This window comes from Saccopteryx bilineata, chromosome 3 (genome assembly GCF_036850765.1).
Source record: "Saccopteryx bilineata isolate mSacBil1 chromosome 3, mSacBil1_pri_phased_curated, whole genome shotgun sequence".
Taxonomy (NCBI): domain Eukaryota; kingdom Metazoa; phylum Chordata; class Mammalia; order Chiroptera; family Emballonuridae; genus Saccopteryx; species Saccopteryx bilineata.
The window spans coordinates 307,299,054-307,412,359 of record NC_089492.1 but is presented as its reverse complement, the minus strand read 5'-3'; the positions used below and the strand labels follow the sequence as shown (position 1 = coordinate 307,412,359).

Below are 113,306 nucleotides of genomic sequence, written 5' to 3'. Positions count from 1 at the left end.
TGCAATTACCATCAAAATCCCAATGTCATTATTTAAAGAAAGAGGACAAAAAATCATCAGGTTTGTATGGAACCATAAAAAAATCCCAGATAGCCAAAGCAATCCTGAGAAAAAAGAACAAAGCTGAAAGTATCACACTACCTAGCTTCAACTTATATTGCAGTCACAATAATCAAAACATCATGGTATTGGCTGAAATACAGACATACAGACCAATGAAACAGAATCGAGAGACCAGAAGTAAAACCACATATATATGGACAAATCATCTTTGACAAAGGAGCCAAAAACACACAATGGAGAAAGAAAGCCTCTTCAATAAGTGGTGCTGGGAAAATTGGAAAGCCACATGCAAAAGAATGAAACTTGACTACCGTTTGTTTTCTGGCACAATAATTAATTCGTAATGGATCAAAGACATAAATGTAATATCTGAACTATCAATTACATAGAAGAAAACATAAGTACTAAGCTCATGGACCTTGGTCGTAGAGAACTATTTATGAATTTGACCCCAACGGCAAGGGAAGTAAAGGCAAAAATAAGTGAATGAGACTATATCAAACTCAAAACCTTCTGCACAGTAAAATAAACTGACAACAAAGTAAATAGCCAGCCAAATTAATGGAAGATGATAGTTGCAAACAAGAATTCCAATAAGGGGTTAATATCCAAAATATATAAAGAACTCACAAGGCTCAGCAACAAACAAGCAAACAATCCAATTAAAAAATAGGTAGAGGACCCGAACAGACACTTCTCCCAAGATGACATACAAATGGTCAACAGATATATGAAAAAAAATGCTCATCTTCACTAGCTATTCAAGAAATGAAAATCAAAACGACAATGAAATATCACCTTATACCTGTTAGATTTGCTATTATCAATAAGACAGATAATAAAAAGTGTTGGAGAGGCTGTGGAGAAAAAGGGACTCTCATTCACTGCCGGTGGGAATGTAAACTGGTACAGCCATTATGGAAGAAAGCATGGTGGTTCCTCAAAAAATTAAGGATAGAACTACCATGTGACCCAGCAATCCCTCTACTGGGTATCTACCCCCATAACATGAAAATGTTGGTTGGAACATAACGACACATGCACCCCCATGTTCTTCACAGCATTATTCACAGTGGCCATGACATAGAAACAACCAAAGTGTCCCTCGATAGAGGGTTGGATAACAAAGATGTGGTACATACATACAGGGGAATACTTCTCAGCCATAAGAAACAATGACATATTGCCAATTACAACATCATGGATGGACCTTGAGAACATTATACTGAGTGAAATAAGTAAATCAGAAAAAGCTAAGAACTATATGGTTTCACACATAGGTGGATGTAAAACTGAGATTCGTGGACAGAGATAAAAGTGAGGTGGTTTTCAGGGAGAGGTGGATGTGGGTAAGGGGATTAGGGATAGGGAGAAAAGAAGGCCAAACATACGGTGATGAAAAATGATTTGACTTTGAGTGATGGGTATACAGCACAGTCAACAGTTCAAATGCTATGGAAATGTTGACCTGAAACCAGTGAACTCTTATTGATCAATGTCAACCCTGTTAAATTTTATTTTCTAAATAAAATTTAAAAAAATAACAAATAAAAATAAATAAAATTGGTGCCCCTATAGAAGGGACCTCGGATAGCACCGTCACCCCTTCTCAATGTATGGACACTTGAGAGCATGCTGCCTATGATCCAGGCAGTGGGCCCTTCTCAGATGCCTAATGCGTCTGATCTGTGATCCTACACTTCACAGTTTGAGAACTGTATACATTTCCACAGTCTGTTAGCCACTCAGTCTATAACACTTTGTTGTAGCAACGGCACAGACTAGACATAGACAGACACCCGTGGCAGCTCAGAGAAATCGCTGGGTGAGACTAGCATATATTTATCTAACTGAAACCTTCATGAAGATATGGAGCATTTCCGTCATTCTAGAAAGTACCACCCACAATGCCCTTCCACCTCAGTCCCAGGGCTCTCAGCCTACCATGCTTGTGTACGGGTGGGAGGAGTTGGGTGGTGCCCCAATGCACTGACTCTTACTGTGCCTACCAAGCTTCCATTCATACTCATAAATACGTGTCACATCATTTAGTGTTTGCTCTTAGAACAAATTCCAGAGAACGTAAATGGTTGTTTAAAGAACTACTGGTCACAAGTTATGCTTGTTTGACTGGGCAGCAAGCCCACGGAGCACCTCGTACTACCATTTCAGAAGTGGAACCAGCAGCATTTTTCTGAAAGCCACAACTGGAAATGATGTCAGCGTCCATCAGCTGGCGAATGGATGAATAAAATGTGGTGTGTACGCCTACAATGCAATAATATGTAATAATTGAGAACAACAGACAATCATATTTAATTAAGACAATAAAGTTTATTAATTCAAAAATTACTCCTCCATAAAAATGTCTTATCAACACCAATGTAAACCAAAGTTTTGCAGCCAAAGATCAGCTGGGAGAACTTGCCACCAGCATACCAGCATTACAAAAAAATATACGAGAAGATCTTCAGGTTAAAGGAAAAGGACAGTAAAGGAGAAATGGAGGGAGATGGTGGAAGGGGATCTTGCAGTTATAACATAAATAAGAACTAGGGATGCAATGTGCACCTTCATGACCGTAGCTAACAGTGCTGCACAGGATGTAGCAAATTGTCAAGAGAGTAAATCCAGATTTGTCATCACAGAGAGAAATATTTTTTCTTTTTTACTTTCTTTATGTTTTTGCATCTGTCTGATAATATAAATGCTGCCTGAACTTATTGTAGTAATGACTTCATAACACATGAAAATAAAATCATCATGCTGAGCGTCTTAAACTTACACCCTGGTGTATGAGCATACATTTTCAATAAACCTGGAGGAAAGAAAACTGAAAGTATAAGTAACTTGAATGCATACACAAAAGTAAAGAGCAGTTGAGCACGTTAGTATGTGGATAAATAATAAAGAGTGCTGACTGCAATTTAGAAAATCACTGTAAAATGGACTGTTTATAAAAATAATCTATTATGGGATGTATAGCAATATATTATGGGGTTGAACTGTAAGCTTTTCAGAAGCACATTTAAGAAAAGCACACAGAAAGGAAATAATACATAGAGTTTATTCAAATTAATACTAACACTGTTATCTCTCTCCTCGCGTGCCCTCCATCACTGAGCGAGAACCATCAGGAGAGTCCTGTAACCAGAGGTGAAGGGCGTCTCTGAGAGGACAAGGACAGAGTCATCCAGCGCCTCCTTGCTCCCCTGAGCTGTGCCGAGTGGGCATCGGGACACAGTGGTTACATGGATCCTCATCCACCTGCCAGGGCCCTGGAGCCCAGACCTCAGCACCACCTTGAGGACGGGGCTCAGTCACTCCTCACGGACTTCTCCCCTGGGAGCCCCTAACCTGTGGGGAAAACAAGATCTGAAATGAGGAACTAGCTCTGTGAAGGGTTTGCTCTGGAGAGAACGAGATGTGTGAAGCCACCGATGTGTCTCCAAATCTAATACACCTTGAGAAACCGTCTCACCTGGAGTAGTAGATCCAGGTGAGGCCATAGGTGAGGAGGAAGCCAGTCCCCATGAGGGTTCCCCTGAGCACGGTGAGGGTCAGGGGCCAGAAGTCCTGCTGCTCCTCACAGACCTGGGGGCAGGTAGGGGAAACACCTGGGGGAGAGAGAGAGAGGTAGAGGTATGAGTTTCCTTAGGTCCTGATAAATGCTCCCTCAGCACAGAGGTGTCCTGCTAGCACTCACCCTGCACAGCGAGGCTCAGGGAGACGTGGTAGGAGATCCGTGGGTGCTGAGCTCGGCAGGTGAACTCCCCTCCATCTGCCAAGACCACCTGGGGCAGCTCCAGGACCCCGGGATCCCAGGCCTTGGAGGGGCTCAGTGTCACACTCCCCCGAGACCAGCTCAGCCTGGCAGGAGGGTTGCCATCCGTTTCACAGACCAAGCGCAGGGACTGTCCCTCCTGGACTCGCAGGGAGGTGGCATTGCCCAGGACCTCGGGGACTAAGGGGACAGAGAGAGCAGGAAGGGCAGGGCTGGGAGGCCCTTACCTTATCTGCCCACCCACAGACTAAGGAATAAAACAGTGTGAATGATCAAGCCCCAAGCAAGGGATAGTAAGGGTCATGACCCATGTCATGAGGTGAGGTAAGGACAGGCAGCCTGCTGTCCCCAGGGCAGGGACAAGGGCATCTGAGAAAGTGTGATCTCCAGACATGGGGAATACCTCCTACATGGGAACCCTGACGTGTGACATTGCACAGAGGTGCTGATACATGTAGGTCTGACCGTTGGAGGCTCACACACAGATGATGTTCTCAGCCTCTCCCCAGAGGGGTGAGGGAGCCATGGTGCGTATTCAGCAGGGTAGAATAGGGTCACAACTGGCTTACGTAGAGTTCTTTGTGGGGCTCAAATTGTAACAGGCTGGATGGGGACACACAGGAAGCTGTGGTCATAGAGGAGGCTCTTCCAGGTTCAGGTTGCCTTCCTGTCCAGGTGAGAGAGTTCTGAGGCCCAAGCAAAGGGGCGAGGGGTGTGCCCGTGAAGTGCTGGGGGTTTGACTTTTGAAACGGTTCAGGAAGTCACATTTGTCAACAAAGTGAGTCATGGGGAGAGTTGGGTGAACGCAGAATGGCTAAGGTGACTCTCAGGACATTGAGTCAGGCTCCTGAGGCAGGATGCCCCCCACCACGAGGGGGAGCAGAGGGCACTCGGGTGGTTGGGACAGCACAGAGTTAGTGGGTCTTCAGGGCAGAGGCAGGATGGAAACACCAGGGTGGACGGGCTCACCCGAGGGACTGGGCAGGAAGTGGCTGGTAACCGGGCACCGGCTGTGGGCTCATCTCCTCGTAGGAGACGGAGCTGGCACAGTCAGGGAGAGGGGAGGAGTGAGGAACAAATGTCACAGGAATGTGAGGGAGATAGGAGGTCAGGGTCAGGGAGAAACCAGAGGTGACAGAGAAGGGTCAACTAGGAATTCATGAGACCTAGAGAGTCCCAGCAGGGGACAGGTCGGGGGCAGGACAGACTCAAATGTCACGCGTGTTCATTCTGCTCTACTATACAACATGGGCCACATCAGACCCCAGACCTCAATTCACCCAGGGCCTCTCCCACCTGTGCTGTTTCCCCAGAACACACAGACGGTCACATTCCGTGGAGCATCTAGAAGAGAAGTGAGTAATCAGCCACCTGCGGTGTGATGGGCTGGTCGTGAGCATGAGGTGGGTGCGGGTGTTCTCTCCACCTTCACCCCAGCCACACCTCCAGGGACACTCCCCATGTATTCTCCACCCAGGGTCGGCCCCCTCCCCAACAGCTGATGCTTTCAGGGTCCAAGTGTCCTGGCCAGGCACTCACAGGACACGTTGAGTTGGATGGTCTTCTCCCAGATCTCCCCGCCTTGCAAGGTCACTCGACAGGTGAGGTTGGCTCCATGGTCCTGAAGTGTTGGTGTGAGAGTGACCACTGAGGAGTCGGGAGTCTGTGGATCCAGGGAGGTGAAGTTGACCCCGACCCAGGAGAAGACCGGTGGTGTCTCCCACTCACAGGCCCACGGCACCGTGCAGGTAACGTTGTTGGGGTGGCCAGCTTCTAGGGTGCCATGGAAATCTATGTCAGGTGTCCTTGTCAGAGCTGGAGAAGAGAGAGACAGAGACCCGGGCACTAGAGGTGGGGGCTCCTAGTGTGCCCCTAACAGCAGCCTCTGCCTCTGACTTTCCCCAGCATCCTTTTGCCCTTGGACACCTGAATCCATCCCAGAAAGAGAAGAAGGGGTTCCCCCTCAGTCATGGAGCCCACGGGACCCATCCACGTGTCCTCTCCTTGACCCCGTTCCTTACTTGTCACATGCACAGAGACATGGGTCTTTCTAAAATCATATCTTGCATAGGACCCTCTCTCCACCCTAAAGAAGTATGTCCCTGTGTCCCTTCTCTGTGCATCTCTGATGTACAGGGAGCAGCTGTAGGTCTGGGGGTTCCCGAGGAGCTGGAATCGGCCCTTGGTCTCCTTCTGCACCCTACGACCTGGGTTATTTGTGGCCACTGGGTCATCCTGGTTTGTAATGGCATGTTTCCGGAACCAGTAGCCAAAAGCTGGGGTGGAGTCAGTCCAGTTTTTTTTGGGGTAGGAGACGTTGCAGGGCACGTAGACACACAGGCCCTCCTGCACTGTCAGGGACTCCTGCACCTGCAGCTGGAATCCTGGGTCCTGAGCCAGACACCCTGCGGGGAAAGAAATGTTAGCCACAGCCCGTTCCCAGCCCACACGCTCTCCCCTCGGGCACTCACCTGCCCACAGCAGGGGCAGCAGCAGCGGTAGCATCTCTGGAGAGTTTCTGGGCTCCTGTGGGTGAAAAATTAAAACAAGGCAACGGGAGGGGTGCTGAGGGGAGCAGGACTCACGGAATCTAGGGGTCCACGTGGGACCTCTCCGTCCACGAAGGGGAAACTCAGAGATGAAGCTTATTCCCACTGTGCACAGAGCAGACAGGCACTTCAAAACACAGCGACCCTGGAGATTTGTCCACAGATTAGCTCAGGGTCTTCCCTACAGAACCAGAGCAGGATCAAAATTCTGAGGACATCTGATGATGTGACATAGGCGTCTCTTAAGATCCTCATGTCCAAGGGTTTGTTTTTTTTTGGTTTTTTTTTGTTTTTTTTGAGCACTAATTTTTACAGCCAGGAGCTTTAAACACTCAGAGGTCAAAGCCACATCCAGACTCCCAAGTTTTTGTCCCTGCAAGGTATAGGATTCGTTCTGGTCTGTGTGAGAATTGCAAGAAGAAGATACAAAGGGTCTTAGCTGGAATGAAGGAAGCCTCTATCCACCATCGATCCATCCAACCATTCATCCATCCATATATACATCCATCTGTCCATCCAACCATTCACCCATCCATGCATACATCATCCATCCATCCATCCATCCATCCATCCATCCATCCTTTTATCCATCCATCCATCCATCCATCCATCCAACACTCAGTGAGCATCTCAGTGCTGGATGGCGGGAGACAAACATGGACGTACCTGGTCATGCTGTGAGATGCTCCCCACGTCGTGGTGTCAAATTTTCCTCTCAAATACAGCACCATCAAGCTATAGAGCTGCAGTCCCGGGTGAATTAAGCATATATCCTATTAAAATGCTGGGTATGTTCTGTAAATATGAATGTGTATTTTTTTTCTTTTTTGTAATCTAGCTTAAAAAGAAAAAAAAATCTTTTCAAGTTGCAAAACTGAAAACTCTAGACCCACTAATCAACAACGTCCCATTTTCCTGGTCAAAATGAAGGCGACTTCAACACAGGCATCTTAGGACCTAATGACAGAGCTCTCACACTCTGTGTGATCCTGAGACCCCAGAAAGGTGTCTGTCTTTACAACGGAGCTCTGTGGCTGTCACAGCCCCACCTCTTGTCATTCTCTTCTGCTCTGTAAAAAGGCTTCCTGCTTTTTCTTCTGTGTCTCTGTATCCGTTGGTCACTCTCCAGTAGATATCAAAGTATAATCCTTTCTATTTTCCAAATAAATCTTTCTGGGCGACAGAACACCTGGTCAACACCCTCCACATTCCAACCACTGGCAACCACCATTCTTCTTTCTGTCTCTGGGAGTCTGACTATTTTCCATACCTCATGTAAATGGAATCATATAATACTTGTCTTTGCTTTGACTTGTTTCTTTTACAGACCACGCGTTTTCAAGGTTAATCCACGTGTTAGCAAGTGACAGAATTCCCTTCCTTTGTAACTCTGAATGATATTCTATGGCTGTATGTACCGCTCTGTTTCTCCATTCCAACATGAGCACCTGTGTTGCCTGCCCCCTTGTGGCTGCAGTGAATAATGCTGCTCTGAATATCAGTGTATCTTTGAGAGTCCCTGCTCTCAATTTGTAGAAGATATACCCAGAAGAGGGATGGCTGGATTGTATATTTTTTCGACTCTTACTGTTTTGAGGAAGTGCCATATTTTTATCATCCCTCCATTTTCCCCCCTGACTTCTGTCCTCACCATTCAGTAGCTGCACACAGTAACATCTGCAGTCTGGGCCCCTCTCCTGATTTTCAGACACTCACTCCCACCTCTCAGGTATCAAGTGACAACTCAGAATACATGTCACCCTCAAAACCCTCCTCCCTGAACCCCGCACACTGCACAGCCCCCCCATCCAGGTGTCAGGAAAATACTCCAGCACCATCTCTACCTCTCTCTGTTCCTCACTCCCCACTTCCACTAGAATATCGGTGGCCTCAACCTGCAGAACACACCCTCCTGCCTGCACCGTGTCCCTGGTCCCGGGCGCCATCACGTCCTGCCTGGACCAGCCCGTCCTGCCTCACAGCTACTCCTTTCTGCTGCCCTGGGCTCGCTCTAGATGATTGTGGACGTAGAAGCCATTACGATCCTGATCAAACGAAGCTCTAATCCTGTGTCTGCTCTAGAACCTTCCATGGTTCACAATGGTCTTCCACGGACCCGCAGCGCCCACCCAGCTGCTCCCCCTCCCGTGTCTTTCTGAGCTGTCTGTCACGTGGGCCCCCAGTCTCCCAGGCACCACGCCTGCTTCTGCCTCAGGGCGGCTGCACTCAGGGTTCCCCTTCTCTTCTTTCCTCAGGAACTTGCTCTTAACACCACAGCCTGCTTCCTCCTTGTCTTCAAACGTTGTTTTATTCTCACTTCCTCACACACTCAGATGCAGAAATCCCACCTAATGTGTCACACGCCCCTTTTCTTGTGTGATTGTCCACCCAACACGGATTAATATGTCGCACGCTCTAATTTTATTCATGATTTCTTATTTTCACCCTTGTCTCCATAGTGACAGCACTTTCCAGAATTCAGTACGTCTCAATCCATATGTTTTATTGTGACAAAATATCTATAAAATAAAACTTTCCCTTCTTAATATTTTATAGGGCACAATTCAGTGGCACCAGTTACTTTCATAATGTTGTACAATCCTCACCACTGTCTGTTTCCAGAATATGTCATCATTCCAAGCAGCAAGTCTGCAGAGTTTCACAATAACGCCCCACTCCCTTTCCCCTAGTCCCGGGCAACCACCATTCTACTATCGGTCTCGATGAATTTGCTTATTCTTAGCTCACATAAGCAGAATCATACAACATTCATCCTTCTGTGTCTGGCTTCTTTCAATCTAGCGTCTTGTCTTGAGTTCCTCCATGTGAAAGCAGGTGTCAGAACGTCATTCCTCCCTGTTTAAGGCTAAAGGATGTTCCATTGTACATATGTGTCTCCTTTGGTTCATCCGTTCATGTGGGTGGACACTGGGCTTGGTTCCACTGCTGCTTCGAATAACGTTGCTGTGAACTGTGGAGTGCAAGTCAGGTGAATTTGGGAATCCACTTTCTTTAGTATGCACCTGGGATCAGCTTGGTCACATGGTAATTCTCAGCTCAACCATTGGAGGAAATTCCAAAATATTTTTCTAAAGGTCCCACCATTTTTTATTTCCACAAGCAATGTACAAAGCAACCAATTTGTGGACATCTTTGTTGGCACTTATTATTTTCAGTTTTTTCAAATATATAGGATATGTCCTAATCATGTAAAATATTATTTAATTTAATTTTGAATGGTATTTCTCTAAAAAATGTTTAAAATTTTTTTTAAATGTATTTCTTTTAGGAGGAGAGAGGGAAAGAGAGAGAAGGGGGGAGGAACACTAAGCATGAGCTCCTATGTGTGCCTTGACCAGGCAAGCCCAGGGTTTTGAACCTGCGACTTTAGCATTCCAGATCGACACTTAATCCACTGTGCCATCAGCGGTCATGCTTTAATATTATCGACCATTATTTATGTGCTTTTTGATCACTTGTATACTTCCTTTGCAGAAGCGTCTTTTCAAGTCTTTAGATAGTACATACTTTTAAAATTGAATTCACTGATGCATCTCTGGAGTCTACAACAATGCTGACACTTAGCAGGTGTTCAGTAACTCTAGCTAAGTGAGTCTATGAATAAACAACTGAATATCACTATGCTGAGAACTATACAATGACACACACATGCACAATGGCTTGACTGAGAGTGAGGGAAGATGAACACATGATATTTAGGAATGGGAGGAAAGGATATATCAGCTTAAGACACTGCACATGCAATGTCTGAGAGTCACACAGGCCCTGGTCCTGCTCACTGTGGAGATGGTGTGCTATTCAGAGGCATGGTGGAGAGTCCGGCTGGGTTCAGACCATGTTAAACCCTCAACCCCAGCCTGTGGTCTTTCCACCTGGGTTTCTGGTTGTGGAGAGCAATGGACAGTATTTATATTTGGCTAGAGGTGGACAATATATTTTAGGAACCACAATGCGAGGACTGTATTGAGGACAGAGATGGAGGCAGGAGCTTGATGTGTACGAGACACAGGGAGACAGGAGAGCAGAGCAATGATCAGTGTTCGATGGGGAGGAGACAGAAAACAAGATGAGCTCTCATTAGGCAGAAGGTGGACTAGTCCTTGTGGTTTATTGGCTTGGGGAGTAGAGGAGAGGACAAAATGTAGAGCCACACTACCTTTTGGCCTTAGAGAAAGGGGTCCTGTGTCACCACTGTGTTGGAGACCCCAGCAGAGACGTCGGTTTGTGAGGAAGATGGCAGCTCAATTGCAGCAACGCTGACTGGACAATCTGGGGGGAAGCTAACAGGGGAAGGCGTCTGTAGGATGTTGGCTGGTGCAAGCTTGTATCACTCACCTGAGGGGCCAACCGGGGACAATGTTTGCATCCTCCACATCTCTTGCAGTCCTGGCCAACTTCTTCCTACAGGACCTCACTCTGAAAAAATACACCAAGGTTTTAAAAGCTCATAAGATTGGGATGCAGCAGGCAGCAGACCCTTTTTTCTGTTCAGGGATTAGAAGAGAGACTTAGGTGGGAGATGGCTGGTCTGGCTCCACAGACATCCCTGCACATTTGCTGGGCAGTGCACTTAAGACAGCTGCCCATGTGCAATCCTCAATTATCAACCCGTCAGCCCCGTTCATACACCATACTGGTTCTGGCACTCCACCACATGCCCCCTGTTATTTCCAAGCTTCCCCATGCCCCGTGGTAATGCTCACATGAGGACGATGAGGCAGACGAGGAGGAGCAGGGTCTTGACAGCTGCTTCCCCCATGGCCACCAGCACCACCCCTGCCATTGGTCCTAAGAGATGGATAGATGTGACTACAGATGTAAAGAGAGCCCTAAGGACTATGAAAATCTCCTGACCACCGAACAAAAGGGTGGTGCCATATGAATAAATTTATTGTAGCTTTTATTTCAGAAAAACATTTAATTCTTCTCACTCAAAAAATGTTTGCAAGAATGGTAATTTTAACAAAAAAAGGGTAAAAGACCTGTACTCAGAAAGTTATAGAATCCTCTAAGAAGCTGAGAAAGATACAAATAAGTGGAACTAAATAATATGTTCATGAAGGAAAAATCAACAGTATTAAGATATTTATACTACTCAAACCAATCCATAGATTCAACATTATTATCAAAATGTCAATGGCATATTTCACAGAAATAGAACTAACATTTCAAAAATATATATGGAACCAAAAAACTGACACCAAGTAACAACAGCAATTGTGAGAACAATAAAAAAGTTTGGAAGACTCATGCTACCTGAGAATGAATTACACTACAAGGCCATAGTTATCCATATAACATGGTACTGTCATAAAAATGACATATAGATTAATGGAACAAAATATAGCACCCAGAAACAAACCCATGTCTTTATGGTTAATTAATATCTGACTAAGAAGGCTAAAATATACAATAGGGTAAAGACCATTTATTCAATAAATGACATTGGGAAAATTGGACAGGTATGTGGAAAAAAATTAAAACTAGACCACCTTTTACACCATTCAAAAATAAATTTAAAATGAATTAAAGACTTAAATATTAGACTTGAAATGATAAACATCCTGGATGAAACCATACACAGTAAAATCTGAAACATTTCTAACACCAATATTTTTTGTCATATATCTCCTTAGGAAATGGAAAAAAATAAAATATGAGTCCATATCAAATGAAAATTTTTTGCAAAGCAGATGAAAATGATATGGAAAGATATCAATAAAATGAGAATACAACCACCTGAACAGGAGAACATATTTGCTAAAGAGACATCTGTTAAAGGGTTAATATCTAAAATTTATAAAGAAAGTATACAACTCAACACCAAAAGAAATCCAATTAATAAATAGGCATAATACCTGAATAGACACATATTCAAAGAGGACACACAGCCAATAAACATATGAAAGGTTGTTCAAAATCAATAAATTTTTTATATTTTAATTGTATTATTCATTTTTATTTTTAGTTCTTTTTTGTTAGAGCTCTTAAATACCACTCTCAAAAAACAGCAAGGAAGAAGAAATTGAATGCAATTGTTACACAAAAAAGAGACATAGTTCAGAAAAAAAAAATACCTCCAGAAAAGAATCTCAATCACTTGGAGTTAAATGGTAGACAATTCAGAATTGAACTTCTGAAAATAGGTAATGAGATGCAAGGAAACACTGTTAGGTAATTTAATGAACTCAGAAAACAAATTAATGAACATAATGGGTACTTCATACTTCATGAAGGAGATGGAAACTTTAAAAAAGAACAAAATGGAACTGAAGAACTCAATATATGAATTGGAAAATGAGATAGCAAGTTTAACTACTAGAACATGACAGATAGAAAAAAGAATCTGTGACATTGAAGACAGGCAACTACAGGTGCTACAGAGAAAAGAAGAGAGAGACTCACTAATTTAAAAATATGATAGAGCTCTTCAAGAATTGTCTGTCTCCATGAGAAACAGCAATATAAGAATAATGGGCATATCAGAAGAAGAAGAGAGGGAGATGGAAATGGAGAGCCTATTCTATTGAATAATTGATGAGAACTTCCCTAAAGTTAGATCCCTAAATACTTGAACCAAATAGAACACCAAGTTACATCAACCCAAACAGACCTACTACAAGGTACATTGTAATAAAAATGACAATAATTCAAAACAAAGAAAGAATCCTCACGGCTGCTAGGAAAAAGAAGAACATAACATACAAAGAAAGGTCCATTAGGTTATCATCAGACTTCTCAGCAGAAACTCTACAAACCAGACAGTGGACCCAAACATTAAAAGTACTGAAAGAAAGGAATAAACAGCCAAGAACACTATGTCTATCAAAGTTATCCCTCAAATATGAAAGAGAAATAAAAACCTTTTCAGACATGCAGAAGCTGAAGAATTTTATCACCAGAAAACCACTGCAATAAATACTTAAGAGAGTTATTCAACCAGATACAAAGAACAAAGTAAATCAAAACTGCAAGTAAAAGCTCCAACAAGGTCACAAGGAAAACAAGGATAATCTCTGGAACAATAACATAAAAGGGGACAGAATAAAGATCTTCAGTAGCAAGGGAGGATGGAGTGAGGAAGCACTCAGAACACAAACGATTCTTGTACATACAAAATTTTTTCTCTTAATAACCTAATGGTAACCACACACAAGAAAGCCACTAGTAGAACACATAGCTCAAAAAAGGAAGAAACAGAGGGAAGAAATTAGGAATACCACCAAACAAAAAGAACTTGCAGAAACACAAAAGAGAAGAACCAAAGGAGACAGAGAACTATCAGAAAACAAAACATAAAATGGCTGTAGGAAATCCTCAAGTGTCAATAATTACCCTAAATATAAATGGACTCAACTCATCAATAGAGGCAAAGAGTAGCAGATTGGATCAAAAAGCAATACCCGACCATACGCTGCTTTCAAGAGACACATCTAGGCCTGACCTGTGGTGGCGCAGTGGATAAAGCATCGACCTGGAAATGCTGAGGTCGCTGGTTCGAAACCCTGGGCTTGCCTGGTCAAGGCGCATATGGGAGTTGATGCTTCCAGCTCCTCCCCCCTTCTCTCTCTCTGTCTCTCTCTCTCTCCTCTCTAAAAATGAATAAATAAAATAAAATAAGAGACACATCTAAGCTGCAAGGACAAAGGTAGACTCAAAGTGAAAGGTTAGAAAGCAATTCTCCAAGCAAATAGTACCCAAAGAAAGTCCGGTGTAGCCATATTCATATCTCACAATGCTGACTTTGAGAGAACAAAGGTAACAAGAAACAAAGATGAACATTTCATAATGATAAAGGGGACACTGTATCAAGAAGACATAACACTTCTTAATATATATAAATCAGTTCAGGGAACACAAAAATACATAAGATATCTATTAAATTATCTAAAACTAGAAACAGACAAAAACACAATCATATTTGAAGAACTCAGCACACCATTCACAGTTCAGATAGATCATTCAAATAAAAAATAAAAAAAGAGAAACATCAGCCTTAACGATACACTAGACCAAATAAACATAATAGACATTTACAGAACGTTTAACCCCATACCATCAGGTAATACCTTCTTTTCCAGTCAGTGTATAGGGAACATTCCCAAGAATAGACCATACATTGGGCCACAAAACTAACATCAACAAATGCAGAAAGATTGAAATTATACCAAGCATATTTTATGACCATAAGACTTTGAAATAAGAATTCAACTAGAGAAAGGAAATAAAGAAACCCACAAAAACATGTAAATTAAATAATATATGGAGATGACGTCAGAGTAATGGCGGAGTAGGAAGCGATACCGATAAATCTCCCCCAAAACTCAACAAGATCTTCAACCAGAAACAGAAAAACCTATACTTGGAGCCTCCAGATGCTTCACAATACACCCGAAGGTATGGTCGAGTGAAAAATTGGCTAAATATATAACCAAATCCTGAAGGAAATAGGGAGTAAGAAATGCTCCGCCTTCCTCACTAACCTAAACAGGGCGGCTTTCTCTGGTAACTGTGAATATAGAAACTGAGGCGGGCAAAGGGGGTGAATACATCCAGGCCGCGCACAAAAGGCTGAACCAGGCTGTGGCACGGAGATCCTAGTGGAGGAAAAACTGTTCCTGTGGCAAGCCGGGCAATACAAGCTAACACTCGCGCCAATCCCAAACAAAGAAAGACAAGCGGGGCAGCCATTTTACCCGTTCTCCTGGTTGGTGCGCAGTTAGTGGGCGAGAGATCTCTTCCTAAGCCCCAGAAGTGGGTGTCCGTGTTGCCCCACAGAGAGGCAGGGTCAGAGGCCTTTCTGTGGGCCGAAAGCAGAATCTCTGGGCAGCCCCAGCGCCCTGGGAAAGCCGCGCATGGGAGGGAGCGAGAACTAATTCCAACGGTGGAAATTTTCCGTGCTGGTGAGGGTTTCACTCAGGGAAACGCGGCCGGCCTCATATCCTGGTGTGCGCGCGCAGATAGGTAGTGAGCGATTCCTCCGAGTGCCTCGGCAGGGCGCGCCCGTGTTATCGCACAGAGGGGCAGAGTCAGGGGCCTTTGTGTGGGCAAAAGCGGAATCTCGGGCTGCCCCAGCGCCTTGCAAAAGCCGCGCACGGGGATGGAGCGAGAGCGAATTCCAGCGCTGCAAATTTCCATGCGGTTGGGGGTTTCACTCAGAGCGTGAGACTACTGGCCGGATATCCTGGTCTGCGCGCGCAGATAGTGAATGAGAGTTTCCTCCAAGCACCCCGGAAGTGGGTGCCCGCCTGTGTTACCGGACAGAGTGGCAGAGCCAGAGGTCTTTGAGTGGGCGGAAAGCCCGCCTGATTATGCTAGCAGCTCTGACTGACTGAGCCTTACCCAGAGCCCTGTGCTGAGTGGAAATAGAGTGGGGAGTTGCCAGCTCTTTGAACCTCTTACTATCCAGGCAGAGGCAGCAACAACCCCATAGCTGGATTATCAGGCTACTAATTGAGGAAGGAAAGACTAGGAGAAAGGCTCCAGGAACACGGACTCTCTCACTGTCGGAGCCTATGAAAGCTAATAAGCCTTGACTCCCAACGAGACTAAAGCACAATACATGACATTGCCATAGAGACTTATCAACTGCAAACCTCTACCTGAGCGTGCCAAAGGGGCAGAACCTGGGGTACAGAGTCACCGACCAGGAAGAGGGAGAGAAAAGAAAAAACAAGAAGATAACCTCTCAAAATCAAGAATAATCTGCAGACTTTATAACCTATCCCATTTTATTATATTTGTTCGTTTGTTTCTCTTATCTTCATTCTTGATACTTTTTTTCCTCCTCCAATTTGGCCGATTAACTCTCTGCCGGTCTTACTCTCTCCTCTCTTTGAACTACACTACCCATAAGTGTTACATCTCCCATTATCTTTTTTTCTCCTCTTCCTTTCTCTCTATGAGGGTTGCACTCCAAAACCCTTAACTCTCTCTCTCTCCTTTCTTTTTTCTTCTTTTACTGGTTCCCTCTTTTTTTCTCTCTCTCTCTTTCTTTTCTCCCTCTATATTAGTTTCTTCCTTTCTCCTTTACATCTCCTCTCATTCAAACCTCAATAACAAACAAATTATCTTATCTGGGACTCAAACTTATGTTTGTGGCATTTTGGGGGATTTTTACTTCACCTTTTTAACTCACTAGCAGTGCTCCCATCCCTGGCTCTCCATTTTATCTAGTTCTTGTTCCACTAAATACAATAGTATTTTTTTAATTTGTCCCCCCATTTTTCTGTTCTCTTATTCCTCTCATCATAACTCTTAGACAACACCAACACCTAAAAGCAAATCATTTTATTCTTGACCCAAATTTTTTCCTTATTTGCTTTTTGTGGGTCCATACTGCCCCCCCCTTTTTTTTTTTCCTTTTTTTTTCTTTTTTTTTTTTTTGCCCCTTTATCACTTTTCCCCAATTCAGGACCTCCATCACAGGCATTGTTTGTTATAATTCACAGTTCACCACAAGATTTTCTCAAGAAAAAGGGGAGAGGAGAGGAAAAAAGGAGGGGGGGAATAATTTCCTTTTTTTAAAAATTATTATTTTATTTTTCTTTATTTCATTATTAATTTTTTTTTAAAAAAACAACTCTTTTTGATTTTTTATTTTTTTTAACTTTTTATTCTTTATTAAATCTCATTAATACTATCAACAAAACCACCCTCAGATGCCATTAAGGAAGAGAAAATCGAATATCATGGATACAAAAGAAAGAGAGGTAACACAGCTAGATGAGGAAAAATCTATGGAGAAAAAATTTAATATATTGGAAACCTTGGAGCTAAATGACAGAGAATTCAAGATAGAAATCCTAAAAATCCTCCGAGATATACAAGAAAACACAGAAAGGCAATTTAGGGAGCTCAGAAAACAACTCAATGAACACAAAGAATATATGTCCAAAGAAATTGAAACTATAAAAACAAATCAAACAGAGATGAAAAACTCAATTAACGAGCTGAAAAACGAAGTAACAAGCTTAGCTAATAGAACAGGTCAGATAGAAGAGAGGATTAGTGAAATAGAAGACAAGCAACTTGAGGCACAACAGAGAGAAGAAGAAAGAGACTCAAAAATTAAAAAAAATGAGATAGCCCTACAAGAATTATCTGACTCCATCAAAAAGAATAACATAAGAATAATAGGTATATCAGAGGGAGAAGAGAGAGAAAATGGAATGGAGAACATACTCAAACAAATAATAGATGAGAACTTCCCAAGCCTGTGGAAAGAACTAAAGCCTCAAATTCAAGAAGCAAACAGAACACCGAGTTTTCTTAACCCCAACAAACCTACTCCAAGGCATATCATAATGAAATTGACACAAACCAACAGCAAAGAAAAAATTCTCAAGGCAGCCAGGGAAAAGAAGAATACAACATATAAAGGAAGGCCCATTAGATTATCATCAGATTTCTCAGCAGAAACTCTACAAGCTAGAAGAGAGTGGACCCCAATATTTAAAGTCCTGAAAGAGAGAAACTTTCAGCCACGAATACTATACCCATCAAAGCTATCCTTCAAATATGAAGGAGAAATAAAAATATTCACAGATACAGAAAAGATGAGGGAATTTATCATCAGAAAACCCCCACTCCAGGAATTACTAAAGGGGGTTCTCCAATCAGATACAAAGAACAAAAAAAAAAACAGAGCCACAAGTAAAAGCTCCAAGAAGAACACAATAAACCCAAATTTAAACTGTGACAACAACAAAAAGAAAGAGGGGGAGAAGATGGAGATTAACAGTAGCAAAGGACGATGGAGTGCAAAAGTACTCACAAAATAGTTTGCTACAATGAACAGGGTAGGGACCCTTTTCATTACTGAAAGGTAACCACCATTGAAAAAACCACCACAGAAGCACATGAGATAAAAAAGATAGCAACAGAGGAAAGATGTATGGAATACAACCAAATAAAAACAAAAGATAGAAAAACGAAAGAGAAGGATCAAACAAGACACAAAACTAACAGAAAGCAAGATATAAAATGGCAATAGGGAACTCACAAGTATCAATAATTACACTAAATGTAAACGGATTAAACTCACCAATAAAAAGGCACAGAGTAGCAGAATGGATTAAAAAAGAAAATCCAACTATATGCTGCCTACAGGAAACTCATCTAAGTAACAAGGATAAAAACAAATTCAAAGTGAAAGGCTGGAAAACAATACTCCAAGCAAATAACATCCAAAAAAAAGCAGGAGTAGCAATACTCATATCGGATAATGCTGACTACAAGACAGGAAAAGTACTCAGAGATAAAAATGGCCATTTCATAATGGCTAAGGGGACACTGAATCAAGAAGACATAACAATTCTTAATATATATGCACCAAACCAAGGAGCACCAAAATATATAAGACAGCTACTTATTGACCTTAAAACAAAAACTGACAAAAATACAATCATACTTGGAGACCTCAATACACCGCTGACGGCTCTAGATCGGTCATCCAAACAGAGAATCAACAAAGACATAGTGGCCTTAAATAAAACACTAGAGCACCTGGATATGATAGACATCTACAGGACATTTCATCCCAAAGTGACTGAGTATACATTTTTCTCCAGTGTACATGGATCATTCTCAAGAATTGACCATATGTTGGGCCACAAAAACAACATCAGCAAATTCAGAAAAATTGAAGTACCAAGCATATTTTCTGATCATAAAGCCTTAAAACTAGAATTCAACTGCAAAAAAGAGAAAAAAAATCCCACAAAAATGTGGAAACTAAACAACATACTTTTAAAAAATGAATGGGTCAAAGAAGAAATAAGTGCAGAGATCAAAAGATTTATACAGACTAATGAAAATGACAATACAACATATCAGAATCTATGGGATGCAGCAAAAGCAGTGATAAGAGGGAAGTTCATATCACTTCAGGCATATATGAACAAACAAGAGAGAGCCCAAGTGAACCACTTAAATTCACACCTTAAGGAACTAGAAAAAGAAGAACAAAGACAACCCAAAAGCAACCGAAGAAAGGAGATAATAAAAATCAGAGCAGAAATAAATGAATTAGAGAACAGAAAAACTATAGAAAAAATTAATAGAACAAGGAGCTGGTTCTTTGAAAAGATCAATAAAATTGACAAACCCTTGGCAAGACTTACCAAGGAAAAAAGAGAAAGAACTCATATAAACAAAATCCAAAATGAAAGAGGAGAAATCACCACGGACACCGTAGATATACAAAGAATTATTGTAGAATACTATGAAAAACTTTATGCCACTAAATTCAACAACCTAGAAGAAATGGATAAATTCCTAGAACAATACAACCTTCCTAGACTGAGTCAAGAAGAAGCAGAAAGCCTAAACAGACCTATCAGTAGAGAAGAAATAGAAAAAACCATTAAAAACCTCCCCAAAAATAAAAGTCCAGGCCCTGACGGCTACACCAGCGAATTTTATCAAACATTCAAAGAAGACTTGGTTCCTATTCTACTCAAAGTCTTCCAAAAAATTGAAGAAGAAGCAATACTTCCGAACACATTTTATGAGGCCAACATAACCCTCATACCAAAACCAGGCAAGGATGGCACAAAAAAAGAAAACTACAGACCAATATCTCTAATGAATACAGATGCTAAAATATTAAACAAAATACTAGCAAATCGAATACAACAACATATTAAAAAAATAATACATCATGATCAAGTGGGATTCATCCCAGAATCTCAAGGATGGTTCAACATACGTAAAACGGTTAACGTAATACACCATATCAACAAAACAAAGAACAAAAACCACATGATCTTATCAATAGATGCAGAAAAGGCTTTCGATAAAATACAACACAATTTTATGTTTAAGACTCTCAACAAAATGGGTATAGAAGGAAAATATCTCAACATGATAAAGGCCATATATGATAAACCATCAGCTAACATCATATTAAATGGCACTAAACTGAAGGTTTTCCCCCTTAAATCAGGAACAAGACAGGGTTGTCCACTCTCTCCACTCTTATTTAATGTGGTACTAGAGGTTCTCGCCACAGCAATCAGACAAGACAAAGAAATAAAAGGCATCCATATCGGAAAAGAAGAAGTAAAGGTATCACTTTTTGCAGATGATATGATCCTATACATCGAAAACCCCAAAGAATCCACAAAAAGACTACTAGAAACAATAATCCAATACAGTAAGGTCGCAGAATACAAAATTAACATTCAGAAGTCAATAGCCTTTCTATATGCCAACAATGAAACAACTGAGAAGGAACTCAAAAGATTAATCCCCTTCACGATTGCAACAAAAAAAATAAAATACTTAGGAATAAACATAACAAAGAATGTAAAGGACTTAAATAATGAAAACTATAAACCATTGTTAAGGGAAATTGAAAAAGATATAATGAGATGGAAGAATATACCTTGTTCTTGGCTAGGAAGAATAAATATAATCAAGATGGCTATATTACCCAAAGCAATATACAAATTCAATGCAATTCCCATCAAACTTCCAATGACGTTTTTTAAAGAAATAGAGCAAAAAATCATCAGATTTATATGGAACTATAAAAAACCCCGAATAGCCAAAGCAATCCTAAAGAAAAAGAATGAAGCTGGGGGCATTACAATACCTGACTTCAAACTCTATTATAGGGCCACGACAATCAAAACAGCATGGTATTGGCAGAAAAATAGACACTCAGACCAATGGAACAGAATAGAAAGTCCAGAAATAAAACCACATATGTATAGTCAAATAATTTTTGATAAAGGGGCCAACAACACACAATGGAGAAAAGAAAGCCTCTTCAATAAATGGTGCTGGGAAAACTGGAAAGCCACATGCAAAAGAATGAAACTCGACTACAGTTTGTCCCCCTGTACTAAAATTAACTCAAAATGGATCAAAGATCTAAACATAAGACCTGAAACAATTAAGTACATAGAAGAAGACATAGGTACTCAACTCATGGACCTGGGTTTTAAAGAGCATTTTATGAATTTGACTCCAATGGCAAGAGAAGTGAAGGCAAAAATTAATGAATGGGACTACATCAGACTAAGAAGTTTTTGCTCAGCAAGAGAAACTGATAACAAAATAAACAGAAAGCCAACTAAATGGGAAATGATATTTTCAAACAACAGCTCTGATAAGGGCCTAATATCCAAAATATACAAAGAACTCATAAAACTCAACAACAGACAAACAAACAATCCCATAAAAAAATGGGAAGAAGATATGAACAGACACTTCTCCCAGGAAGAAATACAAATGGCCAACAGATATATGAAAAGATGCTCATCTTCTTTAGCTATTAGAGAAATGCAAATCAAAACAGCAATGAGATACCACCTCACACCTGTTCGATTAGCTATTATTAGCAAGACAGGTAATAGCAAATGTTGGAGAGGCTGTGGAGAAAAAGGAACCCTCATCCACTGTTGGTGGGAATGTAAAGTAGTACAACCATTATGGAAGAAAGTATGGTGGTTCCTCAAAAAACTGCAAATAGAACTACCTTATGACCCAGCAATCCCTCTACTGGGTATATACCCCAAAAACTCAGAAACATTGATACGTAAAGACACATGCAGCCCCATGTTTATTGCAGCATTGTTCACAGTGGCCAGGACATGGAAACAACCAAAAAGCCGTCAATAGATGACTGGATAAAGAAGATGTGGCACATATACACTATGGAATACTACTCAGCCATAAGAAATGATGACATCGGAACATTTACAGCAAAATGGTGGGATCTAGATAACATGATATGAAGCGAAATAAGTAAATCAGAAAAAACCAGGAACTGCATTATTCCATACGTAGGTGGGACATAAAAGTGAAACTAAGAGACATTGATAAGAGTGTGGTGGTTACGGGGGGGGAGGGGGGAATGGGAGAGGGAAAGGGGGAGGGGGAGGGGCACAAAGAAAACAAGATAGAAGGTGACAGAGGACAATCTGACTTTGGGTGACGGGTATGCATCATAATTGAACGACAAGATACCCCGGTCTTGTTATCTTTGAATATATGTATCCTGATTTATTGATGTCACCCCATTAAAAAAATTAAATTATTTAATAAAAAAAATGGAAAAAAAAATAATATACTCCTAAAAATTGACTGGGTCAAACAAGAAATAAAAGCAGAGATCAAAAGATATATACAGACAAATGAGAATAATGATATGACCTTTCAAAATTTGGGAATTCAGCAATAGCAGTAATAAGAGTGAAGTTTATATCATTACAGGCTTATATCAAGAAACAAGAAAGATCTCAGGTAAACAACCTAACATCACATCGTAAAGAAATAGAAAAAGAAGAACAAAGATAACTGAGAGTCAGTAGAAGAAAAATAATAAAAATAAAAACAAAACTAAATGAAAGGGAGAACAAAAAACTATAGAAAAATTAATAGAACAAACAGCTGGTTTTTTAAAAGGACCTACAAATTTGACAAACCCCTGGCTAGACTTAAGGAAAAATCAGAAATTACTCATATAAACAAAATCTAAAATAAAAGAGAAAAATACCCTCCACCAAAGTTAACAATTTAGAAGAAATGGATAAGTTCCTAGAATTATACAATCTTCCCAGACTGAGTCACGAAGAAGTGGAAAAGCTAAATATATACATAAGCAGGAAGTAATCGAAACAACTATCAAAAACCTCCCAAAATAAAACTTTAGGACAAGATGGCTATTCTAATGAATTATACCAAAAATTCAAAGAAAATTTGCTACCTATCTTTCTCAAAGTCTTCCAAAAATAAAAATAAAAGAGGAAGCAACAATCTCTAACACATTATATGAGCCAACATAACCCTGATACAAAAACCTGCCAAGGACAACACACACACACACACACACACACACACACCTTCAGATCAATATAGCTAACAAATATAGATGCAAAATATCTAATAAATACAGATGCAAAAATCTTAAACAAAATACTAACAAATTGAATACAACAATACGTTAAAAAAATAATCAAGATCAAGTGGGATTCATTCCAGAAGCACAAGGATGGTTCAACATACAAAAATTGATCAACAGAATACAACACATCAACAAAACAAAGGACAAAAATCATATGATCTCATCAAATCATGCAGAAAAGGCATGTGATAAGATAGAACATCAATTTATGTGTAAAACACTCAATAAAATTGAAATAGAAGTAAAGTACCTCAACATAATAAGGGGCATATATGACAAACCATCAGCTAATATCATACTAAATTGTGAAAAAATGAAGGCTTTTCTTCTAAAATCAAAGAACAAGACAAGGTTGCTCACTCCACTCTCATTCAACATAGTTCTAAAAGTTTTAGCCAGAGCAATAAGGTAAGAGAATCAAATAAAAGTACTCTATATCGGGAAAGAAGAAGTAAAGGTATCACTATCTGCAGATGACACGATCCTGTATATAGAAAACCCCAAAGACTTCACTAAAAAACTGTTAGGAACAATAAACCTATAGAGTAAGGTCACAGGATACAAAATCAATATACCAAAGTCTATTGTTTTCCTATATGCCAATGGGGAAACATTAGGAAATGTAATCAAAAAGTAATTATTTTAAGAGTACAACAATGAATGGTATTGGGACAATTGGAAAGCCACATTTGAAAGAATGAAACTTGACTACAGTTTGTTTCCCTACACAGAAAGTAATTCAAAATGGAACAAAGATCTAAATATAAGATCTGAAATAATAAAACACATAGAAGAAAACTTAGGTACTAAACTTATGGACCTTGGCTGTAGAGAACAATTTATGAATTCGATCCAGAAAGAAAGAAAAGTAAAAGTAACAAATAATGAATAGGTCTATATCAAACTAAAATGCTTCTGCACAGCAAAAGAAACAGGCAACAAAACAAAAAGGCAGCCAACCAAGTGGGAGATGATATTTGCAAACAATAGCTCTGATAAAGGGTTGATATCCAAAATATATAAAGAACTAACAATACTCAGCACAAACAAGTGAACAGTCCAATAGAAACACGGGGAGAGGACCTGGACAGACACTTCTCCCAAGAGTACATGTAAATGGCCAGCAGATATATGAAAAGATGCTCATCTTCACTAACTATTTGAGAAACGCAAATCAAAACTACAATGAGATACCACCTCACACCTGTTAGATTGGCTATTATCAACAAGACACATAATAACATGTTGTAAGGACTGTGGAGAAAGAGGAACCTTCATTCTCTTCTGGTAGGAATGTAAACTGGTACAGCCACTGTGGAAGAAAGCATGGTGCTTCCTCAAAAAATTAAGAATAGAACTACCATGTGACCCAGCAATCCCTCTTCTCGGTATCTACACTAAAATCTCAAAACATTGGTATGCAATGACACATGCACTGTCATGTTCATCGCATCATTATTTATGGTGGCCAAGACATGAAAACACCAAAGTGTGCTTCAATAGAGGACTGGAGAAAGAAGATGTGGTACATATATACAATGGAATACTACTCAGCCATAAGAAATGATGACCCATTGCCATTTACAACAACGTAGACGGACCTTGAGAACATCATACCAAGTGAAATAAGTAAAGCAGGAAAAGCTAAGAACTATGTGATTTCACACACAGGTGGGATATAAACCTGAGACTCATGGACAGAGATAAAAGTGAAGTGGTTTCCAAGAGAAAGGTGGTGTGGAAAAGGGGGTGGGGCAAAAAGTAAAGAGGGACAAATATATGGTGATGGAAAATTATTTGATTTTGGTTAATAGATATACAGTGTAATCAACAGTTCAAGTGCTATAGAAATCTTTACTTGAATCATACATTATCTATTGATCAATATCACTCCATTAAAGTTAATTTTCTACACTAGCTCTGAGGAGGGGACCAGTTGCACCCTGGACTCAGATTTTCAGAAGAGGCTGAAAAGCTTTCCCTGGAGTTGTCCAGGCTGTCAGCAGGTGGAAGACAGGGAACTCAGGATGTGACAGACAGATGCAGTCATGGGCCAAAGAGGAAACACAAGCAGGAGGTAAAACGGCAGAGAGAGGATGGAGGGAGAGGGATGTGAGCTTCCGTGGGATCTGGCCACAGACAGCTGTGGGTGAGCAAAAACCAACTTTAGGGAGTTGAGATTTGGGGGGAGGGGCTTTCAGTCTGACATTAGTACCTGACTTCCTCTACACATCTCACTAGTCCCCAGCCGTTTGGAACTCTGAGACCCACTGAGACCCTGGGTCCATCCCAGCCCTGGAGAGAAGATGTCCCATCCTACCTGTGCTGTGTCCTTGGAAGATGCTGATGGCCGTGTTCTGTGGAGCATCTGGGACAGAAGCAGGTGGCAGCTTCAACATTCATGGTGACAGAGGGGTGGGCACAGGGACTTTCTCCCCAGGACCATGGGAACAGGTAAGGGGGTTCCCTTCCATGTGGACTTCCAGGACTATGATTTCAGGCTCTGGCCCAGCTCTGCCCTGGCCTCAAACCCTCAGGCACCTTGCTGTCTAACCCAGCACTCACAGGTGACATTGAGCTGGATGGTTTTCTCCACGGTCGCACCAGCTGTAGGAAAATGCACCTGACAGGTGAGGTTGGTGCCATGGTCCTGGGGCTGTGGGGTGAGGGTGATCACTGAGGAGAGGAGGGTCCGGGGACCCAGAGAGGTGTGGGCGGCTGACATCCAGGAGAAGATGGGGGGCGTGCCCCACTCATAGGCCCAGGACACGGAGCAGGTCAGGTTACTGGGGCGGCCTGCTTCCAGGGTCCCTGGGATGAGGATGTCGGGGGTGTGGGTCAGGGCTGGAGTGAAGAGAGAGAAGGTTAGGGCCCTTGGTGTGTTTTCAGCCTGCTCCAGCTCATGTCATGGCTGTCCCTCTTTACGCCCAGGGGCCTTCATTTTTCTATTTTGGGTACCCCTCACCCTGGGGTCTTCCCTTGGGACCCCACCATACCTGTCACTTGCAGAGAGAGCATCCTATCTACATATGTGTACCTAATAAAGTGGTTTTCTAATTGAAAGAACTATGTCCCACTGTCCCTCATGTTGACATCCTTGATGGCCAGGGAGCGGTCTCTGGCCTGGAGGTCCCCAACTAGGAAGGACTGGGTCTGGGTTCTCTCCTGCAGCTTCTGTCTTGGTTTATTTGTGGCCTCTAGGAGATCATGGCTTATATTTACATGGATTATGTTTAAATCACTAATAAAATGCTCCAAGTTTTCCTCACTTATACCCCCATCCATTGAGGTAGAACTGTCAACAGTCCTGGGAACCAGAACTGAAAGATGATTAGTGAACTGGACACAGGACAATGCAATCCGGCACCTCCTTGCTCCGCAGAGCTGGACGGAGTGGGTATCGGGACACAATGGTCAGATGGATCCTCATCCACCTGCCAGGACCTGGAGCCTGGATCTCAGCACCACCATGAGGATGAGCCTCAGTCACTCTTTGTGGCCTGGACCCCATGGGAGCTTCTGAACCAGCGGGAGAAACAAGTTCTGGAATGAGAGAGCAGGACTGTGGAGATTTTGCTGAAGGCATGTGAAGCCACCAGGATGTCTCCACATTCAGGACACCTCGAGAAGGGCCCCTCGCCTGTTGTAACAGATCCATGTGAGGAGAAAGCCAGCCCCAGTGACGTCCTCCTGAACAGGGTGAGGGCCAGGGGTCAGGAACCCTACGGTTCCCCACAGGTATGAGGGCAGGAACCAGAGGTGTCCAGGGGAGGATGAGGAAGGTGGGTGTGAGGGTGGAAGGTGGGCGGGAAGGTGCATTTCTCTACGTCCACTCCTCTGTCCTGCTCACGGCCCCACCTCACAATGCACGCATCCTGCTAGTACTCATCCCCACAACTTGGCTCAGGGAGACGTGGTAGGACACCCAGGGCTGCAGAGCTCGGCATGTGAATTGTTCTTCATCTGCCAAACCACCTGGGGCAGCTCCAGGACCCTGGGATCCAAGGCCTTGGAGGGGCTCAGTGTCCTGCTCCCCGGAGACCAGCTCAGCCTGGCAGGAGGGTTGCCATCTGTTTCACAGACCAAGCGCAGAGACTGTCCCTCCTGGACTCGCAGGGAGGTGGCATTGCCCAGGACCTCGGGGACTAACGGGACAGAGAGAGCCAGAAGGGCAGGGCTGAGAGTCCCTTCCCTCATCTGTGCCCCAGAAACTCAGGAATGCAAAACAGTGTCTCTGAGGTAAGCTGCAAACAGGGGGCCATAGGGGAGAAGGTCCATGAGGTGAGAGGGAAGAAGAAGAGGCGACCAGCTGATCTCACAACAGGGCAGGGACATTTGAGGAACAGCTGGTTATTTCTAGACCTGAGGGAGACCACTCTGGAGTTGGACCGTGACCTGTGACATTGTGCAGAGGTGCTGACACATGTAGGTCTGACCACTGGAGGCTCACACATGGGTGATGTTCTCAGCCTCTCCCCTGAGGGCTGAGGGAGCCATGGTGGGTTCTGAGCAGGAATAGAATAGGGTCAGATCTGCAGTATGTAGAGATCTTTGAGTCCCCAATTACGGCAGCCTGGAGGAGGTGACTCTCCTAGTCCTCTCCCATCTGTACTGTTTTCCATGAAGACAGGAATAGTCAGGTTCTGTGGACCGTCTGGGAGAGAAATAAGTCACTGGCCCCTGCAGTGTGATGGGCTGGTCATGAGCATGGAGGTGGGTCTGGGTTTTCGCTCCATCTTCACCCCAGCCACGCCTCCCTATGTGTCCACCACCCAGTTCCCGCCCTCTAGACCCTCCCAACACACTCTGTCCTCAGAAACCGTCATCCTGACTGAGCACTCACACAAGTCGAGCTGCATGGTCCTCTCTGAGCTCACATCAGCTCCAGGGAGGGTCACTCTACAGGTGAGGTTGGAGCCGTGGTCCTGGGGCCTTGGGGTGACGGTGACCACTGAGGAGCTGAAAGTACTGGAACCCAAGTCGGTGATGTTGACCCCAATCCAGTGGAATTTTGGGGGCACCCCTGTCTCACAGGCCCATGGCGCCATACACGTAATGTTCTTAGGGTGACCCGATTCTAGGATCCCGTGGAAGTAGATGTCAGGGGTCTGTGTCAGAGCTGGAAGAGTGAGAGACAGAAAGCCAAGTCTGAAAGTGTGGGCACTGAATGTTTCTTTTACAGCAGCCTCTACCAGGGCTTGACCTCAGCACCTGTCCCTCTGAGTCCATCCCACCGAGAGGAGAAAGAGTATGTTTATCAGACCTGCCCTCAGATCCCTCACAGCCCACCCACGTGTCCTCTTCCTGACCCCATTCCTTACCTGTCACATGCACAGACAGCTGGGTCTGTCTGTAATTATATCTCACATAGGACCCTCTCTCCACCCTAAAGAAGTATGTCCCTGTGTCCCTTCTCTGTGCGACTCTGATGTACAGGGAGCAGTTGTAGGTCTGGGGGTCCCCGAGGAGCTGGAATCGGCCCTTGGTCTCCTCCTGCACCTTACGACCTGGGTTGTTTGTGGCCACTGGGTCATCCTCCCCCGGTTTGGCTTCTCCCCGGAACCAGTAGCCGAGAGCTGGGGTGGAGTCAGTCCAGCCTTCCTGGGGGTAGGAGACGTTGCAGGGCACGTAGACACACAGGCCCTCCTGCACTGTCACGGACTCCTGCACCTGCAGCTGGAATTCTAGGTCCTCAGCCAGACCCCCTGCGGGGAAAGAAGTGTCAGCCACAGCCCCATTCCCAGCCCACACGCTCTCCCCTCGGGCACTCACCCGCCCACAGCAGGGGCAGCAGCAGCAGCAGCATGTCTGCAGTGTGTGGGCCCCTGTGGGTGAAAAGGGAAGGAAGGCAGAGGCAGGGGTGCTGGGAGCAGCACGGGACCTCCCCATCCACAGAAGGGGAACCTCAGATTTGAGTCTTGTCCACTCCCTCTCTGTACACCCCACATCGGACACCCCACATCCCAGAGATCCTGGAGTTTTGCCTAGAAAGTAGCAGACAGCGAGCAGACCCCAAGTTCTGTACCATTTTGGGGTCTTCCCTGTAGCACTGGAGCAAGACCAACACCTCTGAAGACCTCTGAGGATGGGGCATGTGTGTCCAACTAAGGTCTTCCCATGCAAGGGAATTTTCTGAGCATTAATTTTGCACCAGGGAGGTGAATAGACCTGGAGGTCACAGCTCCATCCAGACTACTGGGGAATCGTTTCTGCAAGGTGTAGGATTCTTTCTGGTTTGTGAGAGCATCGGGGGCAGAAGATTCAAAGAGTCCTGGCTGAGGTGAAGGCAGCCCCCATCCATGTATTCATTCAGTCAGTCATCAAACACTCAGTGAGTATCGATGTGATGGATGGCTGTAGAAAAGGAGGGACGTACCCGGTCAGGCCTGAGAAGCTCCTCATGCTGTAGTGTCACATTCCTCCCAAATACAGCACCGTGGAAGTTTTGAGCTGTGGTCAAGGTGAGTTTAGCATGCATTTTGGTAGCATGCCAGGTATTTTCTATAAACATGAGTGTACGTGTTTCTTTCTTGTGATCTAATTTTTTAAAAATCATTTTCAAGTTGCAAAACTAAAAACTTCATACCCATGAAACATCAACTCCCTATTTTCCTTCTCTAAATGGAGACCTTAACCCTGACAAGCATCTGGAGGGCCCGGGGAAGGAGCGCTCACACTCCATGTGGTCAGGACAGACAGGGAGACAGACCTCTGCGTCTGCAATGAGGCTCTGTGATGTCACAGCTCCTCCCCTTGACTCCTCCCCTCGCTGTAAAATGCGCTTCCTGCTTCCCCAGCATCTGTGTCCATTGTTCACCGTGGCTGCAGGTACTGGGTTGTAATCCTTACCATTTAATCTCCAAATAAATTTGTTTCTGGAGACACAATCCCTGGTAGAAGTTTGTTTCCAGTCGACACCCTCCAGTTCCCAGCTAGTGCCAACCGCCATTGTACTTTCTGTCTCTAGGAATTTGATGACTTTAGATACCTGTTGTAAGGGGAATCCTATAGTATCTGTCTAGCTGTGACTTGTTCTTTCACGAACATATGTCCTCAAGGTTCATGTATGTGTTAGCATGTGACAGAAATCCCTTCCTTCGGAAGGCTGGGTAATATTCTATGTCTGTATGTACCACATTATGAGTCTCCATTCGTTGAAGGACACTTCAGTTGCCTGCCACCTTGTGGCTATTGTGAGTAATGCTGCTCTCAATGTGAGGGTGCAAGTAACTTTCAGAGTCTCTGCTCTCGAACTGTAGGATATATACCCGAAAGGGGAAGTGCTAGGTTGTATATCTTTTTAGTATTTTGAGGAACCACCCTACTCATCCTCATCCTTCTTCATCCTGCTCACTTCTGTCCTCACCATCCAGCAGCTACACACGTTGACATGTGCAGTTGGGGCCCCTCTCCTGACCTCTAGACACTCATTCCCACTCTCGCTGATATCCCTCATGGAATAACAGGGGATGACTCAGAGTACACATCACCCTCAAAACCCTCCTCCCGGAGTCTTGCACACAGCACAGCTCCACCCATCCAGGCGTCAGGGAAATACTCCGGCATCATCTCTACCCCTCTTTTCCTCACTCCCCACTTCCATTAGAATACTCGGTGACCTCAACCTGCAGATCACACCTCCTGCCTGCACCAAGTCCCTGGTCCCGGGCACCATCGTGCTCTTATCATCCATGTGCTTTTATCATTTGGTATTTCTTTCCCTCAAATGTCTTTCAGTTTATTTTATTGTTACTTTTCTAAGTTCTTTTTAAATAAAACCTAGTTTATTACACTTTAGCCTTTCTTCATCTTTGATAGATATCTGAAATTATATGTATTTCTTCTACAATGATCCTTTGTGCATCTATGATGACTGTGGTAATTTATCCTCTTTCATTTCGGATTTTGTTTATATGAGTCTGCTCTTTTTTTATCTTAGTGAACCTAGCCAAAGGTTTGTCAATATTATTGACCTTTTCAAAGAACCAGCTCTTTGTTCTATTAATTTTTTCTATACCTTATCTGAACCACTGGAAACAGGACCTGGACCTCTGAAGGCATCACAGGGTGGGTGGGACACGTACATCTCCTACTGATATTGATCAGTAAAGGAAAATAAAGAAAAAGCAATACTTTTTTTTTAGATTAATAGTTGGTATCAATGTTACACTCACTTCAGTAGAGTAACCACCTACTCCTGGATTTTGTTTGTTTGTTTTTAATGAAATCATCTATGACCTAATGGGTTGTTCCTTATGCCCCTTGGATGAAGAGGAAACAGTTTCATTTTGCTTTACAAATGGTTCTGAAAATATGCTGGCCCAGCGACAATTGGACTGTTGGCCAATCACCGGGAACGTGAATGACAGCGTGGATCAGTTGCCGCCTAGTGGCCGAATTTTGTCACTACATTGGGCTTTCATTTTATCTGGCCTGAGAGATAGCCCTGAGTACCAGCAATGCTCACTGGACAAGATATTTGTCTGGGGGTTTGCCCATTTAATACAGATTTTAAATTTATGAGCATTACAGATTTTCATTACTTTATGTTCAAGTCCTGCTACATATGTTCCCGCATGCTGTCTCCCCTTGCCCTCTGTTTATTTCTAGATTAACTGAACTTTTTCAGCTTTACTGCCCATACAAAGAACTAAAAGTTTGTGATGTTTTTCATCTCTATTGAATATTTTTCTATTTCATGTGCTTTTATCACTTGGTATTTCTTTCCCTCAAATGTCTTTTAGTTTATTTTAGTTATTTTTCTAAGTTCTTTTTAGATAAAATGCTAATTTATTAAATTTTAGCCTTTCTTCATCTTTGATAGATAGCTGAAATTATATGTATTTCTTCTACAATGATCCTTTGCGCATCTGTGATGTCTGTGATGATTTTTCCTCTTTCATTTTGGATTTTGTTTATATAAGTTTGTTCTTTTTTTCTTAGTGAACCTAGCCAAGGGTTTGTCTGTATTACTGATCTTTTCAAAGAGCCAGCTCTTTAATGTATTGATAGCTTTTTTGTTCTCTATTTCATTTAGTTCTGCTCTAATTTTTACTACTTCCTTTCTTATGCTGACTTTGAGTTGCCTTTGTTCTTCTTTTCTTAGTTCCTTAAGATGTGATGTTAAGTTGTTTAGTTGAGATCTCTCTTGTTTCTTGATATAAGTTGCAATGATATAAATTTCCCTCTTATTACTGTTTTTGCTGCATCCCAGAGATGTTGATATATCATGTTGTCATTTTTGTTTGTCTGTATATATCTTCAAATCTCTACTTTTATTTCTTCTTTGACCCAGGCTTCTTTTTTAGAAGGATGTTGTTTAATTTCCATATTTTAGTGGGTTTCTTTATTTCCTTTTTGCAGTTGAATTCTAATTTCAAAGCCTTATGGCTAGGAAATATGCTTGGTATAATTTCAATCTTCCTGAATTTGTTGATGTTAATTTTGTGGCCCAATATATGGTCTATCCTTGAAAATGTTCCATGCACACTGGAGAAGAATGTATAATCTGATATTTTGGGATGAAAAGTCCTGTAAATGTCTATTATGTCCATTTGGTCCAGATATTCTTTTAGCGTCAATATTTCTTTATTGATTTTCTGTGTGGATGATCTATCTAAAACTGTCAATGCTATGTTGAAATCTCCAAGTATGATTGTGTCTTTGTCTGCTTCTATTTTTAGATAAGCTAGTAGATGTCATGTATTTTGGTGCTCCTTGGTTCAGTGCATATATATTAAGATGTGTTGTGTCTTCTTGGTACAATGTCCCCTTTAACATTTGTAATATCTAACTTTGTCTCTGGCTACCTTTGTTGTCTTGAAGTCAACATTGTCAGATATGAGTATGGCTACACCTGCTTTTCTTTGGATATTTTTTGCTTAAAGAATCATTTTCCAACCTTTCACTTGAGTCTACCCTTGTCCTTGCAGCTTAGATGTGTATCTTGAAGAAAGCATGGTTGGGTTTTGCTTTTTGATCCAATCTGCTAGTCTGCCTCTTAATTGGTGAGTTCAGTGCATTTACACTTAGGGTAATTATTGGTACTTGACGATTTCCTATTGCCATTTTATGTTTTGTTTTCTGGTAGCTCTGTGTCTCACTTGGTACTTTTTTTTTTGTTTCTGTCAGCTGTGTTTGTTTAGTGGTATTCCATACTTCTTTTCCCTGTATCTTCTTTTTTCAAGCTGTGTATTTCCGTAGTGGCTTTTTTAAAAAAAAACCATTAGGTTATAAAGAGAAAAATATTTGTATGTGCAAGAGTCCTTTGTCTTATGAGTGCTTCTGCTCTCCATTCTCCTTTGCTACTGCAGATCTTATCCCATTCTTTTTTATGTTATTGTTGTCTCAGATCATCATGTTTCTATTGTAACCTTGTTGAAGCTTTTACTTGTAGTTTTCACATTTTTTGTTGTTGTTGTTCTTTCTGTCTGGTTGAATAACCCCTTTGAGTATTTACTATATTGGGGTTTTTCTGGTGATGAATCCCCTCAGCTTCTGTATGTCTGCAAAAGTTTTTATTTCCCCTTCATATCTGAAGGGTAACTTTGATGGATATAGTATTCTTGGCTGTTAATCTTCTCTTTCAGTTCTTTGAATGTTTGGGTCCACTCTCTTCTGGCTTTTAAGGTTTCTGCTGAGAAGTCTGATGATAACCTAATGGACTTTCCTTTATGTTATGTTCTGTTTTTCCCAAGTTACCTTGAGAATTCTTTCTTTGCCATTGATTTTTGACAATTTTATTATGATGTGCCTTGGACTAGGTCTGGTTATGTTGAGGTAACTTGACGTTCTGTTTGCTTTGTGAATTCAAGGCTCTCTTTCCATAGGCTTGGAAATTCTCAATTATTTGTTTGAATGGGCTCTCTATTCCCTTCTACCTCTCTCATTCTTCTGATATACCCATTATTCTTATATTGATCTTTCTGATGGAGCCAGATAAATCTTGTAGAACTCTCATTGTTTTAAAATTGTGAGTCTCTCTCCTTCCTTTACCATCTCAAGTTGCCTATCTTGGATGTCACTTATTCTTTCCTCTATCTGACTTGTTCTGTTAGCTCAACTCAATGCCTCAGTTTTCAATTCATGTACTGAGTTCTTCATCTCTGTTTTCAAAGGTTCAGTCTCCTCAGTAAGCTCATTAAGTTGCCTTTTGGTGTCTTCTCACATCTTGTTGAATATTTTTAGAACTTCAATTTTGAATTCTCTATCATTTAACTGCAAGGCTTCCATGTGATTGAGATTATTTTCTGGAGGTTTTTCATTTTAGTTCTAAACTATGTCTCTGTCTGTGAGCCATGATATCTGATTTCTTCTTCCTTGTTGGCATTTGAGAATGGTTAGGGTTAAAAACCCTAACAAAAATACAATTATAAAAATTTAAGAATTTAAAAAGTAATGACAAGTAAACAAGAAAAACCACAGAACACAAGATTGAAACCCCCAAAATATTAAAAACAAACAAAACACCTCCAAAATAAGAATAAAAATATAAAAATTAAAGATGATAAAATTCAAAGAGAAAAAAGAATGAAAAAAAGAAAAAAATGAATTTCAGTTTTGAGAGCTTATTGTTTTCTTCCAGCAGGTGTCACTATATTACCTATTTTAGCTCTGTGACATGCTTGGACTGTCCTCTGCTGAGATGTTTCTGTCACAATAATGTAAGTAGGAACCACAGTTGCTTTGATGAATGGGGCATGTTGTGAGGACTTTATGGCTCTAGCAATGAAGATCTTAGGCCTCCTGATGCTCTTCCCTACATCTCAACAGACCAAAGGGCCACATGCAGAGCACCTCTGTTCTTCAGGTGAAGGAGTGGCTCTGGAGATCTAGCTGGGAGGTTTGTCTCTGACACTCTATGTACCCGTGAGGCAAGGGAGGTAGGATCTGGGAGGCTGAGGGGATTCCCTTTAGTTTTCTCTGTCTCCACCAAGTGTGGGCTGTGGGCAGACTAAGGGAACACTGACCATAACCCTGCGCTCTGCCACTACTTTGGCTCAGCATCTCCCCTTCTGTTCTCAATCTCACCTCTCCTCCCAGCAGATGAAGACCTAGGCACCCTGGGTTTCCCTTTCTGTACCCCTCAGAAAAAGCCAAGACAAAAAAAAAAAAAGCCAAGACAGCCCAGGCTTTCCCTCCTACTTGTAGTTCAGTAAAGGAAAAAAAAACCAGTCATTTTGAGTTTGTCTCCTCCCCAGAGCCTTCCACCAATGTGTTTTATCTTCCTCGCCACTTTCCGAACCCATCCCACCTTTAGTGCATTCAGTGTGCAAGTTTTTCAGGCATAATTGCAAGGCCAGCTGGGGTACTTTTGCTGTGTTACAGTTGTTCAATTTGTTGAAATTTCAAGGGAAGAGATCAGGAGTATCTTCACACCACTATTACTCTTAATTCCAGCCAGCAGTCACAAGATACCTTGGTTCAAATTAATTAAGTCTGGGTGTGGAGACTGGATGAATCCACAGTCACTGATGCCACTGCTTACATCCCTGAGGACCTAATTTCCTCCAGAGAAGAAACAGCTCAGGAGATAGAGCAGGGAGAGAAGGAGAAGAAGAAAGCAAAGATGAAGGAAGAAGTGGAAGGGAAGAAAAGAGAGAAGTAGGAAGATGCTGTCGCCGCAGCCACCAAAAGCCTGTGCAGTTCTAGAGCCTTGAATTGTCTGTATATTTCTTCTAATAAACACTTCAGTTTTAGACTAAATGTTTTATAGTATTTTTATTTTTACTTAATTTTGAATAATTTTAAATTTCCATTATGGTTATTTTACCCTTCACTTTTTTATAAGGAGCATTCTAAATGTCCACTAGTATTTATATACATAGTTATATAGAGTAATATTTATGACCATATAATATATAAACATATACTATATTATACATTTATGACTATATCACATAATCAGACATAATATATTATAAATATAATATAAAGCTTTTAGTCTTGACTTCTAGTTTAATAATATTCAAAGAACATATTTTGTATTATTTCAATCCTTTGACATATGTTGAAATTTTACTTCATAAGGTGCAGTGTATGATAAAATATTTTTAAATGTTCCATATGTGTGGGCTAAATAGAGTGTATATTCTTTCATCTTGGACAAGTTTTCTATCTATGGCTGTAGGTCAAATTTAATAATGTTGTTTACATATAGTATGATAAGATATTCTTTGTGATTTTCTGTCTGTGTGTTTCACCACTTTTTGTAATATATATATTAAAATTCCCTCCAAGAATGTGGATTAGTTTAGCTTATAAAAAATTTGTCAGTTTTTGCCTAATGTCATCATTCATATGCACATTTCAATATTATATCTTCCTGGTAGATGAAACCTTTCATCATTATGAAGTAGTTTCATTTACTTCCAAAATAATGTCTATTGTAAAACATATATTTTCTGATATTAATATAGTTGTGATGGTCAGTAGTCTTCAGAAAATGTCAAGCAAACACTAACCTAGGTCTTCATAGATCTCTTGTAAACAACCCATAGCCACATTTTCCTCCAGTCTGACTATATTTGTATTTCATCAAGATCACCAAGTCCATTCTTTTTAATGTGATTTTTTTTTCTGTATTTTTCTGAAGCTGGAAACAGGGAGAGACAGACAGACTCCCGCATGTGCCCAACTGGGATCCACCCGGCATGCCCACCAGAGGGTGACGCTCTGCCCACCAGGGGGCGATGCTCTACCCCTCTGGGGCGTCACTCCGTTGCGACCAGAGCCACTCTAGCACCTGGGGCATAGGCCAAGGAGCCATCCCCAGCGCCCAGGCCATCTTTGCTCCAGGGGAGCCTTGGCTGCGGAAGGGGAAGAGAGAGACAGAGAGGAAGGAGAGGGGGAGGGGTGGAGAAGCAGATGGGTGCTTCTCTTGTGTGCCCTGGCCGGGAATCGAACCCGGGACTTCTGCACGCCAGGCTGATGCTCTACCACTGAGCCAACTGGCCAAGGCCATTTAATGTGATTTTAAAATGTATTTTGGTCTACATGCAGAATCTTATATTTGTGTTCTGCAGGACTTATTCTCTTTTATCCTTTTAATTCTGCATTTCTTGTTTTCTCTAGAGTGATTGAACAATGTTTCCAGAAACTTTTAATCTGCTTCTAGTTTTAATATCATAAATTTGGGGTCAATTCTTTTACAAAATTTCCTTCTGATTACAACAACAAAATAGCAAAATATAAAGCTTATCATAACATTTCATTTTATCCTAATAACATAAGAACTTTCTCAAACATAAATTTTATTCACATTTTCCTGATTTAGGTTACTATAGTATGGTATCAATGTTATATTTTGTTTGACCCCTAGACACATCATCATCCATTTTTACAATAAGTATTTGTTTTGTATTGCTCACATATTTGCCACTTTTCACCATTTTCATTCCTTTTTGCATCACGGAGCGTCAATCTAAGATCACTAATACCCAAATCTATTAGAATTTGCATTGAGAAGTCTTTTGGTTATAATTCTCACATTTTATTTTTATTTGTATTAAATGTCAGTATCACCTTCAGTCTTGAAACGTAATGATCAGTAAGTAGGATCACAAAACTAACATTTACATCTCTCAGGCTATAAAAGATATCCTTCCATTGTGTGTACATACTACCCTTATAAAAATTAGCTATTGATCCAACTGTTGTCTTTTCAAATGCAATTTGTCTTTTTTTTTTTTTTTTTTTTTTACTGACTACTCGTAATGATTTTCCCTACTCTGTGGTTTTCATTGATTTTCATCGGTTTCACTGAAGGCGTGAATGCTTAAAGATGTTAAGAGGAAGCTATTGGGATGGGCATGGAATCCTGGAGGCTGGTAAGAAATGACATTGGTGAGATCAGCATGGACAAGGCAATAGAGCCGTGAAGAAAAGATGAAGGACATAAACTATATTGGGGGCACTCATGAGACTTTGGAGCAGATTGAGACACAAACATCTAATCCCATGGCCTCTGGGTTTGGCCCCACCAAGTCTTAGAAGAAACTGTTAGCAGAAACTTTGTTGTAAAAGCTAATAAAGGTCTTGACATAAGCATGTGTTTGGAGTTTACGAAAAGCTTCACATCAGGACTTTTGTGAACTTGTTTCATATGTACTGTTACATTGATCTTTCACAATAATGTGGTTATTAGAGATGATTTCCCTACTTTGCAAAAAGAGTAATGGATGGAGAAATAAAGTGAATCACTTATTAAGTGATGTAGATGAATTTGAACTCAGTTCTTTTAAAAACAAGTCCTGTGGTCCTTCATATATAGTAGGACATTTGCACCACTGCCAAGAAGATCATTCAATTTAAAAATAATCAGACACTGAGATAATGGGCTGAATATCATAAAATTAACAAGTTGAAGTGTTAACCCTTGATCTCATAATTACTCTTTACAGCTCTATCCATTTTTGAGATAGGGTCTTTAAAGAGATACTTCCATTGAAGTGTTCTCATGGAGGTGGCTTATTCCAACATATCTGGTGTTCTTATAAGAAGTGGAGATTAGAACACAGACACACACAAAGGGAGGACCATGTGAAGACATAGAGAGAAGATGGCCATCTACAAGGCAAGAGGAGAAGCCTCAGAAGAAACTAAGTCTGCCTATACTCAGACTTCCAGTCTCCAGAGTGGTGAAAAGGTATTTCCTCACTTGTATATCTTGATCTCTGAGTACTCGGTGTTGAAATCTTCCTGTTCCTGGAGCTTCAGATTGTGAAATCTGAGGGAAGCATAGTGGAGCTCCTGATTTTCTTCTGCAATGGGGTTAGCACCACCAGTGTCTGGAGAATATGAAGGACTATCTGTCCGGAACCAGTGTCCTCACCAGAGTGGAAGGAAGAGAAAAGGTCCAAAGCTGCTCAGACGGGTCTGGGAGACAGCAGCCAAGCGCCAGAATGGGATTGGGACTGGTGGAAACTTTATCATTCACCTGTTAATATATTTTTAAATGTTTAATAATTATGATTGGCCTGTTCTTAGAGAATGAGAATGTTTGTATGGATCAAACTATAGTCTTTTTAAGAAACACTAGGAGAGGATGCTTTGATGATATTCATCTTACAAATAGCAATGTGAAGGCTGAGAGATACTATATGTGTTTCCCCAAAGACACACATCTATGCAAATGCACCACTGAGTCAGGACTCAGTACCACTCTTTCTATCAATAGAGTCATCCTTTGTTCAGACAGGTTATGGTTTCCTAGGAGAGGCATTTACTAGAAAGCAAATACATTTCAAGTCCTAAATTTGGGATAGAAGATATTGTGAAATATAAAGTAGAGGCCAGGGTGGCATATGCTAAAAGATGGAGCAGGAACCAGGACTTGCAGCAACCAGACACCTTTGCCATATCTGCCCCCTGCCCTCAACACCCTCAGACTACAGAAGCATGAACTAGAAACCCTCTGACAGTAGCTTAGACAGGCAAGGACTAAGAGTACTCAGATGAGGAGGAAAGGACTTCGCTATAGCAGAGCAAATAGAGGAAGGACGCCCATGTTAAGCAAAAGCAAGATGAAAATATATGACAAGTCGACTGCAATTGTACTGCAGCCAAATCACAAAAGAATAAAAAATATCTGTTAATAACCATAAGTAAACCATTTGTATGTGGTTGACCACTCCAATCAAAAGATAAAGATATAGCCTGACCAGGTGGTGGTTGGTGCAGTAAATAGAGCGTCGGACCAGGATGCGGAGGACCCAGGTTTGAGACCCTGAGGTCGCCAGCTTGAGCGCAGGCTCATCTGGCTTGAGCAAAGCTCACCAGCTTGGACCTAAGGTCAGTGGCTCGAGCAAGGGGTTACTTGGTCTGTTGAAGGCCCACGGTCAAGGCACATATGAGAAAGCAATCAGTGAACAACTAAAATGTTGCAACGAAAAACTGATGATTGATGCTTTTCATCTCTCATTTTCTTGTCTGTCTGTCCCTATCTATTTCTCTGACTCTCTTTCTGCTCTGTAAAAAAAAAAAAGAGAGAGAAAGAAATGGATTTTAATAGAAAATGAAATCCAGCAATATAGTCATTCAATGATTTACTCCAGAAATATTTTCTGAGTACCTACTGTGAGTTATACAATCAAAACTCCCATAAATTTTGCAATAGAGAATAAAAGAAATAAAACAGTAACAGCAAACCACCCTTGGAACTTCCATGCTGAAAGGGAGTGATTCTGTCTGTCAATCCTAAGCAGTTGCCTAGTGTATTTCAGGTTCTGTTTGAAGCATTCCTTGTAACCACTCTGTGATACTGGTACTATTACAATCTCAATGTCTCAGAAAATAGACAAAGAACTGAGAGTTTTCTCATCCATCAAAGTCCCACAGCTCTAAGTGGGGAAAGACATAATGTGAATGCAGACAGTCTAGCATCACATGACATGCTTTGAACCACTGTGCAATACGAAGTACAAGAGACAGTTATTAATAGGGAAAAAAGTTTATGAACATTTGAAAATTACATGATGAGAAAGACGTACTGTGACTCATGAAAAATAAGACTTTAGCACACACTAAGGATTTCATTCCCCAAGATCAATCAAGCAAGACCAATACAGAGAACTGTGTAAAGTAAAATTTAAAGTGATTTTCTGTCTCCTTGTTCTACCAGTTACCGAGAGAAGATTTTTTGAAATAATTGTGGATGTTTCTATTTCTCTTTGCAGCTCTGGCCATTTCAGTTCATTTATTTTGATGGTCTGTTATTGAGAGCATACATGTTTAGCATTTTAATGTTTCATTAATGAAGTGATAGAAGACAGATATGTAGAGTAAATATCACACTATTGCATTTCTATAACGTTCCAGACTGGGGGAAACTAATCTATAGGCATAGAAATCAGGGATTTCTATAAAGGGCAGTTGACTGGGAAAGGAAAATTAGGAATTTAGGGGTGTGGTGAAAATGGTTCACATATTAATCAGAGACATGGAGACAGATGTATACCTTTGTCAAAAGTCACCTAACAGCCTCCTTTAAATGGCGCATTTTATTATATGTATACCTCGTTATATTGTTATTATATAAGATGGTGATTGATTTGAACAATGCACAATGGGAGTGATGAATTTGAGTTTGGGGTGTCTCAGCTGTCTACCCTGAGGCTGCTGTCCACCTTTTCTTTGTCCTCAATGGCCTGACTGACTAGATTTGGGTCATTAGTCTTCCCCAGTGTTCAACACTAGAAGAAAAGGGTAACTAACATTCCAAGTACTGATCCATAAAAAATAAAAGATAAAGTATTGCCATTTGAGACAACATAAATGGTATCATGCTAAGGGAAATAAGTTAGATGGAAAAAGACAAAAACCATATGGCTTCACTCTTATGTGGGATATAAAACAGAAAGCAACAAGCAAAACACGCTCATAGGCACAGGCAACAGATGATGGTTGTCAGAGCGGGAAGGGACATGGGAGGAGGACAGAGAGAGTATAAAGGGGGCAAATATATAGTGGCGAAGGAGATGAGACCTTGGATGGTGAGCACACAATAGAGTACACAGATGTCCTATAATAAGTGGTACTCCTGCCTGACCAGGTGGTTGCGCAGTGGATAGAGCATCGGGCTGGGATGCTGAGAACCCAGGATTGGAAGCCTAAGGTTGCTGGTTTGAGCACAGTCTCATCAGGCTTGAGTGCAGGCTCACCAGCTTGAACCTGAGATCAGTCATGACCCCATGATCGCTGGCTTGAGCCCAAAGGAAGTTGGCTTGAGAACAAGGTCACTGGCTTGAGCAAGGGGTCACTGGCTCAGCTGGAGCCCCCAGTCAAGGCACATATAATAAAGCAATCAACAAACAACTAAGGTACTGCAACAACAAGCTTATGCTTCTCATCTCTCTCCTTTCCTCTCTGTCTCTCCCTTTCTTTCTCTCTCTCTGGCTAGAAACAATAAATATTAAAAAAAAAAATAAAGTTGTACTGCTGAATTTATAGAATGTTATTAGCCAATTTTACCCTAATAAATGATTTTAAAAAGAAAAAAACAGATTGAAAATAGAAACTTATCGAACTCTACACTTAAAATATTTGCATTTCATTGTATGTGGACAAGGAAATATTCCAGGGACAGTGCTGGCCTGAAATATGAGGTTTGAATACACTCCCACAAAGCAGTTGGACTACGTGCATATTGGACTGGAAGAAGTAACATTAGAGCAGTTGGATCAGTAATTTAAAATGACCTCAGGGGAATTCGGGAAGTGTTGAGTGTCTAACATCCCAATGTCTAAAGGCCCCTGCAGAGGGCAGCACTGAAGAGGGAGAATGCTGAGAGGAAGCTATGTCCCTTCACTCACCTGGAGCCTGAGCCCATGTTACTCACCCCGGAGGCTGAGCCCACCTCAGGGCTCACGTCATTGTCCATGCTCTGCACTGGCTGGGCTGCTTTTTCCCTGCAGGTCTTCACTCTAAGGGAACAACCCCGGGATTTTCAGCCTGGTTATCTGGGGCATGGAGTGGCCGACCATCCCTATGCCCTGTGAGCAGCAAACTCCCAATAGGTGAGTGTGGGTCCTGTGTCCAAGGCCTCCCCTGGTCCAAGAACTGGACCAGGACTAGTTGGGAAAGACCCCATACTTGGTCCAGCTGGTACAAGCTGGCTCTGCCAACACTCAGCCTCCCTTCCCTGGCTCCTGGCTTTCCCCCCAATCCAAGATCCTCCAGCTCAGGTTTTCTGAGTTTCTGCAACCTTGAGCCCTTTCTACCTCACACCCCTCCTCCAGCCCTGGAGCTCACTCTCACCTGAAGATGAGACAAAGGCAGAGAGACAGCAGGGCCAGAACCATGGTGACAGCTTCCCCGACCACTCCCAGGACCCCGCCAGCCTTGGGTTCTTGTTTACCTGTAGGTAATTTGAGTTGTGTGTGAATTCCAACCCAACTCCATGGCACCCTAATTCTGTCTCCGTGCATTCTGTTAATGCACCTATTTTCCGTCCAGGACTCGGTCACTCAGCCTCCTGTTGCCTTGTAGACCCTGGATCAGACCCTTTCCCGGCCACTCCCTTCCCTGACCTGGGACTGAGAACCTAACACCCCTCCCTCCACTTCCTCCAAGTTCCATCTCTCTGGGACTGATATGGCTTGAATTGTGGGTCCTCAGAACTCTTATTTGCTGTCTTAACCTTCCATACCCCTCAGCTGGCCCCATACCTCAGAATATGACCTCATTTGGAGGCAGGGTCTTGTCTACGGCCATACCACCCTGAACGCGCCCGATCTCATCTGGAGGCAGGGTCTTTAGAGAGTTAACAGTTACAATGAAAGCCCTTAATCCACTGTAACGAGGGCCCTCATAACAGTGCAGGACTTGCACACAGACGCACACTGGGATAAAGGCAGAGATTGAAATGATTTTTGTACAAGGTAAGGAATACCAAAGACTGCCAGCAGAACCCCAGAAGCTGGTGGAGACCAGCCACACACACACCGCCCAGAGAAACCCTGCCGGCACCTTGACCTTAGACTTCCAGCCTCCAGAACTGTGAGGCCAGAACTATCCCCAGCTTAAGCTTCCCAGATGGAAGTATTTCCGTTCAGACAGAAGATGGAGGGCCCTGTCCTAGCAATCACCCCTGTCCAGGCCCGGCCCCTCCCCCAGCTCCATCTTCTCTGTGACCCACTCCTCTCTCTCTAAGCCTGTCCCCCATTACACCCTCTGACCTGGCAGCAGCAGGACAGTGGCGCTCTGGGCCCCGTGGACATTGCTGGCCTCGCAGCTGAGTCTGAGGCTGGCGCTGAGCTCCTGGCTGAGGCTCAGGGAGCTGTTGGCCCAGGGCCCCGCTGAGCGGGAGGTGACCGTGCAGGAGGCATTGCTGTGGTTCCCCTCCAGCAGCCCCGCCCCCAGCCCCCAGCGCAGGGAGGGGGCCGGCTGGGCTCGGGAGGAGCAGCTGCAGTGCAGACCCTGGTCTTCCCAGGAGCAGGAGGGGCCCAGCAGCTGCCGGGGGTCTGTGGGGAGGGAGGAGCAGGGTCATCGGTGCTTCTAATCTCCCCAGAATTTCAGATGACCTGCTCCTTTGGTACCACACTCACAGAGCACTGAGAGGCTGAGAGAGAGAGTCTGGGAGCCCAGCCGGTGCTGAGCCCGGCAGGTGAACTCTCCTTCTTCCGCAGTCCCTACACCGGGCAGCTCCAGGGTCGTGGTGCTGGAGATGGGGGTGGCATTCAAAGCTGGGGACCCCCGGAAACAGCTCAGCTCTGCGGGGGGGGTTGCTGTCAGCCACACAGAGCAGCCGCACAGCCTCACCCTCCAGGATGGAAAGGGTTGTGTTTTGCCGAATCTGCAGGGCTTTGGGGACAGAAGTGCAGAAAGGTACATGTGGTGAGCAAAGCTAGAGTCTCTCTCCTTTGCGATGTCCACACTAGCTCCGAGGAGGGGGCAGTAATGCCCTGGCCTCAGGCCTTCAGAAGAGCCCAAAGGATTCCCCTGCAGTCACCCAGGTTGTCTAGAAAATGGAGAGCCGAAGGCTTGGGAAATGACAACAGATGCAGTCATGGACCAAAGAGGAGATAAACAGAAGCAGGAGGAAGAAAAACCTCAGAGAGAGGATGGAGTGAGAGGGATGTGAGCTTCCTTTGGATCTGGCCACAGACAGCCCTGGGTGAGAAAAGGATGAAGTTTAGGGAGTTAAGATTTGGGGGGAAGGGCTTTCAGTCTGACCTCAGTACTTGACTTCCTCTACACATCTCACTAGTCCCCCGCCCTTTGGAGCTTTGAGACCCACTGAGACCCTGGGTCCTTCCCAGCCCTGGAGAGAAGATGTCCCATCCTACCTGTGCTGTTTCCTTGGAAGACGCTGATGGCCGTGTTCTGTGGAGCATCTGGGACAGAAGGACATGGCAGCTTCAACATTCATGGTGACAGAGGGGTGGGCACAGGGACTTTCTCCCCAGGACCATGGGAGCAGGTAAGGGGGTTCCCTTCCTTCTGGACTTCCATGACTATGATTCCAGGCTCTGGCCCATCTCTGTCCTGGCCTCAAACCCTCAAGCACCCTGCTGTCCTGACCCAGCACTCACAGGTGACATTGAGCTGGACGGTTCTCTCCACGGTCACACCAGCTGCAGGAAAATGCACCTGACAGGTGAGGTTGGTGCCGTGGTCCTGGGGCCGTGGGGTGAGGGTGATCACCGAGGAGAGGAGGATCCGGGGGCCCAGGGAGGTGTGGGCGGCTGACGTCCAGGAGAAGAAGGGGGGCATGCCCCACTCACAGGCCCAGGACACGGAGCAGGTCAGGTTACTGGGGCGGCTGGCTTCCAGGGATGAGGATGTCGGGGTTGTGGGTCAGGGCTGGAGTGAAGAGAGAGAAGGTTAGGGCCCGTAGTGTGTTGTCAGCCTGCCCCAGGTCATGCCATGGCTGTCCCTCTTTACCCCCAGGGGCATTCATTTTTCTATTTTGGATACCCCTCACCCTATGGCCTTTCTATGGGCCCCTGCCATACCTGTCACTTTCAGAGAGAGCATTTTGTCTGTGGAGGAGTGTGTATTGAATTGGTTTTATAGTTGAAAGAAGTAGGTCCCACTGTCCCTCATGTTGACATCCCTGGTTGTGATAGACTGCAAGTGGCGAAAAGCCTTTGTAAATTTGAGGCTTAGCAAAAGGTTATGTTCTCCCCCCCACTTCCATATTGGCTATGAAGCTGAGTATTTGCACACATCCCATAGCCCCACTTCACTTGCTGGAAGCAATTTACATGTCCTTCTTCTCAACCTTTGTTCAGATGTTGGTTGATTTCACTTATGCATGGTAGAGGGATTCCTCTTTATGCCTTGGGAGAATTCCTATTTTTGCCTCAGATGTGTGACTTTGTATCAAAGACTTCCTTATTTGCTTATGGCTATATAATAAAGCAAACTGGAGGCTATGGGGCTCTTGGATATTGCCATCTAAATTGAAGAGGCCTTCTGACCCCCTCCTCTTTTTCTCGATGAGTCTATTTTCTTAATTCTGCACCGTTCTCCCTCAAAACCCAGAATTTCTAGCTGCGCTGGTCTGTGGAACCTGATGGTCAGGGAGCAGTTGTTGGACTTGGGGTTCCTGGGGAGGAAGAACCGGCCCTGGGTCCTCTCCTGCAGCTTCTGCTCTGGTTCGGCTGCGGCCACTGGAAGATCATTGTTTGTATTCACTCCATTCCTGAACCAAAACAGGTGGGAGGGTTCATAAAATGTCCAGGGGTAGGAAAATTTGCACGGCACGAAGACACACAGGCTCTCCTGCACTGTCACAGATTCCTGTAGTTCCAGCCGGTAGCTTGAACTCTGAACCAAGGGCCCTGGGGAAAAAAAACGCAGCCTGAGCTTTAGGGCCTCCTCACAAGTGGGCTTCCCTCTCCCCTCTCCTACTCACCTCCCCACAGCACGGGCAGCAGCAGCAGGAGCCTCAACAGCATCCCTTCCTCATGCCCAGAGACAGTGTGCCTTCTGGGGTCTGTCTACAGGGAAACAAAGGATGCAGATCAGCGGAGGTAAAGAAAACATAGCCAGGAAGACTGCGGTGAGAAAAAAGGTCACAAGACCAGAAAAAGGAAGTGGAGATTTTACATAGAGTCCACAATGATTGACTCTGAGATCCAACAGCCCCATCTCTGCATGTGGCCAATGAACTCTGAGGCTCAGATAGGAGGGGTTTGCCCAGCTAAGGCAGCAAAGGAGGATGAGAGCCCCTAATCCCTGGGTTCATGCACAATTCTCTGCACTGGAGAAGCAGGTCCCATTTGGCCAGCTCCCTGGAAGTCATGGCAGTGGGACCCTCATGGAGGCAGCCAGCTAGGGATGGGTCCCACTGTCACCTATATGGGCCCCAGAGGCAAAAGAAGTTTAGATGAAACAACAGAAACACCACAGACCTGTGAAGGAAAAGGGACAAGATGGTGGGCTTGAGCTTTATCTGAAGGCATCAGGGAGCCATGGAAGGTTCTTCAACAAGAAAGGAGCACAGTCGTGCAGGTATCAACATGGTCCCTCTGAGATCAGTGAAGAAAAGTGCTGAAAGGGAGAGACAGGAGGCCAAGAGGTCAGAGAGGAGACACTGTGATTGTTCAGGAAGGGACAACCAAACCTGCATGGTGATGGAGGAAACAGTTAAGATGAAGACACTGAGGAAGTGAAATTTGAAGGCAGGTGTGGTGGGTGGGGAGGGAGACTTGTAGAGTGACCCCCAGGGCCCTGATCTAGTAATGGGGTGGAGGCACCATCACCAAGAGCACAATAAACGTGCAGGGCTGGGCTGGGAGGAGGATCGCAGAGAAGACAGCAGAGTTGGCCCATGGGGTTCTTTCCTGGGGACCCTTGGCTGCTTGTGACATTCAGAGACGGTGTCATATATTGGGAGTCATAGTTCACACAGTACACAATACATCTCTATCCTAAAGTATTCCCACTTCTTGTATCTTGAGATATCTGATGTTCAGAGAGACACTGTGAGCCATTAGGTCCCCAAAGAGGTAGAATTGACCTCAGGGTCTCTCTTCCATGTTTTGATGGGACCAGTAGCTAGAGGGGGATGACGATGTCTCTTGGCCACCTGCAGGGTCTGAAGGTGGCTGTCGGGTGGGCTATGTTAGACCAGAAAACCCCTGGGTTGAACTGGAGAATGGGACAAGATGCAGAGGCAGACCCTGTTTGCTGTCACTGACTGAAGGTCACATGTTGTACCTGCACCATCCTGCAGGGACCACTGTGGCCAACAGAGCCTCTGACCGCAGCCCGGCTCAGAAACTCTTCCTCAGAACTCTGATGTCCTCATAGTTTTGGCCACTGAAGCATTGACATCTCTGGAATGTAAGGAGCAGTCTAGGGTCCCTTGTCACCATCTGATTAGCCAGGAGGTGGGAGTACTCCTGGGTGGTGAGAGAACTGGGGACTTTTTCCTGAAAGAAATGTTTGGTTTCTGCCCTAAATTTCCCTTTTTTTTTTTAAGTGAGAGGAGGGGAGATAGACAGACTCCCACATGTGCCCCAACCAGGATCTACCAGACAATCCCTGTCTGGGGCTGACACTCAAACCAACCAAGCCATGGGTGAGGGAGGGGAAACAACAGAGAAGGGGAGAGGGAGGCAAAAAGAAACAGATGGTCACTTCTCAAGTGTGTCCTGACTGGGGATCGAACCTGGAATGTCTGCAAGCTGGGCTGAAGCTATATCCACTGAGCTCACCGGCCAGTGTCCCAAACTTCTCCCTTCAACAGAAAGATCCCTCTCCCTTGAGCCACTGCAGGGGAAGTGAAAGCTGAGCTCTTCTCCCCTTGATCTGCAGCAGGATGAACGTTTCCCTCCCCCTGTGCCCTGAAAGCCTGCCTCTCACATCCTATAGACCAGCACCCTCTTCCCTCAAGAGAGGTGTGGAGTCTGAGGACACCTTTCTTGGAGGCCCTCTAAAGAACAGCGGGACTCTAAGAGTGTCCTGAGACCAAAACTCCTTGTAGAACCCACCCCAGGGTTGGAGATGCAGATATCTCAGGAAGCATTGGGGAAACTCTTGAACCCGTCTCCCTAGATCCCTACAGACAGAGTCTGGCACTGAGCCTGGAGCCCCTACTTCAACACCAGACTTGAATAAGCAATTTGAGAGCAGGGGGTGACAACCTATGTCTGTGTCTTGGCCCCTCCTCACAGTTTCTGTGAGCCCCACTCATACAGGGACAAAATATTTCTTTCCATTCTCTCCACAGCTCCTCCAGCCTCCACAGTTCCTCCCTTCCATGGGCTCTGTTCTTACTGTGTCCTCACACGGTCATCCTTCTCTGGGTTTCTGTGTCCTACTCTCTCATCTTCTTTTTTTTTTATGGTTACACTTTATGTTTTTTTTTTAATGAATCTATCTTGATGACATTGGTTTATAAAATTATATGGGTTTTAGATGCACAATTCTGTAATACATCATAGAATATAATATGCATCTGTATATTGTATTGTGTGTTCATCACCAACACTAGTCTCCTTCTGTCACCATTCATTCCCCTTTTAGACTCTTCTACCTCCCCCGCCCTCCTTCTCCTCTGGTAGTTCCCATATTGTTCCCCTTGGCTACTAGATTTTTGTCTGTTTGTTTGTGCTTAATCATTTCCCCTTCTTCACTAAGCCCTCCATTCTCTGACAGCTGTCAGTCTAATGACCTCTTCTTTTAAGGACAACGTTCCTATTGGACCTGAGCTCACCCCATATTTTTATTTTCACTGAATTATGTCCTGAAAGGCCCTATCTTTAAATACAGTCACGTTCGTAGATGCTGTGGGTTAAGACTTCAATATATGCATTGGACATGGGACACATTCATTTCATAACATCCACCTTCCTCTTTCCTCTCCACTCTGAGCCCAGGTTCCCACAGGTTCCCTGGGATTTGGGGAGAGTCAGTTCCTCTTCTCCAGGGAGCTCAAGGAGGAGAGGACAGGGAAGAGTGAGAGGGAGGAAGGGTCGCCTGGTCCTGCTGGGAGAGTGTCCTGAAGGACCTGGGAACTGAGCCCCCTCAAACCCCAGTCCCACCTCTGCCTTTTAGAATTCTCCTTTTTATTTAAATTATTTTTTTATTTATTCATTTTAGAGGAGAGAGAGAAAGAGAGAGAGAGAGAGAGAGAGAGAGAGAGAGAGAGAGGAGAAAGCATCAACTCCCACACATGCCTTGACCAGGCAAGCCCAGGGTTTGGAACCAGCAACCTCAACGTTCCAGGTCGACGCTTGATCCACTGCACCACCACAGGTCAGGCGAATTCTCCTTTTATTAATGTTTATTTTAGAGAGAGGAAGAGAAAGAGTAAGAGAGACAGGAACATCTCTCTATTCCTGTCTTTGCCTTGACCAGAGATCCAACCAGCAACCTCTGTGCTTCGGGGCGATGTTCTAACCAACCGAGCTCTCCAGGCAAGGCAGCCTTTGAGCATTTTCAAGCTGCTGTCAGACTAACTGGGTTGGGAACCAGGACAATGTCAACCTCTCCATCCTGAGGTGGCTTCTCCACTCCACTATTTGATGCTACTCCTTTGGCTGGAGAGAGGAGAGAGCTCCCTCAGCCAACCGGGGCTGAACGATGCCAGTCCATTGCCCTGGGCTCTCCAGGCTGACCTGGAGCCTCAGAACCCCACCTCGAGAGTGTAGACCACCCTTGGGTTAGATCCTCTTTTGAACCTCAGAGCTGCTCCCTCATGCGTGAGGCTGAAGAGAACTTCAGTACCTGGAGGGGCAGCTTGGCAGCTCTATGTCCAGAGCCACAGTAACAGGGAGACATGGCAAGAGAGGGCAGTCCAGGGACCCCACCTGTAGCCCTCCTCCTTCCCCTCCCCCTTCTGTATGCAGCTGCCAGGAAGTTCCGGGAAGTTGTCCTGAGACCATCAGCTTCTCCTTCCCTTTCCCAGAAACACTGAGGGTTTTCTTTTCCTGTTGTCACAGGATGAGTTCTTCAAGAATCAGTCCTCCTTTATTGACTCTCCATTCTGTCTAGACTTGTCCATCCTTGTGCATTCCTCATATCACTCAAACTGTCTCGTCAGAATCACCAAAGACTTCAAAGACCCCACAATTTCTGTTCCCAGTTTAAGTGGATACTGCCCCCTCAGCAGCATAGGATCCGCTCTTTCACCTGTTCCTTTTTGAAGCACTTTAGCCCAGCTTCTGTGCCACCTACAGCTGCCGTCTTGTCCACCTGCGGACACCATGCACACGCTGTAAAGTGCATCGTCTGTCCCAATCCCTTCCACAACTTCCTGCACTGCCCCCAGGGGGCGCTCCACTCCACAGACACACTGACCCCTATGGAGCCCCAGGCACCAGGATCTGTGCCATCAGAGCTCTGGAGAAGAGCAGCTCCACCGGAAATACTTCCCAAGTCCTGGACACGTTTGCAAATTTCCTCTTCCAAAATGGCTGCGTTCATTCTCTTTGGAAGAAGGTGAGTCAAATACTACTAGAGGATACGCTACTTTACTCTAGTTTTCAGTAACTGAGAATATTTGCAAGTCCCATACTTTGTATTCACTTATAATTGCTACTTCCTAGTGGATGTTGACACTCCATGTGAAGTATTCGTTTTTGAAAAGCAAATACTAATTTTTTTTTTCATTTTAAATTTATTATAATTTATTGTGTTAACATGAATTCAAATATCCCACTCAATATCACTTCCTCACCCCCAACCCCTTGTCTCCCACTCCCACCCCCTTGTCTCCCGTAGCCACCTGGCCACTCGTATCTATGGCCGATGCACAAATCAATGGATCTGTCCTCAGTGCCTGAGGCTGATGCTTAGACCAACCCAGGCTATCCTCAGCGCTTGTGGTGGACAGTAGAACCAATCAAGCCACTGGCTGTGAGAGGGAGGAGAGAGAGAATGGGGAGAAGGAGGGAAAGAGGAGCAGTTGGTCTCTTCTCGTGTGTGCCCTGATTGGGCATTGAACCTGGGACATCCATAAAACCCCTTCCCTTTGGGTTTCGCTGTCCTGTTATCTGTATCTCTGTGTTATGTATACGTAGTTGTTGGGGACCAAATAAGCCAACAGGGTGTTCTGCCGTTTGGGTATGTAAAGGACAGAGGTGTTGGGTCCAACCCCCACCTCACCTGCCAATTTAAGTTAACAAAGGGCTGTGCTTCAAAATAGACATGCTCGCCCCCTCCCCCCATGTTGTGCCCATGTTCCCGGAAGAGACTGGAAGCTAGTTTCTTCTTGGTGTAAAGTAAGATAGACTAGTATGGTGGGGGTTGTCTTTGAGTTGCCTTGGAAACCTAATTGAATTGCTAATGGCTCACCTTACCCAGAATAAAGAAGGATGTCTTTTTGGGGGAGGCCAAGTTTTTTGCTGCTTAAACAGTAGTAACTGTCAGCAAGGAGCTGTGGCATCCTCCCGAACCCATCCTGTATATATCTTTAAGTCTCTGTTTATTTTTCATTCATTTCGTACCATGTCTCACTCGAGACCCTGGGTAGATTCGTTGTGCGTGTTGCGGCACATAGTTTTGTTGTGAAGTACCTGTACCTCAATTCCACGGGTTCACATAGAGACACCGAGTCCGGATGAATTTTGAAGATTTTTATTAAAGGAGGAGATTTATTAAATATGCCGGCTGCATATGGCTGACATGGGGCAGTTGCAAATACAAATCATGTGTGTCTGGGCACAGCCCTTACGGCAGGTTATATACCTTTGTTCACACACACACAGTTTGGTGAGAAAAGGAGGAGGGAGATGGGACACAATTCATTAGCAAACTTACAACATTTGTCTATACGACCTATAAAATCATTTCTACATATTAAAACTTATAAGGTAACACAATAGCAAAAATGTTATTCCACATATTAAGAGATATTTCTAAATTTTCTAGTGTTCATTTGCCATTCCTTTGTTTAGAGATATTATATATACATTAATTACACACTTTCAGGAGGGGAGGGGTAGTTTCCATGGTGCTAGGGGACAAAATGCCTGCAAATGGCTCATCAAATAAGAAAAGGTTTTTTCAATCTCTCCCTTCCTGCACCTGGCTAGCTATTTACCTTCTTCCCTTACAGGTGTGGGGGGGAGGATGGGAATCTAAATCTCCTTCCCCTCTTCATTGCAATACAATGCTATCGGCCATCCTGTTTTGTTGTAAATCATACAAGTATAGAAAAAACATCTACAAAATATCTCTGCACACCTAGCCCAAATTAATAAAATGTTCTTGAAGATTCCTAAAATATTAATTCTGTAGCTTTTTGGTACCTTCTACAGTTTCACTAATCCCTTCACCTTCTATCCCATTCCCTCATCCTCCTTCCCTCTGACAGCTGTCCCTCTGCTCCCTGTGCAAATACTAATTTTTTATGTTACAACCTCAAGCTGTCTGGGGTCTGATCCCTGCTGACTTCCTCAGCCTCCTACCTTTTTGCTCCATTACTTTTTAATATTATCCTGTAAGAAAAGCTAAAGCAACCTTTCTTGGCAGTCACGGCCAGACCCTGATGTTTTTCTATTGAATATAAATAATGTCACAGAATATCACTCTAGACAAGGCCATTGTGATTGTGGTGGATCAAGACTGCTCCAGTCATGTGTCCGCATAGACACAAACAGAAATATTGCCTAAGCCTTACATGACCAAATACTCCCCTACCTAGGGTAATAAGAATAACTGTTGATTGTTAACCAGCTACAGCTTTAGTCGCTGCTATAAACCGAATGTTGTGCCCACTCCCCACATCCATATGTTGAAGCTCTAACCCCAGTGATGTGGTATTTGGAGAATACCACGTACCTTTCAGAGAGATTAGGTCATGATGTGAATTTTCATGAATAAAATTGTTGCCCTTATAAAACAGACCCCAGAAAACGCCGTCACCCCTTCTCAATGTAAGGATACTTGAGAACATGTTGCCTATGATCCAGGCAGTGGGCCCTTCCCAGATATCTAATCTATCTCAATTTTCATCTTAAACTTCACAGTTTGAGAACTGTATACATTTCTGTGGCCTATAAACTCAGTGTTTACTACTTTTTTATAGCAACTGGCACAGCCCACACAGACACTCGTGGCAGCTCAGAGACATCGCTGGGTGAGACTGGCATATATTTATCTTACTGACAACTTGATGACGATAAGGAGCATTTCTGTCATTCTAGAAAGAACCACCTACCATACCCTTCCGCCTCAGTCCCAGGATTCTCAGCCTGCCTTGCTTGAGCGAGACCCTGTGCCCATGCTCTGGGCGGCATCTTGGAAAAAGAAGCCTCAGACCCTCAGCTGTATTCCCTGGAATTTAGCCTCCTCACTGAGACCTCGCAGGGGTGAGCAATGCTGGCGGGCCGGCTGTTTTGGGAAGACACATTAGATCTGAGCTTGGAGGGGAGGAGCCTTGTTTCCTGACACCGCCCACCTGGGGTGGGGTTTCCATCACACTGAGCTGGGGTAGGATGGAGGAGGCGGGTGATGCATCCAGTGCAAGGACTCTCATTGTTCCTACCAAGTTGTAGTAGATGATCTCAAATACACGTTTCATTTTCTGATGCTTGCTTTTAGGACAATTTGCAGAGAATTAAACTGGTTGTTTAAAGAACTAATTGTCACAAGTCATGCTTGTTGGACTGCACAGTGAGCCCACGGAGCACCTCATGCTACCATTTCAGAAGTGGAACCAGCAACATTATTTTGAAATCGACAACTGAAAATGATGTGTCAATCAGCTGGCGAATAGTGAACAAAATGTGGTTTATCCCCCTACAATGCAATAATATGTAATAATTAAGAACAAATAAAGTTATTTTTAAGTAACACAATAGTTTTTATTAATTAAAAAAATAAGGACATGTACTCCAACATGGTTGAACCAAAAAAATGTATTACTTATCAAATGATTCAGATGGAAGATATTTGATATGATTTTATATATATGAAATGCTCATAAAAGCAGATTAGTAGAGATTGGAAGTAGGTATAGTTGCAAATGGGTTCAAAAGTCCTTTCTAGGTTAATCAAAATGTGTGACAATGGTTGCACAATTCTATAAATTTAGCAAGAAAGTAGGAAACTGTATAATTCAAATGAATAAATATTGTTATATAAAGTAATCCTCAATAAAAAATGTTTAAAATCTGCTGGAGACTTCTGTTTCTGAGCATAGGAAACTAACCGTATCCAGAATTATTATTTTTCTATAAACAAATAGAATACTGAACAAAATACAGGTGGTAGCTTGCAATGACACAACAACAATTAAAAAGACTAAAATTTCACTTAGTTGAGGAGCCAGGCATTGGACATTAAGAAAACTGTAATTGCTAAAATGTGCATCAGAGTTTTAAACAGCAAACAGCATTCCAGAGAAAAGCTTCAATGTTGACTGATTAGTAAAATACTAATTGGCATGTACAAACCGCATAAGGCCAGACAAGAGCAATTTTTAAGGGTAGAACAATTACCAGACAGCTATTAGATGGAAACTTTTCTGGAGATTACAAAGTGGTAGGACTTGTACATATTCCCCCCAACCAGAGTGAAGACACTTCCTTTAATATATGGGCATTCTGTCCAATCCTCAAAAGGGTCATAGCACCCAAGTGTAAGAAAATTAGCCCTAAAATCAAGGCTATACTAGTCCTATCTTAGAAAAGAAGCTAATAATTAAAGAGCCTTAAAAATATTGGCTCAACATGCAAGTCACTTGACTGCTTTCAAAGATAAAGATTAATGTTTTTTAAACAAATACAACAAAACCAAGAGTCAGTCACATAAATCTGACAATGTCCACCACTCAATGAAAAATTACTAGACAAATTAAGAAGTATGAAAATGCATCAAGTCCTGGCTGGTAGGCTCAGTGTTAGAGCATCGGCCCAGTGTGTGGATGTCCCAGGTTTGACTCCTGGTCAAGGCTCACAGGAATAGTACCCATTTGCTTCTCCACCTCTTCCCCTCTCACATCTCTCTCTCTCTCTTCCCCTACTGCAGTCATGGCTCGATTGGAGTGAGTTGGCACCTGGTGCTGAACATGGCTCCATGGCCTTTGCCTCAGGCATTAAGAAGAGCTCAGTTGCTGAGCAATGGAACAATGCCCCCAGATGGGCAGAGCATTGCCCCATAGTGGGCTTGCCAGGTGGATCCAGTTTGAGTGCATGTGAGACTGTCTCTCTGCCTCCCCTCTTCTCACTGAACAATGAAAAAAGATATATCAGTTCATAAGAAAGAAGTCATTCAGTAAATCATACTCAGACATGATGGAGGAGATGAACTTAACTGACAAAGTCATTAAAGGACTTCTTAAAAATATGCTCCATATATTCAAGGATATAAAGGAAAACATTTACCATCATTAGAGAAGAAAGAAAAGATTAAAAACTAAGAAACTGCAGCTTCTAGAGGATAAAATACATGTCTGGAAAGCTAGTGTCACTTAATGAGGTTAACAGGAGAATCAACATTGTAGAGTAATCAGTAAGCGTGAGAACGTAGCTAAAGCTTCTCTTCTAACTGGAAAACACAGAAGGAGAAAAGTGGAGAAAGGTGCACAGATGCTCGTGGCCCTATGACATGATGTTGGGCAAGGTGACACAGGAACAAGTTGAGACCCAAAAAGAAGAAAAGGAGAAAATATAAACATATTTTTACTTATTTATTAAATAAATATGGGCTCCCATTTTTACAAATATGATCACACTATAAAATGACAGACTGGAGATACTCAAAAAACTCCCAACAGGGAAACATCTCTCTTTCTCTCCCATTCTTTATATCAAACACACATGCTGAACACACACACACACACACACACACACACGCTCATACAACAGCCACACACACAACACCAAGGCAAATATTAATCACAACATATAAACCCACTAAAAATTATAAGGTATTAAAACTAGCCAAACTGCAAATTAAAAAAAAATTACCGTAGAATTTTCATTAAAAACAAAACACACTGAAATCCAATGGAAGTGGAAGAATTGAAAGGGGAAAATGTTTTTCTAGAATTTTTTACTCAATAAAAATATCTTTTCAAAGCTAGTTAAAAAAAAAACACTTTTGCAGCCAAAGATCAGCTGGGAGAATTTGTCACCAGCACACCTGCATTACAGGAATTGTATGAAAAGATCTTCAGGTTAATGGAAAACAATAGGGAGGGGGAAATGAAGAAAGATGGTCAAAAGATACAAACTTCTAATTATAACATAACTAAGAACTAGAGACACAAAGTGCATGAGATAGATGACTATAGCTAACAGTACTGTACAATACATCAAAAAGTAGATAAGAGAACAAATCCTGATATTTAGCTGCGGACTGAAATATATTTTCCTTCTTTCTTCTTCACCTTTTATTGCATTTACATTAGAAGATGGATGTTTTCGGAATATATTGTGATAATGATATCACAATACATGAAAATAAAACCATCATGCTATATGTTTTGAACTCACACAGTAGTGTATGTCAATTAATTTTCAATAAAACAGAAAAGGGGAAACTGATACTATAAAGAAATTTAAATGCATACAAAGAAATAGAGAGCAATTAAACATGCTAATATGAGGATAAATATAAGAGTTGGTTTTTCTAATTAAACGTCACTTTTAAATTATTGGTGTTTTTTTAATTAAACTACCATTTAAAAATAATACGTTAAGGGATTTTTAACAACATATTATGGAGTTAAATTTTGGGATTATCAGAACCACATTTAGGGTGAGCACAGAAACATAATATTACATAGAGTTTATTTAAATTAATTGGTACTAGCCCTGGGCGGTTGGCTCAGTGGTAGAGTGTTGGCCTGGCGTCCGGGAGTCCCGGGGTTCGATTCTTGGCCAGGGCACACAGGAGAAGTACCCATCTGCTTCTCCACCCCTCCCCCTCTCCTTCCTCTCTGTCTCTCTCTTCCCCTCCCGCAGCCGAGGCTCCATTGGAGCAAAGATGGCCTAGGCGCTGGGGATGGCTGTGTGGCCTCTGCCTCAGGAGCTAGAATGGCTCCGGTCACAACAGAAAGGACAAGGACATAGTCATCCGGCACCTCCTTTCTCCCCTGAGCTGTGCGGAGTGGGCATTGGGACACAGTGGTTACATGGATCCTCATCCACCTGCCAGGGCCCTGGAGTCCAGACCTCAGCACCACCTTGAGGACGGGGCTCAGTCACTCCTCACGGACTTCTCCCCTGGGAGCCCCTAACCTGTGGGGGAAACAAGATCTGAAATGAGGAACTAGTTCAGCACAGGAAGAAAAAGAGATGTGTGAAGCCACCAAGGTGTCTCCAAATTCAAGAGACCCTGAGAAACCTTCTCACCTGGTGTAGTAGAGCCAGGTGAGGCCATAGGTGAGGAGGAAGCCAGTCCCCATGAGGGCTCCCCTGAGCACGGTGAGGACCAGGGGCCAGGAGCCCTTCTGTTCCCCACAGACATGGGGGCAGGAAGGGGAAACACCTGTGACAGGAAGAGGGGAGTGGTGGAGGCGTGAGTTTCCTTAAGCCCGTGCCTCAGCCCTCATTAATGTCACCCAAAAACACAGGTGTCCTCACCCTGCACAGCGAGGCTCAGGGAGACATGGTAGGAGATCCGTGGGTGCTGAGCTCGGCAGGTGAACTCCCCTCCATCTGCCAAGACCACCTGGGGCAGCTCCAGGACCCCGGGATCCCAGGCCTTGGAGGGACTCAGTGTCCCGCTCCCCCGAGACCAGCTCAGCCTGGCAGGAGGGTTGCCATCCGTTTCACAGACCAAGCACAGGGACTGTACCTCCTGGACTCGCAGGGAGGTGGCATTGCCCAGGACCTCGGGGACTAAGGGGACAGAGAGAGCCGGAAGGGCAGGGCTGAGAGGCCCTTCCCTTATCTGTCCACCCACAGACTAAAAATGGAAAATGTTTTTGATGAGACAAGTATTGCAAGCTAGGGCCAGTAGAGAAAAGATTCATGGGGTGAGGGAAGAAGCGGCAACCTGCTGAACCCAGACTAGGGGGAGGAACATTTGGGAAAGTGTTGGTTATTTCTAGACCTGCAGAGACCACTCAGGACGTGGACCCTGACCTGATACATTGTGCAGAGGTGCTGACACATGGAGGTCTGACCATTGGAGCTCACACACGGGTGATGTTCTCAGCCTCTCTCTTGAGGAATGAGGGAGCCATGGTGCATTCCAAGCAGGAATAGAATAGGGACACATCTGGTGCGTGTAGAGTAAACAGTGGGGCCTAAATTGTGAGGAGCAGGCGGAGGAGAGACTGGAGGCTGGTGGCCATAGAAAAGGCTTGTCTAGGTCCAGTTCTTTCATGTTCAGGTGAGAGGGACGGCAAAGGCCCAAGGTGGGCTGCACTCGTGGGGATGAAGGAAGTTTGATTTTTGATACGTTTTCAGGAAGTCACATTTGCACAACTCAGTGAGTCATGGGGAGAGTTGGGTGAATGCGGAATGGCTAACGTGACTCTCAGGACATTGAGTCAGGTTCCTGAGGCAGGATGCCCCCCCCACGAGGGGAACAGAGGACACTCGGGTGGTCGGGACAGCACAGAGTTAGTGGGTCTTCAGGGCAGAGGCAGGATGGGAACACCAGGGTGGACGGGCTCACCCGAGGGATTGGGCAGGAAGTGGCTGGTAACCGGGTACCGGCTGTGGGCTCATCTCCTCGAAGGAGACGGAGCTGGCACAGTCAGGGAGAGGGAAGGAGTGAGGAACAAATGTCACAGGAATGTGAGGGAGATAGGAGGTCAGGGTGAGGGAGCAACCAGAGGTGACAGAGAAGGGTCAACTAGGAATTCAGGAAGCCTAGAGAGTCCCAGCAGGGGACAGGTCGTGGGCAGGACAGACTCAGAATGTCACACGTGTTCATTCTGCTCTACTATACAACATGGGCTACAGCCAACCTCTGACCTCAATTCACCAGGGCCTCTCCCACCTGTGCTGTTTCCCCAGAATACATGGACGGTCACATTCCGTGGAGCATCTGGAAGAGAAGTGAGTAATCAGCCACCTGCGGTGTGATGGGCTGGTCGTGAGAATGGAGGTGGGTCTGGGTGTTCTCTCCACCTTCACCCCAGCCACACCTCCAGGGACACTCCCCATGTATTCTCCACCCAGGGTCCGCCCCCTCCCCAACAGCCCAAACTTTCAGGGTCCAAGCGTCCTGACCGGGCACTCACAGGACACATTGAGTTGGATGGTCTTCTCCCAGATCTCCCCGCCTTGCAAGGTCACCCGACAGGTGAGGTTGGCGCCATGGTCCTGTAGTGTTGGTGTGAGGATGACCACTGAGGAGTCGGGAGTCTGTGGACCCAGGGAAGTGAAGTTGACCCCGACCCAGGAGAAGACCAGTGGTGTCTCCCACTCACAGGCCCACGGCACTGTGCAGGTAATGTTGTTGGGGTGGCTAGCTTCTAGGGTGCCATGGAAATCTATGTCAGGTGTCCGTGTCAGAGCTGTTGAAGAGAGAGACAGAGACCTGGGCACTAGAGGTGGGGGCTCCTAGTGTGCCCCTAACAGCAGCCTCTGCCTCTGACTTTCCCCAGCATCTTTCCCCCTTGGGCCCCTGGATCCATCCCAGAAAGAGAAGGGGTTCCCCCTCAGTCACGGAACCCGCAGGACTCATCCATGTGTCCTCTCCTTGACCCCGTTCCTTACCTGTCACATGCACAGAGACATGGGTCTTTCTAAAATCATATCTTGCATAGAACCCTCTCTCAACCCTAAAGAAGTATGTCCCTGTGTCCCTTCTCTGTGCATCTCTGATGTACAGGGAGCAGCTGTAGGTCTGGGGGTTCCCGAGAAGCTGGAATCGGCCCTAGGTCCCCTTCTGCACCCTACGACCTGGGTTGTTTGTGGCCACTGGGTCATCCTGGTTTGTAATGGCATGTTCCCGGAACCAGTAGTCAAAAGCTGGGGTGGAGTCAGTCCAGTTTTTTTGGGGGTAGGAGACGTTGCAGGGCACGTAGACACACAGGCCCTCCTGCACTGTCAGGGACTCCTGCACCTGCAGCTGGAATCCTGGAACCTGAGCCAGACACCCTGGGGAAAACAATGGTCAGCCACACCCGTTCCCAGCCCACACGCTCTCCCCTCGGGCACTCACCTGCCCACAGCAGGGGCAGCAGCAGCGGTAGCATCTCCGAGAGTTTCTGGGCTCCTGTGGGTGAAAAATGAAATGAAGGCACCGGGAGGGGTGCTGAGGGGAGCAGGACTCACGGAATCTAGGGATTCACGTGGGACCTCTCCGTCCACGAAGGGGAAACTCAGAGATGAAGCTTATTCCCACTGTGCACAGAGCAGACAGGCACTTCAAAGCCCAGAGACCCTGGAGATTTGCCCACAGATTAGCTCAGGGTCTTCCCTACAGCATCAGAGCAGGATCAAAATTCTGAGGACATCTGATGATGTGATATGTGCGTCTCTTAAGATCCTCATGTCCAAGGGGATTTTTTTTGAGCACTAGTTTTTATACCAGGAAGCTGTAAACACCCAGATGTCACAGCCCCATTCAGACCAAGTTATTGCCCCTGCAAGGTTATGATTCATTCTGTTCTGTGTGAGCATTGGGGGCAGAAGATACAAAGCATGCTAGCTGGAATGAAGGAAGCCTCTATCCAACCATCCATCCATCCATCCATCCATCCATCCATCCATCCAACCATTTATCCATCCATCCATCCATCCATCCATCCATCCATCCATCCATCCATCCATTTTTCCATTCATCCATTCATCTATCCATCCATCCATGCATCTATCCATCCATCCATGCATTTATGCACCCATTCATCCTTCCATCCATCAATCTATCCATCCACCCATCCATCCATCCATCCCTCCCTCCATCCATCCATCCATCCATCCATCCATCCATCCATCCATCCATCCAACACTCAGTGAGCATCTTAGTGCTGGATGGCAGGAGACAAGCATGGACGTACCTGGTCATGCTGTGAGATGCTCCCCACGTCGTGGTGTCAAACTTTCCTCCTAAATTCAGCACCATCAAGCTATAGAGCTGCAGTCATGGGTGAATTAAGCATATATCCGGGTAACATGTTGGGTATGTTCTGTAAATATGAATGTTTTTTTTTCTTTTTTGTAATCTAGTTTAAAAAGAAAAAGAAATCTTTTCAAGTTGCAAAACTGAAAACTCTAGATCCACTAATCAACAACCTCCCATTTTCCTGGTCAAAATGAAGGTGACTTCAACACAGGCATCTTAGGACCTAATGACAGAGCTCTCACACTCTGTGTGATCCTGAGACCCCAGAAAGGTGTCTGTCTTTACAACGCAGCTCTGTGGCTGTTACAACCCCGCCCCTTGTCATTCTCTTCCACTCTGTAAAAAGGCTTCCTGCTGCTCTGAATATGAGTATCTTTGAGAGTCCCTGCTCTCAATTTGAAGAAGATATACCCAGAAGAGGGATGACTAGATTGTATATATTTTTGACTCTTACTGTTTTGAGGAACTGCCATATTTTTATCATCCCTCCCTTTTCCCCCCTCACTTCTGTCCTCACCATTCAGTAGCTGCACACAGTAACATCTGCAGTCTGGGCCCCTCTCCTGATTTTCAGACACTCACTCCCACCTCTCAGATATCAAGTGACAGCTCAGAATACACATCACCCTCAAAACTCTCCTCCCTGAACCCCGCACACTGCACAACCCCCCCCCCCGTCCAGGTGTCAGGAAAATACTCCAATATCATCTCTACCCCTCTCTTTTCCTCACTCCCCACTTCCACTAGAATATCGGTGGCCTCAACCTGCAGAACACACCCTCCTGCCTGCACCGTGTCCCTGGTCCCGGGCGCCATCACATCCTGCCTGGACCAGCCCGTCCTGCCTCATGGCTGCTCCTTTCTGTTGTCCTGGGCTCGCTCTGGATGATTGTGGACATAGAAGCCATTACGATCCTGATCAAACGAGGCTCTAATCCTGTGTCTGCTCTCCTCAAGGGCTCTAGAACCTTCCATGGTTCGCAATGGCCTTCCACGGGGCCACAGCGCCCACCCAGCTGCTCCCCCTCCTGTGTGTTTCTGAGCTGTCACGTGGGCCCCCAGTCTCCCAGGCACCACGCCTGCTTCTGCCTCAGGGCGGCTGCACTCAGGGTTCCCCTTCTCTTCTCTTCCTGGGAACTTTCTCTTAACCACACAGCCTGCTTCCTCCTTGTCTTCAAACGTTCTTTTATTCTCACTTCCTCACACACTCAGATGCAGAAATCCCACCTAATGTGTCACACGCCCCTTCTACTGTGTGATTGTCCACCAAGCACGGATTAATATGTCGCACGCTCTAATTTTATTCATGATTTCTTATTTTCACCCTTGTCTCCATAGTGACAGCACTTTCCAGAATTCAGTACTTCTCAATCCATATGTTTTATTGTGACAAAATGTCCACAAAATAAAACTTTCCCTTCTTAATATTTTATAGGGCACCATTCAGTGGCACCAGTTACTTTTATAATGTTGTACAATCCTCACCACTGTCTGTTTCCAGAATATGTCATCATCCCAAACACAAAGGGCAGAGTTTCACAATAACGCCCCACTTCTTTCCCCTAGTCCCGGGCAACCACCATTCTATTTTTGGTCTTGATGAATTTGCACATTCTTAGCTCACATAAGCAGAATCATACAACATGCGTCCTTCTGTGTCTGGCTTTTTTCAATCTATCATCTTGTCTTGAGTTCCTCCATGTTCAAGCAGGTGTCAGAATGTCATTCCTCCCTGTTTAAGGCTAAAGGATGTTCCATTGTACATATGTGTCTCCTTTGGTTCATCCGTTCGTGTGGGTGGACACTGGGCTTGGTTCCACTGCTGCTTCGAATAACGTTGCTGTGAACTGTGGAGTGCAAGTCAGGTGAATTTGGGAATCCACTTTCTTTAGTATGCACCTGGGATCAGCTTGGTCACATGGTAATTCTCAGCTCAACCATTGGAGGAAATTCCAAAATATTTTTCAAAAGGTCCCACCATTTTTTATTTCCACAAGCAATTTACAAAGCAACCAATTTGTGTACATTTTTGTCAGCACGTGTTATTTTCAGATTTTTTTAATATACAGGATATGTCCTAATCATGTATAATATTATTTAATTTAGTTTTGAGTGGTATTTCTCTAATGAATAATGTTTTTTTAACTTTTTAAAATGTATTTATTTTAGGAAGAGAGAGGGAAAGAGAGAGAAGGGGGGAGAAACACTAAGCATGAGCTCCTATGTGTGCCTTGACCAGGCAAACCCAGGGTTTCGAACCTGCGACTTTAGCATTCCAGGTCGACACTTGATCCACTGTGTCACCACCGGTCAGGCTTTAATGACTAATGTTATCAACTATTATTTATGTGCCTTTTTATCACTTGTATACTTTCTTTACAGAAGCATCTTTTCAAGTCTTTAGAGAGTACATACTTTTAAAATTGAATTCACTGATGCATCTCTGGAGTCTACAACAATGCTGACACTTAGCAGGTGCTCAGTAACTCTAGCTAAATGAGTCTAGAATAAACCACTGAGCATCACTACTGAGAACTCTACAATGACACACACATGCACAATGGCTTGACTGAGAGTGAGGGAAGATGAACACATGATATTCAGGAATGGGGAAGAAAGGATATATCAGCTTAAGACACTGCACATGCAATGTCTGAGAGTCACAGAGACCCTAGCTGTGCTCACTGTGGAGATGGTGTGCTATTCAGAGGCATGGCAGAGTGTGGAGAGTCCGGCTGGGTTCAGACCACGTCAACCCTCAACCCCAGCCTGTGGTTTTTCCACCTGGGTTTCTGGCTGTGGAGAGCAATGGACAGTATTTATATTTGGCTAGAGGTGGACAATATGTTTTAGGAACCACAACGGGAGGACTGTATTGAGGACAGAGATGGAGGTGGGAGCTTGATGTGTACAGGGACACAGGAATACAGGAGAGCAGAGCAATGATCAGTGTTCGATGGGGAGGAGACAGAAAACAAGATGAGCTCTCATTAGGCAGAAGGTTGGACTAGTCCTTGTGGTTTATTGGCTTGGGGAGAAGAGGAGAGGACAAAGTGTAGAGCCACACTACCTTTTGGCCTTAGAGAAAGGGACCTTGTGTCACCACTGTGTTGGAGACCCCAGCAGAGATGTGGGTTTGAGAGGAAGATGGCAGCTCAATTGCAGCAACGCTGACTGGACAATCTGGGGGGACCTAACAGGGGAAGGTGTCTGTAGGATGTTGGCTGGTGGAAGCTTGTATCACTCACCTGAGGGGCCAACCGGGGACAACATTTGCATCCTCCACATCTTTTGCAGTCCTGGCTGACTTCTTCCTACAGGACCTCACTCTGAAAAAATACACCAAGGTCGTAAAAGCTCATGAGATTGGGACGCAGCAGGCAGCAGACCCTTTTTTCTGTTCAGGGATTAGAAGAGAGACTTAGGTGGGAGATGGCTGGTCTGGCTCCACAGACATCCCTGCACATTTGCTGGGCAGTGCACTTAAGACAGCTGCCCATGTGCAATCCTCAATTATCAACCCGTCAGCCCTATTCATACACCATACTGGTTCTGGCACTCCACCACACGCCCCTGTTATTTCCAAGCTTCCCCATGCCCCGGGGTAATGCTCACATGAGGACGATGAGGCAGACGAGGAGGAGGAGGGTCTTGACAGCTGCTTCCCCCATGGCCACCAGCACTACCCCTGCCATTGGTCCTAAGAGATGGAGAGATGTGACTACAGATGTAAAGAGAGCCCTAAGGACTATGAAAATCTCCTGACCACCGAACAAAAGGGTGGTGGCATATGAATAAATTTATTGTAAGTTTTATTTCAGAAAAATATTTAATTCTTCTCACTTGAAAAATGTTTGCAAGAATGATAATTTTAACAAAAAAAGGGTAAAAGACCTGTACTCAGAAAGTGATAAAACCCTGAAGTAAGAAACTAAGGAAGATGCAAATAAGTGAAAGTAAACTCTGTGTTTATGGAGAAAAAAATTAACATTAAGATATTTATACTACTCAAACCAATCCATAGATTCAACAATATTATTATCAAAATGCCAATGGCATATTTCATAGAAATAGAACTAATATTCCAAAAATAGATATGGAACCAAAAATTCACCCCAAGTAGCAACAACAATTGTGAGAACAATGAAAATGTTTGGAAGACTCATGCTACCTGATATTAAACTATACTACAAGGGCATAGTTATCTATATTACATGGTACTTTCATAAAAATGACATATAGGTTAATGGAACAAAATACAGCACCCAGAATCAAACCCATGCCTTCAAGTTTAATTAATATCTGACTAAGGAGGCTAAAATATACAATAGGATAAAGACCATCTATTCAATAAATGGCATTGGGAAAATTGGACAGGTGTGTGGAAAAAAATTAAAACTAGACCACCTTTTACATCATTCAAATAAAATAAATTTAAAATGGATTAAAAACTTAAATATTAGACTTGAAATGATAAACATCCTGGATGAAACCATACACAGTAAAATCTTGAACATTTCTAACAATATTTTTTGTCATATATCTCCTTAGGAAATGGAAAAAAATTAAAAAGGGTCCATATCAAACAAAAAACTTTTTGCACAGCAGATGAAAATTATATGAAAAGATATCAACAAAATGAAAATACAACCACCTGAATAGGAGAACATATTTGCTAAAGAGACATTTGTTAAAGGGTTAATATCTAAAATTTATTAAGAAAGTCTACAACTCAACACTGAAAAAAATTCAATTAATAAATAGGCACAAGACCTGAATAGACACATATTCAAAGAGGACACACAGATAGTCAATAAACATATGAAAAGTTGTTCAACATCACTAAATATTTTTATATTTTTAATTGTATTATTCATTTTTATTTTTAGTTCTTTTTTGTTAGAGCTCTTAACTACTACTCTCAAAAGCCATCAAGGAAGAAGAAATTGAATGCAATCATTACACAAAAAAGGAGGCATAGTTCAGAAACAAAATAAAATACCTCCAGAAAGCAATCTCAATCACTTGGAGTTAAACAATAGACAATTCAAAATTGAACTTCTGAAAATAGGTAATGAGATGCAAGAAAACACTGTTAGGTAATTTAATAAACTCAGAAAACAAATTAATGAACAAAACGAGTACTTCCTACTTCATGAAGGAGATGGAAAGTTTAAAAAAGAACAAAACAGAAATGAGGAACTCAATATATGAATTGCAAAATGAGATAGCAAGTTTAACTACTAGAACATGACAGATAGAGAAAAGAATCTGTGACATTGAAAGCAGGCAATTATAGACACTACAGAGAAAAGGAGAGACTTGCTAATATAAAAATATGATAGAGACAGACAGATTGAGATAGGAAGGGAGGGAGATGAGAAGAATCAACTCATAGTTGTGGTACCTTAGTTGTCACTGATTCTTCCTCATACGTGCCTTGACCAGGGGTTCCAGCCGAACCAGTGACCTCTTGCTCAAGCCAGAGACCTTGGTCTCAAGCCAGTGACCTTGGACTCAAGCCAGAGACCTTTGGGCTCAAGCCAGCGACCATGGGGTCATGTTTATGACCCCATGCTCAAGCTGGATAAACCTCCATTCAAGCCAGCAACCTCAGGGTTTCAAACCTGGGTCCTTAGAGTCCCAGGCCAATGCTCTATCCACTGCGCAATTTCCTGGTCAGAGACAACTCTTATCACCTGAAACTCTTATTTGCAACAAATCTTACAAATAACCCTATTCACCACACTCTCAGACACCATTTCATAACTTTTCTCTTTCCTGGAGGCCCTAAATTTATTTTTCTTTGTCTAGCCTATTCTCCCTTTGTTAAGATCGTATATAAGCCTCAAATTCTAATTGCCTCCTTGGATCATATTTTTTTTTCCTTTTGTAGGCTTCTGTACATTTGAATGTAATTAAATGTTTTCCCCCCTCCTATCAAGGTCTTTTATCAGTTTGATTCACAAGCCCAGTCACTAAACCTCGGACGATAGAGGATACAGTTTTTCCTTTGCTACACTACAGTGGAATCCCTTTCTACTTGTTTATTTAGGCTTCAAGGTGGAGTTTCTTATCCATAGTCTTCATTAATTTTTAATTGGATAGTCCTACTCTTTTTCTAATTAAAAAACACTTCTAACTGTGTTTCCTTATAGGAGGTGGGTCAAACATTGGCTTTGTCAGACATATCTAGGTTCAAACCTGGCCTCTACTGCCTACAGGCTGTGAACGTGAATAAATTTGCTAAACTCTTTTTCTGCTGTTCAGATTCTCTAGCAGCAAAATAATGAGAATTGTGTCTATCTTCTAGGATTGCTGTGTTGGATTAAATGGGAATGCTTATAATGTGTTAAGCTTAAATTAAGTATTGGGGACTTAGCAGGACATTAGCATCATCATACTTTAGTCTCTACTCCCTGATACTCTTGTTGAAAGTAATTCCATTTTCCAAAATCTTTTTGGATTTGACATGGGTTCAAGTTGCTTGAGACCAGAAAAAAAATAATAAAGCAGCCTCTAAATTGTGTATTGTATTAGTTACATGCTAATGTTAAGAGATGGTGGCTTAAAGAAGGCGGGGTCTATAGAAGAGGCTTTCTGAGGATGCAGAAAACTGGGGGGCAGTGTGGCGTACCAGCAGATGACAGTGTTGAGATGGTTAGACAGAACCCAGGAAGGAAAGGTTAGTTGTAGAGGGAGTAAAAACCTCTGGAAAATCATGAAAACCAGAAGTAAATGAGGATTTAGAATTTATTTTGAAAATGGGGAGAAAGGAGGGAGAAGATGCATGAAAGACAGAAAGCAGGCTGTGAACCTAGGACAATGAAGAAATAATTAAAGGCATTTCTGAGGAGAGTGGACAGAAAATACTACTAAATTGGAGTTTATGTGGTGCAAGAACAGTCTGAATCCAAAGCGGAAAATTAAGAGGCTCTCACCCAGCCCTCCTATTTAAAGGGATGAGAGAGCCAGGGTGCCAAGAGGAAGCAAAAGAGGAGGCAGGAAGAGGGGAGAGAGGAGGCAGAGAGCAAAGCAGGGAGGGCTCTGCTATAAACGATCAGTGTATGTCTTCAGGTGGAAACCATTAATAAATACATTAATCAAGCAATAATGTTTAAAAAGGCACTGTTTTAAAGGCTTTATATTATCTCATTTAATCACCCAACAACCCTATGAGTTAGGTATATTATTATTCCCATTTTTCACATAAATAAAGGTGGGTAATCTGGTCCCCAAGCCCACATTCTGGTCAGAACCCTGCAGCATCAGAACAAGATGAAGAGGCAATCGCTCAACACACTGATTCAGACAATGTCCAAGGTAAGCTCAATGCTCTTTTAACCATCTATAAATCTTAATACGTAACAGTTCTTGTGAGCCAATCACATTTGTGGTTTTTCTATTTGAATCATGGGTGCCTTTCATTAAAATAGAAGTATTGGTGTGTATATAACTACGAAATGAATAACAGAACATTGATACTCTGTTTTAGTTGGGCTGGTATAAATACTAGCCTCCATATGTCATATTCTCATTCTTTGCACCTTCCTTCAAATTGGTTCCTATCTAAAATTCTTTTTCTTTTTCCTTACATTCACTCAAACTTTTCCCAACCTCCGAGATCCACTTTCTGTCCCTTCCTCATCTCTGCAGTTACATATTCCTCACTAGATTTCTGAATAGTTGCAATTATAAAAAAAAATATCAGTGAAGTGATGTCAGAAGTCCACTTAGGATTTTTTAGTAAGGGAAGTTTTCCTCCCACAGAAACACAATTCAATTCAACAACCAGGGAACCAGACTGTGAAGCGGTAGGCTCCTTCTTACTTTGGGAAGGTAGAGAGAAGGGCACAGGATCTGGAGTCAGTCCTGGGTTTAAATGTCTGCTACATGGTACCTGTGCAATCTTGGAAAAATTACTTAATTTCTGTGAACTGTTTCCTCTTTTATAAGCATGTCCTTAGGGCAGCTGTGAAAATGATATGTGAGACAAGAGATATGAAAGTGTCTAATTCATAATAAGTATTTAATAAATGCTTCTTTTCTTCCTCCCATTTCTCTGCAGCTAGGATCCTCCTGCTTCTTGAATCCTACTGGCTTTACCAAGCTTTCCAGGAAAGAATTGTCTTGCTAAAATCTTTGATTTACTTCTGAAAGAACAAGGTCAAATTATTCCTTGCCTATTACGTCAAAAATGAGTCGTGCCTGGATTGATCCAAATGGTTTAAACAATCGCTTTAATAAACAATTTGTACCACAAAAATAAAAATAAATAAAAATTAAAATATGATAGAGCTCTTCAAGAATTGTCTGACTCCATCAGAAAGAGCAATATAAGAATAATGAGCATATCAGAAGAAGAGAGGGAGATGGAAATGGAGAGCCTATGCTGAGGAAAAATTGATGAGAATTTCCCTAAAGTTAGATCCTTGAATACTTGCAGCAAACAGAAAACTGAGTTACATCAACCCAAACAGACCTACTACAAGGCACATTGTAATAAAAATGGCAATAATTCAAAACAAAAATGAATCCTCATGGCTGCTAGGGAAAATAACAACATACAAATAAAGGCCCACTAGGTTATCATTAGACTTCTCAACAGAAACTCTACAAGCCAGACAGTGGACCCAAATATTTCAAGTACTGAAAGAGAGGAATTACCATCCAAGAATACTATGTCTATCAAAGTTATCCCTCAAATACAAAGGATAAATAAAAACTTTTTCAGACATGCAGAAGCTGAAGAATTTTATCACCAGAAAACCACTGCAGTAAATACTTAAGGGGGTTATTCAACCAGATACAAAGAAAAAAATAAATCCAAATGACAAGTAAAAGCTCCAACAATGTCACAATAAAAACAAGAATAATCTCTGGAACAATAACATAAGAAGGGACAGAATAAAGATCTTCAGTAGCAAAGGAGGATGGAGTGAAGAAGCACTCAGAACACAAAGGATTCTTGTACATACAAAAATGTTTTTCTTAATAACCTAATGGTAACCACCCACAAGAAAGCCACTAGTGAAACACATAGCTCAAAAAAGAAGAAGAAGAAGAAGAAGAAGAAGAAGAAGAAGAAGAAGAAGAAAAAGAAACAGAGAAAAGAAATTAGGAATACCACCAAACAAAAAGAACTTGCAGAAACACAAAAGAGAAGAACCAAAGGAGACACAGAACTATCAGAAAACAAAACATAAAATGGCTGTAGGAAATCCTCGAGTGTTAATAATTACCCTAAATGTAAATGGACTCAACTCATCAATAAAGAGGCAAAGAGTAGCAGATTGGATCCAAAAGCAACACCCAAGCATACACTGCTTTCAAGAGACACATCTAAGCTGCAAGGACAAAAGTAGACTCAAAGTGAAAGGTTAGAAAGCAATTCTCCAAGCAAATAATACCCAAAGAAACTCAGGTGTAGCCATATTCATATCTTACAATGCTGACTTTGAGAGAACAAAGGTAACAAGAAACAAAGATAGACATTTTATAATGATAAAGGAGACATTGTATCAAGAACACATAACACTTCTTAATATATATAAATCAGTTCAGGGAACACAAAAATACATAAGATATCTATTAAATTATCTAAAAATAGAAACACACAAAAACACAATCATACTTGGAGGACTCAACACACCGTTGACAGTTCACATTCAAATAGAAAATCAAAAAAGAAACATCAGCCTTAATGTCACACTAGACCAAATAAACATAATAGACATTTACAGAACGTTTAACCTCATACTATCAGATTATACCTTCTTTACCAGTCAGTGAATAGGGAACATTCACAAGAATAGACCATGCGTCGGGTCACAAAACTAACATCAACAAATGCAGAAAGATTGAAATTATACCAAGCATATTTATGACCATAAGGCTCTGAAATTAGAATTCAACTGGAGAAAGGAAGTAAAGAAACCCACAGAAACATGTAAAGTAAACAATATACTCCTAAAAATGGACTGGATCAAATAAGAAATAAAAGCAGAGATCAAAAGATATATACAGACAAATGAGAATAATGATATGACCTTTTAAAATTTGGGGATTAAGCAATAGCAGTAATAAGAGATAAGTATATATCATTACAGGCTTATATCAAGAAAGAAGAAAGATATCAAGTAAACAACCTAACATCATAAAGAAATAGAAAAAGAAGAACAAAAACAACTGAGAGTCAGTAGAAAAAAAAAATAATAAAAATTAAAACAAAACTAAATAAAAGGAAGAACAAAAAAACTATAGAAAAATTAATAGAACAAAGAGCTGGTTTTAGAAAAGATCTACAAATTTGACAAAACTCTGGATAGACTCATTAAGGAAAAATCAGAAATGACTTATATAAACAAAATCTAAAATAAAAGAGAAAAATATCCACAGACATCATAGATATACAAAGAATCATACTAGAATACTATGAAAGATTATATGCCACAAAAGTTAACAATCTAGAAGAAATGGATAAGTTCTTAGAACTATACAATCTTTCTAGATTGAGTCACAAAGAAGTGAAAAAGCAAACTAGACCCATAAGCAATAAGAAAATAGGGACAACTATCAAAAATCTCCCCCAAAATAAAACTTGAGGACAAGATGGCTACTCTAGTGAATTCTACCAAATGTTCAAAGAAGATTTGCTACCTATCTTTCTCAAAGTCTTCCAAAAAATAAAAATAAAAGAGGAAGCAACTTTCCCTAACACATTATATGAAACCAACATAACCCTGATACAAAAACCTGGCAAGGGCCCTGGGTGGTTGGCTCAGTGGTAGAGCGTCAGCCTGGCGTGCAGGAGTCCCGGGTTCGATTCCCAGCCAGAGCACACAGGAGAAGCACCTATCTGCTTCTCTACCCTTCCCCCTCTCCATTCTCTTTTTCTCTGTCTCTCTCTCTCTCTCTCTTCCCCTCCCGCAGCCAAGGCTCCACTGGAGCAAAGTTGGCCCGGGCGCTGAGGATGGCTCTGTGGCCTCTGCCTCAGGTGCTGGAATGGCTCTGGTTGCAACAGAGTGACGCCCCAGATGGGCAGAGCATCGCCCCCTGGTGGGTGTGTCGGGTGGATCCCGGTCGGGCGCATGCAGGAGTCTGTCTGACTGTCTCCCCATTTCCAACTTCAGAAAAATACAAAAAAAAACAAAACACAAACAAAACCTGGCAAGGCAACACACACACACATACACACACACATACACACATAACCTTACAGACCAATATCTCTAACAAATATAGATGCAAAATATCTCTAATAAATATAGATGCAAAAGTCCTAAACAAAATAATAACAAATTGAATACAATAATACATTAAAAAAATAATCAATATCAAGTGGGATTCATTCCAGAAGCACAAGGATGGTTCAACATACAAAAATTGATCAACACAATACAACACATCAACAAAACAAAGGACAAAAATCACATGATCTCATCAAATGATGCAGAAAAGGCATGTGATAAGATAGAACATCAATTTATGTGTAAAACACCCGATAAAATTGAAATAGAAGTAAAGTACCTCAACATAATAAAGGCCATATATGACAAGCCATCAGCTAATATCATACTAAATTGTGAAAAAATGAAGGCTTTTCCTCTAAAATCAAAGAACAAGACAAGGTTGCTCACTCTCTTCCCTCTCATTCAACATAGTTCTAAAAGTTTTAGCCAGAACAATAAGGTAAGACAATGAAATAAAAGGCATCTATATCGGGAAAGACGAAGTAAAGGTATCACTATCTGCAGATGACACGATCCTGTATATAGAAAACCCCAAAGACTCCACTGAAAAACTGTTAGGAACAATAAACCAATAGAGTAAGGTCACAGGATACAAAATCAATATACAAAGTCTATTGTTTTCCTATATGCCAATGGGGAAACATTAGGAAATGTAATCAAAAAGTAATTATTTTAAGAGTACAACAATGAATGGTATTGGGACAACTGGAAAGCCACATTTGAAAGAATGAAACTTGACTGCAGTTTGATTCCCTACACAGAAAGTAATTCAAAATGGAACAAAGATCTAAATATAAGGTCTGAAACAATAAAATACATAGAAGAAAATATAGGTACTAAACTTATGGACCTTGGCTGTAGAGAACAATTTATGAATTCGATCCAGAAAGAAAGAAAAGTAAAAGTAACAATAAATGACTAGGTCTATATCAAACTAAAGTGCTTCTGCACAGCAAAAGAAACAGGCAACAGAACAAAAAGGCAGCCAACAAAGTGGGAGATGATATTTGCAAATAATAGCTCTGATAAAGTGTTGATATCCAAAATATATAAAGAACTAACAATGCTCAGCACAAACAAGTGAACAGTCCAGTAGAAACACAGGGAGAGGACCTGGACAGACACTTCTCCCAAGAGGACATGCAAACGGCCAGCAGATATATGAAAAGATCTTCACTAGTTATTTGAGAAATGCAAATCAAAACTACAATAAAATAGCACCTTACAGGTTTTAGATTAGCTATGATCAACAAGACACATAATAACGTGTTGTCAAGGCTGTGGAGAAAGAGGAACCTTCAATTCTCTGCTGGTAGGAATGTAAACTGGTACAGCCACTGTGGAAGAAAGCATGATGCTTCCTCAAAAAATTAAGAATAGAACTACCATGTGACCCAGCAATCCCTCTTCTCGGTATCTACCCTAAAATCTCAAAACATTGGTATGCAATGACACATGCACTGTCATGTTCATCGCATCATTATTTATGGTGGCCAAGACATGAAAACACCAAAGTGTGCTTCAATAGAGGATTGGAGAAAGAAGATGTGGTACATATATACAATGGAATACTACTCAGCCATAAGAAATGATAACCCATTGCCATTTACAACAACGTAGATGGACCTTGAGAACATCATACCAAGTGAAATAAGTAAAGCAGGAAAAGCTAAGAACTATGTGATTTCACACACAGGTGGGATATAAACCTGAGACTCATGGACAGAGATAAAAGTGAAGTGGTTTCCAAGAGAAAGGTGGTGTGGAAAAGGGGGTGGGGCAGAAAAGTAAAGAGGGACAAATATATGGTGATGGAAAATTATTTGATTTTGGTTAATAGATATACAGCATAATCAACAGTTCAAGTGCTATAGAAATCTTTACTTGAATCATACATTATCTATTGATCAATATCACTCCATTAAATTTAATTTTCTAAATAAAAAAATTGTTGACCCCCTATGGGAAAAATATTAGTATATTTTTCAAGAATAAAGAATGTGGAGAAAAACAAACTATTGTGTGCTCCTGATAGAAATTTAAGTTATTGCAACCATTATGAAAATCACTACAATGGTTCCTCAAAAATTAAAAAGGAACTACCATGGGAATTAGCAATCACACTTCCTGGTATTTATTTGCAGAAAAAGAAGTCCTTAACATGAAAAATTATCTCTACCCCATGTTTATTGCAGCATTACTTACAATGGTGAAGATATGAAAACAACCTAAATGTCCTCAATGGATCAATGAATTAAAAAGATGTGGCACATATACACAGCCAGAAAAGAATAAAATCCGCCATTTGTGACAGGATCAATAAGCTGTAAGTTCATTATCCTATGCAAAATAAGTCAGACAGAGAAAGACAAATACCATTGATCTTATTTATAGGCAAAATCTTAATAACAAACAAACAACAAACTCGTAGAGAACAGAGTGGTGTTTGCTGGAGGCAGCAGATGGAGGGGTGGATGAATTAGTGAAAACATCCAGTTATAAAATAAGTAAGCCCCGGGAATGTAATGTACAGCCTGGTGACCATACTTAACAATACTGTATGGCATATTTGAGAATTGTTAAGAGAGTATATCTTAAAAGTGTTCCTATACACCAAAAGATATATATAAACAAAATTTTATAAATATAAAAATAGACTCTCCCTTTCTGTCTTTCTGTGCTTCTCTCTTTCTCTCTCTCTCCCTCTTTCACACACACAAAAAAGCCTAATTAGACAGTTGCACAGTGAATAGAGTGTAAGCCTGGGACACTGAGGACCCAGGTTTGAAACGCTGAGGTCACCAGTTTGAGTATGGCATCATAGAAAATGATTTGACTTAGGGTGATGGGTATTCAACATAATCAACAGTTCAAATACTATAGAAATGTTTACCTGAAACCTATGTACTCTTATTGATGAATGTCACCTTGTTAAAGTTAATTTTCTTTTTTTAAATTTTTTATTAATTTTAATGGGGTGACATTGATCAATCAGGGTACATAGGTTCAGAGAAAACATCTCCAGGTTATTTTGACGTTTGATTATGTTGCATATTCATCACCCAAAGTCAAATTGTCTTCCGTCACCTTCTAACTGGTTTCTTTGTGCTCCTCCCCTCCCCCACCCCCTCCTTCTCTTTCTCCCCCCCCCTGCTCCCCAGTAACCACTACACTCTTGTCCATGTCCCCAAGTCTCATTTCTATGTCCCACCTATGTATGGAATCATATAGTTCTTAGTTTTTTCTAATTTACTTATGTCACTCAGTATAATGTTATCGAGGTCCATTCATGTTGTTGTAAATGATCTGATGTCATCATTTCTCATGGCTGAGTAGTATTCCATAGTCTATATGTAAATTAAATGAATGTAATTTTCTACATACAAATTTTTTAAAAAGAGAGAATAGATGACTTAACTATATATATAACACTTAGGAATTTATCCCCAAAGTGCACACAGTCATTTCACACACACACACACATACACATGCCTATGAAATTAGACATGACATTATTAATAATAGGGTTTCAGTTAGCAAAATGAAATGAATGTCATGTGTTTTTTTTTTATTAATAAAGAATACAACAAAATGAGCATGCACCCATGCAATGAAATACTTCAGCCAAGGAGAGGAATGAGGACAGTTTGTACCACTGATACCAAAAGACGTCTCAAATCTTTTACTGGAAAAAGAACAAGGCCAAACAGGAACATTTTTTAAGAGGACAACTACCAGAGAATTATTAGAAGGAAAATTTCCAAAGATCACAAAGTGCTTGGGCTTGTGCATGTTTTCCCCTGACAGAGTAAACATACCTCCTTGAATATGTGGTGCATTCAAATAAATATGGCTTAAAAGTAAATGTTCCAGAATAAACACCACACTAGACCTATGACAGGAGAGAGAATAAAAATGAAAGTCTTAAAAAATTTTTGCCCACCATGCAACTCACTTGACTGCCTTCAAAAAAGTGACCAATGTTCTTTAAAGAAATATAGTAAAACCAATCAGCCACAGAAATCGAACAATGTTTACCACACAGTAAAAAATTACTAGACACATAAAAAAACTGTGAATACGCAACACTTCATAAGAGAAAATTATTCACTAAATTATGCTCAGACATGAGAGAGAAAATGGACTTAGCTGACAAAATTATTGAAAGAGCTGTTATATATACGTTACATGTGTTTAAAGATATAAAGGAAACATTACCACAGTAGGAAGAGAAATAATAGAATTAAAATTTAAAAACTGTTACTTGGAGAGAAAAGAATACATTATCTGTAATATGAATTTCACTGAATGACATAAATAGTGTAGGTAGTGATGTGCTTTGTAGAAATTGAGATCTTCGGGGAGAGAAACGCAGAGAGAGACAAAGGGATAGAGAGATATGCAAGCAATGCTGAAGTCTTCCTCCTCCTGCGACCTCCACACTAGCTCTGAGGAGGGACCCGTTGCTCCCGGGACTCAGGTTTTCAGAAGAGGCTGAAAAGCTTTCCCTGGAGTTGTCCAGGCTGTCAGCAGGTGGAAGACAGGGAACTCAGGATGTGACAGACAGATGCAGTCATGGGCCAAAGAGGAAACACAAGCAGGAGGAGGTAAAACGTCAGAGAGAGGATGGAGGGAGAGGGATGTGAGCTTCGGTGGGATCTGGCCACAGACAGCTGTGGGTGAGCAAAAACCAACTTTAGGGAGTTGAGATTTAGGGGGAGGAGCTTTCAGTCTGACCTCAGTACCTAACTTCCTCTACACATCTCACTAGTCCCCAGCCCTTTGGAACTCTGAGATCCACTTAGACCCTGGGTTCTTCCCAGCCCTGGAGAGAAGATGTCCCATCCTACCTGTGCTGTTTCCTTGGAAGATGCTGATGGCCGTGTTCTGTGGAGCATCTGGGACAGAAGGACGTGGCAACCTCAACATTCATGGTGACAGAGGGGTGAGCACAGGGCCTTCCTCCCAGGGCCATGGAAATAGGTAAGGGGAATCCCTTCCTTCTGAACTTTCAGAACTCTGATTTCAGTCTCTGGCCCATCTCCACCCTGGCCTCAAACCCTCAAGCACCCTGCTGTCCTGACCCAGCACTCACAGGTGACATTGAGCTGAACGGTTCTCTCCACGGTCACATCAGCTGCAGGAAAATGCACCTGGCAGGTGAGGTTGGTGCCATGGTCCTGGGGCTGTGGGGTGAGGGTGATCACCGAGGAGAGAAGGGTCCTGGGGCCCAGAGAGGTGTGGGCGGCTGACGTCCAGGAGAAGAAGGGGGGCATGCCCCACTCACAGGCCCAGGACACGGAGCAGGTCAGGTTACTGGGGCAGCCGGCTTCCAGGGTCCCTGGGATGAGGATGTCGGGTATGTGGGTCAGGGCTGGAGTGAAGAGAGAGAAGGTTAGGGCCCTTAGTGTGTTGTCAGCCTGCCCCAGGTCATGTTATGGCTGTCCCTCTTTACCCCCAGGGGCCTTCATTTTTCTATTTTGGGTACCCCTCACCCTGGGGTCTTCCCTTGGGGCCCCACCATACCTGTCACTTGCAGAGAGAGCATCCTATCTACATATGTGTACCTAATAAAGTGGTTTTCTAATTGAAAGAACTATGTCTCACTGTCCCTCATGTTGACATCCTTGATGGCCAGGGAGCGGTCTCTGGCCTGGAGGTCCCCAAGTAGAAAGGACTGGGTCTGGGTTCTGTCCTGCAGCTTCTGTCTTGATTTGTTTGTGGCCTCTGGGAGATCATGGCTTATATTTACATGGACTATGTTTAAATCACTAATAAAATGCTCCAAGTTTTCCTCACTTGTACCTCATCCATTGAGGTAGAACTTTCAATAGTCCTGGGAACCAGAACTGAAAGATGATTAATGAATTGGACACAGGACAATGCAATCCGGCACCTCCTTGCTCCGCAGAGCTGGACGGAGTGGGTATCGGGACACAATGGTCAGATGGATCCTCATCCACCTGCCAGGGGCCTGGAGCCTGGATCTCAGCACCACCTTGAGGATGGGCCTCAGTCACTCTTTGTGGCCTGGCCCCCATGGGAGCTTCTGAACCAGTGGGAGAAACAAGTTCTGGAATGAGAGAGCAGGACTGTGGAGATTTTGTTGAAGACATGTGAAGCCACCAGGATGTCTCCACATTCAGGACACCTCAAGAAGGGCCCCTCGCCTGTTGTAACAGATCCATGTGAGGAGAAAGCCAGCCCCAGTGACGTCCTCCTGAACAGGGTGAGGGCCAGGGGTCAGGAACCCTACTGCTCCCCACAGGTATGAGGGCAGGAACCAGAGGTGTCCAGGGGAGGATGAGGGAGGTGGGTGTGAGGGTGGAAGGTGGGTGGGAAGGTGCATTTCTCTACGTCCACTCCTCTGTCCTGCTCACGGCCCCACCTCACAATGCACGCATCCTGCTAGTACTCATCTCGCGCAACTCGGCTCAGGGAGACGTGGTAGGATACCCAGGGCTGCAGAGCTCGGCATGTGAATTGTTCTTCATCTGCCAAACCACCTGGGGCAGCTCCAGGACCCTGGGATCCAAGGCCTTGGAGGGGCTCAGTGTCCCGCTCCCCCGAGACCAGCTCAGCCTGGCAGGAGGGTTGCCATCTGTTTCACAGACAAAGTGCAGGGACTGTCCCTCCTGGACTCGCAGGGAGGTGGCATTGCCCAGGACCTCGGGGACTAACGGGACAGAGAGAGCCGGAAGGGCAGGGCTGAGAGTCCCTTCCCTCATCTGTGCCCCACAGACTCAGGAACGGAAAACTGTCTCTGAGGTAAGCTGCAAACAAGGGCAGTAGAGGAGAAGGTCCATGAAGTGAGAGGGAAGAAGAAGAGGCAACCAGCTGATCTCACAATGGGGGCAGGGACATTTGAAGAACAGCTGGTTATTTCTAGACCTGAGGGAGACCACTCTGGAGTTGGACCTTATGTATGACATTGTGCAGAGGTGCTGACACATGTAGGTCTGACCACTGGAGGCTCACACATGGGTGATGTTCTCAGCCTCTCCCCTGAGGGCTGAGGGAGCCATGGTGGGTTCTGAGTAGGAATAGAATAGGGTCAGATCTGCAGTATGTAGAGATCTTTGAGTCCCCAATTACGGCATCCTGGAGGGGGGTGACACTCCCGGGCCTCTCCCGTCTGTACTGTTTTCCATGAAGACATGAATAGTCAGGTTCTGTGGACCGTCTGGGAGAGAAATAAGTCACTGACCCCTGCAGTGTGATGGGCTGGTCATGAGCATGGAGGTGGGTCTGGGTTTTCGCTCCATCTTCACCCCAGCCATGCCTCCAAAGACAGGTCCCACGTGTCCAACACCCAGTTCCTGCCTTCTAGCCCCTGCCCAACACACTCTGTCCTCAGGAACCATTGTCCTGGCTGAGCACTCACACAAGTCGAGCTGCATGGTCCTCTCTGTGCTCACATCAGCTCCAGGGAGGGTCACTCTACAGGTGAGGTTGGAGCCGTGGTCCTGGGGCCTTGGGGTGATGGTGACCACTGAGGAGCTGAAAGTACTGGAACCCAAGTCAGTGATGTTGACCCCAATCCAGTGGAATTTTGGGGGCACCCCCGTCTCACAGGCCCATGGCGCCATACACGTAATGTTCTTAGGGTGACCCGATTCTAGGATCCCCTGGAAGTGAATGTCAGGTTTCTGCGACAGAGCTGGAAAAGAAGGAGACAGAAAACTAGGTCATGGAGAAGGGTCCCCAAGTGTGCCCCTAAGAGCAGCCTCTACTTTTGGTCTGCCCCAGCGTCCTGCCCCATTGGGCCTCCCTGGGTCCTTCCCAGAACGAGAAGAAATGGGTTCTCTCCTAGCCCAGGAGCCCTCAGGACCCACCCCTGTGACCCCATTTCTTACCTGTCACTCGTACAGAGAGCTTGTTCCATTTGTAGCTATACGTCTCATAATACCCTCTCTCCACCCTAAAGAAGTATGTCCCTGTGTCCCTTCTCTGTGCGTCTCTGATGTCCAAAGTACAACTGTACTCCCGGGGGTCCCCAAGCAGGCGGAACCGGCCCTGAGTTTCTTCCAGCACTTGACGGTCTGGGTTGTTTGTGGCCACTGGTCGATCCCAGAATTCATTGGCCCCTTCCCGGAACCAGTAGCCGTGAGCTGGGGTGGAGTCAGTCCAGTAGTACCGGCGATAGGTAACAGAGCAGGGCACGGTGACACACAGGCCCTCCTGTACCGTCACGGACCTCTGCACTGTCACCTGGTGGTTCTCATCCTCAGCCAGGGACCCTGCCGGGACACGAGGGTCAGCTGCAGTCCCCCCTCCCCGCCCACACCCTCGCCCCCCCGGCACTCACCGGTCCATAGCAGGGGCAGCAGCAGCCGCAGCATCTCTGACGTGAGGGAACTCGGGCCCCTGTGAGAGAAAACAGGAGGGAGGCAGTGCGAGGAGTGCTGGAGGGAGCGAGCCCCACGAAAGTTGGGAATCAACATGTGACCTCGCCGTCCACAGAAGGGGAACCTCGGAGATGAAGCGCGTCCCCTTCTGCACAGAGCAAATTGACGACCCAGCGCTGAAACCCTGGAGACCCGCCCAGAGAGGAGCAGACAGGAAACAGATTCTGGTTTCGCCCCTTCTGGGGTTGGGGGTTCGGAGGGGTGCTTATCTGAACCACCGGAAACAGGACCCGGACCTCTGAGGGCATCACAGGGTGGGTTGGACACGTGCATCTCCTTCAACACCTACTCCTGGTTTTTGTTTGTTTGTTTTTAATGAAATCATCTATGACCTAATGGGTTGTTCCTTATGCCCCTTGGATGAAGAGGAAACAGTTTCATTTTGCTTTACAAATGGTTCTGAAAATATGCTGGCCCAGCAACAATTGGACTGTTAGCCAATCACGGGGAACCTGAATGACAGTGTGGATCGGCTGCCGACTAGTGGCCGAATTTTGTCACTACATTGGGTTTTCATTTTATCTGGCCTGAGATATAGCCCTGAGTACCAGCAATGCTCACTGGACAAGATATTTGTCTGGGGATTTGCCCATTTAATACAGATTTTACATTTATGAGCATTACAGATTTTCATTACTTTATGTTCAAGTCCTGCTACATATGTTCCTGCATGCTGTCTCCCGTTGCCCTCTGTTTATTTCTAGACTAACTGAACTTTTTCAGCTTTACTGCCCATACAAAGAACTAAAAGTTTGTGATGTTTTTCATCTCTATTGAATATTTTTCTATTCCATGTGCTTTTATCACTTGGTATTTTTTTCCCCAAATGTCTTTTAGTTTATTTTATGGTTATTTTTCTAAGTTCTTTTTAAATAAAATGCTAGTTTATTAAATTTTAACCTTTCTTCATCTTTGATAGATAGCTGAAATTATATGTATTTCTTCTACAGTGATCCTTTGTGCATCTGTGATGTCTGTGATGACTTCTCCTCTTTCATTTTGAATTTTGTTTATATGAGTCCGTTCTCTTTTTTCTTAGTGAACCTAGCCAAGGGTTTGTCTGTATTACTGATTTTTCAGAGAGCCAGCTCTTTAATGTATTAATTCTTATAGCTTTTTTATTCTTTATTCATTTAGTTCTGTTCTAATTTTTACTATTTCCTTTCTTCTGCTGACTTTGAGTTGCCTTTGTTCTTCTTTTTCTAGTTACCTAAGATGTAATGTTAGGTTGTTTAGTTGGGATCTCTCTTGTTTCTTGATATAAGTTGCAATGATATAAATTTCCCTCTTATTACTGTTTTTGCTGCATCCCAGAAATGTTGATATGTCATGTTGTCATTTTTGTTTGTCTGTATATATCTTTAAATATCTACTTTAATTTCTTCTTTGACCCAGGATTCTTTATTAGAAGTATATTGTTTAATTTTCATATTTTAGTGGGTTTCTTTACTTCCTTTTTGCAGTTGAATTCTAATTTCAAAGCCTTATGGTCAGAAAATATGCTTGGTATAATTTCAATCTTCCTGAATTTGTTGATGTTAATTTCATGGCCCAATATATGGTCTATCCTTGAGAATGTTCCATGCACACTGGAGAAGAATGTATGATATAATCTGACGTTTTGGGATGAAAAGTCCTGTAAATGTCTATTATGTCCATTTGGTCCAGATATTCTTTTAGCGTCAATATTTCTTTATTGATTTTCTGTGTGGATGATCTATCTAAAGCCATCAATGCTGTGTTGAAATCTCCAAGTATGATTGTGTCTTTGTCTGCTTCTATTTTTAGATAAGCTAGTAGATGTCATATATTTTGGTGCTCCTTGGTTCAGTGCATATATATTAAGGTGTGTTGTGTCTTTTTGGTACAATGTCCCCTTTAACATTATGTAACATCTAACTTTGTCTCTGGCTACCTTTGTTGTCTTGAAGTCAATATTGTCAGATATGAGTATGGCTACACTTGCTTTTCTTTGGATATTATTTGCTTGGAGAATCGCTTTCCAACCTTTCACTTTGAGTCTACCCTTGTCCTTGCAGCTTAGATGTGTATCTTGAAGGCAGCATATGGTTGGGTTTTGCTTTTTGAACCAATCTACTATTCTGTGCCCCTTAATTAGTGAGTTCAGTCCATTTACACTTAGAGTAATTATTGGCACTTGAAGATTTCTTATTTTTGTTGTGTTTTTTTTGTTGTTGTGTTTTTTTGTTGAAGATTTTTTTTTTTTTTGTATTTTTCTGAAGCTGGAAACGGGGAGAGACAGTCAGACAGACTCCCGCATGCGCCCGACCGGGATCCACCCAGCACGCCCACCAGGGGTGATGCTCTGCCCACCAGGGGGCGATGCTCTGCCCCTTTGGGGCATCGCTCTGCCGCGACCAGAGCCACTCTAGCACCTGGGGCAGAGGCCAAGGAGCCATCCCCAGCGCCCGGGCCATCTTTGCTCCAATGGAGCCTTGGCTGCGGGAGGGGAAGAGAGAGACAGAGAGGAAGGAGGGGAGGTGGGGGCTGGAGAAGCAAATGGGCGCTTCTCCTATGTGCCCTGGCCGGGAATTGAACCTGGGTCCCCTGCACGCCAGGCCGACGCTCTACCGCTAAGCCAACCGGCCAGGGCCTGTTGAAGATTTTTTTTGTTGTTGTTGTTGTTCTTTCTGCCTGGTTGAATAACCCCTTTGAGTATTTACTGAGTTGAGGGTTTTCTGGTGATCAATCCCCTCAGTTTCTGTATGTTTGCAAAAGTTTTTATTTCCCCTTTATATCTGAAGGATAACTTTGATGGATATAGTATTTTTGGCTGTTAATTCCTCTCTTTCAGTTCTTTGAATGTTTGGGTCCACTTTCTTCTGGCTTTTAAGGTTTCTGCTGAGAAGTCTGATGATAGCCTAATGGACTTTCCTTTATATGTTATGTTCTGCTTTTCCCAAGCTGCCTTGAGGATTCTTTCTTTGCCATTGATTTTTGACAATTTTATTATGATGTGCCTTGTAGTAGGTCTGTTTGTGTTGAGGTTACTTGACTTTCTGTTTGCTTCTTGGATTCCAGGCTTTCTTTCATAGGCTTGGAAATTATTATCAATTATTTGTTTGAATGGGCTCTCTATTCCCTTCTACCTCTCTCGTTCTTCTGATATACCCATTATTCTTATATTGCTCTTTCTGATGGAGTCAGATAAATCTTGTAGAACTCTCATTTTTTAAAAATTGTGAGTCTCTCTCCTTCCTTTACCATCTCAAGTTGCCTATCTTGGATGTCACTTATTCTTTCCTTTATGTGGCTTGTTCTGTTAGCTCAACTCAATGCCTCAGTTTTCAATTCATGTACTGAGTTCTTCATCTCTGTTTTCAAAGGTTCAGTCTCCTCGGCAAGCTCATTAAGTTGCCTATTGGTGTCTTCTAACATCTTGTTGAATATTTTTAGAACTTCAATTTTGAATTCTCTATCATTTAACTGCAAGGTTTCCATGTGATTGAGATTATTTTCTGGAGGATTTTCATTTTTTTTCTAAACTATGTCTCTGTCTGTGAGCCATGATATACAATTTCTTTTTCCTTGTTGGCATTTGAGAATGATTAGGGTTAAAAGCCCTAACAAAAAGACAACTAAAAAAAATTTAAAATTAAAATTAAAAATACTATAAAAATATAAGAATTTAAAAAGTAATGACAAGTAAAAAAGAAAAACCACAGAGAACAAGATTGAAAACCCCCAAAATATTAAAAACAAACAAAACACCTCCAAAATAAGAATAAAAATATGAAAACTAAAGATAATAAAATTCAAAGAGAAAAAAGAATGAGAAAAAAAGAAAAAATAAATTTCAGTTTTCTTCCAGCAGGTGTCACTATATTACCTATTTTAGCTCTGTGACATGCTTGGACTGTCCTCTGCTGAGATGTTTCTGTCACAATGATGTAAGTAGGAACCACAGTTGCTTTGATGGGTGGGGCATGTTGTGAGGACTTTACGGCTCTAGCAATGAAGATCTTAGGCCTCCTGATGCTCTTCCCTACATCTCAACAGACCAAAGGGCCACATGCAGAGCACCTCTGTTCTTCGGGTGAAGGAGTTCGTCTGGAGATTTAACTGTGAGGTTTGCCTCTGACACTGTATGTACCTGTGAGGCGAGGGAGGTAGGAGCTGGGAGGCTGAGGGGATTCCCTTTAGTTTTCTCTGTCTCCACCAAGTGTGGGCTGTGGGCAGACTGAGGGAACACTGACTATGACCCTGCGCTCTGCCACTACTTTAGCTCAGCATCTCCCCTTCTATCCTCAATCTCACCTCTCCTCCCAGCAGATGAAGACCCAGGCACCCTGGGTTTCCCTTTCTGTACCCCTCAGAAAAACCCAAGACAGCCCAGGCTTTCCCTCCTACTTAATGTTCAGTAAGAGAAAAAAAACCAGTCACTTTGAGTTTGTCTCCTCTCCAGAGCCTTCCACCAATGTGTTTTATCTTCCTCGCCACTTGCCGAACCCATCCCACCTTTAGTGCATACAATGTGTGAGTTTTTCAGGCATAACTGCGAGGCCAGCTGGGGTACCTTTGCTGTGTTACAGTTGTTCAATTTGTTGAAATTTCAAGGGAAGAGATCAGGAATATCTCTTACACCACCATTACTCTTAATTCCAGCCAGCAGTCACAAGATTCCTTGGTTCAAATTAATAAAGTCTGGGTGTGGAGACTGGATGCACCTGCAGTCACTGATGCCACTGCTTATGTCCCTGAGGACCTAATTTCCTCCAAAGAAGAAACAGCTCAGGAGATAGAGCAGGGAGAGAAGGAGAAGAAGAAAGCAGAGATGAAGAAAGGAGTGGAAGGGAAGAAAAGAAAGAGTAGGAAGATACTGTTGCCACAGCCACCAAGAGCCTGTGCAGTCCTAGAGCCTTGAACTGTCTGTATATTTCTTCTAATAAACACTTCAGTTTTAGACTAAATGTTTTATAGTTAGTATTTTTATTTTTACTTAGTTTTGAATAATTTTAAATTTCCATTATGGTTATTTTATCCTTCACTTTTTTATAAGGAGCTTTCTAAATGTCCACTAGTATTTACATACATACTTATATAAAGAGTTATATTTATGACCATATAATATATAAACATATACTATATTATACATTTATGACTATATCACATAATCAGACATAATATATTATAAATATACTATAAAGCTTTTAGTTTTGATTTCTAGCTTAATAATATTCAAAGAACATATTCTGTATTATTTCAATCCTTTGACATGTGTTGAAATTTTACTTCATAAGGAACAGTGTATGATAAAATATTTTTAAATGTTCCATATGTGTGAGCTAAACAGAGTGTATATTCTGTCATTTTGGACAAGTTTTCTATCTATGGCTGTAGTCAAATTTAATAATGTTGTTTACATATAGTATGATAAGATATTCTTTGTGATTTTCTGTCTGTGTGTTTCACCACTTTTTGTAATATATATATTAAAATTCCCTCCAAGAATGTGGATTAGTTTAGCTTATAAAAAATTTGTCATTTTTTGTCTAATGTCATGATTCACATGTACATTTCAATATTACATCTTCCTGGTAGATGAAACCTTTCATCATTATGAAGTGGTTTTATTTATTTCCAAACTAATCTCTATTGTAAAGCATATATTTTCTGATATTAATATAGTTGTGATGGTCAGTAGTCCTCAGAAAATGTCAATCAAACACTAACCTAGGTCTTCATAGATCTCTTGTAAACAACCCATAGCCACATTTTCCTCCAGTCTGACTATATTTGTATTTCATCAAGATCACCAAAGTCCATTCTTATTAATGTGATTTTAAAATATATTTTGGTCTACATGCAGAATCCTATATTTGTGTTCTGCAGGATTTATTCTCTTTTATCCTTTTAATTCTGCATTTCTTGTTTTCTCTAGAGTGATTGAACAATGTTTCCAGAAACTTTTAATCTGCTTCTAGTTTTAACATCATAAATTTGGGGTCAATTCTTTTACAAAATTTCCTTGAGATTACAACAACAAAATAGCAAAATATAAATCTTATCATAACATTTCATTTTATCCTAATAACATAAGAACTTTCTCAAATGTAAATAATATTCACACTTTCCTGATGTAGGTTACTATAGTATGGTATCAATGTTATATTTTTTTGACCCCTTGACACATCATCATCGATTTTTACATAAGTATTTGTTTCATATTGTTCACATATTTGCCACTTTTCAACATTTTCATTCCTTTTTGCATCACAGAGCATCAATCTAAGATCACTAATACCCAAATCTATTAGAATTTGCATTGAGAAGTCTTTTGGTTATAATTCTCACATTTTATTTTTATTTGTATTAAATGTCAGTATCACCTTCAGTCTTGAAACATAATGATCAGTAAGTAGGATCACAAAACTAACATTTACATCTCTCAGGCTATAAAAGATATCCTTCCATTGTGTGTACATACTACCCTTATAAAAATTAGCTATTGATCCAACTGTTGTCTTTTCAAATGCAATTTCTTTTTTTTTTTTTTTACTGACTACTCACAATGATTTTCCCTACTCTGTGGTTTTCATTGATTTTCATCGGTTTCACTGAAGGCGTGAATGCTTAAAGATGTTAAGAGGAAGCTATTGGGATGGGCATGGAATACTGGATGCTGGTAAGAAATGACATTGGTGAGATCAGCATGGACAGGGCAATGGAGCCATGAACAAAAGATGAAGGACATAAACTATATTGGGGGCACTCATGAGACTTTGGAGCAGATTGAGACACAAACATCTAATCCCATGGCCTCTGGGTTTGGCCCACCAAGTCTTAGAAGAAATTGTTAGCAGAAACTTTGTTGTAAGAGCTCATAAGGGTTGTGATGTAAGCACGTGTTCAGAGTTCACGAAAAGCTTCATATCAAAACTTTTGTGAACTTGTTTCATATGTACTGTTACATTGATCTTTCACAATAATGTGGTTATTAGAGATGATTTCCCTACTTTGCAAAAGAGTAATGGATGGAGAAATAAAATGAATCACTTATTAAGTGATGTAGATGAATTTGAACTCAGTTCTTTTAAAAACAAGTCCTGTGGTCCTTCATATATAGTAGGACATTTGCACCATTGCCAAGAAGATCATTCAATTTAAAAATAATCAGATACTGAGATAATGGGCTGAATATCATAAAATTAACAAGTTGAAGTGTTAACCCTTGATCTCATAATTACTCTTTACAGCTCTATCCATTTTTGAGGCAGGGTCTTTAAAGAGATACTTCCATTCAAGTGTTCTCATGGAGGTGGCTTATTCCAATATATCTGGTGTTCTTATAAGAAGTGGAGATTAGAACACAGACACACACAAAGGGAGGACCATGAAAAGACACAGAGAGAAGATGGCCATCTACAAGGCAAGGGGAGAAGCCTCAGAAGAAACTAAGTCTACACTCAGACTTCCAGTCTCCAGAGTGGTGAGAAGATATTTCCTCATTTGTGTGTCTTGATCTCTGAGTACTCGGTGTTGACATCTTCCTGTTCCTGGAGCTTCAGATTGTGAAATCTGAGGGAAGCATAGTGGAGCTCCTGTTTCTCTTCTGCAATGGGGCTAGCACCACCAGTGTCTGAGGGAGATGAAGGACTATCTGTCCGGAGCTGGTGTAGATGCGCCTGAATGGAAAGAAGAGGAGGTCCAAAGCTGCTCAGACAGGTCTGGGAGACAGCAGCCAAGGGCCAGAATGGGATTAGGACTGATGAAACCTTTATCATTCACCTCTTAATATGTTTTTAAATGTTTAGTAATTATGATTGGCCTGTTCTTAGAGAATGTTTGTATGGATCACACTATATTCTTTTTAAGAAATGCTAGGAGAGGATGCTTTGATAATATTCATCTTACAAATAGCAATGCGAAGGCTGAGAGAAATTATATGTGTTTCCCCAAAGACACACATCTATGCAAATGCACCACTGAGTCAGGACTCAGTACCACTCTTTCTAACAATAGAGTCATCCTTTGTTCAGACAGGTTATGGTTTCCTAGGAGAGGCATTTACTAGACAAATAGAAAGCAAATATATTTCAAGTCCTAAATGTGGGATAGAAGATATTGTGAAATATAAAGTAGAGGCCAGGGTGGTATATGCTAAAAGATGGAGCAGGAACCAGGACTTGCAGCAACCAGACACCTTTGCCATATCTGCCCCCTGCCCTCAACACCCTCATGCTGCAGAAGCATAAACTAGAAACCCTCTGACGGTAGCTTAGACAGGCAATGAGTAAGAGTACTCAGATGAGGAGGAAAGGGCTTCGCTATAGCAGAGCAAATAGAGGAAGGACGCCCATGTTAAGCAAAAGCAAGATGAAAATATATGACAAATTGGCTGCAATTGTACCACAGCCAAACCACAAAAACAAAAAATATCTGTTAATAACCATAAGTAAACCATTTGTATGTGGTTGACCAAACCAATCATAAGATAAAGATATAGCAGTGGATAGAGTGTCAGATTGGGATGTGGAGGACCCAGGTTCAAGACCCCGAGGTCGCCAGCTTGAGCGTGGGCTCATCTGGTTTGAGCAAAGCTCACCAGCTTAGATCCAAGGTCACTGGCTCGAGCAAGGGGTTACTCAGTCTGCTGAAGGCCCACGGTCAAGGCACATATGAGAAAGCAATCAATGAACAACTAAGATGTTGCAACGAAAAACTGGTAATTGATGCTTCTCATCTCTCTCCATTCCTGTCTGTCTGTCCCTATCTATCCCTCTCTCTGACTCTCTCTCTCTTCTGTAAAAAAAAAAAAAAAAGATATAGATTTTAATAGAAAATAAGTCCAGCAATATGGTCATTCAATGATTTATTCCAGAAATACTTTCTGAGTACCTACTGTGAGTTATACAATCAAAACTCCCATAAGTTTTGCAATAGAGAATAAAAGAAATAAAATAATAATAGCAAACCACCCTTGGAACTTTCATGCTGGAGGAAGGAGTGATTCTGTCTGGCAATCCTAAGCAGTTGCCTAGTGTATTTCAGGTTCTGTTTGAAGCATTCCTTGTAACCACTCTGTGATACTGGTACTTTTATGATCTCCATGTCTCAGAAAATAAACAAAGAACTGAGAGTTTTCTCATCCATCGAAAGTCCCACAGCTCTAAGTGGGGAAAGACATAATGTGAATGCAGACAGTCTAGCATCACATGACATGCTTTGAACCACTGTGCAATACGAAGTACAAGAGACAGTTATTAATGGGGAAGAAAAGTTTATGAACATTTGAAAATTACATGATGAGAAAGATGTACTGTGACTCATGAAAAATAAGACTTTAGCACACACTAAGGATTTCATTCCCCAAGATCAATCAAGCAAGACCAATACAGAGAACTGTGCAAAGTAAAATTTAAAGTGATTTTCTGTCTCCTTGTTCTACCAGTTACCGAGAGAAGATTTTTTGAAATAATTGTGGATGTTTCTATTTCTCTTTGCAGCTCTAGCCATTTTAGTTCATTTATTTTGATGCTCTGTTATTGGGAGCATACATGTTTAGCATTTTAATGTTTCATTAATGAAGTGATAGAAGACAGATATGTAGAGTAAATATCACACTATTGCATTTCTATAACGTTCCAGACTGGGGGAAACTAATCTATAGGCATAGAAATCAGGGATTTCTATAAAGGGCAGTTGACTGGGAAAGGAAAATTAGGAATTTAGGGGTGTGGTGAAAATGGTTCATATATTAATCAGGGACTAGGTGGCAGGTGTATACCTTTGTGAAAAGTCACCTAACAGCCTCCTTTAAATGGCGCATTTTATTATATGTATACCTTATCATAGTTGGTATTATATAAGATGGTGATTGATTTCAACAATGCACAATGGGAGTGATGAACTTGAGTTTGGGGTGTCTCAGTTGTCTACCCTGAGGCTGCTGTCCACCTTTTCTTTGTCCTCAATGGTATGACTGACTAGATTTGGGTCATTAGTCTTCCCCAGTGTTCAACACTAGAAGAAAAGGCTAACATTCCAAGTACTTATCCACAAAAAAAAAGATAAAGTATTGCCATTTGAGACAACATAAATGGTATCATGCTACGGGAAATAAGTTAAATGGAAAAAGACAAAAACCGTATGTCTTCACTCTTATGTGGGATATAAAACAGAAAGCAACAAGCAAAACAAGCTCATAGGCACAGGCAACAGATGATGGTTGTCAGAGCGGGAAGGGACATGGGAGGAGGACAGAGAGAGTATAAAGGGGGCAAATATATAGTGGCGAAGGAGACGAGACCTTGGATGGTGAGCACACAATAGAGCAGAGGTCCCCAACCTTTTCTAGGCCATGGATTGGTTTAATGTCAGAAAATATTTTCACAGACCGGCCTTTAAGGTGGGACGGATAAATGTATCACGTGACCGAGACAAGCGTCAAGAGTGAGTCTTAGACAGATGTAACAGGGGGAATTTGGTCATTTTTAAAAAATAAAATATTGTTCAGACTTAAATATAAATAAAACAAAAATAATGTAAGTTATTTATTCTTTCTCTGCGGACCGGTACCAAATGGCCCACGGACCGGTACCAGTTCGCAGCCCAGGGATTGGGTACCACTGCACTAGAGTACACTGATGTCGTATCATTAAGTTGTACTCCTGCCTGACCAGGTGGTGGTGCAGTGGATAGAGCATCGGGCTGGGATGCTGAGAACCCTGAGAACCCAGGATTGATTGGAACCCTAAGGTTGCTGGTTTGAGCACAGTCTCATCAGGCTTGAGTGCAGGCTCACCAGCTTGAACCTGAGATCAGTCATGACCCCATGATCGCTTGCTTGAGCCCAAGGAAGTTGGCTTGAGAACAAGGTCACTGGCTAGAGCAAGGAGTCCCTGGCTCAGCTGGAGCCCCCCAGTCAAGGCACATATAAGAAAGCAATCAATGAACAACTAAGATACTTCAACAACGAGCTGCTGCTTCTCATCTCTCTTTTCCTGTCTGTCTGTCCCTGTCTCTCTCTCTCTCTCTCTTGCTAAAAAATAATAATAGTAATATTAAAAAAGTTGTACTGCTGAAATTATAGAATGTTATTAGCCAACTGTACCTCAATAAATGATTTTAAAAAGAAAAAACAAGATTAAAAATAGAAACTCATTGAATTCTACACTTAAAATATTTGCATTTCATTATATATGGACAAGAAAATATTCCAGGGACAGTGCTGGCCTGAAATATGAGGTTTGAATACACCCCCACAAAGCAGTTGGACAACATGCATATTGGACTGGAAGAAGTAACATTAGAGCAGTTGGATCAGTAATTTAAAATGACCTCAGGGGAATTCGGGAAGTGTTGAGTGTCTAACATCCCAATGTCTAAAGGCCCCTGCAGAGGGCAGCACTGAAGAGGGAGAATGCTGAGAGGAAGCTATGTCCTTTCACTCACCGGGAGCCTGAGCCCATGTTACTCACCCCGGAGGCTGAGCCCACCTCAGGGCTCATGTCGTTGTCCATGCTCTGCACTGGCTGGGCTGCTTTTTCCCTGCAGGTCTTCACTCTAAGGGAACAACCCCGGGATTTTCAGCCTGGTTATCTGGGGCATGGAGTGGCCGACCATCCCTATGCCCTGTGAGCAGCAAACTCCCAATGGGTGAGTGTGGGTCCTGTGTCCAAGGCCTCCCCTGGTCCAAGAACTGGACCAGGACTAGTTGGGAAAGACCCCATACTTGGTCCAGCTGGTACAAGCTGGCTCTGCCAACACTCAGCCTCCCTTCCCTGGCTCCTGGCTTTCCCCCCAATCCAAGGTCCTCCAGCTCAGGTTTTCTGAGATTCTGCGACCTTGAGCCCTTCCTACCTACCCCACACCCCTCCTCCAGCCCTGGAGCTCACTCTCACCTGAAGATGAGACAAAGGCAGAGAGACAGCAGGGCCAGAACCATGATGACAGCTTCCCCGACCACTCCCAGGACCCCGCCAGCCTTGGGTTCTTGTTTACCTGTAGGTAATTTGAGTTGTGTGTGAATTCCAACCTTAATCCATAGCACCTATTTTTATCTCCATGTGTTCTGTTAGTGCACCTACTCTCCATCCAAGACTCAGTCACTCAGCCTCCTGTTGCCTTGTAGACCCTGGATCAGACCCTTTCCCGGCCACCCCCTTCCCTGACCTGGGACTGAGAACCTAACACCCCTCCCTCCACCTCCTCCAAGCTCCATCTCTCTGGGGCTGTTATTGCTTGAATTGTGGGTCTGCAAAACTCTTATTTGCTGTCTCAACCCTCCATACCCCTCAGCTGGCCCCATACCTCAGAATATGACCTCATTTGGAGGCAGGGTCTTTAGAGAGTTAACAGTTACAATGAAAGCACTGCATTGGGCCCTTAATCCAATGTAACGAGGGTCCTCATAAAAATGCGGGACTTCCACACAGACATACACTGGGAGAATCACCATGGGAACATAAAGGCAGAGATTGACATGATTTTTGTACAAGATAAGGAATACTAAAGACTGCCAGCAGAACCCCAGAAGCTGGTGGAGACCAGCCACACTCACACAGCCCCAGAGAAACCCTGCCGGAACCTTGACCTTAGACTTCTAGCCTCCAGAACTGTGAGGCCAGAACTCCCCCCAGCTTAAGCTTCCCAGATGTAAGTATTTCCGTTCAGACAGGAGATGGAGAGCCCTGTCCTAGCGATCACCCCAGTCCAGGCCCGGCTCCTCCCCCAGCTCCATCTTCTCTGTGACCCACTCCTCTCTCTGTAAGTCTGTCCCCTATTAGACCCCCTGACCTGGCAGCAGCAGGACAGCGGCGCTCTGGGCCCCGTGGACATTGCTGGCCTCGCAACTGAGTCTGAGGCCGGCACTGAGCTCCCGGCTGAGGCTCAGGGAGCTGTTGGCCCAGGGCCCCGCTGAGCGGGAGGTGACCGTGCAGGAGGCATTGCTGTGGTTCCCCTCCAGCAGCCCCGCCCCCAGCCGCCAGCGCAGGGAGGGGGCCGGCTGGGCTCGGGAGGAGCAGCTGCAATGGAGACCTTCGTCCTCCCAGGAGCAGGAGGGGCCCAGCAACTGCGGGGGGTCTGTGGGGAGGGAGGAGAAAGGTCAACGGTGTATCTGCCCTCCCAGGACCCAGGTAACTTGCTCACAGTCATACCCACACTCACAGAACACGAAGAGGTTTAGAGAGAGAGTCTGGGAGCCCAGCGGGTGCCCAGCCCGGCAGGAGAACTCCCCTTCTTCCGCAGTCCCCACACGGGGCAGCTCCAGGGTCGCGGTGCTGGAGATGGGGGTGGCGTTCAGAGCTGGGGACCCCCGGAACCAGCTCAGCTCTGCAGGGGGGTTGCTCTCAGCCACACAGAGCAGCCGCATAGCCTCGCCCTCCAGGATGGAAAGGGTTGTGTTTTGCAGAATCTGCAGGGCTTCAGGGAAAGAAGTGCAGAAAGGGACATGTGGTGAGCAAAGCTAGAGTCTCTCTCCTTCTGTGATGTCCACACTAGTTCTGAGGAGGGGACAGTAGTGCTCTGGCCTCAGGCCTTCAGAAGAGGCTCAAAGGATTCCCCTGCAGTCACCCAGGTTGTCTGGTAAATGGAGAGCCGAAGGCTTGGGATATGTGACAACAGATGCAGTTATGGGCCAAAGAGGAGATAAACAGAAGCAGCAGGAGGAAAAACCTCAGAGAGAGGATGGAGTGAGAGGGATGTGAGCTTCTTTGGATCTGGCCACAGACAGCTGTGGGTGAGCAAAGCATGAACTTTAGGGAGTTAAGATTTGGGGGGATGGGCTTTCAGTCTGACCTCAGTACCTGACTTCCTCTATACATCTCACTAGTCCCCAGCCCTTTGGTGCTCTGAGACCCACTGAGACCCTGGATCCCTTTCAGCCCTGGAGAGATGGCTCATCCTACCTGTGCTGTTTCCTTGGAAGATGCTGATGGCCGTGTTCTGTGGAGCATCTGGGACAGAAGGAGGTGGCAGCTTCAACATCCTTGGTGACAGAGGGGTGGGCATAGGGCCTTCCTCCCAGGACCATGGAAACAGGTAAGGGGAGTCCATTCCAGGTGGACTTCAAGGACTATGATTTCAGGCTCTGGCCCATCTCTGTCCTGGCCTCAAACCCTCAAGCACCCTGCTGTCCTGACCCAGCACTCACAGGTGACATTGAGCTGGACAGTTCTCTCCACGGTCACACCAGTTGCAGGAAAATGCACCTGACAGGTGAGGTTGGTGCCGTTGTCTTGGAGCCGTGGGGTGAGGGTGATCACCGAGGACAGAATGGTCCTGGGGCCCAGAGAGGTGTGGGAGACTGACGTCCAGGAGAAGATGGGGGGTGTGCCCCACTCACAGGCCCAGGACACAGAGCAGGTCAGGTTACTGGGGTGGCCTGCTTCCAGGGTCCCTGGGATGAGGATGTCGGGGGTGTGGGTCAGGGCTGGAGTGAAGAGAGAGAAGGTTAGGACCCTTGTTGTGTTGTCAGCCTGCCCCAGGTCATGTCATGGCTGTCCCTCTTTACCCTCAGGGGCCTTCATTTTTCTATTTTGGGTACCCCTCACCGGGGGCCTTTCTATGGGGCCCACCATACCTGTCACTTGCAGAGCGAGCATTTTGTCTGTGTAGAAGTGTGTATGGAAGTGACGTTTTATTTGAAAGAAGTAGGTCCCACTGTCCCTCATGTTGACATCCCTGATGGTCAGGGAGCAGTTGTTGGACTTGGGGTTCCTGGGGAGGAAGAACCGGCCCTGGGTCCTCTCCTGCAGCTTCTGCTCTGGTTCGGCTGCGGCCACTGGAAGATCATTGTCTGTATTCACTCCGTTCCTGAACCAAAACATGTGGGAGGGTTCATAAAATGTCCAGGGGTAGGAAAATTTGCACGGCACAAAGACACACAGGCTCTCCTGCACTGTCACAGATTCCTGTAGTTCCAGCCGGTACCTTGAACTCTGAACCAAGGGCCCTGGGGAAAAAAGCGCAGCCTGAGCTTTAGGGCCTCCTCACAAGTGGGCTTCCCTCTCCCCTCTCCTACTCACCTCCCCACAGCACGGGTAGCAGCAGCAGTAGCCTCAACAGCATCCCTTCCTCATGCCCAGAGACAGTGTGCCTTCTGGGGTCTGTCTACAGAGAAACAAAGGATGCAGATCAGCGGAGGTAAAGAAAACATAGCCAGGAAGACTGTGGTGAGAAAAAGGTCACAAGACCAGAAAAAGGAAGTGGAGATTTTACATAGAGTCCACAATGATTGACTCTGAGATCCAACAGCCCCATCTCTGCATGTGGCCAATGAACTCTGAGGCTCAGATAGGAGGGGTTTGCCCAACTAAGGCAGCAAAGGAGGACGAAAACCCCTAATCCATGGGTTCATGCACAATCCTCTGCACTGGAGAAGCAGGTCCCATTTGGCCAGCTCCCTGGAAGTCATGGCAGTGGGACCCTCATGGAGGCAGCCAGCTAGGGATGGGTCCCACTGTCACCTATATGGGCACCAGAGGCAAAAGAAGTTTAGATGAAACAACAGAAATACCACAGACCTGTGAGGGAAAAAGGACAAGATGGTGGGCTTGAGCTTTATTGAAGGCAACAGGGAGCCATGGAAGGTTCTTCAACAAGAAAGGAGCAGAGTCATACAGGTATCAACATGGTCCCTTTGAGGCCATTGAAGAAAAGTGCTGGAAGAGAGAGACAGGAGGTCAGAGAGGAGACACTGTGATTGTTCAGGAAGAGACAACCAAACCTGCAGGGTGATGGAGGAAAGAGTTGAGATGAAGACACTGAGGAAGTGAAATTTGAAGGCAGGTGTGGAGGGTGGGGAGGGAGACTTGTAGAGTGACCCCCAGGGCCCTGATCTAGTAATGGGATGGAGGCACCATCACCAAGAGCACAATAAACGTGCAGGGGTGGGCTGGGAGGAGGATCGCAGAGAAGACAGCAGAGTTGGCCCATGGGGTTCTTTCCTGGGGACCCTTGGCTGCTTGTCACATTCAGAGACGGTGTCATATATTGGGAGTCATAGTTCACACAGTACACAATACATCTCTATCCTGAAGTATTCCCACCTCTTGCATCTTGAGAAATCTGGTGTTTAGAGAGCCACTGTGGGCCATTAGGTCCCCAAAGAGGTAGAATTGACCTCAGGGTCTCTCTTCCATGTTTTGATGGGACCAGTAGCCAGAGGGGAATGACGGTGTCTCTTGGCCACCTGCAGGGTCTGAAGGTGGCTGTCAGGTGGGCTAATGTTAGCCAGAAAACCCCTGGGTTGAACTGGGACAAGATGCAGAGGCTGACCCTGTTTGCTGTCAATGACTGAAGGTCACATGTTGTACCTGCACCATCCTGCAGGGACCACTGTGGCCAACAGAGCCTCTGACTGCAGCCCCACCCAGAAACTCTTCCTCAGAACTCTGATGCCCTCACAGTTTTGGCCACTGAAGCTTTGACATCTCTGGAATGTAAGGAGCAGTCTAGGGTCCCTTGTCACCATCTGATTAGTACGGAGGTGGGAGTACTGCTGGGTGGTGAGAGAACTGGGGACTTTTTCCTGAAAGAAATGTTTGGTTTCTGCCCTAACTTTCCCTCCTTTTTTTTTAAGTGAGAGGAGGGGAGATAGACAGACTCCCACATGTGCCCCAACCAGGATCTACCAGACAACTCCTGTCTGGGGCTGAGGCTCAAATCAACCGAGCCATGGATGAGGGAGGGGAAACGACAGAGAAGGGGGAGAGGGAGGTAAAAAAAAAAACAGATGGTTGCTTCTCAAGTGTGTCCTGACTGGGGATCGAACCTGGAATGTCTGCAAGCTGGGCTGAAGCTATATCCACTGAGCTCACCGGCCAGTGTCCCAAACTTCTCCCTTCAACAGAAAGATCCCTCTCCCTTGAGCCGCTGCAGGGGAAGTGAAAGCTGAGCTCTTCTCCCCTTGATCTGCAGCGGGATGAACATTTCCCTTCCCCTGTGCCCTGAAAGCCTGCCTCTCACATCCTAAAGACCAGCACCCTCTTCCCTCAAGAGAGGTGTGGAGTCTGAGGACACCTTTCTTGGAGGCCCTCTAAAGAACAGCGGGACTCTAAGAGTCTCCTGAGACCAAAACTCCTTGTAGAACCCACCCCAGGGCTGGAGATACAGACATCTCAGGAAGCATTGGGGAAACTCTTGAATCTGTCTCCCTAGATCCCTACGGACAGAGTCTGGGACTGAGCCTGGAGCCCCTACTTGAACACCAGACCTGAATAAGCAATTTGGGAGCAGGAGGTGACAACCTATGACTGTGCCTGGGCTCCTCCTCACAGTTTCTGTGAGCCCCACTCATACAGGGACAAAATATTTCTTTCCATTCTCTCCACAGCTCCTCCAGCCTCCACAGTTCCTCCCTTCCATGGGCTCCATTCTTACTGTGTCCTCACATGGTCATCCTTCTCTGGGTTTCTGTGTCCTAATCTCTCATCTTCTTCTTTTTTTTTATGGTTACACTTTTTTTTTTTAATGAATCTATCCTGATGACATTGGTTTATAAAATTATATGGGTTTTAGATGCACAATTCTGTAATACATCATAGAATATAATATACATCCGTATATTGTATTGTGTGTTCATCACCAACACTAGTCTCCTTCTGTCACCATTCACTCCCCTTTTAGACTCTTCTACCTCCCCGCCCTCCTTCCCCTCTGGTAGTCCCCATATTGTTCCCCTTGGCTACTAGATTTTTGTCTATTTGTTTGTTTGTGCTTAATCATTTCACCTTTATCACTAAGCCCTCTGTTCTCTGACAGCTGTCAGTCTAATGATCTCTTCTTTTAAGAACACTAGTTCTATTGTATCTGGGCTCTCTGCATCTCCTTATTTTCACTGAATTATGTCCTGAACGGCCCTATCTCTAAATACAGTCATGTTCGTAGGTGCTGTGGGTTAAGACTTCAACATATGCAATAGACATGGGACACATTCATTTCATAACATCCACCTGCCTCTTTCCTCTCCACTCTGAGCCCAGGTTTTCACTCTACAACCTGGGATTTGGGGAGAGAGTCAGTTCCTCTTCTCCAGGGAGCTCAAGGAGGAGAGGACAGGGAAGAGTGAGAGGGAGGAAAGGTCGCCTGGTCCTGCTGGGAGAGTGTCCTGAAGGACCTGAGAACTAAGCCCCCCAAACCCCAGTCCCACCTCTGCCTTTTAGAATTCTTCTTTTTATTTAAATTATTTTTATTTCTTTATTCATTTTGGAAGAGAGAGAGAGAGAGAGAGAGAGAGAGAGAGGAAGAAGCATCAACTCCCACACATGCCTTGACCAGGCAAGTCCAGGGTTTTGAACTGGCGACCTCAGCATTCCAGGTCGACGCTTGATCCACTGCACCACCACAGGTCAGGTGAATTCTCCTTTTATTAATGTTTATTTTAGAGAGAGGAAGAGAAAGAGTAAGAGAGACCTGAACATCTCTCTATTCCTGTCTTTGCCTTGACCAGAGATCCAACCAGCAACCTCTGTGCTTCGGGGCGATGTTCTAACCAACCGAGCTCTCCAGGCAAGGCAGCCTTTGAGCATTTTCAAGCTGCTGTCAGACTAACTGGGTTGGGAACCAGGAGAATGTCAACCTCTCCATCCTGAGGTGGCTTCTACACTCCACTATTTGATGCTGCTTCTTCTGCTGGAGAGAGGAGAGAGCTCCCTCAGCAAACCGGGGCTGAACAATGCCAGTCCATTGCCCTGGGCTCTCCAGGCTGACCTGGAGCCTCAGAACCCCACCTCGAGAGTGTAGACCACCCTTGGGTTAGATCCTCTTTTGAACCTGAGAACTGCTCCCTCATGCGTGAGGCTGAAGAGGACTTCAGTACCTGGAGGGACAGCTTGGCAGCTCTATGTCCAGAGCCACATTAACAGGGAGACATGGCAAGAGAGGGCAGTCCAGGGACCCCTCCTTCCCCTCCCCCTTCTGTATGCAGCTGCCAAGAAGTTCCAGGAGGTTGTCCTGAGACCATCAGCTTCTCCTTCCCTTTCCCAGAAACACTGAGAGTTTTCTTTTCCTGTTGTCACAGGATGAGTTCTTCAAGAATCAGTCCTTCTTTATTGACTGTCCATTGCCTAGACTTGTCCATCCATGCGCATTCCCCGGATCACTCGAATTGTCCCGTCAGAATCACCAAAGACTTTAAAGGGCTAAACCCCACAATTTCTGTTCCCAATTTAAGTGGATACTGCCCCCTCAGCAGCATAGGATCCGCTCTTTCACCTGTTCCTTTTTGAAGCACTTTAGCCCAGCTTCTGTGCCACCTACAGCTGCCGTCTTGTCCACCTGCGGACACCATGCACACGCTGTAAAGTGCATCGTCTGTCCCAGTCCCTTCCACAACTTCCTGCACTGCCCCCAGGGGGCGCTCTACTCCACAGACACACTGACCCCTATGGAGCCCCAGGCACCAGGATCTGTGCCATCAGAGCTCTGGAGAAGAGCAGCTCCACCGGAAATACTTCCCAGGTCCTGGACACGTTTGCAAATAAAGGTTCCTCTTCCAAAATGGCTGCGTTCATTCTCTTTGGAAGAAGGTGAGTCAAATACTACCAGAGGATACGCTACTTTACTGTAATTTCCAGTAATTATTTGCAAGTCCCATACTTTGTGTTCACTTATAATTGCTACTTACTAGTGGATGTTGACATTCCATGTGAAGTTCTTTTTCGAAAAACAAATACTATTTTTTTTTCATTTTAAATTAATTGTAATTTATTGTGTTAACATGAATTCAAGTGTCTCACTCAATATCACTTCCTCACCCCCAACCCCTTGTCTCCCACTCCCACCCCCTTGTCTCCCGTAGCCACCTGGCCACTCCTATCTATGGCCGATGCACAAATCAACGGATCTGTCCTCAGTGCCTGAGGCTGATGCTTAGACCAACCCAGGCTATCCTCAGCGCTTGGGGTGGACAGTAGAACCAATCAAGTCACTGGCTGTGAGAGGGAGGAGAGAGAGAATGGGGAGAAGGAGGGAAAGAGGAGCAGATGGTCTCTTCTCGTGTGTGCCCTGATTGGACATTGGACCTGGGACATCCATAAAACCCCTTCCCTTTGGGTTTCGCTGTCCTGTTATCTGTATCTCTGTGTTATGTATACGTAGTTTCTACTAATCCCTTCACCTTCTCCTATCCCATTCCCTCATCCTCCTTCCCTCTGACAGCTATCTCTCTGCTCTCTGTGAAAATACTAATTTTTTATGTTACAACCACAGGCTGTCTGGGATTTGATCCCTGCTGACTTCCTCACCTCCTACCTTTTTGCTCCATTACTTTTTTATATTATCCTGTAAGAAAAGCTAAAGCAACCTTTCTTGACAGTCATGGCCAGGCCCTGATGTTTTCCTATTGAATATAAACAATGTCACAGAATATCACTCTAGACAAGGCCATTGTGACTGTGGTGGATCAAGACTGCTCCAGTCATGTGTCCGCATAGACACAAACAGAAATATTGCCTAAGCCTTACATGACCAAATACTCCCCTACCTAGGGTAATAAAAATAACTGTTGATTGTTAACCAGCTACAGCTTCAGTCACTGCTATAAACCGAATGTTGTGCCCACTCCCCACATCCATATGTTGAAGCTCTAACCCCAGTGATGTGGTATTTGGAGAATACCACGTGCCTTTCTGAGAGATTAGGTCATGATGTGAATTTTCATGAATAAAATTGTTGCCCTTATAAAACAGGCCCCCATAAACACCGTCACCCCTTCTCATTGTAAAGACACTTGAGAACATGTTACCTATGATCCAGGCAGTGAGCCCTTCCCAGATATCTAACCTGTCTGAGTTTTTATCTTAAATTTCACAGTTCGAGAACAATGCATTTCCGTGGTCTATAAGCTCAGTCTCTACTACTTTATTATAGCAACCGGCACAGCCTATACAGACACCCGTGGCAGCTCAGAGACATCGCTGGGTGAGACTGGCATATATTTATCTAACTGACAACTTGATGAAGATACCGAGTATTTCTGTCATTCTAGAAAGTACTACCCACCATACCTTTCCGCCTCAGTTCCAGGATTCTTAGCCTGCCTTGCTTGAGTGAGAACCTCTGCCCATGAACTGGGCGGCATCCTGGAAAAAGGAGCCCCAGACCCTCAGCTGCATTCACGTGGAATTTAACCTCCTCACTGAGACCTGACAGGGGGAGACCTGGCAGGGGGTGAGCAATGCTGGCAGGCCGGCTGTCCTGGGAAGACACATTAGATCGGCTTGGAGGGGAGGAGCCTTTTTGCTGGCACCGTCCACTTGGGGTGCGGTTTCCATCACACTGAGCTGGGGTAGAATGGAGGAGGCGGGTGATGCTTCCAGTGCATGGAATCTCATTGTTCCTACCAAGTTGTAGTAAATGATCTTAAATACATGTTTTATTTTCTGATGCTTGCTTTTAGCACAAATTCCAGAGAACTTAACTGGTTGTTTAAAGAACTAATTGTCACAAGTTATGCTTGTTTGACAGTACAGCGAGCCCACGGAGCACCTCATGCTACCATTTCAGAAGTGGAACCAGCAACATTATTCTGAAAGCGACAACTGAAAATGATGTAAGTGTCAATCAGCTGGCAAATGGATAAACAAAATGTGGTTTATCCCCCTACAATGGAACAATATCTAATAATTAAGAACAAACATAGTTATTTTTAAATAATACAATAGTTTATATTAATTAAAAAATTAAGGACATGTACTCCAACATGGTTGAACCAAGAAATGTATTGCTCACCAAATGATTCAGATGCAAGACATTTGATATGATTTTATACATATGAAATGCTCATAAAAACAGATTAGTAGAGATTGGAAGTAGGTATAGTTGTTAATGGGCTCAAAAGTCCTTTCTAGGTTAATCAAAATGTGTGACAATGGTTACACAATTCCATAAATTTAGCAAGAAATTAGCAAACTGTATTATTCAAATGAATAAATATTGTTACATAAACTAATCCTCAATAAAAAATGTTTAAAATCGGCTGGAGACTTCTGTTTCTGAGCACGAGAAACTAGCAGTATCCAGAATGATTATTTTTCTGTAAACAAATAGAATACTGAACAAAATACAGGTGGTAGCTTGCAATGGCACAACAACAATTAAAAAGACTAAAATTTTACTTAGTTGAGGAGCCAGACATTGGACATTAAGAAAACTGTCTTCGATTCCCAGCCAGGGCACACAGGAGAGGTGCCCATCTGCTTCTGCACCCCTCCCCCTCTCCTTCCTCTCTGTCTCTCTCTTCTCCTCCCGCAGCCAAGGCTCCATTAGAACAAAAGATGGCCTGGGCGCTGGGGATGGCTCCTTGGCCTCTGCCCCAGGCGACAGAGTGATGCCCCAGATGGGCAGGCATCGCCCCCTGGTGGGCATGCCGGGTGGATCCCCATCGGGCGCATGCGGGAATCTGTCTGACTGCGTTTCCAGCTTCAGAAAAATACAAAAAAAAAAAAAAAAGAAGAAGAAAACTATCGTAGCTAAAATGTGTATCAGAGTTTTAAACAGCAAACAGCATTGCAGAGAAAAGCTTCAAGGTTGAGTGATTAGTAAAATACTAATTGGCATGTACAAACCTCATAAGGCCAAACAAGAGCAATTTTTAAGGATAGAACAATTACCAGACAGCTATTAGATGGAAACTTTTCTGTAGATTACAACGTGGTAGGACTTGTACATATTCCCCCCAACCAGAGTGAAGAAACTTCCTTTAATATATGGGCATTCTGTCAAATCCTCAAAAGGGTCATAGCACCCAAGTATAAGAAAATCAGCTCTAAAACCAAGGCTATACTAGTCCTATCTTAGAAAAGAAGCTAATAATTAAAGAGCCTTAAAAATATTGGCTCAACATGCAAGTCACTTGACTGCCTTCAAAGAAAAGGATTAGTGTTCTTTAAACAAATACAACAAAACCAAGAGTCAGCCACATAAAATTGACAATGTCCACCACTCAATGAAAAATTACTAGACAAATTAAGAAGTATGAAAATGCATCAAGCCCCAGCTAGTAGGTTCAGTGGTAGAGCATCAGCCTAGTGTGTGGGTGTCCCAGGTTTGATTCCTGGTCAAGGCCCACAGGAAAAGTGCCCATTTGCTTCTCCACCTCTTCCCCTCTCACATCTCTTTCTCTCTCTCTTCCCCTACTGCAGTCATGGCTCAACTGGAGTGAGTTGGCACCAGGCACTGAGCATGGCTCCATGGCCTTTGCCTCAGGCATTAAGAAGAGGTCAGTTGCTGAGCAATGGAACAATGCCCTCAGATGGGCAGAGCGTCTCCCCATAGTGGGCTTGCCAGGTGTATCCAGTTCCGGTACATGCGAGACTATCTCTCTGCCTCCCCTCTTCTCACTGAACAATGAAAAAAGATACCTCAGTTCATAAGAAAGAAGCCATTCAGTAAATCATGCTCACACATGATGGAGGAGATGAACTTAACTGACAAAGTCATTAAAAGACTTCTTACAAATATGATGCATATATTCAAGGATATAAAGGAAAACATTACCATCATTAGAGAAGAAAGAAGAGATTACAAACTGAGGAACTGCAGCTTCTAGAGGAAAAAAATATCTGGAAAGCTAGTGTCAATGAGGTTAACAGGAGAATCAACATTGTAGAGTAATCAGTAAGCTTGAGAACGTAGCTAAAACTTCTCTTCTAACTGGAAAACACAGAAGGAGAAAAGTGGAGAAAGGTAACACAGGAAAAAGTTGAGACCCAAAAAAGAAGAAAAGGAGAACATATAAATATATTTTTACTTATTTATTAAATAAATATGAGCTCCCATTTTTTACAAATATGATTACACTATGAAATGACAGACTCAAGATACTCAAAAACTCCCAATAGGAAAACATCTCTTCTTCTCTCCCATTTTTTATATCAAACACACATGCTGAACACACACACATGCACGCACACTTACACAACACCAAGACAAATATTAATCACAACATTTAAGCCCAGTAAAAATTATAAGGTATTAAAACTAGCCAGACAGAAAGATAAACTTCAAATTAAAAAAATAAAAATTACAGTAAAATTTTCATTATAAAGAAAAACACTATGAAAGCCAATAGAAGTGGAAGAATTGAAAGGGAAAAACGTTTTCCTAGAATTTTTTACTCAATAAAAATATCTTTTTAAAGCTAATTGAAAAGAAAAAAAACTTTTGCAGCCAAAGATCAGCTGGGAGAATTTGTCACCAGCACACCTGCATTACAGGAATTGTATGAAAAGATCTTCAGGTTAATGGAAAACAATAGGGAGGGGGAAATGAAGAAAGTTTGATACAAACTTTTAATTATAACATAACTAAGAACTAGAGACACAAAGTACAATGAGATAGATGACTATAGCTAACAGTACTGTACAATACATCAAAAAGTAGATAAGAGAACAAATCCTGATTTTTTGCTGCGGACTGAAATATATTTTCCCTCTTTCTTTCCTTACTTTTTATTGCATCTACATTAGAAGATGGATTTCTCAGAATATATTGTGATAATAACATAATACATGAAAATAAAACCATCATGCTATATGTTTTGAACTCACACACTGGTGTATGTCAATTAATTTTCAATAAAACAGAAAAGAGGAAACTGGTACTATAAGGAAATTTAAATGCATACAAAGAAATAGAGAGCAATTGAACATGCTAATATGATAAGAAATATAAAAGAGTTGATTTTTCTAATTAAAAATCACTTTTAAACTATTGGGGTTTTTATTGAACTACCATTTAAAAATAATATATTATGGGATTTTTAACAATATATTATGGAGTTGAATTATGGGCTTATCAGATCCACATTTAAGGTGAGCACACAAACATAATATTACATAGAGTTTATTTACATTAGTACTAACACTGTTATCTCTGTCCTCACGTGTCCTCCATCACTGAGCGAGAACCTTCAGGAGAGTCCTGTAACCAGAGGTGAAGGGCGTCTCTGAGAGGACAAGGACAGAGTCATCCAGCACCTCCTTGCTCCACTGAGCTGTGCGGAGTGGGCATTGGGACACAGTGGTTACATGGATCCTCATCCACCTGCCAGGGCCCTGGAGCCCAGACCTCAGCACCACCTTGAGGACGGGGCTCAGTCACTCCTCACGGACTTCTCCCCTGGGAGCCCCTAACCTGTGGGGGAAACAAGATCTGAAATGTCGGAACTAGTTCGGTGCAGGGAGAAAAAGAGATGTGTGAAGCCACCAAGGTGTCTCCAAATTCAAGAGACCCTGAGAAACCTTCTCACCTGGTGTAGTAGAGCCAGGTGAGGCCATAGGTGAGGAGGAAGCCAGTCCCCATGAGGGCCCCTCTGATCAGGGTGAGGACCAGGGGCCAGGAGCCCTGCTGCTCCTCACAGACATGGGGGCAGGAAGAAGACACACCTGTGACAGGAAGAGGTGGAGTGGTGGAGGCGTGAGTTTCCTTAAGCCCGTGCCTCAGCCCTCATTAATGTCACCCCCAAAATACAGGTGTCCTCACCCTGCACAGCGAGGTTCAGGGAGATGTGGTAGGAGATCCGTGGGTGCTGAGCTCGGCAGGTGAACTCCCCTCCATCTGCCAAGACCACCTGGGGCAGCTCCAGGACCCCGGGATCCCAGGCCTTGGAGGGGCTCAGTGTCACGCTCCCCCGAGACCAGCTCAGCCTGGCAGGAGGGCTGCCATCCGTTTCACAGACCAAGCGCAGGGACTGTCCCTCCTGGACTCGCAGGGAGGTGGCATTGCCCAGGACCTCGAGGACTAAGGGGACGGAGAGAGCCGGAAGAGCAGGGCTGAGAGGCCTTTCCTTATCTGTCCACCCACAGACTCAGAAATGGAAAATGTTTTTGATGAGACAAGTATTGCAAGCTAGGGCCAGTAGAGGAAAGATCCATGGGGTGGGGGAAGAAGAGGCAACCTGCTGAGCCCAGACCAGGGGGAGGAACATTTGGGAAAGAGTTGGTTATTTCTAGACCTGCAGAGACCACTCAGGACGTGGACCCTGACCTGATACATTGTGCAGAGGTGCTGACACATGGAGGTCTGACCATTGGAGCTCACACACGGGTGATGCTCTCGGCCTCTCTCTTGAGGAATGAGGGAGCCATGGTGCATTCCGAGCAGGAATAGAATAGGGACACATCTGGTGCGTGTAGAGTAAACAGTGGGGCCTAAATTGTGAGGAGCAGGGAAAGGAGAGACTGGAGGCTGGTGGCCCAAGAAAAGGCTTGTCCAGGTCCAGTTCTTTCATGTTCAGGTGAGAGGGACGGCAAAGGCCCAAGGTGGGCTGCACTCGTGGGGATGAAGGAAGTTCGATTTTTGATACGTTTTCGGGAAGTCACATTTACACAACTCAGTGAGTCATGGGGAGAGCTGGGTGAACACAGAATGGCTAAGGTGACTCTCAGGACATTGAGTCAGGTTCCTGAGGCAGGATGCCCCCCCACGAGGGGAACAGAGGGCACTTGGGTGATCGGGACAGCACAGAGTTAGTGGGTCTTCAGGGCAGAGGCAGGATGGAAACACCAGGGTGGACGAGCTCACCCGAGGGATTGGGCAGGAAGTGGCTGGTAATCGGGCACCGGCTGTGGGCTCATCTCCTCATAGGAGACGGAGCTGGCACAGTCAGGGAGAGGGAAGGAGTGAGGAACAAATGTCACAAGAATATGAGGGAGATAGGAGGTCAGGGTCAGGGAGCAACCAGAGGTGACAGAGAAGGGTCAACTAGCAATTCAGAAAACATACAGAGTCCTTGCAGGGGACAGGCCAGGGATGTGTGTGTGGCAGATACGGGACTAGAGAGGGGATGGAGAGTGGTGGGCCTCATTCTGCCCAACTTCAGAGCATGTGCCTCAGCCGACCTCTGAATTCAATTCCACCCAAGGTTTCTCCCACCTGTGCTGTTTCCCCGGAACACGCGGACGGTCAGATTCCTTGGGGCATCTGAAGGAGAAAATAGTCATTGGCCCCTGCAGTATGATGGGCTCATCGTGAGCATGGAGGTGGGTGCGGGTGTTCTCTCCATCTTCACCCCAGCCACACCTCCAGGGACACTCCCTACGTGTCTTCTTCCTCCGCAGGCTCTGCCCCCTCCCCAACACCTGCTGCTTTCAGGGACCAGTGGTCCTGACCGGGCACTCACAGGACACGTTGAGTTTGATGGTCTTCTCCCTCATCTTGCCGCCTTGCAAGGTCACTCGACAGGTGAGGTTGGCGCCATGGTCCTGAAGTGTTGGTGTGAGGGTGACCACTGCGGAGTTGGGAGTCTGTGGACCCAGGGAGGTGAAGTTGACCCCAACTCAGGAGAAGACCGGTGGTGTCTCCCACTCACAGGCCCACGGCACCATGCAGATAACGTTCTTGGGGTGGCCGGCTTCTAGGATATCCTGAAATTGGATGTCAGGGGTCAGATCTGGAGAAGAGAGAGACAGAGAATCAGGACCTGGGAGTGAGGGTGCCAGTTATGCCCCTCACAACATCTTCTACTTCTGGCCTTCCCCGCATCCTTTCCTCTTCGGACCCATGAGTCTATTTCAGAATGAGAAGAAGGAGCTCCTTCCTTTGTCACAGCCAAGGAGCCTTCAGAACCCATCCTAGTGTCTTCTTCTTGACCCCCTTCCTTACCTGTCACATGCACAGAGAGCTGGGTCTGTCCGTAATTATATCTCGCATAGGACCCTCTCTCCACCCTAAAGAAGTATGTTCCTGTGTCCCTTCTCTGTGCGTCTCTGATGTACAGGGAGCAGTTGTAGGTCCGGGGGTCCCCGAGGAGCTGGAATCGGCCCTTGGTCTCCTCCTGCACCTTATGACCTGGGTTGTTTGTGGCCACAGGGTCATGCTGGCCTGGGTAGGCTCCTTTCTGGAACCAGTAGCCGAGAGCTGGAGTGGAGTCAGTCCAGCCATCCTGGGGGTAGGAGAAGTCGCAGGGCATGTAGACACACAGGCCCTCCTGCACTGTCACGGACTCCTGCACCTGCAGCTGGAATCCTGGGTCCTGAGCCAGACACCCTGCGGGAACAAAGTGTCAGCCACACCCCTCACCCCAGCCAACACGCTCTCCCCTTGGGCACTCACCTGCCCACAGCAGCAGCAGTAGCATCTCTGGAAGGTTTCTGGGCCCATGTGGGTAAAAAGGAAAGGAAGGCAGTGGGAGGGGTGCTGAGGGGAGCAAGCCTCACGAAATCTTCAGATCAACATGTGACTTCCTGTCACAGAACAGGAAACTCACAGATGAAGCTTGTTTCCACTCTGCACAGATGGAATAAGTACTTCACAGTCCAGGGACCCTGGAGATTTGCCCATAGATTAGCTCAGGGCCTTTCCTGCTGCACCAGAGCAGGACCAAGACCTTTGAAGACATCTGAGGATCAGACATGTGAGTCCTAAGGTCCTCCCATCCAAGTGGTTTTTCTGAGCATTGGTTTTTACCCCAGGGTGCTGTAATCACCCAGAGGCCACAGCCCCATCCATACCCTCAAGGTGTTGTTCCTGCAAGGTGTAAGATTCATTCTGGTCTGTGTGACCATTGGGGGCAGAAGAACCAAGGTTCTCAGCTGGAATGAAGAAAGCCTCCACCCAATCATTCAACAATCCATCCATCCATGCATGCATTCATCCATTTATCCATCCATCCATCTATCCATCCACCCATCCATCCATCCATCCACCCATCCATCCATCCATCCATCCATCCAACACTTAGCATCTAAGTGCTGGATGGCTGGAGACAAGCAGGGACGTACCCAGTCATGCTGTGAGATGCTCCCTATGTCATGGTGTCAAACTTTCCTCCCAAATACAGCACCGTCAAACTATAGAGCTGCAGTCATGGTGAATTTAACATGTGTCCTGGTAACGTGCTGGGTATTTTCTATAAGTATGAGTGTGCGTTTTCCTTTTATGTAATCTAATTTAAAAAAAACAAAAACCTCTTTTCAAGTTGCAAAACTGGAAACTCTACACCCATTAACCAATTCCCCATCTTCTTTGCCTAAATGATGGAGACTTCATCCCAGAAGGCACCTGAAGGCTTGGAGAAAGAATGTTCACACTTCATGTGGTCCAGACAGCCCAGGGAGAGCTCTGTGTTTATAATATAGTTGATTGTCACAGCCCCTTCCCTTGACTTTCTCCTCCCCTCCGTAAAAAAGGGCCTCCTCTTCCTTCTTCTTCCCCTTCTTCTTCTTCTTTTTCTTCTTCTTCTTCCCCTCCTCCTTTTCCTCCTCCTCCTCCTTCCCTTCTCCTTCTCCTTCTCCTTCTCCTTCTCCTTCTCCTTCTCCTTCTCCTTCTCCTTCTCCTTCTTCTCCTTCTCCTTCTCCTTCTCCTTCTCTTTCTCCTTCTTCTGCTTCTTCTGCTCTGTTCACTGTCCAGAAGGTACAGGATTATAATCTATTTTCCAAATAAATCTTTTTGAGTGACAGAACACCTGGTCAACACCCTCCACCTCCCAGCCATTGGCACCGTTCTACTCTCTGTTTCTGGGAATCTGACTACTTTCCATACCTCGTGTAAGTGGAATCATATAGCACTTGTCTTTGTTTTGACTTGTTCCTTTCAAGGTTCCTTCATGACACATGGCAGAATCCCCTTCCTTTCTAAGGCTGAATAATGTTCTCTATTCGTATACACCACATCGGGTCTATCTATTCATCCCTTGAGGGACACTTGTGTTGCTTGTCACCTTTAGGCTCTTGTGATTAATGCTCCTCCAAATACGAGTGTATCTTTGAGAGCCCCCATTCTCAGTTTGTAAGATATATACCCAGAAGAGCAATTGCTGGATTGTAGGCTAATTCTGGTTTTAATATTTTGAGGAACCTCCATACCATTCCTTTCCTTCTTTCTTCTCACTTCTGTCCTCACCAACCAGTAGCTACACATGGTAACATCGGCAGTCTGGGCCCCTCCCCTGATCTTCCAACATTCGTTTCCATCTCTCAGCTATCAAGTGACGACTCAGAATGCACGGCACCCTCAAAACCCTCCTCCCTGAGTCCCGCACACAGCACAGCCCCCCCCATCCAGGTGTCAGGGAAATATTCGGCATCATCTCTACCTCTCTCTTTTCCTCACTCCCCACTTCCATTAGAATCCTCAGTGACCTCGACCTACAGAACATCTTCTGCCTGCACCGTGTCCCTGATCCAGGGTGCCATCATGTCCTGCCTGGACCAGCCAGTCCTGCTTCACGGCTGCTCCTCTCTGCTGCCCTGGGCTCGCTGTGGAAGATTTTGGACATAAAAGCCATTGGGATCCTGATAAAATGAGGCTCTAATCCTGTGTCTGCTCTCCTCAAAGGCAGAACCACCCATAGCCTGTGCTGGTCCCCACAGGGTCTGCAGCACCCTCTCAGTGGCTCCCCCTCCTGTGCCTTTCTGAGCTGTCAAGTGGGCCCCCAGTCTCCCAGGCACCAGGCCTGCTTCTGCCTCGGGGCGGCTGCACTCAGGGTTCCCCTTCTTTTCTCTCCCTGGAAACTTGCTCTTAAACCACACACCCTGCTTCCTCCTTGTCTTCAAAGGTTGTTCTGATGTCACTTCCTCACACACTCAGATGCAGAAATCCCACCTAATGTGTCACATGCCCCTTCTACTGTGTGATTGTCCACCAAGCATGGATCAATATGTGACATGCTCTGATTTTATTCATGATTTCTTATTTTCACCCTTGTCTCCATAGTGACAGCACTTTCCAGAATTCAGTACTTCTCAATCCATATGTTTTATTGTGGCAAAATATCTGTAAGATAAAAACTTCATTTCTGCCTGACCAGATAGAGCATCAGACTGGGATGTGGAGAAACCAGGTTCGAAACCCTGAGGTGGCTGATTTGAGCACAGGCTCACCACCTTGAGCATGGGATCATAGACATGATCCCATGACTGCTGGCTTGAGTCCAAGGTCACTGGCTTGAGCAAAGTGTCCATCACTCTGCTGTTGCCCCCTAGGTCAAGGCACATATGAGAGAGCAATCAATGAACAACTAAGGTGCTGCAATGAAGAATTGATGCTTCTCATCTCTCTCCCTTCCTGTCTGTCTGTCTCTATCTGTCCCTCTCTCTGACTCTCTCTTTGTCTCTGTCAACAACAACAAAATTCTATTTTTAACATTTTGTAGGTTACAATTCAGTGGCAGTAAGAACACACTCAGGATGTTGAGCAACCACTACCACTGTTTCCAGAACTTGTCATCGCTCCAAACAGAAACTCTGTACAGCTGCACAATAACTTTCCATTTCTCTTCCCCGAGATCTGAGCAACCACCATTCTACTTTTGGTCTCTGTCAATTTGCCTGTTCTTACCTAATATGAGCAGAATCATACAATATTTGTCCTTCTATGTCTGGCTTTTTCCACTTGGCATATTGTTTTCAAGGACTCATTCATGTCAGAACAGGTGTTATAATTTTATTTATTCTTTTTTTAAGGCTGAAGGATGTCCTATTGCATGACTCTGCCTCCTTTGGTTCATCTGTTCTTCTGTGGACAGACACTAGGTTCGGTACTACTGCTGCTTTGAATAACGCTGCTGCAACCTGTCGAGTGTAAGTACCTGTGTGAGTTTGTTAGTCCGATTCTTCCAGTATGTACCTGGGAGCGGAACTGCTAGGCCATGTGGTAATTCTGGGCTCGATTTTTAGAAGAAGTTCCAGAAGGTTTTGCACAAGGATACACCATTTTCGCTTCCAGAAACAATGCACAAAGATTCCAATCTGTTCACATCTTCACCAACACTTGTTTTTTCCTGGTTTAGAAAATATGTGGCAACTTTTCTCCAAATTGTGAAGTAGTATTTAATTGTTGTTTTGCACGGCACATCTCTGTTGACTAATGTGGAGGACCATAATTATTTTTTATGTTCTTGTTGGTTATTTGTATAACATTTCTACAGAAGTGTCTTTTCAAGTCCATTGGATGGCAGGTATTTTTTTTCTTCATTTTTAT

General features: G+C 43.7%; 6 protein-coding genes across 9 annotated transcripts; all 6 read right to left on the bottom strand.

The window, feature by feature from the left end:
• Window positions 1–2,441: 2,441 nt before the first annotated feature.
• On the bottom strand, window positions 2,442–7,445 carry LOC136329275 (sialic acid-binding Ig-like lectin 14). Its single transcript, XM_066265254.1, has 8 exons — window positions 7,063–7,445; window positions 6,319–6,373; window positions 5,869–6,252; window positions 5,387–5,662; window positions 5,144–5,191; window positions 3,770–4,027; window positions 3,545–3,680; window positions 2,442–3,420 (listed from the first exon to the last, which is right to left on the bottom strand). The coding sequence occupies exons 2-8, from the start codon at window positions 6,350–6,352 to the stop codon at window positions 3,384–3,386; spliced, it is 1,173 nt and encodes a 390-aa protein (XP_066121351.1). The 5' UTR covers window positions 6,353–6,373; window positions 7,063–7,445; the 3' UTR covers window positions 2,442–3,383.
• A 1,443-nt stretch (window positions 7,446–8,888) lies between these two features.
• LOC136332075 (sialic acid-binding Ig-like lectin 13) lies at window positions 8,889–29,152 on the bottom strand. The gene is made up of 8 exons (XM_066271339.1): window positions 29,105–29,152; window positions 28,654–29,037; window positions 28,176–28,451; window positions 25,898–26,176; window positions 25,653–25,700; window positions 11,121–11,205; window positions 10,753–10,833; window positions 8,889–9,367 (listed from the first exon to the last, which is right to left on the bottom strand). The coding sequence occupies exons 1-8, from the start codon at window positions 29,136–29,138 to the stop codon at window positions 9,310–9,312; spliced, it is 1,245 nt and encodes a 414-aa protein (XP_066127436.1). The 5' UTR covers window positions 29,139–29,152; the 3' UTR covers window positions 8,889–9,309.
• Window positions 29,153–38,840: 9,688 nt separating this feature from the next.
• Window positions 38,841–46,740, bottom strand: LOC136332069 (sialic acid-binding Ig-like lectin 6). Its single transcript, XM_066271330.1, is given in 12 exon segments — window positions 38,841–39,159; window positions 42,665–42,753; window positions 43,088–43,187; window positions 44,008–44,292; window positions 44,377–44,551; window positions 44,553–44,632; window positions 45,118–45,165; window positions 45,364–45,599; window positions 45,601–45,634; window positions 45,787–45,887; window positions 46,347–46,617; window positions 46,692–46,740. Coding segments are annotated over 12 exon segments (1,635 nt in total). The 5' UTR covers window positions 46,735–46,740; the 3' UTR covers window positions 38,841–38,986.
• Window positions 46,741–57,938: 11,198 nt separating this feature from the next.
• Window positions 57,939–61,823, bottom strand: LOC136330171 (sialic acid-binding Ig-like lectin 14). Its single transcript, XM_066266667.1, has 7 exons — window positions 61,698–61,823; window positions 60,860–60,913; window positions 59,934–60,209; window positions 59,690–59,737; window positions 58,321–58,578; window positions 58,090–58,225; window positions 57,939–57,975 (listed from the first exon to the last, which is right to left on the bottom strand). Exons 2-7 carry the CDS (start codon window positions 60,891–60,893, stop codon window positions 57,939–57,941), a joined length of 789 nt encoding a protein of 262 aa, XP_066122764.1. The 5' UTR covers window positions 60,894–60,913; window positions 61,698–61,823.
• Window positions 61,824–63,055: 1,232 nt separating this feature from the next.
• LOC136332066 (sialic acid-binding Ig-like lectin 6) lies at window positions 63,056–96,543 on the bottom strand. Of its 4 annotated transcripts, none has more exons than XM_066271321.1 (9): window positions 96,410–96,543; window positions 95,965–96,336; window positions 95,536–95,814; window positions 95,291–95,338; window positions 94,551–94,805; window positions 94,182–94,466; window positions 93,287–93,386; window positions 92,864–92,948; window positions 86,369–89,110 (listed from the first exon to the last, which is right to left on the bottom strand). In XM_066271321.1, the coding sequence occupies exons 1-9, from the start codon at window positions 96,450–96,452 to the stop codon at window positions 88,889–88,891; spliced, it is 1,689 nt and encodes a 562-aa protein (XP_066127418.1). In that variant the 5' UTR covers window positions 96,453–96,543; the 3' UTR covers window positions 86,369–88,888. The 4 variants fall into 4 exon arrangements, with proteins under 4 accessions (XP_066127419.1, XP_066127418.1, XP_066127421.1 ...); XM_066271324.1 differs by having other exon boundaries at window positions 86,369–89,068; XM_066271325.1 differs by having other exon boundaries at window positions 95,965–96,197; window positions 96,410–96,495.
• Window positions 96,544–105,999: 9,456 nt separating this feature from the next.
• On the bottom strand, window positions 106,000–109,497 carry LOC136332076 (sialic acid-binding Ig-like lectin 14). The gene is given in 7 exon segments (XM_066271340.1): window positions 106,000–106,520; window positions 106,636–106,771; window positions 106,869–107,126; window positions 108,261–108,308; window positions 108,508–108,777; window positions 108,990–109,373; window positions 109,440–109,497. Coding segments are annotated over 7 exon segments (1,158 nt in total). The 5' UTR covers window positions 109,465–109,497; the 3' UTR covers window positions 106,000–106,483.
• Window positions 109,498–113,306: the final 3,809 nt, after the last annotated feature.

Excerpts from the sequence above, each read along its gene's own strand:
- LOC136332066 (XM_066271321.1), bottom strand. The coding sequence starts at position 96,452 with ATGCTGTTGAGGCTACTGCTGCTGCTACCCGTGCTGTGGGGAG. Across the intron at positions 94,467-94,550 it reads TCTAAACCTCTTCGTGTTCT|ACCCCCCGCAGTTGCTGGGC; the intron begins GTGAGTGTGGGT and ends CCCTCCCCACAG. Across the intron at positions 93,387-94,181 it reads CGCTGTCCTGCTGCTGCCAG|GTAAACAAGAACCCAAGGCT; the intron begins GTCAGGGGGTCT and ends AATTACCTACAG.
- LOC136332075 (XM_066271339.1), bottom strand. The coding sequence starts at position 29,138 with ATGCTGCTGCTGCTGCTGCCCCTGCTGTGGGCGG. Across the intron at positions 26,177-28,175 it reads GACCATGCAGCTCGACTTGT|CCCTGACCCACACCCCCGAC; the intron begins GTGAGTGCTCAG and ends TCTTCACTCCAG. Across the intron at positions 11,206-25,652 it reads CTTCCAAGGACACAGCACAG|GACCAATGGCAGGGGTGGTG; the intron begins GTAGGATGGGAC and ends TCCATCTCTTAG.
- LOC136329275 (XM_066265254.1), bottom strand. The coding sequence starts at position 6,352 with ATGCTACCGCTGCTGCTGCCCCTGCTGTGGGCAG. Across the intron at positions 6,253-6,318 it reads GCTGCCCCTGCTGTGGGCAG|GGTGTCTGGCTCAGGACCCA; the intron begins GTGAGTGCCCGA and ends CTTTCCCCGCAG. Across the intron at positions 3,421-3,544 it reads ACCTGGATCTACTACTCCAG|GTTAGGGGCTCCCAGGGGAG; the intron begins GTGAGACGGTTT and ends TTTTCCCCACAG.
- LOC136330171 (XM_066266667.1), bottom strand. The coding sequence starts at position 60,893 with ATGCTACCGCTGCTGCTGCCCCTGCTGTGGGCAG. Across the intron at positions 58,579-59,689 it reads ATTCTGGGGAAACAGCACAG|TCCCCGAGGTCCTGGGCAAT; the intron begins GTGGGAGAGGCC and ends CTGTCCCCTTAG. Across the intron at positions 58,226-58,320 it reads CCTGAGCCTCGCTGTGCAGG|GTGTTTCCCCTTCCTGCCCC; the intron begins GTGAGGACACCT and ends TTCCTGTCACAG.